The 144,179-nt window shown below is 39.9% G+C and overlaps 5 protein-coding genes across 5 annotated transcripts; 2 read left to right on the top strand and 3 right to left on the bottom strand.

The window, feature by feature from the left end:
- Nucleotides 1–6,981: 6,981 nt before the first annotated feature.
- LOC120423167 (uncharacterized) lies at nt 6,982–8,457 on the bottom strand. The gene is made up of 2 exons (XM_039586848.2): nt 8,334–8,457; nt 6,982–8,278 (listed from the first exon to the last, which is right to left on the bottom strand). Exon 2 carries the CDS (start codon nt 8,162–8,164, stop codon nt 7,043–7,045), a length of 1,122 nt encoding a protein of 373 aa, XP_039442782.1. The 5' UTR covers nt 8,165–8,278; nt 8,334–8,457; the 3' UTR covers nt 6,982–7,042.
- A 22,512-nt stretch (nt 8,458–30,969) lies between these two features.
- LOC120423149 (uncharacterized) lies at nt 30,970–101,094 on the top strand. Its single transcript, XM_039586830.2, has 5 exons — nt 30,970–32,197; nt 46,157–46,202; nt 60,003–60,132; nt 95,973–96,094; nt 96,586–101,094. Coding segments are annotated over exons 1-5 (861 nt in total). The 5' UTR covers nt 30,970–32,195; the 3' UTR covers nt 97,147–101,094.
- A 10,792-nt stretch (nt 101,095–111,886) lies between these two features.
- On the bottom strand, nt 111,887–126,961 carry LOC120423157 (1-phosphatidylinositol 4,5-bisphosphate phosphodiesterase gamma-1). Its single transcript, XM_039586837.2, has 13 exons — nt 126,443–126,961; nt 126,264–126,376; nt 125,487–126,191; nt 122,982–123,691; nt 122,650–122,907; nt 122,457–122,571; nt 122,213–122,394; nt 121,972–122,155; nt 121,619–121,916; nt 112,822–113,580; nt 112,623–112,762; nt 112,456–112,566; nt 111,887–112,383 (listed from the first exon to the last, which is right to left on the bottom strand). Exons 1-13 carry the CDS (start codon nt 126,474–126,476, stop codon nt 112,342–112,344), a joined length of 3,651 nt encoding a protein of 1,216 aa, XP_039442771.1. The 5' UTR covers nt 126,477–126,961; the 3' UTR covers nt 111,887–112,341.
- An 8,898-nt stretch (nt 126,962–135,859) lies between these two features.
- Nucleotides 135,860–141,662, top strand: LOC120423155 (putative pre-mRNA-splicing factor ATP-dependent RNA helicase PRP1). The gene is made up of 8 exons (XM_039586834.2): nt 135,860–136,052; nt 136,185–136,634; nt 136,747–137,567; nt 137,636–137,899; nt 138,233–138,355; nt 138,427–138,617; nt 141,017–141,179; nt 141,247–141,662. The coding sequence occupies exons 1-8, from the start codon at nt 136,003–136,005 to the stop codon at nt 141,372–141,374; spliced, it is 2,190 nt and encodes a 729-aa protein (XP_039442768.1). The 5' UTR covers nt 135,860–136,002; the 3' UTR covers nt 141,375–141,662.
- Nucleotides 141,663–141,732: 70 nt separating this feature from the next.
- On the bottom strand, nt 141,733–143,140 carry LOC120423156 (grpE protein homolog, mitochondrial). The gene is made up of 3 exons (XM_039586835.2): nt 142,912–143,140; nt 142,633–142,798; nt 141,733–142,571 (listed from the first exon to the last, which is right to left on the bottom strand). Exons 1-3 carry the CDS (start codon nt 142,983–142,985, stop codon nt 142,146–142,148), a joined length of 666 nt encoding a protein of 221 aa, XP_039442769.1. The 5' UTR covers nt 142,986–143,140; the 3' UTR covers nt 141,733–142,145.
- Nucleotides 143,141–144,179: the final 1,039 nt, after the last annotated feature.

Below are 144,179 nucleotides of genomic sequence, written 5' to 3'. Positions count from 1 at the left end.
CGGCGAAAGAAATGGGCAAGAATGCAACACAATCCAATTTATCATCTCAACATTGAAATTTGTACTGGCGTTTAACTTGTCATACGAAAGCTCTTTTTAACCTTGAATAAAACTCTGACGATAATTTTCAATCAATGAGATGAAAATGTGCTAGTTTGTTCTCACAATGCCCACAGTTTGCACTTGTTAAACTGCTGCTACCACGTGTTGTATCTATTCACGTTTTGTGGTTTTGATTGTGTGACCAATTAATCATTGATGCTCATCGGACAACTTAACGCGGTCAGAAGGCCTAGCTGCCGATTGTATCGTTTGTCCTGTACCGGGAAGAATGCAAGCCGCCGCCCGAGCGCAAAAGGCAGGTTGGTGCATCCTGTGCACAAAATGATTAATTGCATCGAAAGCCAATATCACGAAGCGTATTAGAAAATATATCATCACACTTGATGATCGGGGGTCGGTGGTTGGAGTTGGTGTTTTGCCAATGACTTCACATAGGGATTGATCTGTTTTCGAAAACTATTCAGAGGGAAGTGATAAATTGTTTGTTTTCCCGCGTCGTAAGCATCAAATGCATTATTACAGATATCTATCTCGACGGACGGTTAACAGTGCCACAGTAGGGTATCCTAATTTGTTGGAATTAAGCCCCGCTACGGTGCGATTTAGCACCTTAAGCTAAGGAATTTTGTGGATGGTTTGATTGATTGATGAGCAATAGGAGTATTTGAAATACATAACGTCTACTGGGGTGAATCGGAACAGAAAGGCATTTATGGCGTTATCTTTAAGGTGAAACGGAACGCCAGTTCTTGGACAACTTCTGTTCTGCTTGCTATCGACCTATTTAGCGTCTGCAAAAAAAGAGCTTTGCATTTTTCTTAAAGGTGCTTTCGAAAACTCGAGTCGTGGTGTCAATATGGTTCTGGCTTCCCGTATCATCTTCATCAAACTTCATGCCTTATTATAATAGTATGATGATATTGAATTGATATTATCCATTTTCCACTATATTAAAATAAAAGTGTTTGAAATATCTCACATAGGCATTTGGAAGGTGTTAGCTCAGCCGAGCTTCGGTGGCCCATTTATACGCTGGCTAGCCGAGCGCGAGGTACCTCAGCTTTTATCGACAAGCCCTGCCCTGAAGAACGTTTGCATCAATCGGATTTAAACGTTGTTTAGAACTACTTCTTGAAATTGGGAACCACGAACATTGTTTTTAAATTTTATGGTACGTTTTCATAAAAATTCAAATCAATTTACGATTGAAATGATTTATCCAGATTTTTAAACACGGAGGACGATACCTCGTTTCGCGCGCCTCAAAATCAAAATCAAGTGGTGCTTTGAAAAAAAAAAAAACCGCCAAAAAATAAAGCACGCAATGCAAACAATAACAAACACGTTTTGATTGGTTGACCATTATATGTATGTTGCCCGAGTCTCGAGTTACATTTTTTTTTGAATGGATCCAATAAACCAAATTTACAGTTTTTGCTTTTTGGGTGTTTTTGAAACCGCCTTGAGTCAGGGCTATTAAAAAACACGCAAAAAGCAAAAACCGAAAATTTTGTTTATTGGACCTTTTTAAAAAATCTCCAGAAATGTTTACGGTAATCAGGCAAGTACGCAAGTACGTGTGTCAAACGCGCCCTGACCTAAGATCCCTTTGGCCAGTTGGCGCACCTACAGAAATTTTCAGGGAGTGTCAAGATTGCACGACAAGATTGAAACTTCTTTAACATGAAAAGTGACAAACTTGCACGAAGATTTCTCTGCTTTTGATGAATATCTCAGGATTGAATTTGAATTTTGAAGGTCAAAAGGTGAGGCATTGAGAGCTGCACAAAATGTCGTTCTTAACTCAATTTGGTCCAAAATTCACGAGCGACAAGATAGCACGACAACGACGAAGTGTGAAAAAACGGACTCTTACTTAAATTTACGATCCTATCGTAACTATATTTGAACCCGGGACACTATTTCGATGCCTTTGTGCTCTCTTGTACTAAGCTTGCTGGTTTTCCTAACTAGATAGCATAAGCCCAGTCCGACGTTCTAGCAGGATTCAGCGGAGTTTTTACAGAGCTGGATATTCGTACAGCATTTCAGCCGGAATGTTCCACCGTTCTAGCAGGATTCTGATAGAACCAGCTCTGCTAGAATACTCGATTACTTTTTCAAAAGGTCCTATGAAGACAAATAGTAATCTATATTTCAATAAAAAGTAATATTATATTTCATGACTGGGAGAGTGCACAGAGGCATCGCTACAACTTGCTTGGGAAAGTTGTAAACCTCGAAATAGACTAAACGTAGGATTAAACACTTTGATTCCACAGACTCCTTATGGGTATCATCTGTCAAAAAATCATCCTGGTATCCCCTGCTCATCGGAAACATGCCACCGTACGGTATCAAATTTCATGCTGCAAGTAGTACATTATTGTGTCTTTAATCAGATTTTATCAAGCATTTCGCTTTATCAATTTTTACGCTTGTAAAAGTGGATGAGGTATGGTATGCTGCTTGTGCCACATTTTCACCATGTTTCCTTGAGGGTCCCGGACGTGGCGCGCGGAGCAGGTCCCGCGAGCGATCAAAATTTGGAAATTACATGTATCGTTAGTAGGGCTCACCGTCGTCAGAGTCTGGGTCGCGCGCATTTGCATTTTCAGCTGGTGCTTCGATTCCACCTCACACACTCACTATATGGACCATGAACAAATTTTCGGGATTTTTTTATAATAAGAATGTTGCGGTTGTAGGATAAAATATTCAACAAGATTCACCGCAGTTTGGGGGCTAACGATGTTCTCAAATGCTCATCTTCTCGTTAAGAATTCCGGCTGGCTGGCTGGCGGCTGGTGGATATTTAAAACGTTGTTAAACATGCATATTATGCGCTTTATTATGGTGATTAATTTACATTGCGGTGATCGGTGAGCGTGTGAAACAGCCGGAAGATATCGGCATAAGCGATACTGGTCAGGTATACAAGAGAGAACACATGTAAACCCATTCCGGCGCTGCTGATCCCAGCACCAGCACCAGCCGGATGACCCGCGGGTTAAATCCATCGTAAACAATTACACCAGGACAGCTCATGCCGACAAACGCTATTGAAACAATTGATTAACAGGTAATTTTCTGCACCGTCATCGGTTTATTTATGTAAAGCAATGAATTGATCGAAACAGACGCGATATTTGGGATTGCTGGCGAGCGTGGAGTCTGAGTACATATTAGACATTCTTAGAAATATATTGTCGTCGTGTTTTGTTTGAAATATTGCTGGTTTCGTGATTTCCCTCCTTTCACGTAATCAAAAGGGCAGGTGAGCAAATAGTTGGATTACAGGGTTTTTACACCAGCTTCACGGATATGATGAACAACTGAAACATTTGATCGAGAAAGGCTACACAGAAAAAAATATTCCTGTAAATTTACATTATTTATCATGTACCAAAAGGTATCATGATAAATGATGTATATTTACATTAGGTTCATTGGAAATTTACATTAGTTTTGAAAATTTACATTAGTTTTGGAATTTACATTACTTTTGGAATTTACAATATTTCAAATCAACTAATTCTGATTGGCCAATAGGAATGAGAAGCTCGACTTGGATTGCAGTAGGAAAAGGGTGTGGCCTATGTTCTATTTTAAAATGATTGAAGCGGGCAGCAAAAGGAAATTCTGATTTTAAAAAGTTGCTTCACAGGTAGGGGACGCTTTCTCGTCGACGGGCAAGTGGAATAACGCTGGACTGGAATCGAACGGACGACGGGTAGGATGTTCGGTGTTACTGCTGCTACCCGCTGCCGACTGAGCCATCTTCGCATTTTATAAACGAGCGGCTAAAGCATCAACTTGCTCAGGCCGAAGCTCAGGCAGTGTGCCAGCGAAATATGAGAGCGATAGAAAGAGAACCAAATATAACTATTTTCATGTACCAAAAGGTATCAAATCAATAATAACTATATTTAGTTCGGGTAGTTTTGAAGTCAACGTTTGGCAGAAATAGGGGAGTGTGGGGTAATTTGGACACCCTAAGGAAATTGCTCTGCCAAGGGCTGTATGGATATTTTAAAGGAATGTGGATGACACCAGAGGATAATAGAGACCATATTTGATAGAAAAATGTCATGCATTTCGATAAATTTTGATGAAAAACCCATTTTTATCGCAAAAATGAAAACGTGTCCAAATTACCCCCACATTTTTGTGTGGGGGTAATATGAACACCCCTATGCACTGAAAGAAAGACACATAGCAATATCACATGTTTTACACGTGATTCTGCCCCATACGACGTTACTTGTGAATGTCATGTGCAAATCACTTGAACAAAATTCATCGCGCGACGCGGTAGATTCAAATGCAAATCACGTTAACCTCACGTGTCATTTCACATGATTATCACATGAAATGTTTTTGAGAATGAAATGGATTGCACATTAATATCAAATGATTTTCAGTTCAGTTTCAAGTGAAAATTTTATGTAGCATATTATTAAAATACGTTTCATATGTTTTTGATTTTTGCCTTTTATTTTTATAATATTAAAAACAATTAACAAACTTTACAATTCACACTAAAAAAATAAGATGCACACACATTCTGGATCCATGACTCCTTAGCCACACACCGGATCTCTCACCTCACGGAGGTCCTGGAAAAGTCTCTTCCATGGAAATCCCTGAGTTTCGCAGGAAATTTGCCTATCCGTGCTTTCCTGGAAAAATGGAATAAAATTGTCTGTTTAGTATTCAATTTTGCTAAGAATTAATAAGAAAATACTTACCACATAATCCTAAAATAATTAAAATATTTAAACCACTTTTTTCGGGAGCAAATTAGAATTAAAAGTGCGAGCCTAACTCGTACCCATTGAAAATTGCCATCTTGCTTTAGGATTAATTTTCATCATCGAAAGCATTTGATACTAACATGAATTTCACTTGGAAATCAACGGACAAGTCGAGTAGGGCAAATCAAAATGAACTTCATTTGAATCTCACGTGACTTCCACTTCAAAACCAAAGGACAAGCCGATTGGGGCAAATCAAAGTGAAATTCATTTGAATCCCACGTGAACACCATGCGAAAGATGAGTGAATGTTTTTTTTCCTGATGATCAGCTGGAGCTGAATGATTTTCACATTCATTTGAAATGAAAAGCATGTGAGAGTCAAAGGAAAATCACGTGAAGTTATCGTGTTGGTTTTTGGAGCAGCTCACGTGAAAAAACATTTGATTTAGCTATGTTGGTTTTTTTCAGTGTGGGGTAATTTGGACATGCTTTGTGGGGTAATATGGACATACCTTGTGGGGTAATATGGACATACCTTGTGGGGTAATATGGACACCTTTTGTGGGGTAATTTGGACACATGTTGAAGAATAAGTTTAAAATTTGATTTTTCGAGCATGTTTTTTAACCTTCAACCTGGTTTCAACCTGGCTCACAATATTTCATCAAAGGTTTAAATAATGATTTTGTGATATAACTATATTTCAAAAGGAAGATAACAAATTGTTCAGTGTAGTATACATAATTTTATCATTCATTCTGAAATGATTTAAACATTGATTCTGGATTAGGCACAAGCATAGTTTTTAGTGATTAGGATATCGTTTAGATTTATAGAAATCAATCTTTATATAGAACCAATTAACCTGAAACTATCCATTTTTTTTAATTTTACATTCTGTGGCCCTTCAAATTTAAATAATATTGTAAACCAGCATAGAAATTAGAAATGTTAAAGAAATTAATTAAAAGCAATCAACTTTAGAGTCTAGTTGAACGCCAAATGTACAGTAATCAAATTTTCATCAATTCGAATATTGGAATAAATTTATCTAAATGAAAAAAGGGGTTTTGTGAAAGTTCTAATTCTCCACATTCCTTTTTGACTGTTTTGACATTTTAAATCCCTCTAAATTTAACAAAATCCCTTTAAAAATTCAACCAACCATGAAAGTTATTTTTATTTACCTGACAGGTAGACTTTCAGGTATGTCCAAATTACCCCCATAGCATGTTCTATCATAAATTGCAATTTTTGATGATAAAAATGGATAAAATGCACAATTTTTATACGTACATATCTCAGGCATCGTCCAAGCAACCCCCTTAAACAAAAATTGACTACTTTTCTGCCAAATAACCCCTGCAAAACCTTATTTCCCAAACCTCAAATATTAGAACTTAAGGCGGGGCCAACCGGCCTTTGGAATCTTTTACATATTATACCAAAACTACTTAACCTATTCCAACTTTTTTGGTTTATCCATACTCCTAGGCCATTACTAGTACTAGCCTTATCACTTAAATTGCCGTTTTCACTTTATATCCGAAGAAAACGTCATTTTTAAAGGGGTGTCCAAATTACCCCCAATGTCCATATTACCCCAAACTCCCCTACATTGGATATATGATTTACATTAAATAGGAATTTACAGGAAGCCGAACACGGGTAGAAATTCATCATATTTGAGTTTCCATGCTCAACGTTTCCATTAGATTCATGATTTACATTAGTTTTAGATTTACATTGAAGTAATTTCCATGACTTTTTACTCTTTACATCACATTTCAATATTACATTCAGTGAGTTTACATAAGAAACAGTAATTACGTGCTGTGTAAATTTACATATTTTTTTCTGTGTATTTCTGAATTGTCCCAAAGACTTTAAATGTGTGGTATAATCAATCCAATCCATTTATAATATATTTTTGCCTTCCTCACTGAGGTAAGGCTATAATCCTGCTCTAAAAATGAACTTTTTATTAAAAGCTCAAAGACCCACCTTCATGTATACATATTGACTCAGAATCGAAAACTGAACAAATGTCCTTGTGTGTGTATGTGTGTGTGTGTGTGTGTGTGTGTGTGTGTGTGTATGTGTATGTGTGTGTGTGTGTATTTTTTTTTATTCACGAACATATTTTTATTAGGTCCTTTTAGGTGCTGAGACCAAGTTAGGACCGGGAATCTACATTTTGAAGTTAAATCTAAAAATAATTAAACATCAAACAAAATAACTGTGGACAACGCGGAGTTCACTGCGAGGTTCTTGGCGACTTCCTTGAAGAAAGGTATCAACGGTTCGAGAAGCAGTCTGGTTGGTTCACTCAAAACCGTCAGAACCATTTCCAAAATTTTGGAAAACGGTATTCGGTGGTCTTCAGGCTGCCCATTCTGCCTCGAAACAGCAGGCCCTGGCTTGGTGGTTGAGACTGAAGGAAACATACGGTTGAATGCTGCCGCTCCCGGTTGTGGCAGACGAGATTCTGTTGGTGGATTTCCGGTCTTCGCACTCTGTGTTTTGCTGGATTTCTTCTTGATTTTCCTTTTTCGCTTTGGGCCTCCTCCTGGTGTAGAATAGACGAGTTCTTCTTCGGTGGCTTCCTCCTCCGATTGTGGGTCTTCTTCCTCAAGGACGGCGTAGTGGTTCTCGACTTTGCTGGTCTTCACGATCTCCGCAAAAGACCGCTTGGATCGCTTACTTATCTCCTGCTTCAACTTGTCCGACCGCTCCTGGTACTTCGGACAGCACCGAGTTTCGTGCACTGCTCCTCCACAAATCAAGCACTTAGTTGGCACTGCTTTGCACTGGTCAGTCTGATGATTTTCTCCGCACTTGGCGCAAATCGTTTTGTTGTTGCAAAAAGCCTTGGTGTGGCCCAGCTTTTGACAGTTGCTGCAGCTCATAACTTTCGGGTAATACAAGCGAACTGGCAGGCGGAGCACGTTGCCGATTTCCAGGTAGTCGGGCAGTGCTGTGCCAGCAAAAATGACTCGGTACGAGTTCGATGGAACGAACTTCTTGTTCTCCCCCTCACCATCAGAATTGCCCATCTGTCGCACCTCAATGACCTGGACCGTCGGAAGGTTCTTTCTTTTGAAGAGGCCAACTCCCTTCAACACTTGTTGCACCGTAAGATGATCTTCACTGACCACACCGTCGATCTCCACCGAACGCGCTGGGATCCAAACTCGGTATTCGACGCAGAATTTCGGGTCACAAACAATTCCGTTCGCCTCCTTCGCGTTGTTGAGAGCAACTCGTAGCTTGTTCCGGTGGAGCTTCGTCACTTCTGTCACGCCCGAGTAGTGCTTTTCCAAGTCCGCCGCAATCCGCATCACGTTCAGGGGCTTGGACTTCGGCCGGAAGAAAACGACCCACTGTCCTCCTGGATGGTCATGGTACTTGCGAACGCGCGGGGTTGGTTGACCCGGTTCCGAAGACTTCTGCACCTTCTTGTCCGTTGCCGGCTGCTTCTCCGCCTGAAACCCGTCCGGTTTCTCCCACACACTCTCCTTGGTAACGCTGTTCCAGTAAAACAACTTCCCCTCCTTGGTCCTTTGTTCCGTCCACTCACTTTCCGCCTTCGCGGCCGCCGCCATGGCCGTCGGCGAAGGAAAACAAATCACCGTCAGAAAACGCGCGCGAAATGCGATAACTAGCTCGAGAGACGACCGCTCGCGGCTAGAGCTGACGACTGAATGGTGTGTGTGTATGTATGTGACCAAAATTCTCACGGAGTTTTCTCAGCACTGGCAGAACCGATTTTGATCAAACCGGTTGCATTCGACTTGGTTTATGGTCCCATAAATCGCTATTGAATTGTTTGAAGTTTCGATAATTAGTTCAAAAGTTATGTATAAAAATGTGTTTTCACATATATCCGGATCTCATTTATATGCATGTAAACTATGTCCAGATCCATCATCCGACCCATCGTTGGTTAGGTAATCCAGAGACCTTTCCAACGAGTCCACAGCATTGAAGATCTGGCAACCCTGTCTCGAGTTATGACCACTTAAGTGATATTTATGTACTTTTATGAAGCCGGATCTCACTTAAATGTATGTAAACGTTGTCCGGATCCATCATCTAACCCATCGTTGGTTAGGTATAAGACCTTTCCAACGAGTCCACAACATTAAAGATCTGGCAACCCTGCCTCGAGTTATGACCATTTAAGTGATATTTATGTACTTTTTTGAAGCCGGATCTCACTTAAATGCATGTAAACGATGTCCGGATCCATCATCCGACCCATCGTTGGTTAGGTAATCGAGAGACCTTTCCAACGAGTCCACAACATTGAAGATCTGGCAACCCTGTCTCGAGTTATGACCACTTAAGTTATATCTGTGTACTTATTTTTCTGGATCTAAAAAAAATAGCTAGCAAACCACTTATATTCAAAATGAGGAAGGCATCAACCACATAGGTGGATTAAGTTAGTTTTTTCATATATTTTTAAAACCAAATTTACTTAATATTCAGGTTAGGGACCATCCATAAACCACGTGGACACTTTAGGGGGGGGGGGGGGGGGTATGGCGATTGTCCACGCTCCATACAAAAAAGTTTTTTTTTGTATGGACAATTGTCCACGAAGGGGGGGGGGGGGTTGAGATTTAAAAAAAAAGTGTCCACGTGGTTTATGGATGGTCCCTTACGAGACCTCTTATGAAATGTTTGGTCCTGTGATTTAAATTCAATTTAACTCGTAACCAACTTCAACCAATCAATGACCAGGTCATGTAGATCGTGCCATTAATTTCATTGAAAGAAGTCGGAATACGACGTACGGAGTGCAACAAGTAGTACACGTTTAGTCGTCGGTTTATCTGTGTTAATAAATTTGGTAAATATTTGAACAAATGCCTTTCCGTAGACCATGATACCCGTTGCATTGCGATGTTACCTTCAAAGAAAATAGAAAGTTCAGATTCAGAGTAAGAGATAAGTTTTATCCACTTGCTCAATGGAACAGATTTCTCTGAGTAATTTGATAGGTTATTTAATTCATCACCCCTGTCTTTCGATGAGGTTGATGGGTTGACAACTGTATGAAAGGGTCAATTTTTCGCAAGTCATGTCAATCAATACAAATTACAGCTTCCCCACATTAGCAGGAACTTCCTTGGGTGGCACCTCGGGATTCTCATTGTGAATGAATGCTATTGACATGCGGGTGACAGTAAATAATTTACAACCCTCGCTTAATTCACAGTTCTCTGTGATGGCACATCAAATATCACAACGAGTTTCCTGGAATAGTAAACGTTCTAACGCCACTAGACTTAATTGATTTATATGCGTTTTGGAAACGCTGGGAATCACAACAGAAATGAAATGGCACAGAATTGATTTCAATTAGCATAAAAGAACCTTCTTACAGATTTGGTATCTCCTGAGGATTTTTTTTGTGTTTTTGTTGTTAGGTTTCGTAACCTTAAATGTGACCTGTTGAATAATAGTACCGTCTTTTGGGACAAACCGAGACTACAGTCTGAATAGGGACAACAGTTTTTGAATCCCTTAAATGCTTCCAATATGGAAATTGATTTACGAATTTTTCTATGTAATGTCTGCATGAACATGAACTAAAACCATGTGTCCTGATTCACCCACGATGACGGTACGAGAATTAAAATCTCGCTTATCTCGGTCCTATTGGTGCATTGGTGGTTTGAAAAAGTAATCTGGAAATGATGAACTTACCTTAAATGAGATAATTAAAATGGTACGACATGATTGCTGGAGCAAAACTATGAGAATACAACTTGTCACACTGAAATAAGCTAAGGTTTGTATGGCATGTTCTAAAACATTTTAGTTTGAGAGGAAGTCAATTGTTAAAAAAAAAACGCAATTGGCACTATACAGTTTAACCGATTGCATGTATCCCGCAACAGGTTTCTCGCCGGAATGTGGCTCCGGTTATGTTTGCTTTTGCAATTAGTGACATGAATGCCGTCTATTGAGAATATCTTCAAGTTGACATCTTTTTTTACTCTTCCGTTCCCGGTGTTGTCTCCAAATTCGAAAGTGTGTGCCTTCTTATATATTGATGTCAAAGTCAATTAGCTTATTCAACAACAACAACACACCACACACAGGCCAGAAGAGGCCTTCAAACCACTGACGATGCTGAGGAGCAGCGGCTCATATCGACGTACATGTGTCTTAGATTAGAGTAACTTTGGTCATTTTTCGTAATGCTGTTGGGACACACCTACGCTTGGAGCTAGGTTTTTAACTACCTTATAAAAACATGATTATAAGTAAACATGTCTGTTTCGTGGTATTCAATTTTTTTTTAGTCTGTTCGCATAAATGTCCCATATGCAAAAACAGCAAGCAAAAGTTTGTCTTACACATAAGGCTACATGTTAAGTTTTTACGAAAAAACTGTATTTCCTCCTGATTTTAAAAACAAAAAATACTTTATGTTTTAGGCTTTTATGAAAGAGCACACGATTTTGAACCAAACTGCATCAATAACTCAAAAGTGAAGAAAATACATATGGGAAATTCATACGACCAGGGGCAGTAAAGTGGTTTCAAAAGCGCACAACGCATAATGATTTGTTGTATCAGAAAAAAAGTTAAGATTTCTTTTTTCAAGTTTCCTTGTCACATATTATTGATTTGACCAAAATATATGGAGTTTGAACTGGTACCAGTACACATTCTAAGTAAAACTGTGCAAGAAGTTTTCAAGAAATTCATTATTAAAATAAAAAAAATAAGTGGGCCTCACCGGGTTAAACAAGTATACTAAAAAAATAAATTCATATTTGTTGAGATTCCCGCTAGTTTATTATTATCATTGTTTATTGAAATGGTCAGTATGTTTATGTTTAAGAAACGATATTTTTATTCAAGAAAACTTGCATCAGGTTGGTCGTTTACTTTCAAGAAGCTAACGAATATTAAAGCAAAATTCACTACTTTTTTAGGATATCCGGTTAACAGGATCAACGTGTCCCCAGTGCACGGTACCTTATGTACCATCGTGGCGCGTCATCTTTCCGGCATTCAACAGGAATGTCAATCGGTCTCCTCTCAGTACCACTGCCGACTGGCGCTGGCCGGTTCTGCTTGGTTATTTCACTTTATTTATGACGATCTGCGCATGCCACCGAATGACACCCGGCCGCAGTCAGTCGGTTAACTGAAAGATCAGACGTCGCGCGACAGGCGTGAAGTAACTTAATTATCAATCTCCTTTGGGGCAAAAATATATCAAGTGTAACAAGAGATCAATTGATATGATTTGCGCCGGGTTAAATGGCCACGCGGTGGGTGCCTTATTTTTGCGCTTGGTCGTGCTTATGCTGCTTTTGTACAGGACAGGAGCGGTGCAGTAAAATTTATCCGTTATTTTGGTTGATGTTTAGAGAATGCAAATTTGCACTTTTTGCAATTATTGTTCATTTGTATTTTTTTAATTTCTGATAAATAGATACTTTATTTAGCTGTGACTTTTTCTCACAATTTTTTATTACCTTAAAGTTTAAGCTATCACAACGAGATCCGATCGGCGATCTCTGGATTGAAAATCCAGTGCAGGACTCTATTGATCCCCACTGGCAGAGTTTTTAACCAACTTCAGGCTAATGGTTCCTCGTTCCCCATGCGAGCTCGTTTACCAGAATGATGGAAAGTGTACTCAGCAAACACTAAAAAGCAACAGAATTGCAGTTGTTGAACGCTAAGCAGGTTACTCGTACAGTTTGAAGCCTCACGTCATCATATCAATCAAACCCGAAGAACATTATGTTCTTACATCATATTGTATAGTTGTAAGAAGCATATTAAACACCGTACAGAGCATATAAAATAAATTTACTTTCGCAATATATCTTCTTTTTATAGCACTCATTTTCATTTTCACGCTAATTATAGCCGTCATCTAGGTGCGCAGAAGATGAAAGCAAATTTATACTGGCGCGCACAAATTTTACACGTTTATCTCGCACCATTTTTGGCGTTCCGCGTGTGAAGCGACTGTCCGTGGACGTGGATGAAATATCCTTGCGCGCAGCATCAGCGAGCAGGCTCGAGCCATGAGATCAAGTTAAGAGGAAGCATGCGAGCCTCATATATGCACTCTACACAATCACTGTGTTCTCTCTTGCTTTTATAAATAAACCGTGTTGTGATTTAGATGAACCACATATTGCTGTATTGCTGAAGACCCAGCGTGGAATAATTTCATTTCTCAACACACAAAACTGACCGACCCTGTTGAACAGTGGGTCAGGGTGGCAGTAATAACATAGAGACAAAATCCTTCAAAGTTGATGCAATTTTTTGCCAACCTCTGAGACCCAACTACGACTCTAGATGGACTTCAATTTAAAAATTCGCCAACAATCCATTTTCATACCGTTTTTTTTTTATTTTTCCAAAAACATCGGAAAGAAGTTTGCTCTAGAAAATCTTGGGTTTAATGATACTAATTACACAACTAGACGTTTGTCAGTAAACGTTTCAGTTTCATCAAGGTATGATAGATTTGGGTTCTCTTTCGCTCCAATCGACATAATTGATTTTTAGTGAATTCCCTGCCAATAAATAACATTGTACATTTTAAGCAACCATGCGCACCCTCTTAAAACCAACATTTTTTCTCTCTAATCTTCTTGTGAGGCGATGATTGATTCTGTAAATGTACTAAAGTAAATCTTTCCCTGTTCCTGAGGGAAACACCCGTAAAGAGTATCGGGGCCGGCATTTACAAAGCGGATTTAGTGACAGTTTATTAATCAACTGGCAGTGCGTGGCCGAATGGTTACGCTGTCCGCTTTGTACCGGTACTTTTTTTTTGATAGATGAACTTTTTTTAAAAATGAACCCATGAGTAAAGTACTCTCGGTAATTACGGGATTTATCCTCTCCGTCCACACACAGTACCATTTTACTACCGAATCGTGCTCTTTATCCTCTCGTATGCCGATGTCCAATTCTGGGTGCAGAACAGGTTGCTTAGGAATTGATAATTCGGAATAAAATCAATTCCATCTGAACCAGAATTTCAGCACCTCGACAGCCGTTGTCCGTTGTCCATTCTTCAGCCCGCACCAGAGACAAGGAAAAGGATTTGCAAGACGGGAAGTGTTGAAACTCAATTTTTTAAGTTAACAATGGAAAACTCCACTGTATCCCCAAATAAGTTTCGATTCACACCAGACGACAGCATTGTCTAATAAAGCCGTGAAGAGGAGACGCTTGGTGTATTGAAAATTCTTGAATAAATAAAATGCGTTCAAATCAGCTGCTGTGCGCAGTTTTTGACCAAAAAATGCTCAAACTTATCACATTGGCCCATTGCGCCACGAGTCAGTAATTCTTCGGGGGCGGTTGCAGTGGCACAACAAGTCGTGGTGCGGCTCCTTTCAAGAAACCACTAAATGGCGTGTGTGGATTCTGTCAGAGCAGAGTGTATGCAATATGTTTGATGATCTCTTCCTTTCCTGCTCTCACCACCGTAACGTGGAATATTGCGTTTTGTCCGACTGTAGACACATAAAACTGCGAGAAACGGTTTTCCCATTCCCTTGGATTGCGGTGGGACAAGGAATACCTTGGCCACAACGTGACGTTGGGGAAATATGAGTGGCCTTTAATATACCTGATATTCATGTGGAGATTTTTTTTTGTGTTTCTATATTAAATTGCCGTACAAATTTTAATATGGTTTCCATGACCATATATTGCCAACAACCAACGCGGAATACTTTCTGTTAATATGTTAATTGGCTGAATATGGATTGGCATTTAATGATGGTGTTTTATGATTAAGTAATGTGGATTTACGATCAATATTTTTTAACACTTTTCAACAAATGAAAGAAATCAGTTACAGGACTTTGTTCGCTTAACAGCATAATCTTGATGTTTATTGCGAGATTCCCACTCCAAAACCTAAGCTCCTATCCTTCCCGGGATTCGAACTGACGACCTTTGGATTGTGAGTCCAATTGCCGACCAGCTAATCTACAGGACTGTATGCTTGTTATATTGCAATGAAACATGACTGGAGAAGATCAAAATTAAACTCTCACGAATCTTCCCATGTATCCTCGGGAACAACGCAACAAATCGTGACGATTTGTTGATGGTTCTACGTTTGGAACGGTCAAAACTGCACGATACCGAACAATATTTTGATGGACATGACAAATAATGTATTTTTCTTGATTCTTGTAACGGTGAGGTGATCCAGAGGCAGACATTATGTAATTGTTTTTTTTTTCTTTGTGATACAACAAAGTTTAGTTAAAAATCATTATTTTGAAGGCGAGAAATTGTTTTTTTAGTCGTTCGATTCCAAGCTCAATTAAAAAATATCTAAAAAGATAATAATGCTTGCACAATTTGAGCACTAAAATTTTCTCTACTAATATCATAGTCAAAACATTAAGATCAATTAATGAACGATACATCCGAACATGAGCAGCCAAATCCTCTGACAAATTTGTCAGAGGTTCTGCCATCTTCCATCTTTTATTAGGGCAGAGTAGTCATCAATGAAACACTTTTGGTTTTTAACTTTCAAAATCAAATTATTCGCTCTACAGCATTGCCTTGGCATTCTCGATTGCGAGATTCCTACTCGAAACTAGGTATTCGAAGGCTTGGTTGTTGAGGCAATTGCAAACCTCTTTTTTTACCTTAGCTTCCATGCACCCCGGGATTCGAACTGACGACCTTTGGATTGTTAGTCCAACTGCCTACCAGCGACTCCACCGAGACAGGACCCAGGGAAACGACTCCTGCACCTGGACTGAGCTAACGACCTAACCTTTTTTAGGTTATTCCTTGGCCAACATTTACTTCCCGTCCGAAGGAAGGCGTGATCAGACAAATCTCGTCTCGAAAAATGCCACCGGGACTGTATGGGATCGAACCCAGGCCGACTGTTTTTTATCAGCATTTTTCAATGAGGTGTTTGTTGCATTTTCTTTCTTTTAAAGTGTTCTAACATTGACCAAAATATGACATCGATCCGAACTCTACAGCCAGAGTTATTCAACTTTCTCAGACACGTGGGGAACAATAAGACTTTTATGAAAATCATTAACATTCTTGTAAAACATCATATTGTTCCATTGCAAGTGACTTGCCGTGAACATTTGAACACTTTGATGTTATATTGTTTTCCAGCAAAGGGCTGGCAAAAGCTCAAATAAAAACCAGTCCGATAACTCCAATTAGAAAAAAAATGTTTTTTTTTATTGTTGAATTTGTGTTTCAGGCATTTATCAGAAAAGTTTATCGTTAAAAGTAAGCATTTATTTTGAACGGTGGAATTGTACATCGTTTTTCGTCAGCAGAATAAAAAATAGACAGAATACTAATTTTGATGATTTTTTTTTTTGTTTCGTGCCAATCAGCAAATTCAGAAGGTGTCTTTCGTGGACGATTTTGTTTTCGTTTTAGGCTTATCAATAATAAATGATCAGAATTTAACCCTATCTTACATTCATCAATACATCATTTTACATTTTCAATAACTTTAAGCATTTTCATTTTTGTTACGTGATTTCAGGATAGTTCCTCAAACAGCAGCATAAATGGTAAGTATCAGACGTTTAAAAGATTAAACCACCCGGCTTCGTGTTATATATAATTGAAATCAATAAAAAAAATACACACGATTTAGCTGCCCCTTGTTAAGGTGTGTGATGTGTCGGTAATTTAAGGATGATATATTGCCCTTGATACTTTTTACTGCTTATGTTCGGTGTCGGCATCGGTGTGAATTGCAGGCAGGTAACAAACTGTCCCTCTCCCGTGTGCTGCTTCAGAGTTCAGCATGCATGCAGGTTTCTTCTGGATGGTTTATTTATGAGAGCAAATGTGTTACTTACCATCCATAAAGGCACTTCGCAACATCAGTGAATAAGGTGAACATGAACGTTTACAACAAGAAGGCAGTCAGCGCAATTCTTTCTCTTTGCAAGGTAAACGCCGCAACACTGACTGCTTCCCAATCATAAATTGAGTGCAATATCGATTAAATTATACATTTTAGCATTCAATTTGTGCAAATCGTGATTATGTTAATAACACGTGTCAGAAGGGTAAGGAATTGGTTGCCTCTGTGCACGTGTAGTTTATCATCGCACTAATAAGTGGAGTTATAGAGGACTGTGCCATTTGGAAAAAAGATACTTGGCTAATACATTGTCCTAATTGATTGGCTTTATATATCAAAATTGATTTAAGTTAATTTACTCACTAATCCGTTTGACTTTTTTTTTGGTTTGCTGGCCAAATTTTGACCTTCAATGTCAGAATAAGTGGAATAAACTTCTAACGATTGTGTTGTTGTTATTGTTAATTCATTTATTTCTTGCAGCTCTAAACTTCTTCTGTCCTCGATCTAACGATTATAATCTTGACATTTTTGAAGTTGATGTCAGTAAACATTTTAGTTTCGTCAAGATATGATTTGGACACGTTCCAATTGACAGAATTGAGTTTTAGTGAATTTCTTGTCAATACATTAAAGGTGTAAATTTTGAGTATTAATGGAATGGAATCATCTTAAGTAACCAAGCCTTATAAACGTGGGTGCGTATGGTTGCTTAAGATGATTCCATAGGTAGGATTCCATTTTACTAGAAATTTACAAATATATTTATTGGCAGAGAATTGATTAAAATTCAATTCTGCCGATTAAAGCGTGTTCTAACATACCTTTATGAAACTGAAGCGTCTACTGACCTTCTGCTAAAATGTCGAGTTTTGTTATCCAGATTACCTTGTCATAACATCAAAATAGTCTTTATTAAAAATTGATATTAAAATATTTGTTCATTGAGGCTAGGATAGGATTTTGCTTGACTTTGTAATTTTTTCCATTTATTTTATTTAATATAGAGACAAAATTTGGATAGCAAAAACCACATCCCAACATGAATGAATCAAAGAGGTTTTCATTGAAAACAATTCTATAAAAGCAAAACATGCTAGACAAAAAAGTCAAGATGCCATCTTCAGCCGTCACGATACACGCAGAGTTTCTTGAACTATTCGATTGGAGCTCACCTCATTTGAATTATTGTCATGCGAGGAGCGGAAATTGTGTGACATTGTGAGAGAAAAACAAGAATATCCTTTTTCCTTATTTTCATGTCAAAAACACAACTTTTTCCCCCGTTCTGGTTGCTGCTGATGCTGGGCATTCCACGCGGGTTTGAATCCGGGGACAAGTCTCTGAAACGCGTCGCTGCACACGGCAAACAGGCAAGACAAGGCCGTGCAGAAAAACCAGAGAGAGAATCATTTCGTCTCGTGGTTCGTCGTCTGCCACCGCACACCGACCACCATGCCTTGGTGGTGCAAGAATGGAGAGGAGACACAACAAAGTGATCAACATTGTCTGCGCTTTTTTTCCGGTATACTTTCTAAGGCACACCCACACTCTAGTCTCCTCCAGCTATCCTCTGCATCCTTCATGACATGGCGAAGGATGTGCAGCGGGTTTGTTGTCCAATGTTTGGCTTGCAATTATAGTTCTAGATAATGTTTCTTCATAATTTTCATTTTTCACGTTTTAATACAGTCATTTATTTCAGAAGCTATACTGTTGTTCTAAGCATAATTGTAATTGTAATTTTATTGAAACGATATCCTGTTAGTTTACACTGTATATCAGGGTAAGGATTATTTCATGTCAAAACACACAACTGAGAAACCGATTGATGTTTTTACAAATAATTTGGTCATATAGTATCAAAAATTTAAGTTTAAATGATGTAGTTATGTTAAAATAGTATATTTTTAATGAGTTTTCTGAAAAACTGAATTTGTAATTCCAATTTTTGGATAGCCTCACCGTATCAAGCTTTCGGACACCTAGTTTCGAGTAGGAATCTTGGAATAGAGACCGCCAAGGCCAGGCTATAGAGTGAGCAACAGGTTTTTTTTTTAACATTCCAACGCCCAAGGCTCCAAAAAAGTTGGAACGGTAACTTCAACTCGCTGGTTCTCGGGCATAACTCACCCAATCAAGACGATTCTTTTTTCCAGTGATTTGTTAGGATGTCTAGATGATCCTAGAACTTTGCCGAACTCAATTTGATCAAATCTGTAATTTTCGCGATCAAAAACATCGTTCCAACTTTTTTTTTCGCGTGTAAAAAAAAAATTCGCCAAAAATTCCGCGGAGGCAGTCTTTTTGAAAAAGTTGGAACGATGTTTTTGGTCGCAAAAATTACAGATTTGATCAAATTGAATTCTGCAAAGTTCTAGGATCATCTAGACATCCTAACAAATCACTAGAAAAAAGAATCGTCTTGATTGGGTGAGTTATGCCCGAGAACCAGCGAGTTGAAGTTACCGTTCCAACTTTTTTGGGAGGCTTGGGCGTCCGTGTAAGTTGGACATGCGTTGGGCGTTCCAGTGTTAATCAAAAATCACCCATTTTATAGTTGCAGTAGTTTTTATTAGCAGAACTATTGAAGTACTCAACTAAAATTAATGATTTTCAAAAGGACTTCTGGGAATTCAAGACGAATCTAATGACATCGATCCGGACAAAATCGATCAAACCAGCTCCTAGAAAATCGAGTGACAAAACACATGCAGAAATTTGCTCAAAATTAAATTCTGAGCGATATGTATATGTGAGGATTAATTAAGAAGCTGATTTTCGAATGATTTTAAAGCCTTTTCTTAGTAAGGAAGGCAAAAACTGCAAACCAACTATTACGTCGGTGAAATTCGTAAATCAAACTATTTGAAATTTGTCTCAATGAATCGTTTTGATAATCCCATGTACGAATAACAGAATTGCCAGTACGGACAGAACCAACATGGAACAATCACCCCTTTAGTCCCATTGGAGCAAACGAGGCTATTGGATGAATCATATGTCACAACCGGATCTTGAGTGTGGGTGAGTCCGCCAGATACTTCTAGTCTTGGGACTATTTTGCTAACAAATAAACCAATATAAAAGTGTATTGTCTGTTCTGTTTTAGACAAACTACCAAAATTATGCGGGAAATAACGAGTTTGTTTTCCTTCCCAGCCAAGCTAGACGTGACAAAGCATAAATTTGCACTACAGTTTCGAGACCATATGCGATTTAACACAGTTGAAGCGTTTAATGAACTCTTGAAATGGCTTAATTGTTGTCCAAATGCCAGGAGCCTTTATGAATACATAATTGAATTGTGAGAAATAGTTCTTTCCCAAATGTGTTTTTCTCGATTCCATTCCGCATATCTGTTCGCACCTTCCACCACGTGGGGGAAAAGTGTTTCCGAAGAAGCAACATTTTGGCAACGGTTCAAAATGTGCACAAACAACAATTTTACAATTTACATTTTATTCCACTTTCGGAGACATGCACTCTTTCGTCGTGTGTATCATAGTTGAACAACGTCGAGAGATAGATAGAGAGAGAGGAAAAAAAAGTTCTGCCGTGTCCTCCCGCACACATTCGACAAAATAACAAGAGTAGAAGCAGCAGCATGGTGGAGCCGCAAAGTGTCAGAGATGAGCGCAAACCGTACAGAGAATCCAACATTTCATGCTTCATCCGGGTGGATAAAGATACACACACGCACATGCACACACAACTAGAAGTTTCCTTCTTCCATAAATATCTGACGTAATCGTGCAATTGATAATGCAATTTAGCGGAAAATCAGAGCAATACTACCATCATAGCGCTGTGTATTTATGATACTAAGATAAACTTTGCTTTGCGACTGAGCAATTGTGCGCACGATATGAAAGAAACATGACATAAAATGTGGCTGGTAAAACGCTTTTTATGGTCTTATAAATAACTGGATAAAAACACATAAGCTGTTGAATTTTTCATGGACTTGCATCAGCATAAATAGTGAATTAAACAAATCATGTATATTTTAAATAATATCTTACGAATTCAGCTAAGGTACACAAAGTAGCATAATTCTAACAGATAAAAGCTACCGTACGGTATGACAAATGAACCAGTAATTAAATAACTATGCGTCTCCATCTCTGGAGTTTTTTTTAAGAAAAGGTCCAATAAACCAAATTTTCATTTTTTACCTTTTTGGGTGTTTTTGAAACCACCTTGAGTTAGGGGTATTAAAAAACACCCAAAAAGCAAAAAACTGAAAATTTTGTTTATTGGACCTTTAAAAAAACTCCAGATTTAAATTTTAAATTTCATGGAGTATCATAGTAGCAGCTGCCGATGAGACTAAAGTAACCGGACCAGTTTTTCATTATACACTGCCCTAACTTTCACGTTGATACTTTTAAAAATTAAAACCAGCTTTTAAGGTTCATGTTTGTAAAATTGTATAAGTTGAAGTTTATGTGTAGGAGAGAGTGAGGAGAATTGGTCCCTTTTTTGTATCGCACAAACCACCCATGTTGGCATAAATGTACCATAACGTGCTATATTGTCGTACGTCGCTTCCGAGATAAACTTGTTTCAATGTTTGAACTTGAATACCGTAAACTGGGGTCAATCGGGACACATGGGGCGAATTGGGACAGCAGTTTTAACCATGTTGTGCACAATATTTTGATTTTTCTGGTTGGTTTCGGTTAGAACAGACTCAGGCCAACAAAATGTGTACATCCATTTCCAAATTTAAAAGCTTTAAGTGCTCTAAAAACTGCTGTCCCTATTCAGACTGTAGTCCCGATTCACCCCAGATTACGGTAAACAAAAATAGAGCACGAAATGTAAACAATAACAAACACGTTTTGTTTGGTTGATCACTATGTACATCCCCAATGGTTGAATTTCGTTGTCGGAGCCCCGAGTTATAATTACGAATGTTTACGGTAGTCGGGCTTGTACCTTTGTCAAACGCGTTCTGACTTGAAATCCCTTTGGCCAATTGTTGCACTTACATCAATTTTCAGGGTGTGTCAAGATAGCACGACAAGATTCATATAAATCATATGAAAAGTGACAACAATGCACGGAGTTATTTCGGTTTTATTGAATATCTCAGAAGTGATATCGAATTTGGGGATCTGTGAAGGTCAAAAAGTGAGGCAATGAGAGCTGCACAAAATGGCGATCTTAACTCAATTCGGCCTGAAATGCACGTGTGTCAAGTTAGCACGACAGCGACGATATGCAAAAATAGCAAGCTGAAAAAAAACGCAAGGCACGAGAAAACTGGATTTCTTCTGTATTTCTGAAACAAAGTACCGAATATTTTGTGGTTTTCCTTATGATCAAAGAAGCCATTTTGTGTCATTTTGGCCCAAACAAGTCTTTATACAATTTTGACAGCTGTACATTCAAAATGGTACGTACGATACGATACATGGTACGTAAATATTCAATAATCTGTATTTTTCAAAAGGAACTTTCTGATCGATTTGGTGTCTCCGGCAAATTTGTTTGTATTGATGAGGACTGTTCAGAAAAAGTAATACGGAAAAATGCAGATTTTTAAAACTACTTTTTTTTGAATAAAAAATCAATTTCCCAAAATCCGCATTACTTATTTTTTTAATTTTTTGTGATTTTTGTGACGGAACCCCGCAACTTTTGAGCCATAGAGAAATATGCTCGAAGACATCGGTCCCCGGAAAAACTGTAACCCTGATTCGCCCCAGTTGACGGTTACCATTTTGTAAGCTCAAACGCACTACCTGTGAGGGTGTTTTCTCAAAATAGAAATTGTAGAATCAATACGACGACCAAGTTTTTTTTTCTTTATTGCTGCTGCATGCGCTTTCCAACATAAGATATCGGGTGAAACTTTTATGGCGCCGCCAGTTTCCGAGATTACTTCCCACCATAATTCTATGTGCAACACATACGTTCTTATACTCCCACACATGAAAACATTTTGGAAAATTTAGAGATTTGGGGTTGGGACTGGTTTTTAGCTTGCAGTATTTAGTAATATAGCCCATAAAAAAGTTGATTGAGGTCATTAGTTTCAGGTTCGTACATTATTTCAACTCAAATGAGAAGAAGCTGTTGACTATAAGCACAGACTGTCATGAAAATTAATAAAGAAAATAACTAAAAAATGCTTTACCACACACTGGTAATTGTGTTTTCACCAAAAACTTTTCCCGCAGACCTGAGGCCAGTTATTATCTAATTAAGATATCTCATTCATCAAAAGCGTGTACTCCTGTGCACATTTGCTAATGGAAACATGCAGTCTTTAAACAGCCGAAGCATGCTTGCAGGCTGCCAAGGCAGAAAGATCGAGAGTGACGAGTCAAAGGCTAAAAGCCACAATCCATCATATCGTCAAGTCGGGAAAGAAGAAATGACGACGAGTTGAACAAACAAATCTAGTTGAAATGATACCTTTTAAGTATGCCTTTATGCTGAATATGAGCTGAGCATGTCGGGAAGGAAGAGAGGCCGTTTTGCAAATTATTAATGATGTATCATTTGTTTACAATATATTACGAAGTGATGCATTCAGCGTGAGCGCATTTTCAGTCCATCATGCGAAAGAGTTTCTTCGACCTGGCTTGGCTGCATCCAGTGCGGTGTGCCCAAAATACGATGCGGTGAAACGAATAAATCATTCTGGCAAAGTTAAAAAGAAAGAAGCCCACAATCAGCATTCAGGGCATGCACCCACTTTTACCTTTGCTGTCAGGCAGCATCATCACCGGTGTGGCTGATTTCGAGTGAAATCTAGCATCTTGTTCCACTGACTGGGAGGCCACCACCACGAATTCGCAAAAAGAACTATCATTCGTTCCGTTTACTAGGTACTGAGTATGTTGAGAATTATTAGTTGAGCTGGATATATTTTCTGAGACTTGCGAAACAATATTTTAGAATTATGAAGCAATTAACTTTATTAACACTGGAACGCCCAACGCATGTCCAACTTACACGGACGCCCAAGCCTCCCAAAAAAGGTGGAACGGTAACTTCAACTCGTTGGTTCTCGGGCATTACTCGACCAATAAAGATGATTCTTCTTTCCAGTGATTTGTTAGGATGTCTAGATGATTCTAGAACTTTGAAGAACTTAATTTGATCAAATCTGTAATTTTTGCGATCAAAAACATCGTTCCACCTTTTTCAAAACGACTGCCTCCCCGGAATTTTTGGCGATTTTTTTTTTACACGCGAAAAAAAAAAGTTGGAACGATGTTTTTGATCGCAAAAATTACAGATTTGATCAAATTAAGTTCTTCAAAGTTCTAGAATCATCTAGACATCCTAACAAATCACTGGAAAGAAGAATCATCTTTATTGGATGAGTTATGCCCAAGAATCATTGAGTTGAAGTTACCGTTCCAACTTTTTTCAGAGCCTTGGGTGTTGGAATGTCAAAAAATAATGTCCTTCCATATTTTATTATTTTCAAATAAAAATTCTCCGTAATCTTAATCTAACAACGGGTAAAAATGATAAAAATTAACGTCTTAGTAAAGTCGAATCAAACGCAATTGTTATTAATGGAGTGGGTAACAAAGTCACGGTAGGACGTTCGACCATTCCAGTCCACCTTTGTTGCGAAATTTTCCTCGCAAACACGTTCATCAGACGGGAAAAGAAAACAACCCATAACCTTCGATAAGCAGCAGTTTTCCACGAAGTCCTTTGTGGAAGATCGAGAAAGTGTGCACTTGACGGGGTGGAGGGATGAGTGCCCACAGCAAATCTCCACTGTTGACTTTCCTTTCCCCAGTGTTCTGATAAGAGCACGAAAGAATTTTAAATAATTCACGAGTTGCTCACCTTCATTGTGTAGGTGTAGGTACCTTTCTATAACCGCGAAATTCTCTTTGTGAAAACTGTTTAGAACAAAGATGTGATGCTTCCATCGGAATGGAAAGTTGGTGCAAGTGGTTGCATCCATGACTGTCAGTTAATCGTTTGAAATCACGTTGAGTGCACGTGAAACGGATATCATCATCAAAGAAATCCATGTGAGTATTACTTTTGATTCGTTGAAAGAGATTTGGTGGAACTGATTGCATCATTGTTGGACTATTTCGTCTGATAAGACGTTGATCACATTCGTGGAATAGCTGTAGGCTCAATCATCGCTCTTCAAATATCCATTCAATGAGGTGGAATCGAATAAACACCTGTTCTTATCTAAGCACACGAACAACTGGTTTATAAATAATTTACTGCAAGCAGCCATTGTGCGATTTGTTCTAGTTTGGTAAAAGCGCCATTTTGGGATTTATTTTGTGTGAGTGTTTTATTGAACAAAATCTTCTTGGAGCCAGCAAAAGCATGTTTGGGAAAATTGTACTATCGTTAAAAAATACTTACGTTATAACTCTACATTTTGTAAATTAATTTTGTCTGTTGTGTTCTGTTAGAATTGTGCTTCATGTAAACGTTTTAAATAATAACATTTATAATCATTTCTATTCAGTACTTAACATAACACCTTTGAGTATTGATTATACTGAGAAATCAAGTGTCTCCGTTACAATTCCCTTTCTTAGAATACATTCATGGAGCCGCCTGGCTTATTGCGGGAAACAACAGAAACAATTACTTTCGAAACGAAGAATTGTGTAGTTCCTTGAATTTGGAGTTAATTGGAACTAATCAACATTGATTTTAGATACTCTCTGAGATAACTCAAGATACTGAATAGGTGAAAAACGCAATTTTTTTTTTGAATTTCCCTGCCTAGATTTTTTTTTTTTTTTTATTAACTTCATCATCCCGGTACGAGAATCGAACTCACGACCTCTGGATTGGAAACCCAACACGCCGCTAATCGAAACCCATCCCCTACCGGTCAGTATTCCCAGTGAGTAGAATTACTCTTTGAAGGGATCTGACTTTGCCGAGCCAGACAGGAATCGAACCCATCACCTTCCGCTTACAAGGCGAAACCCGTAACCTCACGGCCACGGAAGCTCGGCATTGTTGAGAGCAAGGTCAAAACCGTCAGACCTATATTTAATATTTTTTTTTTTTTTTCATAAAATTATTTTTATTAGGTCCTTTTCGGTACTGGGACCTGGTTAGGACCGAGTCGGCTTTTGTAATTACAAAAAACTTAATAATTACAGAGGATCTTGTGTGTAAATGTTAGTGGGAGGGGAGCCGATTACCCGCGGCCTACTCGGGGTTAGTAGGGAAGGGATTGATGTTAAAGACAAGGCGTGGGAAGGGAAGGGGGATTGTGTAGGGGTCTTGGTTGGCTCTTCTGGCCTTTGCGTTTTGTCCTCAGCCGCAACTCGGTGTCCAGCTGCTGGGGCGATCTTGCTTTGCTTCCGGTGCAACCAGAAACGACGGCTTTGTGTGAAGGCGAGTTATACTATATTTAATATTTATAACGGCAGGTTTTCAGCGGGTAATGTCTTATCCGCGAAGCCACCCGCCGATTTTCATCGAGACTTTTGTCTATTCGAAGAAATATTTTGACGATAAGACATAATGGCACAGATAAAGTAAATCGGCATACACCATTTACGCATATGGCGCCTTGTTGGCGAAGTAAAATTAGACTGGCGGTTCATTATTTGGACGTCAATAGTAATTTTTATGATAAAATGAAAATAATCGGTTTTCCCCAAAAGTGTAATTCGATTGATGTTAGAGAAATCAATGCGTAATTGTCGCTTATAGCAGTGCTCTGTACTTCCTGTTTTTAACAATCGGTAAAAGAATCGTATTCCCGTGCAATCAGCTTGTTTTGGTAGAAAAAGTTGGCCCCTTTTTTTGTTTCTCAAATTATCACGATCGGTACATAGACAGCTGATAAGATTAGTTTATTATTTCAATGGAAAGTGGTCCGCCGTTACCTTCGTATAGTTTTTTTTACCGGCATGGCTCAGAATAACCCGGGGCTGATAAATCGCTGGGACTCGTTCCCCGTTCCCCGAGGCGGTGTCAGAATTGTAAAAAATTACACCTTAGGACCATGCTGTGTTTGTTATCAAACGTCGTTCGCACCGACTTTGTTGTCGTTGGCCAATGTAACCAGGGAACGTGAAGCGGGAAAGACACCAATCAAATCAAATCATAATCAATCGTGAGTGTAAAAAGCCCACCAATGCGAGTTCATTGATAACGATAATGAGTGTTAAGAACGGGTTGGCGCCTAAGTACCAAAGTATCAGTAAGTGACACAAAAAGCCTTCTTCGTAATATGAGCATAGATAAAACAACATATAATTATTAGTACAGCTAGTACGTTTCAAGGACGCCATAGTTATCCGATTCTTAACATTTCTCAGATGTAGAACCTTCATAAAATTTAGAACAACTGTCATCAAGACACAATTTTTTAGGATTTTCCTGCGGAGTTATTAGCTCTCAAAACTGGCAATTGTTTTTTTCACAACAGGCGCACTGCCAAGCAGACAGGCAGGCAAGTGAGCTCTAGGGTGACAATGAAAAAACGACCTCAGGGATAACCCCCGAATCGATTCCTTAGGCAAATATAAGTAACTGTGAACATTTTGAGCGAAATCGGTTAAGGTTTAAGGGTCGCTATAGATCGTTAAAGTTGGTTTTCATACACCCAACCGGCGGTCGCATGATTGTGATACAGAATCTGCATGAAAATTTAACGCCACCTTTTGGTGGAATTTTGAATTATTTGCATTCCCCCCTTGCAATCTTTTGCGGTTTTTCCCCTACAAACTTCAATGATAAAAACTAACTAACCTTAAACGATTTGGCTCAAAATTTGCACAGTTACTTATTTTTACCCAAAGAATCGAACCAACCCTTCGTAAGATTTTTTTCTTGTCACCCTAGTGAGCAAGCACGTGATTGAAAACATAATTGCTTCTATGTAGCCCCTTAAAGCCGGCAGCCCAAAAATTTTCATTTTCGGAAGCTTATCGAATAACTATGGCGCCCTCCACAGGTAAAAAAGTAAAACAGTTGCTTTTCTCCATTCATTTTGACGATTTTTCACACACAAACTTCAAGCGATTACAGGGAGCGGTTCCATCGGTCAGAATGAGCTCAAATTCGGAATTTAGTCTAGTGATGGGCCAATTTTTGATTTTCGGGGGTAGCCCGGAGGAAGCCTAATCTACATTCAACTGAAACTTGACATGATTTGCTGATTGGTTGTTAATGATGATTCTATTATGCAGGATTTTCTGGATTTAATGTAAACTGCTTTTTGAATATTATATTAAATATTAGTTGGTATATAAAGAAGGTATTTAAAGTACCTTGCTAACATATCAGAGCTTTGTTATTACAAAATTACATGTTTGAATTGCCACTCAACACATATGTTAAATAACTTTAAACCCTTCAGTTTGTCCGTGGAATCTGGTTGAAAATTTACTTAATTTGAAAATAAACTATTGATTTTTTGAGTGTCACACATTTCACACGTTTACTATGTAGAGATGACAAATATACACAAAAATAAGCAAAATTGCATCAATTAATCACCTTTAATGCTTGAGGAATCCACTGCCGTTTTACGGCGATATGATGTATACGCCATTGAGGTGATTTAGCTGAAGACACGATATTCTGTTTTTGTTCATTTTTTCAATTTAAAATGACTAATTTAAGATCTGCTCTGTAAAAACTGTTAAAAAGTGCAATAAAAATGTGGCCCCTACAAAATTTCTTGTTTTTCCTATTCTCTACGATTTTAAACCACAAACATCATTTAGCCGAAAAAATAGCAATAAAAAATCACTACTTTTCCTGCCCAATGATGTATGTATACATTGCTCGATCAAAGCTGGCTTTATTTTTTGTGCCAGCTATTTTGATAGCTGAGCGGATCCCGTAATGCATTGTCCACGTGGATACTTTAAGGGGGGGAGGGTATTAGGGAGCGTTCTTTTATTACGTAACGCAGTTGGGGGGGAGGGGGGTCGGAGGCCGTGTTACGCTTCATACAATTTTTTTAAAATTTGTATGGAAATTTTGTTACGAGGGCGGGGTCTAAAAATCCGATTTTTTGCGTTACGTAATAAAAGAACGCTCCCTTAGCGATTGTCTACGCTCCATAAACACATTTTTTGCATGAACAATTGTCCGCAAGGGAGGTGGGTGGGTCTAGAATTTTCAAAAAAGTGTCTACGTGGATGTGGATAAGGTGTCATCCATTAAGTACGTCACATTAAAATCAGCCAAAATTTACTCCACCCCCCTTTGTCACGATTTCCCTATGCTTTTAACACGCAACGTCACGCTTGCTCAAAACCCCCCTCTTCCCTCAGAACGTGACGTACTTTATGGATGATGCCTAATGGACGTCCCCTTAAGAATTAAATCGAAATAATGTAATAAAATATTGCCCAGTCTTGATTTGGTCCCAAAACCTCAAATCAACATTCAAACAGTATTGAATTTGACTTCTATCAATTCTCAATGTATACATACATCATGATGAGTAAAATTGGCGTATACATCATAGTTTGTTTGCTTAATAAAATGGGCCCCAGAGCAGTTTTTTGAAAAATTCTTTCGTCAGGAGGTAGCTTTTAAGATTCTTTATCAGACTATACAATAAAATTGAAAATGTCCAAAATGGCGTATACATCATATCGCCGTAAAACGGCAGTCCAGTAGCTAACTACAAAATATTTTTATTCAAAATCAGGGTGGTTCGATTGCCTTTAAAATTGTGAGAATAAATCGTGGAATGGTTTCTTAGATGCTTATTGCTTAGTTTACCAAATGAAGCATGCATTAAATTGAACATTTTCATTGACTTTCTGTTATTTTTTGTTTACACAAATAAAAGTGAAGAAAAATAATCTCTTGAAATATTGGTTGTACAGCTGATGATACAATGTGTGTAAAGTTATTCATTTGTTTTGTACTGGTCACTACATGTTCCGTACACATTTATCGTGAATTTAAATGTTTAAACAAGCATATTTTTTAAACTAAACGCTAATTACAAACAGGCTAAGGATCAAGTCTTCCTAATCTACCATATTTCAGCGCCATCTCCAGCAAAATGTAATTGAAGAAAACTTTATGTAATCGCAAAATTTTTTGAGTCAAATCGGATTTGTGATTTGAATCCTGCTTGTTTAGCGTGGAATTACGAAATAATACAATTTTTTCCATCTGATTTGATATTTGTAGGTTTCTAATTAGAATATTTAAATATAAGAATAATAACAAATAGAAAGCGAAAGCTATGACAGCTGTCCGAATTCGCCGATTAAGCAACAGATAATTACATACAGGAAAATGCTAGCGACCAATCACAGTAGGTAAAACGCAATTTGTTCGTATGCCCGAAGTTTCGATATTGGTATCTAATATCATATCAACCATCAACATAGAATAGTACACGAATGAATTACAACTTATATCACAAAATTAAAACAAATGTGCAAAAATGGGGGACAATTACCACGATGCGCCTGTAAATAAAATCATTTTCAAGTAGAAATTTTACAATAGAACACTTCTACACGGAAAAATATCTGCAAAATAATAGATTGCTCCATGCCAATGTTTTCCTCGCGAAACACGTGATTATCGGCGCGGAAGTTGAACGTAAATGAAGCACAGTTTTAAAAATATGAACTCGCAACACCAATTTGTCGCACGGACATGTTTGGTAGTCAGCTCAACCGATTTCCATGTGTTATACACTACAATACAACGTTTATCCTGAAACATGCTGTATTTTGCTTTTTTGAGGGGGGGTGAAAATATTTAGGAATTATACTTGTCTCCCTAATTAGCGACTACCGTTCAAATATAATCCTGACATGTGCTAAGCGTATGCAAATTAACCATGCAACATATTTCAACACTCAAAAACCATATGGCAACGCAATTACGACGATGAATAAACAGGATGCACGCGGGAAAACCCTTATCTATGGTGAGCGAAAGCAAGCAACGCAGCAGCAACAGCATCACAGGGACAGGGAAATTGAATTGCGCCAGAACGATTGGCGAGATCCGGTTTACTCCGAGAGACGCGTCATTGCTGTAGAGACTATTTTGGAATGCCGTAGATTTCCGTCGTTCATCCCTTGGGAATGTCACCGTGTCTTCCTAGCGTGTCACGCAACATCCACGTGCGACTCCGGATTTGTCGCGCGACCGTCACAAGCACAGTCAATCCGTCGGATACTGGCATCGCGCGTTTGACCGTACACCTATCGTAAAACAACAGCAACAACTGCGACGTCGAGCATCGTATCTGCTGCTGGCAAGCGTTTAGTAGTGTTTTACGCCTCGTAGGGTGAACATCTCTGCTTCGTTCGTTCGGCGCTAGAAAAAAGTAATCCGGTGTGTGGTGCGGGTGAGGATTCTTGTGGACAGTTCGAAACACCCGCCGCCAGTAAGGATAGGCGTTACGGGACCGACCGTGAAGGACCGTAATTGGGCCACTCTCGTACGATCTGCTGATTACACCTTTGTGAGGTTGTTGTAGAAGGGGTGGCACGCGGAATCCGTGTTTGGAAGAGTTTTGAGAGTTGCGGCGACGGTGGTGGTGATGGTTCGCGCCTCGTTCGTTAATCGGGCGAAATAATCAACCATCTAAATCTGATAACGATTTATTTTTAAGTTTCAAACTGCGGGCTTTAAGTGTGTACACGTGAGCGCGTAAAGGTTTAATTTCCTGCTGTCTCTCTGGCGGGTTTATCTTGGCCCACACATGTGAATATGAAGATTCGATCGCTACGGAAATAATTGCGTGTCGCTTTACAATTATCCCAAGAGCAATTGTGGCAAAGTGGATCCTTATTCAGCACACGAGGAAAATATTGGAAATCTAATCAAGTGAATGATAAGCAGATATAATGTGTACAGACGATGATGAGTTTCTAGGTGAAAAACACAAGCAACTGTTTTTAGTGACCGATGCTGATGGCAGAGTGAAGCTAAAATAAAAGGAGAAAAAAAAATAGGAAAATAAAAGTTCGACGACTTGAAGAGTTAACAATCCAAGTTCAGTGTAAAGTGAAAACAATTTTGTTTAGGAAGAAAAATATTTACAAATCGGTTGTATAACCGACAAAGTCATCTAAGATTTGAGTCCTTGGAGCACTCAGCACATCCAGGGCGATGATGCTGATGAATCAATGCTAGCAGAGTGAATAAAGAACAATCTCGCGCAGGAATCAATTAATCAACTTTGTCATGCGCCGCGGTCTGCTGCATTATATAGAGTTGAAGTGCCAGTAGGAAAATTGCGATAACAGAAGAAAAAATCAACCCAGAAGAAAGGAAAAAAGAGCTGCTGGCGCATTTCGAAAAAAAGCCTCAAATTCTTTCGCAATCAATTTCTATCTATTATATTTGAAGTGGTGTTTATAAAAGATTTTTATATGTGTGTATCAATTTGCTCGGAAACAACTCCCGCAATCTGGATCGGTGGCTATCAGTTTAGTAGCATTAACGAATGTGACATTTTATTAATAAAAAATAAAAAGGTACAATGAGGCCAAATAAATACGATGTAAGTATCTCTCAAACACACACACACACTTATTGCTTCGAGTGCGTACTCATCCGCGTGAAGCCCTCTTTTCTGCAATATTTCTATGAAAACGTTCTTTATTGAAAGTGTGGTAAATAATCCTAGAGAATGAAACGTGTGAGTCGAAAGAAAGTCTGTCCCCGCGCTACGTTTCATTACATTGAAAATACAGACGTTCCCTGCCTGTCAGACCGGGCTTGCTTTGGTTTTTTGCCTAGCGAGCGATGTGTGTTATCGCAACAAGGATACCAACACCAGCAGTATAGGTACCAAAGCAGGCGACGACGACGGCGGCGGCGAAAGTAATTAATACCCTCGATGAAATTTGAATTAAAGCACGAAGAGAAAGAGAGGGTAAATTTATCGAGCGGTGTAAATTCTTTCACAATAGAACGAACCGAAGAATGGTTGGTTCGGGGAGGGAAATAGAAACCACAGTGGGCTGGAAAGGGTGGTTTTGTTTGTTAAATTTGTCCTTCCGGATTTGATGAGCAATTCAAGGGGACTAGGAACGGTTAGGAAACATGTTCTTGGGAAAAATCTTGTAATATCTTGATGATAAACTTAAATTGCTGTTTTATATGCATAAAAAAAGCAGGAGAATCATACTGAAAATGCACAACAGATTACCGTCGGCAAAATAATTCAGCTTATAACGTACAAACTTAGAAATAAATAAATTAACAACAGTGTTAACATTTTACGACATGGATTAAGAATGAATAGTTATTTTTGTTTAATAAGAAATATTTGTATTTTATTTTGATAAACGTATAAATTCAACCTTTTAAAACAAAATTTCGCTATCAAAATTTCATGTTTTTTGTTTGGTAATATGTTCCAGTAGGGTGTAATATGGTTGTATGGAAAAAAATAAATTTGTCCAAATCTAATGAGCACAGCAACTTTTTAGTTCCTTTTGGGGTCCTAAACAACTCCTCAAAGTTTGGTAAGGATTGGTTTAGTCCTCAGTTTAGAAAACATTTTTTTTTGATTTTTATATTTATAAATTTCACGCATCACGCTGTACTTAAACCGGATTCATATTCAAATACTCTGAAAGATGCTCTACAACTTTCCTGAAGAGAGTATGGTGCTAACTTGCTCCTATAAAAAGATATAGCGTGTTCAAAACTCGTCTAAAACGTGTTTTTTGCTCAAATATCACGTTTTAGACGAGTTTTGAGGACGCTGTATCTTCTTTTCGGGGCAAGTTAGCACCATTTTTTCTTCGGGAAAGTTGTAGAGCACCTTCCAGAGCATCCGAATATGAATCCGGTTTTAGTACAGCGTGAAACTTTGATTTTTTAAATAATAAAATTCAAAAAAAATGTTTTTCCCATACAAATTTTTATGGAAAATTTAATCGCTTTGCGCAAAGTGAGGACTAAACCAAACATTCCCAAACTTTGGAGAGTTGTTTAGGACCCCAAAAGGAACTGAAAAAATGCTGTGCTGGAAAATCGATTTTGATATTACACCCTAATGTTCCAGGTCAGTCACGTTTAACTAACAAGATTGAATAGTGTAGCGAAATCAAAACACATAAGTTAAACGTAATTAACCAAAAAAGTACAATTTTCACATTTTGATTTTTTTTTAACGAGAAATAGTTTTTGACTTCAAATTATTTTTAAAGACATTTCTGTAAGCAACCATGCGCACCCCCTTATTTTTGCTTCCCTTATAGATTAACATGGGGGCGCATGCTTAAGATGATTCCATACCATTTATTCCCAAAATTAAAAATTACATTTATTGGCAGGGAATTCACAAAAATTCAATTCGGTCTATTGGACCGTGCTCAGGAAGCCTTTCTACCATACCTTACCGAAATTGAAGCGTTTACAGGCATAAACTTTTAATATGTCGAGTTGTGTTATCAAAACTATCACCATAAAATTGCTAAATTTGAATTGTTGGCATCCATTGAAAAGCTTAATGAACTCATTCAGCTGAAACCATTGATTGGTTGCAATCCAGCCAGATAAGCAAATCTGTCCAACCTAAAATTTGTAATAATCGTTCCAAATTCTTTCTTTCAATCTTATTTATTTTACATTATTTTCATTATTTTTTAACACGTTATAGTTTTCTGGACAGTAAAATATAGCCTACACAGCCTCTCAATGAAAAGTTGTGTCCCAAAAAGGATAAATGTATTGGCGGTGGGAGAGTCTGCCTCGATCTGTCTGCTTGTTGGTAAATGTTTTATCATTTAGAAAATTTATAATATACATCAACAGCAGGCAGCAACATCCGAGAGGAGAAAGATCACGGTATAATAGTAAAATATACTGCAAACGGGTGGAGGTGTTAAATTCCGAGATAACCGAGTTCACCTATCAAAAGTGTCAATGTCGAGAACCGAATTCAAGTCTTTCGACATATCGATTCCACGCCTTTACTGTATCGGCCGTTTGGCAAGTTTATCAATGGGATGAACTGTTTCAATGAACGGATGAACACAATTTAGAATTGGTACGTGTGCGAGTGGTGAGCATGAGCATGAGCATGAGCATGGTTGACTGCCAATGAGCTGCTACTCCGTTATTGACGGATCAGCTGAAGTTAAACAATGAATCAAAAATGATCAGTGGGAGCCAACCATCCGTTCACTGTTTAACCTCTGAAGATCCCTACTTTATTAGTCAATACCGGCGCCCTCCCAAGAAGCCTGCAGTTCAACGAAAGGGAGGAATGTTAGTCCGATAGTTGAAGTTGCAGACTCATCAAGCACACAGTTTTTCGCTATATACTTGTTGATACCGCTTGAGACCGTTGAATCCACAGCATCTCCTTCAAGCATCACGTGATTAATATTTTTTTGGGTTAGTAGGATAAGGTATTGGCTTTTCGATGCCTCCCGAGCTACGACGCTATGGGGAGGACTTTCATAACAGACCCGTCGGCGAGCCTTCCGAGCAACGATGCTATGGGAATGCTTTCTGGTTAGCACACAAAATCACTCACACACACTCATTTTGCTCCACTATTAATTAATCTAAAATGTCAGTGCGTCTTTCGATCATTATATAGAAATGGCTTTTTCACCATAAAAAATAAAACCTTATTCGAAAAAATATACACAATTTACCCGACGCCGTGCCTTCCGATCAACGATGATATAGGAAGGGCTTTAAAAATCACAAAACAATTAATTAAGATCACAAAAAACACCAATTACTCAACGAAAATTACGCTCAAAACACAAACTATTCAGTAAGTCATGCTATTATTCGATTACCTCAATCACTCACCCCATACAAATAGCGACACAAAAGCACACCAAAAAATTAACCTGAATAATCACGACTTCGCGTCCCCACTTCCAGCGCACCAATGATGCTATTATTCGATTACCACAATCACTCGCCCCACACAAATAGCGACACAAAAGCACACCAAAAAATTAACCTGAATAATCACGACTTCGCGTCCCCACTTCCAGCGCACCAATGATGCTATTATTCGATTACCACAATCACTCACCCCACACAAATAGCGACACAAAAGCACACCACAAAATTAACCTGAATAATCACGACTTCGCGTCCCCACTTCCAGCGCACCAATGATGCTATTATTCGATTACCACAATCACTCGCCCCACACAAATAGCGACACAAAAGCACACCAAAAAATTAACCTGAATAATCACGACTTCGCGTCCCCACTTCCAGCGCACCAAATCACAATTTAGAATTGGTACGTGTGCGAGTGGTTTATAAATACTATCATTTCCATTCAATTTGGTTCATTTATTTTCTCGACCGCCCTTTAAAGTTGAACCAAAAATCATTTTTAGAAATAAAACCCTTTAGAACAAATGTGTAACTCAACTGTATCCCCGTTTAGAAATCAAACAGTTTTCTTAATGAGTTGAATTGCTTTAAATGTTTATTAACGTTTCTTGTTGTTGATTGATTTGATTGGTATGTAATTCATTATCTTGTAACTCGTTAACACTTTGCTATTCCGGCTATTCCGAAACATTTTAACCCCACCGCGTTGCCTCGGTATCATTCTGAATAGACACTTTATTGCTCCGATGGTAGTTATGATGTGATGTGCCCTCACACCGCATAGGTTTGCATGAACCAGCGTTGCTTTCACTCCTTGTCATTTATTTTTTATATTACGTATAGCTCTCTTCCTAGAGGGTAAGCGATCTGTGCGGTGGGTATAAATAAACAATGTTTTTAGCAGCAGCAGCACCGAGGGTAGCACACAACTTCCAATTATTGCCCATAGTCAGTCTGGGACGGATATGATTTTTATTCGGTCGGTCGAATAACGGAAGGAGAAGAGTCTGTCCCTTTTTTGTTGTTGCCGTTTCTGCTCACGGCCTATAAGGGGGTAACATGCACCACGTGCTCCGTGATTTTTTTTTTCATTTGGTCTATTACATCGCACCCGAATTCACCCGCGGAGTGGTAGGTGCATGTCTAGTGGCGCAATTGTTCTGTTTGGATTTAGTTCCTCTGCACTCAGGATAGGGTGAGTCAGATAGTTCACACTTCACACTGACGGATCATTAGTAATGGGGCGAGTTGTGATTTTAATCCGACGAGTCTTGAATGATTTAGAAGGGAACAAAACAAATTGCTAGTCCTGTTTTGTCGCGTCACGACTTGGTGAAACAAAGTTGTTTGTTTTTTTAGCGTGTTGTTGTGATGTGTGTTACCCAACAGAAACTCAAAATTCGTGAAAATTATTTCGTTGATTTTTTTTTAATTTGACCAATAAGGCCGTTGCAAATATTTTTCAAAGTTTATGTCACCTCCCTTGGAGGGCCTCGTGGCGCGGTGGTTAGCGGCTTCGGCTGCCAATCTCTAAGTTGCTATGAGGCGCGGGTTGGATTCCCGCCTTATCCTCCTGGCCTTCTATCGGATGGGGAAGTAAAACATCGGTCCATTTGCGTAAAAGAGGTTTTTGGTGACTCACCACACATAACCTTCGGACGCCTAGAAATGAACAGAAACTTGCAACAGAGCCCACAAAAGACCCGGGGGTCGTTAAAGTGGATTGCTTTGTTTTTTTTATGTCACCTCCCCCCTTCAAAATTGGTCCGAAAAATCAGGGGGCAAAAAAATATTTTTTCAAAAAAAATATCAAAATTTCAATGGAAATAGAAGTCTAACCAACTGAGAACAATCTCAATCGCCTTTTTCTGCATTGATAGTCATATTTAACATGTTTGAACTCGTTTAAAAATATTGTGAACGTTTATGAAATTACAATGTACAGCATCGCAAAAACTTTTTTTTCTCGCAAAAATAAAATTTTCGTCAGTACTTAGAAATTTTGGAAATCAATGATTGCAAAACAACTGGACAGATGTACACTGAAATAAAAAAAAAGTACCAAATTCCTAAATTCTAGGAATTTTGCCTCCTTTTCTTATTAAGTAATCCAAAAAACCCAATTACTTAATAAGGAAAGGAGCCAAAATTCCTAGAATTTAGGAATTTGGTACTTTTTTTTATTTTAGTGTATGATGCATTTTAAAACGCTTATTTCATGCAAATGTTAACACCGTGGCCTATAATTTCAATTTTTAACTTTTTTTTATTTTTTGATCACGACTTTGATCAGAGTCGAGGGACATAAACTTCTAAAAATAATTGCAACGGCCTAATTAAATTTTTTAATCGGATTAAAAAAAAACATATTTTTCTCGTTGTCTAATTTTTGATTGTCGAGCTTCAAGTATGACCCCCAATCTATGCTAAAGTAATTTAAAATTTGTATATCCAAGATGGCGGCCAGAATGAAATATGATGTTAAAATTCTAATAATCGAGTCTGGACTGTACTGCCCACCATTGAAAAAACGGCTAATATCCACTTTTGGCAAAAACGAGATATTAGCACCAGGTGGTAGAGGATGTTCCAACGCATCTACTGGAACTTGAATTTTACTGAAATAGTGTTTAGACTTGGCTGCCGATGTGAAAAACCAAACGGCTAATATGCCACTCTTATGGGAAATTGCCTTGACGGAGATTTGGTGACAAACACTAAAACGCGTTTTTCTCGGAATACTTGATTTGGCATAATAGCCGAATTTTCAATTATGAGCAGTGTATATCATCTTGATATTCAACGATTACTTTAGCTAAATGTTTTGAGCATGGTTTTCCCGCCCCTGTGGATCAATCGGACCGCGCACTGGACTCCAATCCAGAGGTCGCCGGTTTGAATCCCGCGGCGGGCGCTCTAAAATTCTTTGTGTAAATATGGGTATTCGGCGCCGTCGCTCCGTGCCATACTTTCATACACTTAGGAGCCCAGGGCGGCGAAGTCCTTGTAGATAAAAAAGGAAGACACTAGTGGTTGGTACTAGCAATGGTGGCCGACAGCTATAAAGTCAACTTCGTTTTTTTGTTCCTGTAAAAAATCAGTATGACGATATGATTATTTTCCAGTTCACATTCCAAATCAATACAAGCATTCCGATTATCATTGTTATGGTGCCAATCGGCATGTGTAAAAACGTTTATCTGATTTAGACATTTTCCATGTTTACTACAGCCATTGGAAGATAAGAACCTGATTGCATTTTTTTCTGCACTTTGTGATAATTGCTGGGAATAAATTTCTGTCCTCTTAATTTGACTCAAATGATTGTTATGGGCCTTGACAAAACGCCAACACTGCTTTTGGGGTTAGGAGAACCTTAGGCCCCGTGGACTCGAAAATTGTGAGTTTGCAATTACGTGACGGACGGAAGAAAATTTCCCGTAGACTCGTTGTGTTAGGTCAGGTTTGTGCAATAAAATTAAAATGAAAATGAAGGGAGAAAAAAAGTCCCATGCACTTGCACCAGTTCCCTCGCAACAAACGTCATCCGGCCTGGCAAGGACCAGTGCCAGTTGGCCAGGGCGCGGGAATTCGCTACGACCAGAACTAATGAAATATTTTGCACGGCATTGAATAAGCCGTGCCCCAAAGCTCGTCGAGTACGGCGTCTTTTGAGTGGTCTCTCTCTCTTTCTCACTCTTATCAGGGGACATAATGAGTATGACAAATCGGTTGATAAGTTGAAACAAAATCCGGTTGCTGGAGACATGCATGTGAGCACTTGGCTCCAGCTTAACCTTTTTATTAAGCGCCCAGGCAGCGTGCGCTTAGAGCTCGTTGTTGAAGGGAAGTTTCGAGGCAAGGCGGACAACTTTGGAGAGCTACCGTTTATTTATATTGGCAGTTTGACCAGCTTCAAGTTTTATTGATGGTTGCCGCAAAGCAAAACATTTCATGCTTTATCTAGTGTATGTGTGTCTCCTATGATGATACCAAACGAATGGATTAAAGTTAAATTACTTTCAAACACATACTAAGTACTCTTTAAACCCTTTAAAATCCCATAAAATAAAATCCTTCAACCATCCTAATCTTGCAAGCAAAATAGTACGGTTTATTTTTCTTCAGCACATTGTGGTCATTGTTAAGTTTACGTTTTTACGAAACCATTGTGTTTGTTGTTCCTCCAATTCGTTTTACGACTTTGCATTGAGCGCAGAACGCGATGCTCATGACGAGGAGGAAATGTGAAATGTCGCTCTGAAGCTGCAGCTTCGCGTTTGATCTCACCGTTGTTCTCACACACGTGAGGGAATGTTAGTGGTGCGACAGTTCTGTCTGCTGGCCTAAAAAAGGTTAGCGATGGATGTATCTAAGCTGTTCCAAGATTGCAGTGAGAAGTGTGTTCGTGCGTATTTAAATTCGAACTTTATAGTTTACTAGTCTAAATTAGTCACGAAGTCATTGTGGGGTGAATAAGGCTTTCTAGGCCTAGTGAAAAAAATATAATTTAACCCAAAAATGACGAACTTCTCGTCACAGTGTCCTGATGCAAACAATGATCGAGCTCGAGCTGTCACAGCCCTGCGAAGTATGTTGGCTGACATATCGGGCGGTCAGTAAAAAAAACCAGCTAGAAGTCGCCTGACAAAAAACTTTTGCTAGAAAGAGACAGGAAACCTGATGCAAACAAACGTCCAGCTGTAATATAAACATACTTTGAATGTGTTGGTAAATTTCTGACTAGAAAGCCTTATACAGGCCAAAATAAGATTTTTTTTCTCGTAATTTCTGAAGAATCAAAACAGTTAAAATTAAGCTGATTACACTTATCCCTGGTGGACAAAATCGAGTGGTTGGTTGCCAGCTACAATACCGAATGAATGCTCTCAATATTACACCACCGGCATATTGGCCACTGTCTTGGGTAACACATTCCCAGATCACTTGGGAGAATAATTGGGGTCACATTTGAGATTGACGACCTCAAATAAGACAACGAAATAAAATGGTTACGTGGTCATCTTGTAGATTTTTTGCGAGGAATTCGAACAGTCGAGTCTGAGCTGTATTAAGAAATGATCTTAGATAATTTAACAAACTTATTTCCGAGTCCTAGTAAAAATGCTAACCTTTTGAAAATATAAATAATTTTCAACCTATAATCGAGGGGAAAGTACTACTAATTTTTCAAACCCGATTATGAGACCCGAATATGAACAGAATTAAACAAATTCGGACAAAGTTTGTTCAGCCAAACATAAGTTCATTTGTCAAGTGAATTTATTGTCTTAAATGTAACTTATACTGCATATAACCATTTGCATGTACTTTTTACATGTATAATAATGATAAGTTGTGACTTTAAGCTTTTCAGAATATGTTTTACAATTAGTGCTCAAAAGAGTTATAAAAGCCACATCAGTTTATTATCTAACAGAGATAATTAAAACCCTCCAAACCGCATACCGACACTTGTCAACGTGCCATGTAGTCTTACAAGAACCACATGGAATGCACCGGCTCCAGATACGTATCGTGTGTATGATTTATATGTTAGGGGAAATATACCCATTTTAATCACTCTAAGCCGTTCGACCAATTCTCATCACTTTTGCGCTTTTCCGCTATTAAATCAACATTTTCAGATGTATCATCAATGGAGAGTTGCTTGCTCACTCTTATTTGAGCTATTTATTACTTTGGAACAGTCAAAAACACTTTATGAAAACTGTAATTCATGATCAAAGTGCTGATAGGCCGATAATAGAAATAGGCTGAGAAAGGGTATAGTTCCCCTACCAAGTTGCTCCCACGCGCTTTACAAAGCATACAGTTATCAATCAGCAGCAGCGCGGTCCAACCTCAACTCAACGAGATTCTTAATAAGCCCGCCAATCAGAGCTGTGTGTAGCTGCAGCGCAGTCCAATTTCCAAATTCCAAAAACAAACGCCTAAAACCGGATCCCCGAGCTTTACGTCAATCATTTTTACACCTTGAATTTTCACGCGGCGTTGTCGTTGGCCGCGCATGGCCAGCAGTTTCCGAAAGGGCGGGAGACAATGCTCGCACGTAAAAGACGTGAACAAATCGAAAAGTATCAAATATCATAATCTCTGCTGCCTTTCATAAAAAAGCACCGCTGTGTTCATTCATAAATTATTTATTACAAACTTTGGTGGTTGCATTTCATTGGTTTTTTGGTTTTGAGGCGCATCTCTTTCTCTCCTTGCGTTGCCTTCTTCAGCAGCAGCAGCAACAGTGTTGCACAGTGAAAAAAATTATCCAACTTTACACTGAAATAACGGAAATGTACCTCACTTTGTCAGCGTGGATGTAAACATACTGCTGTCACTTTAAAACTCCCAGTTAAAAGGGGAAGGTATAAAGTTGAGCTGTTTTGAGTGTAAGTTGGTCGGATAAGCCAAAGTTTCACAAATTTCTTACGGAGTACTAACACAATTTTTGATTTGGAGTCCCCTTTTTAACTGTGCACACTCAGGTGAAGGTGGCGGGCTGTTTTAACGCTTCAATGAGTGACTGCTATAAACCCATGACATATCGAAGAGTCCCTGATGGGTGCCGTTGTACTGCGCCGGCCACTGCGGCTGCCGATGAATGAATGCTCGTGTTTATTTTCGTATTGTGTCGGATTAAGTTTCATACCCTCAAAAAAAAGCTCATGGGCACTGCCGTGTGGCACGTTGAGGTCCTTTTTTTGTAGTAAAGAGCGACTCGTGGCGGCGACAACCAGTTTGTTCGAAAATCTGGAGCTTGTTGTTCAGCGCTCTGGCTCTTGTGCTCTATAGGTTTGTTAACGAAATTAATAAAAACGTACCGCGCAGGTGGCACCCTGCTGGGACTGCATGTGACTTTATTTCACATGTATTTTCGTTTTTGGGAAATACAACAAAGCTTGATGATGATAAGACAACCTCGTAAACACCCACTCTAGAGTGTGGTCGAACTCGTGGAGCATTGAATTACCCAATTATTTATTCTACAATACCAATAAAATTAGTGAAATTATTGATCCCAAACACCATTCCTAACATTTTAAATCACAATTAACTGCGTGTTTTGGTTCATACTTTTTGTTGCAATCAAAATTTATGACACGTTGCTTTATCAGATGATTCTGATAGCGCCCACCCCAAGGGAATAATAAATTTTTCATTCATCGGTTCCCAAGCAGCGAGTTATCTGGAGAGTTCGAAGGTGTTGGTTAGCACATTAGAAAATGTCCGACTGACCGGTGCGAATTGATTACCAATTGATATCACCTAGATTTGGATTACCATTGAATACATTCTCCTTATTGCAAGATCTCAGGTGTATTTGTTAGTTCGAAAAAATGAACCCTTTCACATTTTTTTTTATATTTTCACAAAAAATACTCCAAATATTCTCAAAAGTATAATTGTCAATCTTCACTATCTCAATAGCTCCTAGCTCCGAAAAGCCCCTTTCTGGACGTTCTCTCTGATTCCATTTAGTCCAAAAATACGTTCCTTTTGTTTTTAAACATTTTACCCTGATTTTCTTCCATAGCTGGGCTTTAAAAAAAATATTTCATTTTCAATCATTCTGTAAAACATTTTTTCTCATTCTCGATATAAACAGCTAGAAGTCAATTGCAGTTAAATTTAAAAATCAATGCTAGTTATTCTTTGAAAATCGAGATTTCAGGCCTACTATGTCGAACTTGTGGCTGGGCAGGAAGAAAGCACCTGCACACACGACCATATAGCTCGTTGACCGTGGCCACTTTACCACCAGTTTAGTATCATCCTCGGGCTGCATGGGACGGCTGGGAAAGGTATATCATGTAACAAAACGAAATATATCGATTTCTTATGAAAGCATACCCCGCATCTAAAATGCAACTTGATTGTCCGGTTGAATTTGATCGGGGACATGCCGTTGGAAAGTAAATAGATAATAGTGACCGAGGATAAATAACACTGACATGGGGGGTACATCGTAGAGGCCTCCTGCAACAACACGGCTACATGACGGTTTCGTTTTGGTGTTGGATCACTACCGAGAAAAAAGATCTATATCTGCATTTTTATATCTATCTTTCTTTCTTACCTTGGCTGCTTGGTCAACTCATCACAAGCCTACTGTGGCGTGGTGTACCTACTATTGGTGATACGATATGTCCGGATGCACCTCTTTAGTTTTGGTTACGCTTTCGTCTTTCGGTCATAGTAGGCGCTTGTCTTCGGTTGCACCTTGCACAGTCTCGTGATGAGCTCAATCTTGTGGACTATCTGTATATTTTGCCAACAGGTTGAAATTATAGATTTTGAAGAATGTAAGCAAATTTTTAACCTTTTTTCAATTATTTATACAGAATAGAAATCTATTTTATTGATGGATTACACAACTCTAAATTTTGTAAATATTTTGTAAATTTGTCTGTAGTAATTTGTTCAGTTTTTATAAGGTATAGATTTGGACACGCTCCAATCGACAGAATTAAATTTCAGTGAAATCAATGCAACGAAATAAAATTATAAATTTTGGGTATACATGCTTTGGATTCATCACAAGTCACCTTGCGCTTCCATTTATAAACAACCATGCGCACCCCTCCTAGTCTGCCTGTGTGGGTCAATCGGACCGCGCACTGGACTCACACTGGTCGCCGGTTTAAATCCCGAGGCAGACGCAAAAATTCTAAGTGTGCCCTCTCCCCGTGCCATACCTTCACACTTAGGAACCCGGGAAGCGGAGTCTTGTCGCAAAAACAACGACACACGCCCTTGGATTCGTTGACGAAACCGCAAGGTTTAAGAGGGCCACATTATAAGGTGTTACGTCGATTCCGTTTTTTATGCGCACCCCTTAGATAAATGTGGTTCCATACCATTTATATCCAAAATTCACAATTTAATTTTTTAGCAGGAACTACACCTTGTCTTTGACGAAACTAACGCGTTTATTTACATCAACTTCAAAAATGTTGAGTTGTGTTGCCCCAATAGCATTATCCATTTTTGCGAGATTGAAGTTAAGTCATCTATGTTATTTGACTATGGAGATATATTTCTCTTAGTTTTCAAGTGAGAAAATGAGTAAAATGTAGCTCTGAAATCGGATTCAACCATAACTAATGATTTCCTTCCCTGTTATCTTTTTGTATACTTTTTTGCAACACCAACATCGTTTGAAGGTTAAAATGGCATAACGAAAATTTTCATTTTACTTTAGAAAATTGGATTAAAAGAAACACAATTATATTTAATTTATTTAAAGTTATTCTATTCTCTTTTAATTGCTTAGCAGTGCAAACAAATCCACAGAAAGCGAATCTCTTCAGCTCCTGATGTGGCCTTTTTAATAAAATGTAACACAACTAATCATTGCTACAAACAGGTGGTAATGTATCTCGCACTTGTACATTTCAAACAGATAGCGATCTTTTTGACAACCAGATATGCTGTACGGCATCAGATTCCGTTCCATTCAAACATGGCTAGAAAGTATTCGCCAAGCGTGCTCTGTAGCCGTGTGTGCCCTTACGCTGCCTGCTGGTCAATGTTATGTTTACTTTGCACTAATTATGTGACCCTTATTGCTCAGCCTCGGACGCTGCCGTGTGTGGCTCGTAAAGTATTTTATGAACCCGACTTCCCAACACTGCTGAGACTGCCATGTACGACATCACCGCACAACTCTCGTTGAAACACGAGCATTGCCTGTACTCTCCTTACAAACACACACACACACACACACACACACACACACACACTTTGGTGGCACTACACTCTGATGCAATATGTATGCGGTTTGGGTTGGCAAGAGGCTGGCTAGGAACCAGTTTTGATCGACACATTGAAAAGTAGTTAAATAGTGGGTAAAATATTTGCACTTTTTATTTTAACCTTAATCAGACATTAGTGAGAACATAACACATCAGAGAGGGGTTGGAGTGCTATCCCAACAGATTTTGAGCTTAACCGGCTCATAGGGGCAGGTTCAGAGGTCACTGCTGATTAACGCTATCAGATTTCCTGCTCTTTTGCTCTGTCTAGCTTACATATCACCGTATCGCGTATCACGCGATGGGGAGCATCAGCCCCATTGCCACCACTATCACAAAACACGTTGAAAATCACATGTGCAATTGCACGTTGTCAGCGCGTTCAAATTTGTTGTACTGAATTTATTGTACACTTTTTCCCTGTAAACATCATCAAGCAGGGTGGAACAACAGGAGTAAGGTTGATATTGACATTAGTTCTAGATTAAGATTGAAAGTTTACTAAACAGAGTGATTTTTTTTGCAATCAAGTCACTAGTTCTTGGTCAAGTTCAATCTGAACTGTTCTGAGCTAACCAACAGTTATGGTAATGCAACTTTGCAACTTGTTTTTGAAGAAAACAAGTTGTTTGTTATTGTTTGTTATCAACTATTTTTTCACTATTACAAACTTCTTCTTTAAAAAAACTGCTCAACCACAGGTATCTAACCACTACATTATTGCAAAACAGTAAATGTGAGACTTACTCACAAACCACATGCAGACGGCGGGTTAATATCGAAATCGTTTTTTTTTTATTCTTTTCTGCTACCCTTCAAGATGAACTAACCGACTTGCTTTTTCTCCTTTTCATTAACAGGTTACCACAGCTTACCGTCTATGCCGAGATTTTGTGCCTCCTGATGGTGAGTTATGTTTGCAAGCTTCTGGTCCATTTGCGGTGAACTATTTCTTTCGACTATGGAAGTAACGACTGTAAAATACTCTTTTCGTGGTTTAGAGGCTACGCAAGACTAAGAACACTGTCCATTTTTGAAAAACGGCTATTATACGTTATGCACAAAATCGAGATTTTCAAAGGATGGTCCAATGCAAATTCTGAACATTGAACTTCACTAAATAAATGTTTAGTTGTGGCGAAAAATCAAACGAATAATGGTAAATTTCGCCTTCAAAAAAATTTGGTCACAAAAACAATAAGGGTTTTTTCCTTTTCGCAAAAAAAACATTTGGCATAATAGCCGAATTTTGAAGTACGTGCAATACAGGAGCATGGATTGAAAATTAAACATTGTAGTTTTTTGGTGCAAAAACAGGGAATTTTACTCGTATTTTGGGCAAGTTAATAATTTGGTCCTATTTTCATACAATTAGTAGAATCACGCTTTATAAAAAAAAATGAGCATTTTATCTCTAGGTATCGGTTGGAAAGCATTTTTGAAGATGTAATCGAACGATGGAACCTCATGCTTTTTCACATAATGTTTTACAAGATTTTTTGGATCTACCTAAATCATTAAAATTTAAAAAAAATATTTGCTTTGAATTTACTCAATATCAAAAAAATCGTCGCAACTCTCAAGTCATCACGAAAGCGCGTACGCGTAGCATTGTGTGCGAGGTCACACAGCAAAGACAATGGCAGAGAGCTTCATTCCGCCGAAAAATTTGTATTCAAATCAGGCCCGTAAACTAGTAATGGAACGCTTTCGTTCAATTTCTAGGCAAAGACCAAGAGTAGCAGGAAAAAGGCTACCGTCTGGTAGGCTGACTGGTACTCAGATTCAAAACAGTCGTGAATCACAGCAAAATCACATTGTCTGTTAGCCGAGCCGACTATCGAGCTGATTAGGTCATGAGCTGTATAGTGAGAGATACTCTATACTGAACGATGGAGGCATGCTTGTCCTATTGTTACAAGTTTGAGAAACAAAACAATTTGAGGATACACTGACTAACAGCTTATTTTTTAGAAGCTTAAGATATGAGACAAATATGTGATTCTCAGTAAAGCTTTGGGATCAGTAGTATACTGTAAATGCAAATTCAAAATCAAGTCCAAGTTCTTCTGGGTTGATGAAGGTTCATAGGAATATGGTTGTACACAGCAAGATTCTGAAATATCATAAGTCTTTTAGGGATGATTGCATCTTATTAGTCCTACAGTACTATTTCGCTTGAGATGGAAATTTTAAATAGTGAGCCAGTCAGCAAGAATGTGACTCTGAAATTCGTCTTGAATCGGCTTTATTTGCCGCCAACAAGCATTTCATCACGGCTCCCGGCACAAGTCAATTGCGACTGGACTGCTGCCGTGGCTGTTAGGCCCTGATTACATGGTTCGCAGTCAAACGCCGTTTACCAAAGGCACTCAGTATGACAGGCGCCAGATACTAATTACAGCCAATGATCCTCGTTATTACTGAGCTTGGCATATCTATTGCTGCGCCACGTATAAGCTACAATTTATTAATCTAAAGAATATGAGCTGGGTGGGGGTGCAACACTGACTGCTAGAGGTTTGGGGCGTTAGAACGGAGCGCCAACAGACTGTGGCGCATCGAACAAGTGTCTGGCTGAGCCAAAACTGTGTCGTATTTTGCGTTACGACCAGCAACAGCAACAACAGCAGCACGTCGACCGTCGACCGATGGCCGGCTTGAGCTGATATCATACATTTGTTGTTTATTATTAATCCCTTTTTTATCTTTCCCCTCCAACTCGGCGCAAATTCCTGTTGCTTCTCTCGTTTCATGGCGTCTCAACACGTAACACGCTGCCCAACGAATTCTTCTTGCGCAAAATGATTCTATTCCGGTTTAATACATATTGTGTCGACTTATTAAGTTGATGGAGCAAATCTGCAATTAATTGGATTCATTTCACTACTGCGCTGGGAGTTTTCATACTCTCGGTTTGGTTCAGTGGGAACCTTCCAGAGCTCGTATCTATCTGCCATGTGAACTGCACTCGATTACGTTTGGTACTTAGTGTTGCACTCAATTTCTCTCCCAATAAATTGCTTCATTAAGGTAAGGATGTAATTTTTTTATCGGGTAATTGAATCGACCCGTGCAGTACGACAATGCAAGTTCATGGCCGCGTCAGTGGTGATCGTCCTCGTGCTATTTTGTAACTAGCGCATATAAATAAGTTCACATGCGCTAAGAAAGTACAAAAACGAATGTTTTTTAAAATAATTATGAAAAGTAAAAAGATGTCAGTACTATTATGTTTAAAATCACCAATTCTCTCAAAATATCTAGCGATAAAATAGGTAGAGAACATAAACCAGAACTGGTTTCATCTTGGATGAATCATAAGCAGCCAAGATGTTACCAGAATTATTCACCTGGGTGGCCATTAAGATATCTCCAGCAACAAAGTAAAGCAAACAAGCGCTCGGATTTTTGGAGCAATAAAAAAAAGTTATCTCAAAACAGCTTTTAAACCCCAAAGAATAATTATGCATGATCAATTTAGGCTATTATTCACGAGTTAATTCCTGCTTTCAATTCTCCAAAACAACTCCATCATCTTCTGTGAAGTTGCAATAAATAAATTATCCTCCTAAATAGAGTAGATTTCCATTTAAATGCATGTAATTTGGGGCCAATCGCTCTGTCTCTCTTTCTCTCTGCTAAAATGTCGGGGTAAACGATATCTTTCAGCCGCGCAGAGACCAGAGGCGATAACCTTCACTCCTGCCGGTCGGTGACGGCAGATAGCGGCAAATTTCATCTCTTTTAAATGTCCTGTTCCGACCCGACCCGCCGTCCAATCTGATGCCAGTTATCATCATTATCAAGCTCAGGGGCGACGTCGCTTCATTATCATCGTCATCAACATCTTTATATATGCCAGAGTGAGAGAGAGAAAAAAACAAAAACAGAGCGCTAAAACACCACATCACGCCTCTTAACAAGATGGGAATGAGATTGAAACCCAAAACCTACCCCGAGAGCCTCACAAATTACCGCGCAGCTTCGCTCATTTGGCTAAACAGGGCTTTAATTTGCATAAGGTAACCTTCACTTATCAAAATGTGCGGCATCTGGCCCAAAGAAAGGCACAATTCGCGCTCGTGGGTCATCCGTTTAACGCACCGCACACACATCAGAAGATGAAATTTGATGCGGTCTTTATTTTATAATTTGATCAAATGAAGAGGAAACTATACTCCAAAAGCCAGCAGCTGTTTTGGCGCACATGATCCTTGTATCCTTGCAACGTGGTCGAGAAGGTGTGGATGATATGCTCCCGATTTACCATGGCTCCCTACGAAATGAAGAAAAAACGTGGGAATGCCCAAGTCAGCCGTTGCCGTATAAATTGGATGAATCGCGCCTTCTGCAATCGCTTGCGGCTAAGCGACGCGTGTTTTATACTTATCTGATGCAGTTGAAGCGGCGAATCAACGATCTGTCTTACACGTGGTGAGCAGCGAACTCCATCTTTGGACTTTGGGGGAAAATGCTTCTTGGCATGTGTGAAATCGACGTCGTCGTGCTATCTTGTCGCACCCGCCATTTTGACGTTCCGAGAAAAACGCGTTTTAATGTTTGACCTTGAATATACAAAAACGAGAGCACGCAATGTAAACAATAACAAACACGTTTTGTTTGGCTGACCATTCTGTGCATTGTCCCGAAGTTTGGTTGAAGTTGGTTGCTGGAGTCCCGAGTTATAATTACAAATGTTTACGGTCTAGCTTGTACGTGCGACAAACGCATCCTGACTTTCCTGGCCTGAAATCCCTTTGGCCTTTTGTCGCACTTACATCAATTTTCATGGAGTGACAAGATAGCACGACAAGATTGAAACTACTTTCATATGTAAAGTGACAAAAATGCACGGAGTTTTTTCGGTTTTTGTTGAATATCTCAGGATTGAAATCGAATTTTGGGGATCTGTGAAGGTCAAAAGGTGAGGCATTGTGAACTGCACAAAATGGCGTTCTTAACTCAATTTGGCCCAAAATGCACGTACGACAAGTTAGCACGATGGCGACGAAATGGGCACATTGCCGCCGAATAGGGCTACCAGAGTTACTCAGCTTATTTTTCAATAATAAAACCATGTTCAATAAATAAATGTATTGTTAATGTGTAATAACAAAATATACCCATAAATTAAGTTGATTAAAATATCAAAGTAAATGATTTTGAAATTAACTGTGCACACTGCACCATTGAGCTTCCGGCAGCTATCTGATATGATCTCAAGTTGTGCTTTTCAGAAAAAAAAACTTGCTATCGAAATCAGAACGTGTTTATCTGCCTTGCTCAGCTGCAATTTTCGCTCCAGGATATACACCAAAAATGATCATTTACGTGAATTTATGAGGAAGCATTATCACGATAACTGAGCGCATAAGTGGTACTTGTGCGCGTTGTTGTAACTGATGGTGCCGAATGCTTCCCGTATTCCGTATATTGGCCGTGTGTATGCTGCTGCTGAAAGAAGTAGCAGTCGTCAGCTCAGTACATGACGCGGGTACTTGATGTTGGGCCAGAAATGATGATAATTTTCGCGCCTTCTGTTACTCTCGCTATCAAATTATCACTTGCGATTTTCACACCGCGAAGCCGCGCCATGCTGATCGGTAAAGCACGCGGGATTCCCATTCTTGGGCTTTTATTACAAGGAGCCTTGTTCCGGCAGCAAAATTCCCTAGCATTTGAGCTAGAAATTTTTTCTCATCCCGCCATTAGGTGTTCCGGTAAATTACTACCTTGACTGATTTAAACTGCCTTACCCACATTCCAGGAAGCGATACACAATCGAACCACTTGGATTTGCCGTAATGGAACAACACGCCAGCAAAGAATTCGGCAGATTAAATCTAAAGGTATTTTTATTGCCTGATAAAGCTCAGGAATCCGGTAATGACAATCTATTCGGGCCGTTCTGGATAAGCCTTTATCTGTACCGGTACCATCAGCTGTTCGAACTGTGTTTTCATTCGAGCTGAGAGTCTGGTCGTCGGGGGCGAACCCATGCCAATACATTTCATAGAGTTGACATCATATCGTTGTTGATTAAATTCCAATTGTTGATCCCAAGAGCCACCTTGGCGCGGAATTCGAATGGTGATTTACTACTACACACGGTGTGAGTGCACACTGCCAGTTGTTGTTCGTCGTGTGGTGGGTATTAAACGGACTTTCAATGGACAGCTCAACTTGTAGCAAGTACAGGAGCGCGTGGATCCTTAAGGCAAGGTACCATATTTTTTTTGCAAGTGCTAACTGAACTATGTTTGGTATCCATTTTTTTAAAGTTTTATTCTCATTGAAATAATCATTAAATCACCTTTCAATCAATTTGTCAATTTGTAACATAATTGATTTGGACATAATTAGAAATTGGGATAACTCAACTGTTGACAGATTTGTCAATTTCTTAAAACTTTACTTTCAATCTTAATGAACATCAAATTGAAATACAGCCCAGACTCGATTATCCGATGTTTCGATTATCCTAAGTTTTATTATCCGAAGGTTTGTATGAGACTTGAGGTAATTGAATCATGGAAAAACATATTTTCTTGTTTTTATTTTCTTACTTTTAATATAAAATTTTAGTCAAATTTGAATAGTTGATTGCCTAATAAATTACAAAATGCATTTTTTTAATGCTTCATCATTGCCATTTTGGCCGCACTCAATTCTATTTCGGTCATAATTTAGAACAACAATCAACAATTTAGGTAAAATGCCGAGATACCGGAGAGAAGGGAAATACTCTTTGGGGCTACCCCGTGGTCGTGAAGTTATGGGTTACGCTTTGTAAGCGGAAGGTGATGGGTTCCATTCCTATCTGGCTCGGCAAAATCAGATCCATTAAAAGAGCATCTGCTCACTGGGAATACTGACCGGTAGGGGATGGGTTTCTACTAGTGCAGTGGCGTGCCGAGAGTTCAATCTTCGTACCGAAATGAAATTTAAAAAAAGAAGCAACAAAAAAAAATGTTTTTTCGTGATTCCATATTCCGAAGTGATTTTTCTCCAAAGCCTTCGGACACTGCACCTATTGTACACTTGTAGCTTGTCCGCAACTTAGATCAGAATGCCACCTGGCACACCTAGAGACCCAGACTTTGGTAAATCAATCTGGCAACGTATGTTTTGAGTTTGCCAACACTGCCAAGTTTTGCTGGGCGTAAAGGAAAATGCTCGTTTGGATAAGTCAAACTCGACCAGTCAGACCACACAGAAACCGCCTAATCCTCTGACAACTTTCACAGAGTGTCTGACAAAAACGATTGTTAGAAGAAGATGCTCTGTCGTAACCGTCGTAACAGCCATCGCGAATTATTATAGAGGTAAAAAAAAAACATAGAGAGAAAACTGAGCGATATGACGATAGGACATTCAAGTTTAAATTTGATCAATACCACAGTGGTACAACGATGGGAAATTCCCCAAAATATCAGCAGGCCCATCATCAGCCAAGTAATTGACCAGTTCACGTGATTTTTTGACCAGCCCGCTTCGCAGGTATCCATTACACGATCACTATTGCAGGAAGTCGTGTTTCGTCCCCCTTATCTCGGGCGGGCGCGCGCTGATAATGTAGAAACATCAAGTATGTACTCTTTTCAGCCAATATATTTGCTTGGCTGGCGAGTGATGACACCAGGAGGAACAACTTTGAAGTGCTTCCGATTAATTAACTTTGGGTGAAGTTGGAGCGCAGATAGCGCCTCGGAAATCTCTCGCATTTGCGCGATGATGGAACCTGATTTCTTGAGCTGCTGCGTGTGCTGCTCGAGCCACTTGACTGTTTGTGGTTCACGTCAGATAACAGTACCTACTATATAGTGGGTATCGTCCATTCCGAGATAACAAGTCTCTTCAAACCGAGTTGAGACGCGCAATATAATAACAAACTTCGAACTTTTCAGATTGATCATCCATCGGTTGTGTGTTTGTGTGAGTGTGTGCGTTTAAACAAACCCATTTTCCAAGCTACGAAAGCTATCCACACACCACACTGCTGACCGTAGTAGAGTGCACATGACATCAAATGGATAAGCTCGAACTTCCTGTTTAACAGTTATTTGAACACTTATAAGCGCAAGCATATTTAATGCAAACATTCGGAGTAATGTTTCATCATTCCGTTGCACCGCGCCACGTTGAACAAAAAATAAGGTCCGAGTTGAGTGCAGCAACTCGGGCCAGTCGTCATTGTGAAAGTGCATGGTCGTGCATTTTTCGCCACACTTTGTTTCGAGCTTTCAGAGGGAGACTGATTTGTTAGATGACTGGACGGCAGTGTTGTGCTGCTGATCTGGCATCGTCGTCCCTGGGTGCCCACTAGCCAGAGTACGATATGGAAGGAATTCTTCGCGATCAAGTTCAATGATCACGCTCAACAGTTAGTACAAGTTTAACATTCTTGATTTTAATTGAGTTACGATACATTCAACTCACATACATAGGTGTAAAGCAGGATCAGTTCATATCAAAGTCTCCGGATTTTACGACCCTAAATAGAAACATACAAAAAGATACACCCAAACGAGAAAATGTTCAAAAACATTGATACTATGTTGGTTCGACCAAGAATTTAGACAAATTGCTTGTTATTTTAACTTCTTCGTTTTCGCTTTCCGTTTCCGACGCTTTGTAACGCTGTGCTGATGAACTGTCCTGCTGGAAAAATCATCAGATTATTGTGTGTCACAAGTCTTTCGTTTGGGTGTGCAAAGACAACACCATCTCCCAGGTTCGTGAATCAAGCAGTATAGCACCTAAACAGTTTTATCATTTTATATGAGAAATTCCTCCACCATCATTGACAAATACCGCGCGCGATAATAAATAATATTAATCAAGGAACAACGGCCAACGGCGTGCGCGAGCGCGCGTGTACCGGTCATGGGAAGATCCCAGTTCCAACCTTCGTGCTGTATTCTTCTGCTGGGAAGAAACGAACTAGAGCCCGAAAGTGTTTACCGCAGTTTTTCAATTATACCCCGTTGAGATGGGCATTCAAACATGAATGATAAATGTTTGAGAATGCGAAATGAATTATGCAAAATTAAATTCACGCTACCGTTCGATAAGTTTCACGCGCGGCGCGCTCAAGCTGTGTGAACATAGTGGGTCCATATCGATGACAACTTTATTCAAAAGGAAAAGAAACGACGTTCACGTTATTTATTGCCAAAATTAAATGTGAAGTTGACCCACCGTGAGGTCTAGTTTCGTATCCCGCGGGAACAAATGTGTTGTGCATTGAAAATTAGCAAAAAAATCGATTGAAGCACGCTTGATCATTTGTTTTGCGTCATGCGGGTTGATTGACGTACGTGTAGCTTTGAAATTATTCAAAACATTTTCTAGGTGATTTCCAAAAATGACTTCATGAATTACTATCAACTTTAACGTCCACAAAAATGTTCGAAAACAAATAAGGTTCCGATTATTCCGTTTTTTTTATTTCTGTTAAATAATCTACTAGCAAACATAAAGCTGCGAGGATGTTAGTTGGCCACGCAAGGTTTTGTCAAGTAGTAATACTCGACAGGAAAATCACTACTCAAATCAAATCAATGTTGGACATGCATGCTGACACGGAAATATCTAATAGTCTGTTTTATATAAAAACTTTAAAATTATTAAAAATAAACAGAATCAAGAATTTCGTCACAAAAAGGCAGCAGCAGAAACAAGTTATAACTTATGAAACGAAATTTGAGTTTTTGTGTACAATATGGGCTCGTTCAACTTCGTCGCTTGACTCGACGTTGCGTTCCTCCTCTTTCAAAAATATCTTGCCCACAACCCGACCAGGGACGGCCAAAGTGTACACACGACTGAGGACAAACAAAAATAAAGTATGTAACTGTTATATTTCACACATCTCGTTCCTTCTCATTTCGCATGAACCGAACACGAACGGCGAGACTTCCTTGGTTCCTGGTGGGCTTGCAGATGATTTAGGTACTGGACCAGGTCTTTTAGTCAGGGGTTGTAGCAGAAATTAGTTTATTCATCGCTGATGGTTCTCGGGAACCGCTGCTGCTGGGACCAATGGTGAACCTTCCCAAGTGTATTGTTGTTGATCGATGATTTACGAAGCTGGTGGATTTCTGGAAGATCACAACGAAACAGGTGATGTAATTAAAAATCACGGTAGAGTTAATTTTTCTGTCCGAATCTATTTTTAAAGATTCAAAACGTTTTGTTTTAGTGCGAAAATATGCTTAAATATTGACAAATCTTCGTTTAAATAAAAGACTCAACAATGTTATGCAATATTTCAGTCACCATGTTGTTGTTGTTAATTCATTTATTCCTGGCAGCTTTAATCTTCTTGGTCATTCGCTACCCTCAGTCAACATGATTCTCCCAAGTAGCATTTGGCAACATGATAAATTTGACTAAGTCCAGTTTTTGTTTTGTTTTGCTGTAGAAACGTAAAAATGACATTTTAGCAACAATACGTTGCAATGTTGCAAACCTTTCGAATTGAAAACAACTTTGCAACCATCCATTTCGTTTTGTAATCGAAACATATTGAAAACTTATTGGTTCCATTGTTGCAACATGTGACTTAGCCCGATTTGTGTGCTAAGAATAATATTGAAATCAAAAATCCTTAGATACACTTCAGCCCAACCATTTGCCCTTTCATCAATTCATCCGTGGCTCAGTGGTAGAGGCGAGGTGTGAAGATCTGAAGGTACCTGTCCAGAATCCCGACAGGGGCACTTTAGTTTTTTTGTTCAAATAGATTTTTTTTTTGTTTCGCGCAAATTAAACGACAACATAATGGCAACATCATGACAGCACAACAAACTACTTTACCGACATATTTAGACAAACAAATTGTTTCTGGAACTTTGTCGTAACAAAGTTGAAACAAGTGGCTTAATGTTGCCAACACAAAATTTTCGTGCGCTTTTCAGGGCACCACGAGTGTTCTAACTATGTTGTGATAGCACATTTTGGGTGTTACGAAATAGTTGCATTTAAGGATCCGCAACAAAAAATGTTACTTGGGCTGTGACAATGAGATAATCTTGTTTTTTACATGCTACTGAAAAATGCTTCGAACAATTTAAATTAAATGCCCCGATTGTAGAGACATCTACCAGGGACTGCCCTAATCTTAGAGATCCTACACCCAAAGTTAAAGGCCGAGGGGATAGTCCTCCCGAAAAGAAACGTGACGAAAAGTACTATTTTGCGTGAGTAAAGACCTCTCGCGTGTTCATTCGTTCATTGAAACAGTTCATCCTATTGAGTGGCTTATATGGACAAATGACCACCACTTAGTCATCGAACCATGGTGGCCCATTAGGGTGTAATATCAAAATCGATTTTCCAGCACAGCATTATTTTAGTTCCTTTTGGGGTCCTAAACAACTCCCAAAAGTTTGGGAACGATTGGTTTAGTCCTCACTTTGCGCAAAGCGATTCAATTTTCCATACAAATTTGTATGGGAAAAATCATTTTTTTGAATTTTGATATTTAAAAAATCCAAGTTTCACGCTATACTAAAACCGGATTCATATTCGGATGCTCCGGAATGTGCTTTACAACTTTCCCGAAGAGAGTATGGTGCTAACTTGCTCCTATAAAAAGATATAGCGTGTTCAAAACTCGTCTAAAACGTGTTTTTTGATCGAAAATCACGTATTAGACGAGTTTTGAGGACGCTGTATCTTTTTATAGGAGCAAGTTAGCACCATACTCTCTTCGGGAAAGTTGTAGAGCACATTCCAGAGCATCCGAATATGAATCCGGTTTTGATATAGCATGAAACGTGGATTTTTTAAATATCAAAATTCAAAAAAATGATTTTTCCCATACAAATTTGTATGGAAAATTGAATTGCTTTGCGCAAAGTGAGGACTAAACCAATCGTTCCCAAACTTTGGGGAGTTGTTAAGGACCCTATAAGGAACCAAAAAGTTGCTGTGCTAGCCAAATTTGGACAACATTATTTTTTTCCATACAACCATATTACACCCTAGTGGCCCATACGGCAAAGGCACGCTTCAATAAGCCGAAGGCATTGGGTTCGAGTCTCGGTACCGGTATTTTTTTTTTTTGATAGATGAACTTTTTTGGAAAATGAACCCATGAGTAATGTACTCTCGGTAATTTCGGGATTTATCCTCTCCGTCCGCACACAGTGCCATTTTACTACCGATCCATGCTCTTTATCCTCTCGTATGCCGATGCCCAGGAATCCTGAGAGAGATGCGTCAAGACTCCCATTAGAGTTTGATCGTAGATGCCAACCAAAAGACATTGCTCGTGAAATTTTCGGTAGATGTCTTTATCCCCATCCAATCAGGAATCAGGATTCCTACGACTCATATGTCTCTGCAATCGGAGTCCCAATTTTGATGTGGTGTCTCTTGCAGATGTTTCTAAGAGATCCCAATCCTTGATTGGTGGGGGATAGAGACATCTACCGAGAAAAACGATAGATTGTAGTTGATTGTCTTGTCGCTTCTCTTGTAGATTCCTATAGATTTCAAAATCAAATTCAAGACTCAAATTCTGAACAAACGAATTACTTTTTGTTGCTATTCCAAATTAAGATTTCAAATAAGCTGATTTCTCATGAATATAAATTTGCATTCTAAGCATTTTACGCGTTTTTTAGTGTTCGTTCGGGACAATAGTTTACATACAAAATTCAATTCTACAACAATTTAAACTATTCGCAAGAACATGTTCAAGAGCTGCTACAATGGAATTCTCGTGTTTTGTTTCTCACATATTTGCAAATATTGGCAAACCAACAAAAAGGTGGTGACTTAGCAACCTACCTACCTTCCAAGAAGAGGCAAAATACGGCTCATGTCGCGCTAAAAGTACCAGCTTTATGATGGGTAGAAAAATCAAATATGTAAATCGTTATTTGTCAAGCTTTAACTTCGGCGCCACAATCGATCAGTTCCAGGCTGGATGCGCGCGCGAGTACTGAAATACGGTTTTATGTGTTTTCTTATTCATTAAATTGATGATTTATTTGCTAATCAAATTCAACACGTTCCTACTTTTCTGCTAGGGTGGAGCAGAAAATGCCGCCGGCGTTCACTGCCGTTCTACGCATAATTGTCCCATGTTCAAAAAAGTGCAACTGAGAAAAACGCGATTGAAATTTTTCGATCGATTTCTGTGTTTCTACGCATAATTGTCCCGTGGGTTCCTATTCGCCCTTTGTGTCCCTAATCACCCCAGTTAGCAGTTTATCACCTTTATTTGTGATTCTCTTGCTTTACAAAAGGTAAACAAGACATAATGTTTAGTAAAACTAATGATTCCGTGTAAGAAAATACTTGGTGGGACAATTATGCGTAGAAGTTTAACGATGGGACAAACAGACTTGGTGTTGCTTTTAATGATTTTCTTAACAAAGTACCAGATTTTATGTGTTTTTCTTAAAGTACACATCAAACTAAACTTAAAAATGTCATAAAGTCAAAATCGACCAAAACTGACATGGGACAATTATGCGTAGAACGGCAGTTCAGTTTGGGAAAATTTCTCACCGCACTAAACTCGGCCTTTGTGTAATATGTGTACTTAAAATGTCAATCTGCGTTTAAAAATTCATACACTACCCGGTTGGTACATGGCAATGGTAACCTAGGGCCATATTGGAAACCAATTGGAGCTCAACTCGTCGTCAAAAATTAAACTGTCTGTGTATCAGTTACTGTCACTCATCCAAAGTGATCATGTTGAAAATTGAAAAAGAATTCGTACTGGAAATAATCAGCATGTTCCTAGTTTCTGCTTTCTCTTTAGATCCAAAGAAACTGTGTACTATTTTATCAACTACACACGGAAATACCTTACGTTTTCAGAATCATATCATGAAATAGGACCACTTTGTTCTAACAATTTTATTAAGAGAAATATACAAAAAAAATCCAAACTTTCGTCTCTCAATTCAATAATTACTTCTTTCTACTGCGATTAACCCCAGAAATTACAGTTCGTCAATTAAATAAGTATTCACCAGATCGAACACCGCGTTGGCACTGCTGAATGTTTTATCAGAGGCTGTCTCCGGACACAAAGTCTGGCAAACACTTCACTAGCGCGGCTTGGGTGCGATCGTGATGGTGTCTCTCTCAAACAGTAAGGTTTCCCCTTATAGCCCATTTGACCGATCGAGTGTAGGTATATTGACGATTGCGAAATTCCGTTCCAATCAGTGATCACTGCTGCTCTTTAATTGAGTGTATTACCTCACATGCAAATGTTGTGGTCTTTGAGTGCAGAGTGCGTACCATTTAATTAGTGCCATTTAACTCTATAAGTAAGTGTGTTAATTAAGCTGGCTGTTGAGCGATTTGATCGGTTGCTTACATTATGGGACACTTAAATTGGACTGATTTTCGAAATAAGCCGCCGCACGGTCATTAATTTGTATGATTATTGTAACAGGGCTTAGAAAGGATCTATGGGGTGGTCCGATTACTTTGGAATTTGGAATACGTAAAACGAATATTAAAAAAAATATGTTAGTGGTTGATTCGCTATTGGGTTCTTTTCAAAATGTACTCATCACCAATAAACTCACGGCAGGCCATCGGTGCTCACTTATGACAAAATTCCATAGCTTATTCAATATTTCCCATACATAGAAAAACATTTATAAGAAAACCCGTTTGAAGCAAATTTTCAAGTAGCTCCCATCTCTCATTTATCTATTTCAGGTGGTGATGATTGCGGGAGCAACACCCGAATACATGTATCTTCAATCGGCTTGCTCATCAAAGTTTGTTCGGATAGCAGCAAAAAATGGCACTGTCTTTGCAGACGACAACGGACAAAGTGGTCGTCCACGTGAGTACCCATCAAAAAACAAACACACACCTTTTTGGAACCAATTTTCATTGACTTGTGACATTGCGAACCCATCACCCACCCACGCATACCGGCACTGGTCATTCATAATACGCGGAACAATCAAACTCAAAACTGACGCGAAATGAATGACATCCTACACATATCGCTCTTCTGATAATGGAACAATGAATGATAAGAACGTCAAGTAACATGCTAATTCATGGGCTGTTTGCGTTTCAATTGGTTATTTTTAAATGATTCTGTATACTTTTGGAGGAAGAGGAAATAAAACGTTTGTAGCTACACCCGAACGCAAGATCAATGGCAAACAAAGTGACCATCAAATCACATACATTGTAGTATTGTCTTATTCTGTTAGTTAATTTTTGATCAAGCTTACATAACTTGAGTGTTTCTCAAATAAATCGTGCTTTATGAACGATCAAAATTGTATTCCCGCTTCTCTCAGCATGCTATGCTTTGGCAAATAAGACACTCTTGCGAACAGGGGCAGCAGAACACCGATGACGATAATGGAATGGTGTTAAAACATTAAGTCATTTAGTTCGAAAGTGCCAAGTGTCGTGCGTGTGACCATAAAAAAACACACACCATCGCGTGCTGCGACGGATTTGTGTTGTTTTGTGTGTGCCGACGACTTCCATTGGTTGGCAGGCTGAAGGATGGTCTGGTGTCTAATGAAATGTCTGCAATTTCGAGAATCTGCACTTCTGGGAGGTTTCCGAAAATCCACCACACACAGATGCATCGGTTTTGGTTGTTTTTTTTTGTTTGCTCTCTCTCCTCGATTTTCGTTTTTAGTCTGTGCCAATTTCCTCACGCGATTTGGTGTAGCGTATCTTCCTTGCCTCACCACCCGGAATGCTCTCTGTCCACAAGGCAGGCGTTGCGTGAGCGCATCCCCTCGGCTGTATTCCAATCAAAGTATTGGAACTAATTATGTTATACATCAGGGAGGCCATGGGATCTGCCACGGGACAGAACGAACCCGATACTGTGCCTACTATTTGCTTGTGCAACCAGTAACTCTTCTTGTGCAAGTCATAGTCTTCGTCAACGGCATGGCATGCTGCTGCTGCTGCTACGCGCCAGAAAGTGTTTGTTTGTTTTCATATGTTTTCGTATCACTGCCGCAATAGAGGAGAAAATCGTGACGTCAGAAATGAACTCAAATCACTCAAAGTTCATTTTGTGAGTGACTTTAACATTTTGGCCTAGTTTGACAGCTACCTCGTTCCCAGGTTTTCTGTGGGAGAGAAAAGGAGGCGAATACTTTATGAAAATCATACCTGTCAAAATTCCTAGCCTCAAAATTTTGTCGCGAGTTGCTTTTCTCCTCTATAAAACACTTTACGCGCCGCGGCATGCCGCCCGATGAGGAGCATCCATCACGAGGTTCGCCAGGGGGGAGCTCCTGACTAGTGATCTAGATATCGAATAAATTAACGCTAATGTTGCGGCTCTGCAGCAGTATAAATAGATTATTTCTCAAATTGATGGCGAGAAAAAGGTAAAACACACGGGAGCAATCAAAACTCAAGAGCCGTGCTGTGATGTGAGGGATCCAGATGTCATCGTTGCCACCTGTTAGCGCAATTATCACCCGCTCAGCGCCCGCTTAAGTAATGTTGTTGGCGCGGCAGCGAAATGAAGCGCATCAATTAATTTATTATCTGCTTGCTATTAGTGCACACGTGCCGCTGATTTACGGCGCGTGGTTCCAGAGACTTGTAACTTGATGAATAAACATGTAGGACTTACAATTTATGGCCAGATTTCACATAGGAGTAGGTGGGAGAACAGGCCTATCACATTTTATTATCATGTACTTGGATATTTTTCAAATCGACTCGGTTTTACCTCGCCGGTTGCATAAGCCGATTTCTTCATATGTTTTTTTAACCTGGCCATGGTCTTCGTTTTCTACATACACGAATGGTATTCCGGGTCTATAGGACCCAGAAATGTTTTCGGCTGCCAAAATTCGAGATTGTAACAGATTTTGGATGTCTTGGCCGCAAATGAAAGGCTAGGATGTCTACTTTCTGAATCCGACCGGCAGAACCGGTTTTGGACACCGTGGCCACCGGGAACCTGCTATAACCGAAAAAAGTCCTTTTTGAGGCCCCTACTTTGAGGACCTGTATCTCCGAAACGATTGCACATAGCAGGTTGCTTCCGGTTGCATTCAACAAATAATAACCTGAATTTTAAGCCCCAGAAAAAATAATTGGTCCATAGTGGCCACCGGTTCCGGTAACCCGGAACTTCCGGAAAACTTGATTTTTGCAGTTTTTGACATAAAACCGTCACACGGACCAGTCTTTTGAAACGGATTATTTTGCAAACCATTGCAGAAGGATACTACATACTACCCCTGACTGTTTGGTATCGGTTCTGGCCAACTGTGGCCAATCCGGAACCGGTTCAGGGTACCACTAAAACGGTTCCAATAATTGTCACGCTAGAAACCCGTCATGTTGCATATCAAACTTCATGAAATTGCATGTTATGACCATCTGAGGTCATGCCGATGTCCCCTGACCCAACCTGGTCACTCCGGAACCGGTTACCGGTGGCCACTGGGGGACAGTATCGGAATATGCAATGAACCCTATCATCCGACGTATCAAATTTCATGAAATTGAAAGTTATGACCATATAAGGTCATGCCGATGTCCTCTGACCCATCCTGGTCACTCCGGAACCGGTTACCGGTGGCCACTGGGGGACACTATCGGAATATGCAATGAAACCTATCATACGACGTATCAAACTTCATGAAATTGAAAGTTATGACCATCTGAGGTCATGCCGATGTCCTTTGACCCATCCTGGTCACTCCGGATCCGGTTACCGGTGGCCACTGGGGGACACTATCGGAATATGCAATGAATCCTATCATCCGACGTATCAAACTTCATGAAATTGAAAGTTATGACCATCTGAGGTCATGCCGATGTCCCCTGACCCAACCTGGTCACTCCGGAACCGGTTACCGGTGGCCACTGCGGGACACTATCGGAATATGCAATGAAACCTATCATACGACGTATCAAACTTCATGAAATTGAAAGTTATGACCATCTGAGGTCATGCCGATGTCCTCTGACCCATCCTGGTCACTCCGGAACCGGTTACCGGTGGCCACTGGGGGACACTATCGGAATATGCAATGAACCCTATCATCCGACGTATCAAATTTCATGAAATTGAAAGTTATGACCATCTGAGGTCATGCCGATGTCCTCTGACCCATCCTGGTCACTCCGGAACCGGTTACCGGTGGCCACTGGGGGACACTATCGGAATATGCAATGAACCCTATCATCCGACGTATCAAATTTCATGAAATTGAAAGTTATGATCATCTGAGGTCATGCCGATGTCCCCTGACCCAACCTGGTCACTCCGGAACCGGTTACCGGTGGCCACTTGGGGACACTATCGGAATATGCAATGAATCCTATCATACGACGTATCAAACTTCATGAAATTGAAAGTTATGACCATCTGAGGTCATGCCGATGTCCCCTGACCCAACCTGGTCACTCCGGAACCGGTTACCGGTGGCCACTGGGGGACACTATCGGAATATGCAATGAAACCTATCATACGACGTATCAAACTTCATGAAATTGAAAGTTATGACCATCTGAGGTCATGCCGATGTCCTCTGACCCATCCTGGTCACTCCGGAACCGGTTACCGGTGGCCACTGGGGGACACTATCGGAATATGCAATGAACCCTATCATCCGACGTATCAAATTTCATGAAATTAAAAGTTATGACCATCTGAGGTCATGCCGATGTCCTCTGACCCATCCTGGTCACTCCGGAACCGGTTACCGGTGGCCACTGGGGGACACTATCGGAATATGCAATGAACCCTATCATCCGACGTATCAAATTTCATGAAATTGAAAGTTATGACCATCTGAGCTCATGCCGATGTCCCCTGACCCAACCTGGTCACTCCGGAACCGGCTACCGGTGGCCACTTGGGGACACTATCGGAATATGCAATGAACCCTTTCATCCGACGTATCAAACATCATGAAATTGAACATTCTTACCATCTGAGGTCATGCTAACGTCCTTTGAACTTATCTGGTCACTTCGGAATCGGTTTCCGATGGCCACTTGGGGACACTTGTGGAATATGCTAGAAACCCTATCATCCGATATATCAAACTTCATAAAATTGAAAATTATTGCTATCCCAGGTTATGCCAACATCTGTATCCTTCTATATCGCAATAAAATGCATGAGGACAGTTTACATGTAGGTTCTGATACACAGCAAAAAATAGGTGAATTTTGGAATGTTGAAAATTCGGATAACCACTTTTTTGAGTAATTTTACCGAAAAAATGTGTAAAAATGTGAACCTAATGAAAATTCACCAGAAACTATAATAATAAATATATTATTATGATGAAAAATCACCAATTCCTCATGTAATATTACACATATTTTTGACACAAAATCTTTCACCATTTTCTCATTACTATAGTTTGTAATCTGGCTATCAATATCAAACTTTTTTTTTCACAATGGGCAATTGTGTTAAGCTCACTGCGACCACCTAAGAAGGCTATCTTTTGTAATGTACCCTGGATTCTGTCCATACTACAAATTACTCGTATCCATGGGATCGGTAGACGAGGGGTTATTTTGCAGATATGGTTTATCCATTTATCCGGCAGAGTAAATGTGCCGAGCTTTCTAGCTCAGTTAAACAAAAACGACAGAAGTTGTTAGGCCCCATGCCGATTTTGTGCAGGTGATATCTATCAGGACAATGTCCTGTTAGAAGCCCTGCGAGTATTCGTAGTTCCCTATGGTTTAAGCCAAGAAGTTTCTTGGTAATTGAAGGACTTGGAGTGATAAAAGTTTACGCTTGTCTCAATCCACGCATCTCGCCCCAGATTGAAGCGATTTGCGATTGTCCTCAATTCGTCACTTGTGTGCTATCTTGTGACACGTCTGCTGTAAAAAGATAGGAGATAGATAGCACACAAGCGACGAATTAGTTATTTCTTGCTTCACGGCACTTTTTGAGATTCCAAGGAACGGCTCGGGATCCACGAATATGTTTGATAAGCCTTGTCTGGCAAGTTCATCAGCCATTTCAATGCCTTCAATGCCGCAGTGCCCTGGTACCCAAAACAACATGACTCTGTTATGCCGAGTAGCAAGTTCCAAACATGTTTGGATTCGCATTTAGAGGATTTTCGCCAATAGTGCAGTTTAGCTATCCGAGAAAATACCGATTTTTGCGTGTCTATAATATCTAAAATATCAAAATCAAAGGTTAGATGAAAGAGTTTCTGCACCCAAATCTCGGCAACACTCGGTTTGAGAGAAAGACGGCCTCATGAAGTTTGATATGTTTCTATTCCGCATATTCCACAAGTGTACACCAGTGGCCACCGGTAACCGATTCCAAAAGCAAGATAGAGTTAGGGGATGTTAGCGTAATTACCTTAGATGTAATATTGTTTGATTTCATGTTGGTCGATATGCCGTCATTGCATATTACGATAATGTTCCCCAAAACCCACTGGTAACCGGTCCCGGAGTGGCCCTCAGTGGCCATAGGTAACCGGCTCCAAATTGATCAGGTAAGGTTAGTTGAAGTCGGCATAACCATGGATACTAATAATTTTCAATTCTATGAAGTTTGATATTTCTGATGATAGGGTTCCTAGCATATTCCACAAGTGTCCCCAAGTGGCCATCGGAAACCGATTCCGAAGTGACCAGATAAGTTCAAAGAACGTTAGCATGACCTCAGATGGTCATAACTTTCAATTTCATGAAGTTTGATACGTTGGATGATAGGGTTCATTGCATATTCCGATAGTGTCCCGCAGTGGCCACCGGTAACCGGTTCCGGAGTGACCAGGATGGGTCAGAGGACATCGGCATGACCTCAGATGGTCATAACTTTCAATTTCATGAAGTTTGATACGTCGTATGATAGGATTCATTGCATATTCCGATAGTGTCCCCCAGTGGCCACCGGTAACCGGTTCCGGAGTGACCAGGTTGGGTCAGGGGACATCGGCATGACCTCAGATGATCATAACTTTCAATTTCAAGAAGTTTGATACGTCGGATGATAGGATTCATTGCATATTCCGATAGTGTCCCCCAGTGGCCACCGGTAACCGGTTCCGGAGTGACCAGGTTGGGTCAGGGGACATCGGCATGACCTCAGATGGTCATAACTTTCAATTTCATGAAGTTTGATACGTCGGATGATAGGGTTCATTGCATATTCCGATAGTGTCCCCCAGTGGCCACCGGTAACCGGTTCCGGAGTGACCAGGATGGGTCAGAGGACATCGGCATGACCTCAGATGGTCATAACTTTCAATTTCATGAAGTTTGATACGTCGTATGATAGGATTCATTGCATATTCCGATAGTGTCCCCAAGTGGCCACCGGTAACCGGTTCCGGAGTGACCAGGTTGGGTCAGGGGACATCGGCATGACCTCAGATGATCATAACTTTCAATTTCAAGAAGTTTGATACGTCGGATGATAGGATTCATTGCATATTCCGATAGTGTCCCCCAGTGGCCACCGGTAACCGGTTCCGGAGTGACCAGGTTGGGTCAGAGGACATCGGCATGACCTCAGATGGTCATAACTTTCAATTTCATGAAGTTTGATACGTCGTATGATAGGATTCATTGCATATTCCGATAGTGTCCCCCAGTGGCCACCGGTAACCGGTTCCGGAGTGACCAGGATGGGTCAGAGGACATCGGCATGACCTCAGATGGTCATAACTTTCAATTTCATGAAGTTTGATACGTCGTATGATAGGTTTCATTGCATATTCCGATAGTGTCCCCCAGTGGCCACCGGTAACCGGTTCCGGAGTGACCAGGTTGGGTCAGGGGACATCGGCATGACCTCAGATGGTCATAACTTTCAATTTCATGAAGTTTGATACGTCGGATGATAGGGTTCATTGCATATTCCGATAGTGTCCCCCAGTGGCCACCGGTAACCGGTTCCGGAGTGACCAGGATGGGTCAGAGGACATCGGCATGACCTCATATGGTCATAACTTTCAATTTCATGAAATTTGATACGTCGGATGATAGGGTTCATTGCATATTCCGATAGTGTCCCCCAGTGGCCACCGGTAACCGGATCCGGAGTGACCAGGATGGGTCAAAGGACATCGGCATGACCTCAGATGGTCATAACATGCAATTTCATGAAGTTTGATATGCAACATGACGGGTTTCTAGCGTGACAATTATTGGAACCGTTTTAGTGGTACCCTGGAACCGGTTCCGGATTGGCCACAGTTGGCCAGAACCGATACCAAACAGTCAGGGGTAGTATGTAGTATCCTTCTGCAATGGTTTGCAAAATAATCCGTTTCAAAAGACTGGTCCGTGTGACGGTTTTATGTCAAAAACTGCAAAAATCAAGTTTTCCGGAAGTTCCGGGTTACCGGAACCGGTGGCCACTATGGACCAATTATTTTTTCTGGGGCTTAAAATTCAGGTTATTATTTGTTGAATGCAACCGGAAGCAACCTGCTATGTGCAATCGTTTCGGAGATACAGGTCCTCAAAGTAGGGGCCTCAAAAAGGACTTTTTTCGGTTATAGCAGGTTCCCGGTGGCCACGGTGTCCAAAACCGGTTCTGCCGGTCGGATTCAGAAAGTAGACATCCTAGCCTTTCATTTGCGGTCAAGACATCCAAAATCGGTTACAATCTCGAATTTTGGCAGCCGAAAACATTTCTGGGTCCTATAGACCCGGAATACCATTGGTGTCAGTTTTTTTTTGGTGGGCACTTCCGGTGGCCTCCGGAAGTTCATTTTTGGCCAGAATGTGTGTCTTAGTAAGATACACAAAGTCACAAAATTTCAGATCTCTAGGTGTTTTTGGTCAAAAGTTACAATTACTTTTATAGTGCTACTGGGTCCTATAGACCCGAAGACCATGCCCGGGTTAATGAATCAAACTCCTTCACGTCAGATGTTTTCAATCAATGTAAATTATGTTTAGGCTGACTTTTAAGAAAATAATAAATTAATAAATTAACCACAAACATTATGTATTAAACAAGTTTTTAAAATAAGTTATTTAACATTACATCATGTTTGAGATGGGCAAACTGTCGATTCACTAGAATTGAAGACTGGGTATCGCCATGTGTATGTGGTAATTTCTTTAGCTCAGGTTGCTTAGGAATACCAGAACCCCCTTGTTCCCTTCTGTTTTTAAGGAGACATGGGAATTTCTCCCGGTACCTTTTCCGGTACTGCTGTAAAGAAATCTCCAGCATAATTTTTAAGCCCTTAATTTTTATTCAAAAAACATGCAATTGATGCTGCTGTTGAAGTTTGTTTTTTTTTTATTTTGAAGATTATGGATTTATGGTTAATTCTTATACTCAATGCAGTTTAAACTTGGCACCTGGCAAACACATAAAGTTTATTTGATTATTATTCGTTTTGAAAATATCCTGCTCTTGGCGAAACAAATATTTTCAAAAAAGTACATTTAACTTGTTGTGGGTGGTTTGAACAAGTCAAGTAAATTTTCCTTACAGCTCAGCCCTTACAATCATAATGAGCAAAGCATTTACATCGATGCTACTAAGAAAAAGCTTCCTCAAAATCATATATTGTGTCCTTCTTGTACAATCTAATGCAACCAGAAAGTGCAGTATGATTTTCCTTTACTTTAGCTTCATTTTGTACAGATTTCACAATCAATTCGAGGTATTCAAGCTCCATATACCATAATTAGTAGGCGTTCGAGATTGGCCAATCTGCAAGATTCGGAACCTCCTCTTAAATTTTACCAATTCACATGTTTTATCAAAGATGCCGCGTGCTGGTAAAGTTAAGCCAGCTGACTACCTCCCTATACCAATATCGCTAGCAAAATTCTCACACAGGCGGGAGTAGAATGCAAGGGAGTGGAAAGGAGGAAAATATGAGATAACATGATCTGTGATGATCTTTTGGAATGAGTGAAGAAAATTAAGAGGTTAAATTGTGCCGAGCTTTGATCAACGTTCCTGATACAGCGTGTGCCAGTCGTTTGTGAGGTGGAGGTGCATGTGCGCTTTCGAGCCAAGTCTTGGATGCAACTCTGACGATGAGGAGGATCAAGATGACGGTGCAAACCTTTGTTACTATATATCTATGTAGCACTTTATTGCATTAGGCTCCATTAACCCTTGGAAAGCATAGAATCGACCTCACTGCCAAATAAATTACCGTTTCCCAAGATTCCCGCAACCTGCCCTGGAGTCCATTGCATCTCATCAGCTCAGCATCTTTCAAGTTTCGAACATCTCATCTCTTCGATGAGGGGACGAGCCTGCCGCAGGTATCGCACATCATATCGCACTAAGCAATCGGCGACTTATCAAAGCCTATTTGGTCTTTTATTATTATAGCTCAACCTGTGCGAGCCTTTTCCAACTTCGTAAATAAAACTGCACGATATTTGTTTTCTACCTATTTCAGCTGATTGTAAGCGCTCGCTGGCTGGTTGAATGGAATGCCATAAACAAACACGACGACCTGTACCGTACATCATCGACAAACACCTACCTCGACTCCACTTGAGCCGATGCAGGCGGTCAATCGGTCTGGAACCGTCCATAAATGTCGTATCTTATTCATCAAGCGGATGTTTGTGTGCTGATAGTATACTCAATTTATTTTTAATCAAGCCTTATTTTTAATTTTAACTTGGATGAAAAATTAACATGATTAATTTCATAAAATCTTTTTTTCCTTAGACTTAGGAAAATACTACGTAATTGGCAAATGATCCCACCGGAGCCGTTGGTTTTGGCGGCTTTTTCATGGTTCAAGATCGCTCTAAAGAACTCCGACTCGTTTTTTGCTCTTTCGTCCCATATATATGTTTTTCCTTCGTCGCTTTCAGCTCTCTCGTCAAAACAATTACTAGGAAAACATCGTTTTGCTAAACGATCAAACACAAATATTAAACTTTAACCGAACTTGAGCCGAACTACAACTTCGACTATACAATACAGTTGTTGGGGTTAAAATGTCCAAAACAATGGTTCTACAGAATTGATGATCAATTACTTTGATATTTCTATCCCCATGTAGCTCTAGTAAATTATTTTTAATATTTTAAACCATCAAAATGTTAGCACCGCATTGTTTTTTAATTCCAATTTTTCAGTCTTTTTATAAGGTCCCAACAATGTAATAATTTATCAAAACTTATTGCAGCTTTAAAAACATTTGCATTTATACATGTATAAATCGACGGTAACATTTCAAAAGGCATCATGTACATTTTGACACTTTCTGGGTTATTGCATATTTGAAAGTACTCCTAATAAGCTACCTCTCCACCAAAAATGAGCAAAAGTTACTTCAGTAAAGTCTGTTTAATCATGATTTTAAATAAAGTAACATAAACAAAATCTCTGCCATCAGCAGTCCCTGTTTATGTAGCCCTGTCAACCTGTCAAAAAAAAGACTACATGAACCTCGTGACGAAAAAAAGCATCATGAACAAAGCGCCATGTACATTCATCATCATGAACAAAGCGCCATGTACATCATAACAAAGCGCCCCCCTCAATGACAGCAGGGTGATATAGACGTTGGTGATTTCAAAAGAAGTTATGTTTGTTTTACTCAAATAAAATTACGGAAATGATGTTTTATTGAATTTGGATGATCAAGTATCAATAAAAGCAATGTTTTTCATCGTTTGTTATTATTAGAACATCTTATTTTGCTTTTATATTAAAATGGGAATTGAAAATGGATGCTCAACATTCAAATGCGTTTTTCTCAAAACGCATGGTTTGTACATGATCTTTTTGAAATGTTGGCGTCGAATTCTCCGCCAACTCACACAGCAGTTGCCCCGACCCCTCTTCGATTTGCGTGAAACTTTGTCCTAAGGGGTAACTTTTGTCCCTGACCACGAATCCGAGGTCCGTTTTTTGATATCTCATGACGGAGGGGCGGTACGACCCCTTCCATTTTTGAACATGCGAAAAAAGAGGTGTTTTTCAATAATTTGCAGCCTGACCGCATGAGATAGAAATTTGGTGTCAAAGAGACTTTTATGTAAAATTAGACGCCCGATTTGATGGCGTACTCAGAATTCCGAAAAAACGTATTTTTCATCGAAAAAAACACTAAAAAAGTTTTAAAAATTCTCCCATTTCCGATACTCGACTGTAAAAATTTTTGGAACATGTCATTTTATGGTAAATTTAATGTTCTTTTCGAATCTACATTGACCCAGAAGGGTCATTTTTTCATTTAGAACAAAATTTTTCATTTTAAAATTTTGTGTTTTTTCTAACTTTGCAGGGTTATTTTTTAGAGTGTAACAATGTTCTACAAAGTTGTAGAACAGACAATTACAAAAAAAATGATATATAAACATAAGGGGTTTGCTTATAAACATCACGAGTTATCGCGATTTTACGAAAAAAAGTTTTGAAAAAGTTGGTCGTCATCGATCATGGCCGTTCATGGTCACCCGCGACAGACACGGACGACGAAACAAAGAGAAACGCAAAAAGTTACTTTTTCAAAACTTTTTTTCGTAAAATCGTGATGTTTACAAGCAAACCCCTTATGTTTATATATTTTTTTTTTGTAATTGTAAAGTTAGAAAAAACACGAAATTTTAAAATGAAAAATTTTGTTCTAAATGAAAAAATGACCCCTGGGTCAATGTAGATTCGAAAAGTACATTAAATTTCCCATAAAATGACATGTTCCAAAAAAATTTACAGTCGAGTAACGGAAAATGGGAGAATTTTTAAAACTTTTTTAGTGTTTTTTTCGATGAAAAATACGTTTTCTCGGAATTCTGAGTACGCCATCAAATCGGGCGGCTAATTTTACATAAAAGTCCCTTTGACACCAAATTTCTATCTCATCACCGTTTCAGGCTGCAAATTATTGAAAAACACCTCTTTTTTCGCATGTTCAAAAATGGAAGGGGTCACGAGATATCAAAAACGGACCTCGGATTCGTGTTCAGGGACAAAAGTTACCCCTTAGGACAAAGTTTCACGCAAATCGAAGAGGGGTTGGGGCAACTTTTCCCGACTTCGTGTGAGTTGGTAGAGAATTACCCACATATAAACTAACCAAATCAAGAAAAAGCAATGTTCTTAGAGCAACATTCCAAAAGAAATTCTCAAAAATTTAAGCGAGTCTTTTGTGAACCACCCTATCGAAACAATTCCTTCGCGTTATCCTGAAACTTATTTGCTTTTGTACGGGTTCGTGTTGATCCATGACCACCACTTTACACGGCGATAACCTGCTCAATGTTGCCACACACCACACACACACACACCGGGTAGGATCAATCGCGACGATGATATGCTATTTTGTAAGAGTCCTAGGAGGAGGAAACTTTTCAATATACAATTCAATAAAGGGCTTTCCGCGCTACTCCAGAGGGGGCCTCTCGAGCAGAAGAAGGAGCACACACAATAATATTTTGTTTTCGATTGTTCGAAAAATTCCCCGGAATGCAAGATGATCAAATATAACCGTTTTTCTTTTCATTTAAGTGAAGGTGGTGGCGCTTGTTCAAATAGGATAGAAATATCTGTATTAGTTCGATACGGTGTTTATTTTCGTTTTAGAGTTTGAATTGAAGTATTGATTTTTCTGAGCGGCAGTGTTTTTTTAAATTATTTTCTTGTTAAAATGACTTGATTGAACAAGATTAGCCTTGTATTTACAAAGGGAAAGGACTACCATTATATTGTACTATATATTATTTTTGGTTTTAACACGCTTATTTGGTATCTGTATGATTTTGAAAATCGTCCATGACAAACTACATCTGAGAAATTGTTGCTAAGGGTTCGTTCAAAAATTACGTCCATAAATAGGGGGAGGAGGGGGGGGGGTCTGGGGTTCGTGACAGCCCATGTTAAAGGTATAGGAAAAGTGCGTGACTGGGGGAGGGGGGGGGGGTCTGAAATCCCGAAAATCTCTGGACGTAATATTTAAACAAACCCTAACCATGCTCGCCTAACTTTTTTTTATCTTTGGTTTCGATGCTTGCCCCATGCTGCAGTTTTTTTACATACATCTGGGGAAAATGAAACACGCATACAGTTACGTGTTTGAATTTCGAGACTAAAGAGTTTTATCAAGTTTTCTAGAACAAAAAACTACCTTTTTGCAATTCCTACGTGAAACTACTCACTTGTGGTGTGCAAAATTCGATATTTTGTTGTATTGCAAAATTAGGTCAAAATTTAAACATCTGTCCAATTCAATCTGACTATCTTATGAATCTATTCGTTGCCAATACCAAAGAATTCAGGACTGAAATCGAGAATGTTGGACAAAATATGTCGCATTTCGAATCAAACTCGTCGACCTACCTGGCAGGCATTTGATACAATTGATTTTTAAGCCACTTCCAGTGATCCCAGGTGATCTTTCTTTCTCTCTAAATAACCCCAGTCTATGTGGGCTCAGAATCGGATGCAAATTCCGGCAAAGTGCGAGTTGGTCGAATGTAGACATCATCAAAGCCCATTCAGCCAAAATGTAACGGGTGGAGAAAGGGATTAAAGTTTTAAGCCACAGCACAGAACGACGAACGCTTCATAATCCCATTTCTATGAATAATTTATAATTTGTTTTATTTGGACAAAACGCTGCGGTAACAAAGGCCAGCATTTCCCTTTGACAATGCGGCTGCTCTTTCGCATATTACTCTCTCCTCGTTTCCTGCTGCCACACATTGTGTCTATTATTTTTAAAAGAAGATACAAAAAATAAATCAGTCGCTACTTCCCTTAACTCTTCTTTTTGGGACTAATCACGTATCTTGTGAAAGTACAGAATGTATCTAATATTTTGATCACTAGATCACTAGTTGGTAGTGAAAAAATAGCGAAAAGCAGGAAGTTGACAGAAGGAACTCTAAACCGATAGATCACTCTTGATGCCCAGGTAAAGCGGGAATGACAAAGGGGATTACTGAAAGGTGGCAAACTCGAACCCAAAAAAAAAAACAAAAAAGGGCAAAAAATCATAAAAATCCTTCTGCGACAGCCGGTGTTTAGGCCGGAACACCAAAGAAGATATCTGCTACGGTGTGGAAACGAAACAAAAAACAAAGCCCGGCGAGAATTTGCCAGGCAAATTGAATTATAATGTGGAAAATCGCTTTCACCACCTCTCTCGGAAGCAATCTCGTTTGTACAGGGAGCAATGGCGATGCACCGTTGGTAAAGGAAACTATTCCCTCAGGTGCCAAATGGCATATTCACTGCGTCGATAAATTGCTCTTTTCCCTTGAGCCATTAGTTTTCCATAGGGGCTTAACTGTCAGTTTAAGTATGATTAATTTAAAATATGATGAGAGTAAGGCCGTTGCTGCCGGGGCTAGAGAAGATGTGCCCTTTTGGAATAATAATAATAATAATGTACACGCGGACAGCTCAGAGCCTCTGACCAAAGAATGTGTCTGCGGCTACGGCCAAGAAGGTAACAGTCGTCAGTCAGTCAATTTGTTTATGGGATGATGACGTTGGGTGTAAATTTTCCTTCTTTTCATGAACGCTTGTCTCGCATTTTTTTTTTTGCTGACTTGCAGCCCGTTGAAAGGTGGCTATCGGTAGTACAATAGAAGCGCATGCTTCCAACGCGTCTAGAAAAGGTTGTATGACTTAATCTCTGCGGAGGCTGAGCTGCTGCTGCGGTGATGTTTCTATTTCTTGTAATAAATAACCTTGTGGTGATGGCGTTTGGCTCGACTGTTCTGAACGTATATAGTCTAGGTGTTCAACGCACCATTATGAACAAAAAGGGCGATAACGGGGACACAATTTATGATTCGTCCACTACAGTTTTGATATCAAAAGTCGTACTGTCACTACAGATGACCTTTTTTCTGGCCAACAACATCCTACACGAATGTGGTACTGATGGAGAAGCTGGTCAATGATTGATGAAGGCTCTATTATTGAATGTCGCCGAAGCATTTGTTCCAATTATCGCGGCATCGAAAACGGTTAGTAGGAGAGAACAAATGGATTCAAGATAGTTGAGGTTTTTGGGAAAGTTCGATGAATCGATCTATGTTTTTCATATTTCTTTTTAAGCTTTTTACTTTTTAAGTTTGTTGAAACTTAGATTGAAACTTGATCACTTAGACTTTAACTCATACCTATACAATGTTCGTGAAAACAAGACTCGTCTAAGAATAAAAGTCTCATTAAAATGTACAAACGGCTTTCTTCTACTCCTGAACTGCCAAGAAAGGCAAACCCGCAAAACTGACCCGCTAGGGTTTATTAATTACGTATTTTAAATCGATCTCCCCTGAGAAATCTACTCCACTGAGATCTTTAAATGCTACCATTTCATCGAACATCCCAAAAGAACAAGTTAAATGGACTAATTATTTATAAATTACGAATTCCGCTGTCAGCCTATTTGATCTCAATAAACCTTACCAATATCAAGGTCAAAACCGTGCACTCCGACCATTTTTATTAATAACGTTAATTATTTCGTTTTGAGGGAAAACCGTCCACGCTAGAAAACACTAAAAAGATTATCACCACCAAGAGCAACCCAACATATGCTCTCTTTCTCTGGCGATAATTTACGATCCCAGCTAAAAACCACCCGTGAGATCTACGCGGCGAGATAATTGTTAGTCATCTGACCTAATATCAATTATGAGCAGCTGCTGGAACCCGCTAGAATGGGGCCATATTCAGGAAGGACGTGCCACGGTTCAATTGTCCAACATCACGGCCAATCCGACCAAGAGAACGTCTTAATTCTCTTCTTCTGTTTCGGGAAGCCATCCGGAGGCCGGAGGGTCAGACCGTCATAAACCCCCGGAATATATATGGTGTGTGCAGTGAAATGTCGCCACAAAACGGTCTGCGCGGTCTCGCCTTAAGGAAAACGCGCGCGGTAAAGCATATCTATTCTACACATCCCGAGCGAGACTACATAACGTAAAACATCCGTTCGAAATGAAACGATTAGTGGAAGCAGTTTCAATTAATTTAATGACCTTAATGATAAATTAAAATGAAACCCGCTCGCGCGCCCTCACAACCTGATGGGAGTCTCGATGGTGGTGGCATTCGCCAGGCAATGTGGTGTGGATGATGGTGGCAGCCGGGCAGATCTCACTAAATTGAAATAAAACAAAGTATAAAAAGGCTCCTGCAGGACGGTAAGCCCGATTAGCGGCGGAAGAATACGGGAAAAGAGCTGCGGAGCTCGTCGTTTCTACATGTGTTTTCCTTCCCTTTGCCCTGCCACAAAAAATAAGCATTCCGTTGGGTGCGTGCAGATGCAATTCAATAAATTCATTGTGGGATCGATTTTTCCCCACTTTTACTCGTGAGCAGGTCGGAGTTTAATTGAAAAGCTGTTCAATCACCTGCCTTTTTGATTTATTGCATTTTCATTTTTGATAAGTGCTGCTGAAATGGGTGTTGGTCTACACGATTCTACACCATGGTGGAGTTTAATAGCAGGTTACCTATTGATATGGTTGGAATTCCTGGAAAATGTAGGTTAATGTATCCAAGCTTCACGGGTACAAATCAGATCACAAAAACGTGAACAAGCGTTCACGAAATTGGTAGACAGGAAAGATCCGTTCAACTTTATGGCAGTTTTTCATAAAAACATTAAAATATTTTTACAGAAAAAAAACAGAAATTTCACTTTCAATGTGAGAAATCTTCTTGACGGAAATTATAAGTATATACATATCTGGAGTAATTTTTAAGGTCCGATATTTTTCATTTTATTTTTTTTTCTTTTTTATAAGATTTTGAATTTGATTTGTGTAAGGGGTATCCAATGACCCAATGGTTTATTTTACTTTAAAAAAAGATTACACTCAAACCCCGATGGTTTGACACAAACTGTTGTCAAACGAACGGGGTCACTTTTTAGTTTGGCACCCCTGTTACACGGAGTTCACACACACTATCAAACGTTAGTTTTAATAGTGTGCGTGGGCGCCGTTTTTTTATGGAAATTGTCCACGAAGGGGGGGGGGAGGGAGGTGGGTTAGAGATTTCCAAAAAAGTGTCCACGTGATTTATGAATGGTCCCGTAAAATAGTTGTACATAAGGGTGACAAGAAATATTGTCATTTTTGGAAAACCTTAAGAGATACCCCCTGGCTCAAATCTTTAGGTAAAAATAAATAACTGTGCCAATTTGAGTCAAATTGGTTGAGGTTTAAGGGTTACTATTGGTCGTTGAAGTGCATGAGAAAATTTGCAAAAATGTATGGAGAAAAGTAAACAAAACCAAATTCCACCAAAAGGTGGTGTTAAATGTGTTGGAATAAAATTTCTAAATTCTGCCACAGGGTGACGTTAAATGTATCGGATTATTGTCATGTGTGGAATTCTTATGTAAAATTTTATAAAAAAAAAACAACTCGAAGATCACAAAATAATTCGAGTTTACCCTGATGAGTTATTAGAGATTTAAAAAAGACGTTTTTGTATGAAAAGATGTGTTTTCACAAACTTTAAAGATCTATAGCGACCCTTAAACCTTAACCGATTTCGCTGAAAATTGGCACAGTTACTTATTTTAGCATAAGGAATCGAATCAGGGGGTATACCTGTGGTCGATATTTTTAACTGTAGTGTTTGGCTTTTCTCACAAAGTCTGAATAAAGTAATTTTAGTAAGCATGAACAAACAAAAAGGAATCAGCCAAGAACTTATTACCGTTGAAACAAATCTAATGTTTACGTATTTTGGGTCCAATGCTGAAAAAAATCTATCACATTAATAGCTATAAAGTAAAAAATTATTTGTGTTCCACTCTTCTTAAATTCAAAACTAAATAAATTTTGGTTTAAAAAATTGCTAGGTTTCACCAAGTTTCACTATTTTTGTAGCGATCCTTCGACATGAAACAAAAAATCTGCTCATCAGATTACAGGCCCCTTATTCCATCGTAACGGAAACCCTAGCATTAGATTTGGTTCAGTGGAAAAAGGTAACCCATGACCAATTATAACCAGATTATAGCCAGATAATGGCTCGTACGTTCTCACCTACACACTTTTCTCTCTTTCTGCCTTCAACGTCCATCACGGGTGTTTGACAAGACAAACTGGCAATTAAAATGTTTAACACTTTCTTTGAGGATCACGAGATATCGAACATGCCGCCCAACGGAATTAAGATATTTTCGAGCTTGCCATCGTCTATTTTGTCGCTGACTTTTTTTAAGGTAGAGAGAGCGAAGAAAATGCACTTAACGTGTCCGACACAAGTCAACAGAGAAGAGATCCACCTACGACTTTGCATACCACAAATCAACGCCGCAATCGAAAGTAACATTTTCATTCATCTTTTATGTAACGGCCAGCATTTTAGATAAAAGGCCCACAATCGCATATTTCTCCTGCAGTGTTACGTCAGTTTAAGTTTTATTTTCCCACTAAATTGACATCGAAAAGGGGTTGAACACACATTTAAAAATGTCAAACAAGACCTCCATTCTACCCAGTTCAACTAGGTTAGTACGAAAGCTAATGCGATGATTTGTGCGATAAGGCTGAACGAGCATGTTTGCAAGAACGTTACGATGCACTGAATACGTTTAACGGAAACCTTTGATCTTGCATCGTCGTCGTCGTCGTCAGGCCGAACACCCCGGTGGCAATTAAATTTTTAAGCTCACTTCATGAACTTCAGCGAGCGCACGACGACGACGACGACGACGGCTGGGTGAGCGACGATCGAGAGAGGATTTTATGCGACTCATAAAAAATACTTCAAGATTTTATCGTCCTGATAATCCGATATAATCTCATTTCCAGGATTTGACGGACCCGGCCATAATCTTCTTCGCTGCTTATTGTCCGTCAACCGGAACGGTTTAGCTTTAACAGCAGCAGCAGCAGCAGTTACAGACTGAAAGCTTATTTTGGGTGTTCTTTCGATTTATTTTATGTGCTTTGATAACTTGTGTTATACATTCACACCTAGGGATTAACTTGCACACTTCTGAATGAATACGTATCAATTCAGTTGAATCTTTAGACCAGTCCAAATATTTTGATCGCTTAGATTGTTATATCTGAATAAATTAAAGCTTAATCCGACAAAACTATCGCCCAGGCTCTCTGCAATTCAGATAAGCGACGAACCGGTATGATTCTTCATGCATTTTTAACCCTCTAACGCCAATGGTTACTCCAGAGCACCACTTATTTTTGTCTTCAAAATTGAATTTCTCTGCAACCATGCATTTTTTCAACCTGGTTCAACTTGCATTAGTTTATGTAGAATGTTAACTTATAACCATCAAAATTTCATCTAATTTTGTCGATCCAGTTGCGAGTAATGTAAAAAAACGTAAAAATCGTAAAAATAACAACGTTTAATATTTCAGAAACCCCAACAGCTTCCATATGGTACCAATATTAATAATTGTTATTATTTTCCCCTGCTTGACCGCTCGTGAGAACTCCGTCACCTTTATCTCATGTTTCCCTTGACAGGAGCTCTTGCGCTCTTTTCCAATGTTTAATTAATCCCGCGACTACCGCATACGTGTTGGCGAGCCTCGGCGCATATTTTGACGTGTGCACGTTTTGCGTTCAATTTTCCCAAGAAATTTCACGCCGCGCGCGTGCAAATGCACTCGTCATGCACTTTCGTCGTTCCTGAAAGTTCGCGCGCAATCACGTAGTAGTCCGCGCTCCGGTCGTCTGACAGACTGATCCGCGAAGTTGGCCTGACCTCCTGCCAGCAAACTGCAGTCAGCAGCAGCTCAGTGGGCCTACCGCACTGGGTCGCGCGGTCGTCAAAGCGGCTACTTGGATAATCGTCCGTCCAGTATCCAGTATTGTCCGTTTGTTTCGTGCGCGCAGCACAGCTGGGTGGAAAGTATGTTTTTTTTTGCAATGTTTACCTTGTTTTCTCTCCAACTTGTCGTTGTGCGCACCGAGATTCACGCTAGTCTGCATTTTCAACTTTCGACTTTACGACGCAACAACTCCCTCATGGCTAGGGAGACAGCAACTCGCGCATCAGCTCGTAGTCGCGGTGCCCCCATCTTTCTCTCGTGCTTTCTCACTTTGCGCACTCGGTGCGCTGTCCTTCACTGCCATTCGCGAAAATGCGAAAAGTGGGATGGATTTTACAAAATAAAACGCGTTTTAATTGGTGTTTATTTTCCGCTTGTAGGCGTTCCTGCGCTATCTTTTCTCGTACTCAACAAGCCCAACCAGCTTTACGTCGCGCAGTTGGCATCGACGACGACGAGTCTAATTCACCAAACCGTCAAATTCCCGGCGCGCGCGTTGCCTTGGCAATAGAGCTAGGGAACGAACCTATAGGCATCCACGACGGTTCTGTGTTTGTGCCTGTACATATCTTACATAAATGTGCATACATTAAGCATGTTCACCGGTTGTCGGTTGGGGGTAGAAAAGCAAGTTGGATTTCCCACACCACGTATCGCTTTCCCATCATGGCGCAAAGTGCTTTTGCCGCGTGCGCGTCGGCGACGTCGTACCGTAGTACCGGTTAGGCCGGCTTGAACAAACCTGACGACCCGAAACGCTCCGTATCGGCCAATAGGGGTTAGCTCTATCGGTCCAATATAGACCGGGAACATAAGCCGGGGATCATTCTCAAAGAGGCGCGCACGCTGAGGTGACTCATTACACAGTGCGACAAGATTTTGACTCAGATTCATCTGGAGCAGATGGGGACACAAAGGCGAATTATGACAGCTGATTTATTTTTAAAAAGTAGTACTTCAATTTCCAAATTTGAAGCTTTAAGTGATCAAAAACTGCTGTTGTTCAGACTGTACTGCTGTTTCACGCAATTTTAATCAATTTTGTTTTGTTTCAAGTAACAAAGAACAAAATTTATAAATTCAGTGTTCCCTACTCACTCAAACGGATGTAAGCATATCATAAAAAAATCATATCATATCATATCAAATCATATTGACCCTGGTAGAGAAGTGTTAAAAGTACCTCAAAAAGAACTTTTAATACAATTGTGAAAAGTTTAAAAAGTTAGTTAACTATAGTTAAGAAAATGTTGATGAAAGTCATAACATGATTTTGAATCGGAAAACGGAATGCATTTTCGGATTCTTGGGACAATTTTCTACTATGAGTAGGTTAAATAAGTTTGTAAATAATAAATAATATGCGTTTTTTAAACACAATAAAAAAAACTCCAAATTTATAGGCAATTTCAGTTGAACAAATTTCATGTAAAATGTGAAAACTTGTGATTCGTGCTTCGATTTCAGTATAAAATGCAAATTAAATCGATAGTTTTATAAAGTTTTAACAAATTTCAGGCCAAATTTCGAATTTTCAACAATTTACCTAAAATTTATATGTATTTTGTTAAAAAGCTTATAAACTGAGTTAACTAAATATAAACATTGATTTTTTTTTCTTAAAAACTATATCAGCTACTTTAGTGATGGTACATTTGACGTACAAATAAAGTTTGAATATCTTAAATCTCGACTAAATTTTCAAAAGGCCCTATCTGCATAGGAAACCCATGAGGGATAGGTTGTTTTGAAAATTTAATCTAGAAATATGAATTTAACAAGAAAAACTATGACTATCAAAGTCATCCTGGAATTTGAACTAAGAATTTTTAACGTAACTATTTTTCTAAATACTATTGAAAAAACTTGTTTTTTTTTCCATAATAGTACGTGTGGCGTACCCCAGTACATGTTTTTAAAATAATAGTCTTGAGAAAAACCTTTCCTGTTGGAAAATATTCCGAAAACAAATTGAAATACTATTGATTTGTAGTCCTTAAACAAGTGAAATGAACAATGTGTGTGTGCTTTTAATAAATGACATCCACTAAATTTGTTATTTTGGTGTTCATATGCCCTTTTTTCAAAAGAATCTGTGGTCTAAGAAAAATACAGATTTTTTTTCTGTTGAACAGTGTTATGAGACAGTTTCTTCAGATTCAACCAAGCCAATGCATCAGCTAATGGTCTGCAACGAATTATTCTATTGGAATTTGTGAAAAAGAACCACATAAGACGAAGCTCGCAGCGCTATCATATCATCTCAATTTTTTCCAACGAAAAATATAAAAAACGCCGCACGCAGACTGTCCCCGGGGCAGCCTTCGGTCGTCGTCTCTCCCAGGACGTAGGCAAGACTCTGATTCTCTTTTTATAGGTTCACAAGGGGCCAAGAATGCATACAATGTGCTTCCTAAGTGAAATTCCAATAAAATCTGTGATATATGAGACATTTATAGATTATCAACTCGAATCGAATTGATTTTGAACATAGTTTTGATGGTACTTTGCATGTTTGCTTTGCCCCTCCTCTGGAATATGATTCACGTGACGCCAACAGACCGGAGGCAACACAAGATGGGTGGCAATTCTTGTGGAGAGTGCCCTTTTCCTTTTTATTTGGTCCCGGTGGCGATAACCTACAGCATCGCTGTCGTTGTCCCAAGTTGTGATGTATCATTTATTAAAATGACTGCTCGAGGGGGCTCTTCTAAGTGAATTGAGTCAACACGAGTAGCACACACACACCGGGTCCTGCATTATTCCAAAGTCTGACTTACTGACGATGACGACGACGACGACGCCAAGAGGGAAAACGCGTGGAAGGATTGTGTGTTTTGTGTGGAACTAGAACGATGATCACATATGAATATTTATGAATGACATTGGAAATCTGCTCGCTGTCGACGAGTTGTAATTGTTAGTTATATTTTATTTGCCCCAGGCCAAGCTATTGAGTGGAGGAAGAAAGGCCCCCGAAAGAATGACGTTACAAGAGCGGCACGATGACCTTCATAAAGTATATTGTTGTTTGAATACGCCTCTGGCATATTTGCAAGGCGTAAACGGAACTCCCATTCGTCAGTCACTTATTGGATTCAACTTGGTGGCATTCATAAAATTTAATGAATAAATTTTAAGTCAAAAAATCAATTTCAATTTTCCTTTTTTTTATTGAGCGCATTCCACAGTTTAAACACTTAGATCAGATAAAATAATGCTAGGATTGAAAGCTGCAAATTAAGTTTTTATCCTAATTCCAGCTCAGTTGGATTTTATGAGTTTTTCGAAAAGTATACCAGAGCCGTACCTTGGGTCCACGGCGCCCTTGGCGAAGCATCAATTTGGCGCCCCTTAAAATTTTTCATCATTTTGATATGTTTACTTAAATTTTCAGCGATTGCTTCAAAGAGTTTTAATAATATAGTGGTAATTGATGAAATAAATATAACAGCTAAAAAATTCAACCGCAGTTTAATTCTTTGAAGAATATTCAAATTAATGTTTTATTATTTTTAAGCCATTTCAATCGATTAAAAGATATACTATTGGTTTCCAATACAGATAGGTTGTAACGAAAAGTTGCTTTAGGATTAATGTTGACTGAAAATAGCAGAGTGTTGTTTTATCTTCTTAAGCAGAATTTGATTTGACCAAGCTTAAATTTCATGGTATCAACAAACAATTTTCCTGAATTCCTGAAAAAATAGTTCAACTGATTAGAAAATGGAATCCTTTTGAAACTTGTTTTTGGATGGATTCCTTTTGAGACTATTTTTTTCAATTTATTTTTGAAAACAATACTTCTTTTCTCTGTGACTGTGTTTTTTGATTGATATAAAATTTCTAAAATTACTTTTTACCTTTTTAACACATTAAATTTTTTTGTGTTTATTTTTCGACATCTTAAGTTTCTTAAAATTTTGTATAAAAACCATTACACTCAAATGAGGGTGACGAGCGGGGATTCCCGGGAAATCGTCCATTTTTGGACCTCTCGATTCCCGGGAAATTTGGTCGAAGCAAAATTATATAAACTAATCAGAAAAAAACATTTGAAAATTCGAAATTGTTTAGAACATTGGATGTTCAATGTATGATTTTCAAGTTCGAATTAACCAATGCTTCTCTTATCTTCTAATTCAGAAAGTGTAAATTTTAACTTTCCAATAACTATAATTGGGAGAACTTATAATAATGTGGACCCCAAAATTTACCTTAAAGCATACTTAGCAGTTAGCCACAAGAAGAAAGTCTATTTTTTTATATTTTTGTTTATTATTTCTAAGAGGGAAAATCCTTTTCAAGATTAGTATAATATCCATATCCTCTTTCAAGCATAGCAATCATTATAATCTATTTTTTTAAATTCTTATTAATTTAATTTCGCTGTATCAAGGTAATTTCCTTTTTTGATGTCATGGAGTAATTTTGTGTTTCGCTTAAACCTCAATATTAAATTATATTTTAGAAGAAAAAAACCCTGGAAATCATTGTAAAGTCCACCAAATGTGAACATTCGGGTTTTCCTGATTACTATTTCTTCAATTAATATTTACAATGGACCTTAAAAAAGAAAAAACATCTTCAAATTGTTGTTTTGAGTCGCTATTTATCATATTGTAAAAATCCCGATACTGGGAAATTATATATTAGCTAATTTTTTATTTCACAAAAATCTAATAACAAGTTCATACAACAAGTTGTATTGCAGATTCAGAAAAAAAAATCAAGAGGTAGATCATAGTTCCCAAAAATAATGAGGCTACTAATTAACGTTTCATTGAATAAGTATGAATAAATCGTAACTGAATTCATTGAAAAGAAACACATTTATAACTTTTCTTTATACATTACTGGCACTATTGGCATAGTTACACTACCGGGTCCCGGGAATTCCCGGGAAATATCCAAATTCAACTCTCGATTCCCGGGAAATTGAAAATCTCGAGAATAGTCACCCTCTACACTCAAAGCTTTTAGAACCGTTTGTGTAAATGTGAAAATTTAGGTGAACTGGATAGCCCAGCACATGGAATCCATGAAATAAATAAAAAATGTATGTGAAAGATAAGCAACTTTATAGCATAGCATAGCATAGCATAACGGGTCTGCACTACGCTGTAGGGGGTGCCACAATGGTCAATTCAATATTCTTAGACAATTTGATTGCTGCCCGGTACAACCAAGAATATCTAAGAACGTAAATTTCCACACTGTGCTCCAAGGCTACGCCCATACAGTCCCGTGGGTGTGAAAGATAAGCAACTTTATCCATTCCATTAAAACTTAACATAACAAAAATTTTCAAGGAAAATGTTACAAACATTCTTCAAATTATTGTCCCTAGTAGCAAAATTAAGTGGAACTTTGTGTTTTTCCAAAAAATATTGCTGTTTTTGGAGTTGGAATTTTGCTTTGGTTAGAATTCTAATGGGTCCGCGATAATGGTGTTTCTGCAAATAAAAATTTTCAAGAAATTGTATTATATTTTACTTTTACGACTAAAAAGTTGGTGGGCATGCCAATCCATGCAACTTTGTCGAAGACACCCAAATTTTACTTTTTCACTCTTGCTTCAAGCAATTGAATACAAACAGCATAGCAAACCAGTTTTTTTTAAATATATCAATTCAGGAATATAATATATTTAGAGCAATTTATGCGCTCTTAAAAAACCAACATTTTTATGTTGAAAAAAAAATATTTCGCTAGAAATTTAACAAAAGTCAAAGCATTTTTTGTGTTAGAAATATTCAATTTAAACAGTTCAGTATTTCGAAAACGTAGGCCAATCTCAACGCACAAGTTTGCATTTATAACGATAAAAATATCTCAAATGTCATTTTCTTTAAACTTGAAATTTTTTTTTTTATTACAGATTTTCAATAGAAATGTGTAAATTTCAATTGAAGAGCTGATTATATATAAAAAAAACATCTTCAAAACATAAAAAAGCATGATGGTTCCTGATGCTGGAAAAAATGGTGAAATTTAAATTGAATTTTATATACTGTAGTTGTAATATAAAATCTCTAGCTATTTCAAAGAATTGTTATAAAACTCCTGAACTTTTTGCCACTTGGGCGCCCCCTTTGATAAATGAATTTAGTGAATTTAATTTTAAATTTAATTCTGGTAGAATTATTGAAATAGTTGATTTTGGCGCCCCAACATAAAATAATATTTGTAATATTCCGATCCAGATTATCGAGTTATTTTATAGTCCTACTTTAAAATTTAGCGCCCCTTTTGTTCTGAATGCCTTTCCACAATTTTATAATAACATGACAAATTTGTTCAATCATCGTTTTTGGCGCCCCCCAAGGGCTGGCGCCCTTGGCGGTCGCCAACTGCGCCAACCCCTAGGTACGGCGCTGAGTATACATGACGAGTGACAATTATGCTTAGAACGGTAGTGCAGTTCCTAAAACTTAAAAATACGAAAATAAAAAGACTATAGAATTTTACAAATATATAAATAACAAGCCTTACCCGACAAACTTCGTTCTGCCTATTTTTCGTTTGTTGACGTTTTAGGCTTTTTTTCTTTTTCAGCCTCCTTTGATCAAAATTTGATTTAACGTAACTTTTCCCATACAATCTGCAGATGTTCCGGAATCGGTCCCAGAGTGGCCAAAGTGGCAATTTTTTAGCATATAAACCTTCCTTGGGCTTATACGAACCCAACGCAACAAAGAGCACCTCGATCCGACGCTCCGTATTGAACTGATTCGCGTTCGAACAAAATCGTCGAAATTTTTTATATATATAGATTAACAGCTTAGTTAGGAAAAAACGTATATTGAACTCCTTTTCCACATTTCCATTATCAAACCAGACTAGACATTGTAAGCACGGCTGTTCAGCTCCGCCGCCGTCACAGCTGTTGTCGTCGCCATCAGAGCCAGCTCACGGAGCAGAGTGCAATAAAGTGTGGAACTAGAAGGATAATTAAAAGTAGATCTTACGGGAAATTACGTAATTTCCGGTAGCCAGATGAAAGCGCATCGATTGTGTTTGGTTCGCGAAATGAGGCCCCTGCTGGCTGGTCGATCAACGTTCCGCGAAGACGACGACGACGACCGGCAGACTTGACGCCTCTTCCTTTCGACGTTTCGTTCCATGCGTCGAGATGTTGTCGTCGCAGGTCGATGATGGCGCAAATTAAAGTGTAACCCAATCAGGAGCAGCTGAGCCGCGTGTGCCATGTGCATTCCGCGTCGCCAGGAGCCTCCGAGAGATCAGTGTGTCTTAATGATGATGTTCGATGTACAAATTAATTATGTTGAAATTGATATTGCTGATTGTTATCTGCGCTATTCGAAATCCCAGCGCCTGCAAGGTAAATTATGTTCCAATTAAAAAAGTGCGGATTGAGAGCGGCATTTTTAAAAATACGAGACATTGAGCCGGAGATACGGCAGATTAATGAAACACGTGCTATTTAAAGCATATTACGAGATTTAAATCTGATGAAGGTCGGTAAAGTGTTCGAAGCCAAAAGAGTCAAGTTCTGGTTTTATGGCTCTCCGCTATCAATATCCTCAGTATTATCCGGCTCAACCATATTTAAAGCAAACAACAACAGCAACAAACGATAATCTGCAAATTGATGCTAATTGTTTAATTTATTGGCTATGTGAATTAATGTATGATCTTATCTCCCTCACGCGGAACGTTATATCGTTGGAACGTGTGGTGGCTTAATCTGACTGGACTTTTCATTGCTCACCACCACCGGTATTGCACGTTTGGTGCCGAGATTCGAAGCGCGCGATAGTAGAGATGGAGATGATTATCAGCTGGTTGGCGTGCGTTCTATGCGATCCTGATCGTCTGATTTGCTACTCGTTGGACTAGCTTTTAAAATTCCATTACATGTGACGACTGGTCTCAGAAAAAATCGGACTGAATTGTTTCGAATTATTTTTGTTTCCAATTTATTCTTAATTTTAACATTGTTTTAGGTTTTGTATCAGGTAGACATCTTCACTGCCCCTGATCGCATAAATGTCCCATTTTGCGTTTTCATTCAGCTATTTATGTATTTTGGATCAAAATCGCATGCTCTTTCAAAAGAGCCTGCAACATCCAGTACTTTGTTCTAGAAATCAGGAGGAAATCTAGTTTTTTCGCGAAAACTTTACACGTAGCCTTGTGTGTGGGACAAATTTCAAATGCGTTTTTCTCAGTTTGCTTTTTTTGCATATGAGACATTTATGTAAACATGGGCAGTTCAGTCCTTATCATTAGTGGAAATACAGCAATTCAATTCATGAATCATATCTGCAGTAAACTGAATGCAGTAGGCCTGGCCGCTTTTGTGATAAATAGATCAGCAATAGATCAGAATGTCAGAAAGTTATTCTTCACAACGTTAACCAGTAATCGCACTCAAAAAGAGTTTCTGCAATTTTGAAATAGTAGTTTATGCAACAAGTTGCAAAAGGAGGATTTTTTCAGCACGAGTCGTACATTTTATCCAACGAGGTTCACCGAGTTGGATAAATACGACGGGTGTTGAAAAAATCGAGTTTTGCAACGAGTTCCATACAACATTTTTTGCAATTCCGAAAAACACCCATTGAGTGATATTTTAAGTCAAATTTTCATGTATTTTTCCAATAAATCGTTTAAATAAAAAAAATGTTGAAAAGTTTTACTTTTCAAAACAAGTGCTTTTTTGGTAGGAAAAAGTAGGCCGTTTCATTTCTTCAGAAGGACAGGAAAAGTTGACAGTTTCACAGCGGAATTGCAAAAAGATTTATTGATCTTCTTTAGTACCTAGATCCCTAAAAAAATGACAAGCGATAACTTTTGTCAGATAATTGTGCAATCCCCAGTACAGTGTAGAGGATCGTTATGGATAGTGCTGTATAGTGTCCGTTTGTCGCTGCTAGTATATTTAGTAGAACCGAGTTTTCCCAAAACCGGTCTGGATCAGTGTGGAATGTCGAACCTGTTTTCTAGACGCACCCTCAAGCACACACGGTCGTACATCAGGGCCAGGAGTCCAGTGCATCATCGCTGCTCGAGGAGCGAGAGATGATAGCGTAATAATGGTTTCATTATCACCTATTTTATTGAAAAAGATGTAAATGAAGGAAGCCATGATTTAACGCGAAATGACGATCCGGGAGGGGGGGGGGGGCGGGTTGAGAGAGTGAGAAAGAAGATCGATCATCACACACAAATCTTAGCTGGTTCATAGCCAAGGTAGTCTATGAATATTCAAACTCGGTGTGCTATGTGTCGCTCGGGCTCGGGAGTTCAACCTGTAGAGCACGTGTTTACCGATGACTTGGCCAGGTGAGACTTGGCCTGACTTGGCGAGTGAGCGCGCACGCATTTGGTCCAACACCGAACGGTTGTGTGGCCCAGGCCTCAGAACGCATCTCAGAAGGGGAAATTTTTATTTATCTTTTTTATTTATTTTGGCGCCATCTTTTACATACCAGGCGATATTAAAATATTGAATACATTTAAATACATTATTCCGTTTTACGGGCTTGAGCAGCGGGTTCCCTGTGTGTGGATTCGTTAGTTTTTCATTGGAAGAAGACGTAGATAAAAAAGTTGTCATTAATCATTCATCAATTTTGGTTCAATATTTGAACCCATTGTTTGACCGCTGTAGTAACTTGATTGTCCGAAATTATACGCATGCTTTATATGTGTCCCCTTGGACCAACCACTTTACAAAGTATCATGATTTTGATTTATGAGTGCAGGGTGTGCAGCAAATTGAATTATAATATTATGGCGCATTAATTATGCACCATGGTAAACAGTATGACGAGACAACAACCGCGAAGTAGGAACACTCCGTACAAGTTCAATAATGGACATCCAGGAAGCTATCGGAGATCGTTCCCATATTTACAATTCAGTACACTCAGTTGCATTGAAGCCCCATTTTTTTATTCGATTAATACAAATTATATTTCAAGTTCTTGTCGTTTGAAAAACATTTGGAAAAAAATCATTGGTATTGATATTCAGATTTTTTATTTATTTATTATGTGATGAATTTCTTTTGCCTCCACCTCAACCTGAACAAGAGTCAAAAAATGGAACAAAATGTGTACTATCTTTACCGTATTTTTTTAAGTGAATCAAAAATATTTTATCACATTGTTTCAATTTGATTTCGCTCTGTTGAACTCTGGTTAATCAATGACTGAACTTTATGTATTCAAACTATGTACGCCAACGTGATGCCAAAAAATATTGTCCTATTCCCAATTTTACACAGGTAGCTTTTCGTGTCGGTTGGGTGTTGCGTGTCTTTGGGTGAAAATTGAAAGTGTTTTAGGGCTTCTTCAATGCAACGGAGTGTACCGGCCCGCGGTACACCGCTTGTGGATCAACAAAAGAGCGAAAGACAAAGTAGATGTTGGCAAGACCTGTCAAGAAACCCAAATAATCCATCCTAAATTCATCACTCCTCCACCTACGGTCGTAAATTTCCATCTTGATTGGGACGCCGCCGCCGCCACAGCCGCTGCCCTGCTGCATTGGGCAGAAATTGAATAGTCCTCGTCCATCGTCGTCGTCGGTCGTGCACGCGCGTTCAGATGAGAAGAGTCGCACCAGGGTCTTCACAGCCCTTCCGAAAAAGAAATGCTCATGTATGCATTAATGTGACACCGCCGACAACATGCCGACTTGCCACGGCCCCTCGCTTTAAGAGACATCCAAAAGTGGGGGTCCACATGTTCGGGTTCGATAAATAATCTTATTTTTCTGAATTTCTTGTTTTGTCGTGCCCATGATCGGAACGAGTTCGATTTATGTGTGCACTAGTGCTAGATCAGCCGAACCAGATAAGCGTATTTTTGCAGCATGATTTCTTACAATGATTTTAAAATTAGATCATGAGACCCTCCCATGGGTACACCCGTTGCATCCATCTTTAGCAGATTCCGATAGGCTTTGCCAACGTTTCGAAACAAAGTCGACCCCAATGTGATCGATATCGCACTTTGTCTATACATCTCAAGTTGGAAATCTCGCTTCAAAGTTGTATCGTAAATCTTGGAACACCACACATTACCATCATCGTATAGATTAAGAACATTTTTCTCGCAACCAATCGATTCGTACTGCGAAAGAAAAACTTCGTAAGTTCTAACACTTCGTCGCCGACGTCGTCGTCGTCGTCATTTGTCGCTATTGAAAACATTTCATTGCTCCGAAGAAGCGCTCGCTTGACCAAGGTGGTAATGGTGACTCCATGTTTACCTTTTTGTCACGTTTAGGGGCGTAATTAGAATGACTTTACCGCCTCTCCAATATCCATATAATGTGTTGGATAACTCTACTACAGTACACCGCGTACAACAGGGTGGGAGTTCCACAATGGTATTCCGGCAACGTAACGTCACACTTTCTGTGATTTGTGTTTACTTGATAGCTAAGAATGTCCCAAGAAATGTGGTTTATATACTATTCATTTGCTGAAGCCTTTCTTTCCGATTTAAACTCTTTTTTGTTTTTTTTTTTATTTTATTCTATTTAGATTGACCTGAGCACCCATATGAGTGCTATAAAATTAAACTTTTCAGTGTTTGTATCGTAAAGTAATACTTCCCAAGATTGTTCCGATGTTTGACACGACAAACGGTGAGTTGACTTAACACGTGGACGTTTCATTCAAAATCCCTTTCATATGGTGTTTTTGGAAATGGGTAATTCTCGGCCAACTCACACAGCAGTTGACCCGGCCCCTCTTCGATTTGCGTGAAACTTTGTTCTAGAGGTAATTTTGTCTTTGATCGCAAATCTGAGCACCATTTTTCGATATCGTGTTAAGAAGGAGTTATACGACCCCTTCCAGTTTTGAACAATCGAAAAAGACGTGTTTGAACAATAAATAATAAATTGAAATCACAGACAATTGTCTGTGCAGAAATGGTGATGTTTTGAAAATTGTGTGTTAAATGTTTTTTTAAGTGAAATTTTACGCCCGATTTAATGGCGTATTCAGAATTCCAAAAAAACGTATTTTTCATTAAAAAAAAAACAAACAAATTCTCAAAAACTCTGCCTTTTTTCGTTACTAAACTGTTAAAAAAAATGGCACATGTCATTTTATAAGAAATTAAGTATACTTGACGAATCTGAAATAACCTGGAACAAAATTTCTCATTTTGAAATTTCGTGGTTTTTCTAACTTTGTAGGATTATTTTTCAGAGTGTAACAATGTTTGAAAATTTGGTCGTCGTTGATCACGACAAAACAAAAAAAAATAACTTTTTCGAAACTTTTTTTTCCTAAAATCGCGATAACTCGTGTGTTTACAACTTACAAGCAAATCCTTTATGTTTATACGTCAATTATTTTGTAATTGTCTGCTCTACAACTTTGTAGAACATCATTACACACTTAAAAAATAACCCTACCAAGTTAATTAGTAAAAAATGTTCTACATTGAAAAAAACCCTTCAGGGTTATTGTAGAAATAAAAAAGGGGACTGAAAAGTTGATTATGCAACCTGTTTGCGGTGCAAAGGGTGTTTTAAATGGGTTGAAATTTTGATATTATTCTTATATATGTAAAAAATTCCCGTATTCTTTCAGTCACTCGTTTGACAACCCCTGTCTCAAAAATTGTTCTTTGAACAGCTAACCCCCCAGCAAGCAGCAGCAACAGCAGTCACACTATCATGCGTTGCTAATGGGGGGAGAAACCTGAAGCCGAAATTGATTACGCCTCGGGATGGGTTCATGGCTTGGTACGGAGGGGGATGCAAGAGACCCCGCGGACCGGATTGATCTCGAGCCGGCCATCAACCAGGCAGCCAGAGCGATGACATTTTTGCAGATGTGTCCATGTGGTCAGTTGCAGAGCTTCAGCGGCAGTTTTATTTCATGTAAAATTGCGTGAAATCCATTTACGTTAAGAAAATATTTGCAATGCCCCCTGAATTGCTGATGTAATAATTCATATTACTAAATGGGGCTACAATCGAGAAGAAGACGACGGCGAAGTACCGCGGAGGGAATGGGGGAGATTCGCCGTAAATGGTATTAATTAATAAAGTTGGTCATGTTGCGTATGGCAAGGGGGGTGCTGCTCTGCTCAGCTAATTTGCCATTTATGATACGCGTTAATGGTGAATGATATCTCGAAGGCTGCACCTATGCCGGAATGCCGTTTCAATTTTGTGCGACTTGAATCAATTTTACTTTGATAATTAAGTCATCGATTTGCAAATAATGGAATTTCTCCTCATTCACTTCCGCTTAAGGAATACCATACATGAAAAATCCCATGTAACTGATCGAGCTCGAAAAAAGGATGCCAACCACTCGAGCAGTGATTTGTACTTTGCATAATTAAAAAGAATTCCCGCCGCTTTTTTCCAGCATGATGCCTGTCGTATACCCAATCGCGAGATATATTTATTAGCGTCTCACGTACGCGTACACATATCTTGTGCGATTATGCCCGGCGCTCTGTTGGTCTTTATAAAAATTAAATTCAATTAAATCGAGAACTGAAATCCATAAATACAGCTGGAATAAATGAAGTGCCGCGCAGGAGGGAGCTTTTAATGCTTTCAGATGTTATTATTGCACTGAGCCGTTTTGTCGACATGCTCCACTCCCACCACGCTGCAAATATCATCTTTCTCAGTGAATGCAAAATCGAACCATTGCCTTATATTTTGCGCGCGTTCGTTCAATGTCGTCAGGCCTTAGTCAAATTTGAATTCAAGAGCACCAGTTGGACTTTTTTTTCTCTCTCTGCTGGCTGTTTGCAGTCACTTGTGCGGGAATTGCTGTGACGGAACGATTGCCATTTGACAGCACTATTTCCGCCCCCTGAAGAGTTGGTAAACGTGTGTGTTATGTTCGCAATTGACCACTCTGCTCTTTGATACCTCGTAACCTTATAATTTAAAACAAACTCAGCATTCTGCATTTAACATCTCTTCCTAAATCATTTCTGTTTCAAAACCTTCAACAGAACATAATCAATTCTGGATAAGGCATTGCATAAACGTTACCTTTGCAATTCGATTGAATCGATGTATTCACCCTTCTCAGAGCACATCAAATCATACACGGCAAGAAGCATGACAGTGCTCGTTGAAAGCGGATCAGATTAGCAAAAGTCGAATATATGAATAAGGATATTGAAGGAAAATGAGTTTTTCCCTTTTCCGTTCCTATCGAATTGGTGGAAAACCGCAATTGATTGCGTTGTAAAATGTGTGTGTTTTGCAATGTCATTTTGCAACATAAACAAAAATACATTTTGAAAAAAAAAACATTAAACTCGAACATTTGAAAAAAATAAATTTAATATAAGAAGGAAATACCAAATTCATTGTACTTAGCTCATTAGAATTTGTAAAAACTCTGGAAATCAATGTTTAGCTTTCTTTTTTATTAATTTTTCGAGCAAAATCATCTATTACGTCGCTGTCGTGCTAACTTGTCGCTGTCGTGCTAACTAAGCTAAGAACACATTTTTTGCAGCTCAGAATCCCTCACCTCACCACCACTTCACAGATCACCAAAATTCCAATCCTGAAATATTCAATAAATAAAAAATCTGTTCATTGTTGTCACTTTTAGTCAAGACACGAAATCGATAAAGGGCTCAATTTCAACTAATTTCAGGTCGCTGAACCCAAATCTGTTTATGAAAATCGAAATATTCGGATTGTGTGCCTTGACTATTTTCATTTGAAAGAAGTTTCAATCTTGTCGTGCTATCTTGACACACCCTGGAAATTGATGTAAGTGCGACAACTGGCCAATGGGATTTCAGGTCAGAACGCGTTTGAGGTCGACTACCATAAACATATGAAATTATAACTCTGGATTCCGGCAACCAAATTCAACCAAACTTCGGGACAATGCACATAATGGTCAGCCAAACATTGTGTGCTCTTATTTTTATTAATTCAAGGTCAAAACTTTTTAAAACCGGAATAATCATGCACACGCAATCCAGAGGACGAGTCTTCACACAAAATGTGTAAATGTATCAAAATTCCACGTTTACATCTTTAATCTACTGCCTTTAAAACATTGTTATCGATGCCAGGAAGACACGGCTGCTATTTGACAGTAATTGCAGATAAATGTCTCACCTCTAGCCCTATTTTTTTTTTATTTGGTCCCTATCGGCTCACGTGGTGTTGTTCCATCTATGCAACGTCTTAACGTTCCGTTATATGAATACACAACGAGCTTGAGTTTAACTTCCTCTTGGCCTTGCACATCATCATCATCGTCTTCGTCGTCCATTGTTATCGGCAGTGATGGTATTTGCGTTTTTAAAATTATTGTTTGATAATTTAAGTTTAAATCGTACAATTTTAACGTTTGAATTATGTTGGTCAAATAATCGAAAGCCCTTTTCGTGAAAACAAAAACAAAAAGATATTTTTCCATTTTCCCATCTCTGTGAGTCGCCATAATGTTCGCTCCACACCGATCGCTTGGGCGATTGACTTAAAAGCTCTCATCCTTTAATTACACTTCTAATCGCATAGTCAAGAGACTACCCCACCAGAAGATGCAGCAGCAGCGCCGCGGCGTCAAGGAGTTTGACATTGGCAGGTTCTATTGCCCTCCGGAGGTCACACCGGGCTGGCTGGAGGATGTCGATGCTGAACTTGGTCGTGGCTTTTGAGAAGCTGTGGGGTTTCCATCACAATGTAAAATTAGAAAATAAAAAGCTTTAATTAAACAACAGTAAATAAATATTGGTTGTGGTATTATTAAAAAGTGGAATACGGAAGTAAGATAGATAAGTTAAAAATTTCAATTTAGAAAAAATAATAATTTAATGATAATTTATTCAAGTTCTTGACATACACAAGAGTGACATGACATATCATATCAATTTCAAGTAGATTATCTTTAATTACTCGATCGTTAATACTAATCGATATCCTTATCTCCTCCCTCTCTTTCCAGAAACTTTCACCACAGAGGCACTCCTACTGCCGAAGAAAAATTTTACTTTAGGAGTAGCCATTCGCTGCCAAGAAACCGATATGTACTTATGCTTCGACAAAAACTGGAAAATCAAAGGCATGGTAAGAATCCGTAAATCTCGACCAAAAAGGTGTCACCGTCTCGTCGTCGGTCCGTTTACCTGAGAATTTCGGGGCGTTTGTGAAATTTGCGCAAGCAGAAAAACAATCTATGCCCCAGCGGGAGTGACACGCAACATGCTGGTCCGCCGGGTTCGTTCCTCTAAATTCGGAGCTTAGAACAATCATCTCTTTTTTTCTGACGAACAAAGTCATAAATCTCAATCCGGACTCCCGCTCAACGGCCTACCAGTTTGTGTTTTAATCTTTTGTAATAGATAGAGGTGCCCAAAAGGGCACGACTGATTACGACACACACATCGTGCGTGCGTTGGCGGTAAATGAGTCCGGAATGTTGGAAGAACTGGATGCTGCCAAGGTCACGCCTCAGGTAGACGGACGACCAGATAGTTGGGCCTAATTTTGTCGTTTGTCCTGGAACAATTCATGTAGAATAATGTTGTTTTTTTGTTGTGTGCTTGGTATCTTTTCAGAAAGTCAAAGGCAACATTGTGAACCGATCCCGCTGCCACTTTTACGAAACTCTAACCACTCTCGGATACTTCCGCTTCCAGTCAGTCATCAGTCAGACAAAATATCTCGGTTTTATCGGCAGCGGTAAACAAATCAACTACAAAATGAGGCGCCACATCGATGAAAAGTGTTACAATTTCCAGCGGATGAATGCATCTTTTGAGTTTGGTCACAACAATCTGACGACGACGACCCAAGCCAGCGGCACAACCCATGCCCATCGTCACAAGCATGGGCAACGTCGCAAAGGATCGCCAAACAACGCCAACGGTCGACAATCGCGGCCCGTAACGTGGCCGGCAGCAACGTGGGTGCCACCACCAGCGCCACCACAAAGAACCACTCAGATGAGCAATGAGGTACACACTTCTACGTCCACGCCAAAACCAACGAAAATGGCCAGCACCAAGAAGCAAATCAAGACGCCCAAACGCCTTGGCCCTGGCAAGGCCAACAAGAAAGGGTTCAACGCTAACGTCAACGCCGCCAACATTAGACATCATCGTTATCCCGCGTTTTAGATAATGCCGCCGCCATCTTGACCGCCATATTGGGGATGGACAAACCACACAAACACACTTCTCTCTACCGGAACATCCGATCGACATTAGGCAGGGAATCTCCTCTCCTCGACACACACGTTTCCCTGGATCATCCCCGCGATACACCTCACCCAACCCCACCTCCGTCTCTTATCTCTCTGTTCATCTCCCCGGCACGGGCACTGCGCGTCCAAGCCACAAGAGATGAGGCACTTTTGTATTAGATTGTTATAGCCCCGGGAAAGCTTTATTAGAATGTAATTTGGAACTAAGCATCAAAGCCCGCTAGACGTTTGTTCGAAGCATATAAACACCCACTCACACACAGTAATAGGGAAATAAACAATTGCCAAAACACACACACAAACATTATTCATCAATGTATTTGCTAGAACAAAACAAAAATCAGTGACAAGCAGACATGCATCGGCACTAAGAGCTCTTCTTAACGGCACTCAGCTTGTTCTGGTTGGCATTTAAGTTTAAAGTAATGTTATGCTTGTTGTCAGTTAAAAACGTCTTGTTTTCAGCATGAATAATGTGTAGAAAAGATTGGTTCATTGGAAAAACCGACTTCAGGTATATTTTCATGTGACTGTTCTCATAAGCTCTCAAGAAGAACGTCTTAAAAGCTCTTTGAGTGCACTTAACGGTTCTTATCCTATATCTCACTTGGTTTAAAATATAGCCTCTCAAGGTCTTCGGGAGCCTTAAAGATTTGCGTAATTAGTGTACTCTAAACACTGGCACAACATGCTGGGAATCATCTACGCCGAATGCCAAACAAGTTCTTCTAAAAGAGTAGTTAGAGCGGATGCACGTCTGGTGACAAGTATTACACGTATGACCCCCCACGAGTTGGAACGTTGATTAAACGAACAAAAAACACACACACACAGAATAAAACGAATAGTTTGAGTGTATGTGAGAATGTAAAACTACAACAAAACAAAAACATTTAAGTGTTGCATCGCGAGAACAAGCTGCCGCCGCCACCGCAAGTAAATGCGTAGACATAGACACATACTTTGCATTACAACAACAAAAGTAATCTAAATGAAGATTAGGAATCGCTGAGAGCTTTTAGATGCCTTAATCGGTGTATATTTGTACAACTTCATAATAAATAGTCAGAGGAACGCAAACGCGTGCATCGCATCAGGTCATAGGAATTGTGGAATTATTTATTAGGATTTTTTAGATACGTTCAAAGGTTTGCATGTTCTATCCACTATCAAACTAGCGAAATTAGCATTCTATTTCGAACATTAATCCTTCCCAGTGAATTCAGAAAGTGTGAATGGATTGCAAATTACAACCATCATCCTTACTTACATCTTAAAGAAACACTTTGTGAATAAAACAGCAATAGTGTGATTTCGGATTTTAATTTCAAATTATTCTGTTGTTTGTTCAAAATATATACCTTGTTTTAAACAATTTGAAGCATCTTTAGTATACTTCTGACATGCGTAAGTTGCTACACCCAAAGTACAGAGTCGAGGGACTAGTTCTCTCAAATCTTATTGAGAGAATAATGCACACCAACACAACATATGTGTTCATTCGTTAATTAAAACAACAAACCTCCAACAAGTGACCACTCTTTAGTCACAAAGCTGTGATGGCCGAGCCGGTTGAGTCATTGAGATATTATGTTGGGGATCCCAGGTTCGATTCCCGTAGTCGACCAATTTTGTAAATGAACTCGATGGCATGGTTCTCTCGACCATCTCGAGCTTTATTCTCTGTTTCCGTAAATGCAACATTATTCTCTCAGCTTGGGACTATGATTCTCTCGGAAAATTTTCTGCCCTGTATTTTTTGTGTGTTCAATTTGAAATGTTGCTTTCACATAAACAGTTGATATACCTAAATATCACTTTAGTTGGATTTTTTCAAATCTCTCCGAATGAGGTTCATTTCTTCAAATGACAATTTAATCTTTAAAGAGTAATATGAATGAAACCCATTTAAAAATGTGTTAAAAAACGACGCTAGATAAAAAAAGTACCAAATTCCTATATTCTAGAAATTTTGCCTCCTTTCCTTATTTAGTAATTCGGAAAAAAAAACCCCAAATAAGGAAAAGAGGAACATTTCCTAAAATAAAGGAATTTTGTACTTTATTTCAGTGAACATCTCCATTACTATTTCATGTTCCGAGTACAGATTTTTCTTAAACAGGTGTCCCCAAATTCGAAAAAAATTATATTGGAAATGTTGCAATTTTTATGCAGAGTATAATTTCAGAAAAAGTTTGACAATTTTGAAATTTCAACTTGTAAGCTTATGAACAATTCTTGATTAAAATCATTGCATTAATTTTCTAAAAAAAATATATTTAATTTGTGACCTCAAAAGCTGAAGCAATTAAACAAGCACAAAAAAGTTGACTTAACAGTTTGCTGTGTATTTAACAAAAAAAAACTAGAAACCACGTTTGGAAAACGATATTTACAATACCGGAATAACGGATCATTATCCACAGGACAATAGCATTGAAACTAACTCTTAACTAACCGACGTAAGCCCACTGCATAGAACAAAAAAACAGCATTTAACACCACACAATTTACACAACAAAAAAACAAACGCAGGCATAAATCTCAAATAAATACGAATCTCACTAAAGCTCCTGGGAGCGTATTAGTTATTGCCGCACGTGAAAAAAAAATTAAAGAATAATAGCAAACCCCCCACAGAAATTCAAAAAATAAGCTACGTTTCAAATAAACACAAAATCACCCCTGTAGAAGAAGGAAACAAAAAATACATGAATGTTTTGCAAAACCAGTTTAAAGAAAATCCCATATAAAAGTCGACAAAAATCAAGTATTACACACTAATTTTAACAAACACACAAAAAGCCAAAATAGCAAGAAACAAACACAATAGCACGATCTTTCTCGAGCACAAAGTTTGGAAGATAACGATGATAGTATGTTGTTTATGTTAAACATTACTGCCAAAACGAAGGGAAGACGATTCAAAGAACAAAAACAAATGGTTTAATACTCTTGCGCGCTCCGTTTCTTCTATTGATTTAGACGCAAACTTTGAACAGCCTCGTTGGTAGTCCAAAATTATTGCCCTAATTGTATCGAGCAGAAAATCAATCTGGCGAATTTAAATGAAAAAAAACTCTAATTCTTATCTTCAACATTCCACTAGACATTAAGAAATAAGTCATTTGGTTAAGATTTGTTCAGTTAACGCGAACCTGTAACTGTGCTGTATCATTGTATAAAGTTGTAATTGTCGATTCGTGAGCCGGTGTAATTCGTTTTTCTTTTCATTTGTACAAAGCAACACATCTTTTCATCATTTATATCCTACTATATAGTAAGTTAAGTATTGTATGTATTAACTAGCGCAGAGAGTCCATAGCAGGTCAGATCAGAGGAATAGCCACTCCAGCTTTTCAGTATAGCAGCAACAAATTGCAAAAACCACTACTTTATTGACTATCGCCTCGGATGTTTCTTCAGTTATTTCGAACGGCTGCCATAACTCGCCATGCATGCGCGCGCGCGAAAATACATTTTTTGTATTAAATTTGAATTTTAACAGCAGCGTTGAATGCGAGCAAACAGTAGCAACAAGGAAACACATGAGGAAACGAGGTGTAGGAATTTGCATTGTTATAAATGTACATTATGATTCAGTTTCCAGTTGATAGTATGAAATTACGTTTCAAATGAATTATTATTTTTCTTTGGTTTTCAATCGATTTAAGTGAGTAGAACTGCGAGAGGACAAGATGTAGTATTCGAACGAAATGACAAAACATTATATTTTTTTAGTATGGAAACAGGAAAAATAAATAAAATGAAAATGATTTAAAGTTTTATTTTAACTTATGAGTACACATGAAAATAACAAGATTATTTAACAATAAATTATAATACTTATGAATGACAATAACTTAAACCACTGTGATATTTATTCAATCCGAAATTACCCCCTGATGAGTTATAACATTGATTTGCCTTTGATTTGAGCACATTTAACGGTACGGGGAAGTTATTCTTTTCTTCTAAATGAAAAATTATATCGATAATTTTCTAATTTTTAAGACACCCTAGTTTAAAAAAATAGTTTCCAGTTCGACGCTGTCGTGTTTAGACACTCCGAGAAAACGCGTTTTAATGTTTGACCTTGAATAAACAAAAACTAGAGCACGCAATGTAAAAAATATAAAAAAAACGTTTTGTTTGGCTGACCATTTTGTGCATTGTCCCGAAGTTTGGTTGAAGTTGGTTGCTGGAGTCCCGAGTTATAATCACAAATGTTTACGGTAGTGTCTAACTTGTACGACTTGAAATCCCTTTGGCCAGTTGTCGCAATTATATCAAATTTCAGGGAGTGATAAGATAGCACGGAGTTTTTTCGGTTTTTATTGAATATCCCAGGATTGAAATTTTGGGGATCTGTGAAGGTTAAAAGGCGAGGCATTGTTAGCTGCACAAAATGGCGTTCATAACTCAATTTGGCCCTGAATGCACGTGCAGAAGTTAGCACGACGGCGACGAGTTGATAAGATTGTACAAATATTTTTAAAAGTGTTTGTCGCCCTTCCAATTTGCTCCGAAAAATCAGGAGGCAAAAATAATATTTTTTTCGAAAAACTTCAAAATTTCAATGGAATGTCAAGTGCATTCAACTAAAATCAATTTCAAATGCATTCCCTTTCGTTTAGAATCATTTTAAGCATATTTGGGTTTATTAAAAAATCAATTGAATTTTCGAAAATTTACGATGTAGGGAAGAGTGGAGAGACTTGATCCCTTATTTTTGTATCGCACATAACTCTGTCAATTTCTCACAAAACTATGAACTTTTTGCATGAATTGAAAGCTTAACATTCAACTATGTTTGACTGTTAAAGTTATGTCATCAGATGAACTCTTCGAATCATGCCAAGTGTTATAAAACAATATTTTAAATCAGCATTTTCAAAATGTTGGGGGTAACATGATCCCCCTTTCAACATTTTGTAGAAATCTTAAGCAAAATGTTTCTTATTCATCCAAAGTTTTACAGCAAATTTACATAAAACCTGTACGTTTGTGTTCAAAATATAACAAGTTTAGTACCTATGTAAAATATTTAAAAACTTTAAATATTATTTTTAGACCAAAATGTAGCATGTTTAGTACGTTTTTCAAAAAGTTCTCGGATCAAGTTTTAGTATTGATTCCCCTTGTAGGGCATGCCCATAAGGACTTTCATGCCAAATATCAGCTCATTTGGTTGTAAACTGGCAGCGCGCATCAGGATTAAAGTTTACATGGGAATTACTATGGGAAATTGGAACTTTTTGTTCAAACGCTCCTACAGGTCTGGGAAAATCACGCGCCAACTTCTGGTATGGTCAGGCCTATGGGGAATGGTCTGGAGAACACTTTTCCCGAAGAGAGCATATGGATTCGTTGTCCCTAGACCTGGCGCATCGGCAAACAATCCGATGTCTCCGGAATCAACGGTTTTCCCTGAAAAAGCATCAAATTTTCCTTAGCATGCTATGAAAGCTCGATGAACACCGCGACGCCATACGTCAGGCAGCTACCACGTGGGTCTAAGTAATCTAAATATTTCCTATGCGTGTCCCCCCCGCCCCCCTTCTGTCAGAGCCTGATCACGCTACTGGTACAACTATACTAAAGGAAACTATGTACGAAAAACCAGCCCAATTATTTAAGCTTGAGGCTGATTCCAGTGACTGTAAAAATGCAGAGATCAAGTCCCGCACTTTTTTAAACAATTGATTGTAAAAATAGTATGAAGATAAATTTAACGTCAAATGCGTCTGGGTTTTGGAGTTGATAAGTTCTTGTTCTTTGTTTTCTACAATGAAAAATCAAAAATCAAATTATTCGCTCTACAGCATTGCCTTGGCGTTCTCGATTGCGAGATTCCTACTCGAAACTAGGTGTTCGAAGGCTTGATTGTTAAGGCAATTGCAAACCTTTTTTTACACCTTAGCTACCATCCACCCCGGGATTCGAACTGACGACCTTTGGATTGTTAGTCCAACTGCCTACCAGCGACTCCACCGAGGTAGGGACCCAGGGAGACGACTCCTACACCTGGACTGAGCTAACGACCTAACCTTTTATAGGTTAGTTCGGGACCAACATTTACTTCCCTTCCGACGGAAGGCGTGATCAGACAAATCTCGTCTCGAAAAATGCCACCGGGACCGTCTGGGATCGAACCCAGGCCGACTGGGTGAGAGGCAATCACGCTTACCCCTACACCACGGTCCCGGCAATGAGTTTTAGTCAATTTCGCACAACTTTCTAGAACAATGCTAATGTTTTAACTCACATGCTGACAAGATACAGGCTTGGGATCAAGTGTCCCCGGGAATCAAGTCTCCCCCTTTCCCCTACAGTAACGCAAAAAGTTTTTTTTGTTTTCGTCAAATCATATTTAAAAAAAAAACTAATGATTGCAAAACAACTGAACTAGTGTAAAATGCAATCGAATTTCCCCCCCCCCCCCCCCTGAGTTTTTTTTACCAAAATTGATATATTTTTATCCCGATTACATTTAGAACCTCCGTATAGACTAATTTTGTTGAAAAATGACTCATTTTGTTGAACTTGCATTCCAAACAGGGTTGGAATAATCGCAAAAAAAAATCAATTTCGCTAGCAAACTTTCTTCACCCACGAAATAGAGAGGAGGCAAATCACGCAAAAGAAAATCGCTCCCGAAATTCTCCAAGAAAATCAATCTGAGGATGATTTTTTGTGAATTTCCTTGTCAGCACTACTTAAAAATGTTTATTTCACATTATTTACACACATTGCCATCTACAAAATGTGACAGGTCATTTTTCGACGTGTGACGTGTGTAGTAGTGAAAAAGATGTTCCGCCGAATAGTCAAGATGGTGATTTTTTTAGATTCCTTTTACCGATCTTTCGTGAGCGAGAGAGGAAGGCCATATGCTTCCTTCGGATTTTTGACGTAGACTACGTCTTACTCGAAGGTACTGGGCCAAAGGCCCTGGAATACTGCGTCATCCGTCAAACGCTTATATCTTCCTTCCCTCTAATCGAATCGACACGATTTATGTTCCATTCGATTCGAAAATTATTCAGCAATTTGCTATCAAATTTTCATTGTTGGCAAAATAGTTTTACTATTGAAACAATTCAATGTTTTAAAATGTTTTCAAAATGCAGAGATTTTGCAAGCAAAATGAGCGCTTCCCACTCACGGACGGGAATGTCAAGTACCTATTTTGAGGGGAAAATCACCCGAGCAACGCGACCGAGTGTCGGTCGCGAAAAAGGAGGGGAAGTAGCGGGCCGAAAACATATATAAGAAAGTGCGCCAGTTTTCAGACCAACATTCACGTCTCAGACGTCGGACCGGCCAGACCAGCAGCAGCAGAGCAGAGAGACCAGAACAGCAGCAGCAGCAGAAGAGGACCAGAGCAGCAGGAGAGAGAGGGACCAGAGCTACAACAGAAGCGCGCATCGCCTTGTCAGCCAGTTGCCTCTCGATGGCCGGACCGTTTGAATATTCTGAGGAAGGGGGTGAGGACTGCCCAACTCTTCGGAGTTGCCCTCACTCCCCGTCCCTCGTCCCACCCGGGACGAGTCTGCAACAACAAAGCGTCGCCTGCTGCCTTCTCGCCGAACAGTTGCCACGGCCAAGCCGTGGTTGTCAAACAAGCAGGAAGGGGGTGAGGACCCCAACTTTTCTGAGTTGCCCTCACTCCCCTTCTCTCGTCCCACCCGGGATGAGTCGGTGAAATGCCTTTCAGGAACAAATGTTGGTCTTCGGGGGTGACGGATTGCACAGCTTTCTGAGGCTGCTCTCGCCCCCAACCCCTCTCCCTCCCCCTCATTCTGCTACCAAACATTCATTCGGTTCGCGAAAAATCGTTTTTCGTTCTTCTCTTTCCTTCCTCCATTCTATGTTGTTGTTTGAATAAGGCTTTCTAGTCAAAGATTTACCAACCCATTCAAAGTATGTTTACATAGAGTTATCTAAGCCCGATCTCACGCACACTAGCACGCCATTTGTTTTGCTGGAGGGTACAAAATTTAACCTCAATCTTTTTCGTGTACGTGCACGCAATACATGCGCACGTAGATAACTCTATGGCAGCTGCGGTTTTGTTCGCATTAGATTTGCCATCTCTTTCTAGTAAAAGTCAACTAAATCGGAATTCAATTCGAATCGTATACGAATTCCGTTTCAACATCCGGTACTTACACGGTCAGATTGAGTTTACTTGAGTGTGTAAGTTCTGTCTTACACCACAATATTCCTATAATTGGTCGCAGTGGTATTAAGGCTCTACAAAAAAAAAGTTCTGTCTTGTCGGGGGGTCCATCTTCCATTCACGAACTTATTCCGTTAATGTATTTCAAGTATCTAGCTAATTCTTCAAAATTAAGATATGGAAAACTCTATGTTCACATATCAAAACTTTACGTATAGTCTACTAGGGTGTAATATCAAAATCGATTTTCCAGCACAGCAATTTTTCAGTTCCTTTTGGGGTCCTAAACAACTCCCCAAAGTTTGGGAACGATTGGTTTAGTCCTCACTTTGCGCAAAGCGATTCAATTTTCCATATAAATTTGTATGGGAAAAACCATTTTATTGGATTTTGATATTTATAAAATCCACGTTTCACGCTGTACTAAAACCGGATTCATATTCGGATGCTCTGGAAGGTGCTCTACAACTTTCCCGAAGAGAGTATGGTGCTAGCTTGTCCCTGAAAGAAGATACAGCGTCCTCAAAACTCGTCTAAAACGTGATTTTCGAGCAAAAAACACGTTTTAGACGAGTTTTGAACACGCTGTATCTTTTTATAGGAGCAAGTTAGCACCATACTCTCTTCGGGAAAGTTGTAGAGCACCTTCCGGAGCATCCGAATATGAATCCGGTTTTAGTACAGCGTGAAACGTGGATTTTATAAATATCAAAATCCAATAAAATGGTTTTTCCCATACAAATTTATATGGAAAATTGAATCGCTTTGCGCAAAGTGAGGATTAAACCAATCGTTCCCAAACTTTGGGGAGTTGTTTAGGAACCCAAAAGGAACTGAAAAATGGTTGTGCTCGCTAAATTTGGACAACTTTATTTTTTTCCATACAACCATATTACACCCTAATAGTCTACACCATTCCGGTTATGTCTGTGACATAACTACTTTGACTTTTTCTCTTGATGAACGTCCAATGATTTTCTTTTGATGATGATTATTCCATTGCTGATTAAAAATATTTTCCATCATGATTTTTTTTCCGAGCAGTATTAATGACATAATAGCAATTTTCTGTAGAGCTTTGAAATTTGAATATGAAAATTGGTGAAAATTGAACAACTTTTGACATTTTGCCGAAAACTAGTTTGAAATGTGCGAAACACTATGTAGAACATCGAAAAAACTCACCCAAAGAGGTTCGGCTAAAATCAGATTTTGTCAAAGCTGACAGAGAATTTGGACACGGTCTTGTGGGCGAAGGTGTTGATTTCATACAAATGAAAACGATTTCACAGTCAATAAATTTTCCTCCAATAAATCTATTCATCCAGTACCACGTGCCGCCTATGAATTGAGACGCATAAAAACTGATCAGCTCATCGATCAAACCACTTCCGACAGAAAATCCAAAAAGATGATGCCCACACTCTTGATGGCGACATAATTCATCAAAAATCGGAAACGAGCCGTAGTAGATCATTGTACGATTGGCCAGCACAAAATTCCGCAAAGCATGGTGGCAAACATTCCGCAAAAAAGAGAGAAGGATCCAATAATAATGCGGCGTAAAAAGGGCAATAAACGAAGCTTGACAAATTTCTACGGACAATGGCCGGCGGCGTGGGCCAACTCCCGGTTGACTTTTGTCTCCCGAATCAATGGAAACTGGAAGTTATAAATTAACTGCTACTGTGCACGACGAACTGCCCACCATTCAGATATAGAAGGCTGCACGTGGAACGAGGCAAAAAAGGTGTTATGTTTGATGTATGAACGTCCATTGGTCTGTCCGTCTGACCGCTGTCCAGCCCAGAACATCAGACAGACGACGCTATTTATCTCTCCCCTACTGGATTGGTTTGGCTGGGTTGTCCGCAGCATCGCACCAGCCGGTAGGCAATGGTTTTTTTTTTTGCATCTGCACCCCCAAATTGATTCAACACAGTTTAGCAATAAAAAGGAAACTATGCCGCAAACCTCACACTCGGCCGGTGGTCAACTGAATTCGAGTAAATGATGCATGGAGAATTTGTAGCAATCGCCGTAAACCTACAACTTTATAACTATATTTGATCCGCAGAATGATTCCTTCAAATTGATTGCTTTCCATCAAATTTTCAACACCCCCAGCCCAGCTCGCACGTTTGTGGTGTGCAGATGCAGATTTTACAGCTCGTCAAATAGTGATTATCGTTTAGTTCCGCCCGTCTCCGCTCATGGCTTTAGTCTAATATCCGATCTAAAATTGATTTAGGCACTGGCAAATCAACGAAAGCGCAGTTCGTGGTTTCAAACAGATGCCCTTTAATCTGTCGGCCACAGAGGATGTTGGTAGCACAGTTTGAGATACTGAGCGTGTGCTTACAAATTCAAAAGACAAACTTTTTTAAATAACCACGGCAAAGCTGTGTCACAGATGTATGAGATACATTTTCCTGGCTAGTATACAAGTGGAAAAAATAAAACTTAATTTTAATTAAAAAACAAATGTTTTAATTAGATTCTACATAGTTTCAGGCTTCTGAAATATACTTTTACAAACTTTCAATGATTTATAAAATCCACATTTGACGCAAGTTTAGTATTAAATGCAATAAACCGAAATATCACGTTTTCTAGCACCTCAATCAGCAAAAAACCACCTCAAAACCACCTCCGGAAACCCAACATATCTCCGGTGGATAGGAACCATTTTTCCAAAGCTGATCATATACTGATAATAGGATAAATTTCACGTTAAATGCAACTGGGTAGATAGAAATTGTTCAATTTTTCGCAAAGATACAGAAACCCCACTCACGGCAGAATGTGTCATGACCACATTATTTAACACTGGAACGCCCAACGCATGTCCAACTTACACGGACGCCCAAGCCTCCCAAAACAGTTGGAATGGTAACTTCAACTCGCTGGTTATAGGGCATAACTCAACCAATCGGGGAGATTTTTGTTTCCAGGGATTTGTAAGAATGTCTAGATGTTTCTAAAATTTAGCAGAACTTGATTTGAACAAATTTGTAATTTCTGCGACCGAAAACAACCTTCCTTTTTTTAACGACAGCCTCCGCGGATTTTTTGACGATTTTTAACTGCGAAAAAAAGGTTGCAGTTACAGATTTGATCAAATTGAGTTCTGCAAAATTCTAGGATCATCTAGACATCCTAACAAATCGCTGGAAAAAAAAGTTGTCTTGATTGGGTGAGTTATGCCCGAGAACCAGCGAGTTGAAGTTACCGTTCCAACTTTTTTGGAGCCTTGGGCGTTGAAATGTTAAAAAATCGATGTTTGATTTGTAATACAAAGTTACAATCTTTTCTGCCAAGCACTTAAAAAATACGAAGATGACTGTTTCATAATTGTGGGAAGTGTATGTTAATGGGCAAAAGAAAAAAACAGAGTTTAAAGTAAATGAACGGGACAGGCCAAATTTGTCGCAAAAGGGTTCTAAAGCCCTATAATTTTTTTTAAGTACAATGGTAAAAATACGATAAAAACCCATTTTTGATCACTTTTTTTTTAATTTCAATCCAAAAAATAAATTGACAAGACAAATTTGTTTCGATGGAACAGCTATGGTCTCCGTGGAATTAGCTGTCAAGTAGGACCTTATCTGTCAAGAAGGGCCGCGCAGTTATTGTAAATCCTTTGCGGTTGTATAAAGCATCATTGAACTCAGAAAAATAAGTTTTATCGTTGTGAATAATAATAATCACAAATTTAAGCCTAATTTTAGGATTTTTTCATTTCATAATTTAGGTTTTTGATGATGATGGAAAATTATTCTCGTTTTAGAATATGGCCTGGTGCAAGGATTTTAAGGATACACAGCAAAAAATCCGATGGTAAAATCGCATGCAAAAGCATGCACATCACCTTCGTCAAAATAAACACTTGATAATACACACTGCATGTACATTTTTTGAAAACACAAAAAAAAAGTTGCATCCGACGGGATTCGAACCCAGCACCATCAGTAAGGACTGGCGCCTTAGCCCACTCGGCCATCAGACCGATGAAAAGCTGTATGGATAAACGTATATATCAGCTTGACATTTCGGTCAAGTAGGTTTCCCATACTGATAGGCTACATATTTCAGGGTGTAAAATCACATAACATTGCATAAAATAATGCAATATTTATTTTACACCCAAGCCTTTTACACGCAGCTGGATTACTACTTTTTTAGCTGTGTATATGATGCTTGTCCACCGAAGCTTCTCCGGATTTTCAGAGACTCTAAATCATGAAATTCGAACAAAAAAATTTCTGCGCAGACTCAACTCGCGGGGAAGCATGAACTTTGGGGTCCCCAAAATACGTGCACTTTGATTTTTTCAAAAAGATTTAGACAGGGTCGAATCGTTTTTTTTATCTAAAGTTTGTAGTGCGGTTGCACAGCCCCAATTCTCCATACAAATTTTGAAAAAAAAAACCATTCGGCCCTATAGAAAAATTCAAAGTGCACGTGTTTCTGGGGTAATCAAAGACCATGTATCGCGTCAAGTTGTGCAGTAATGTAATGTAATGTAATGGTTCATTCTGTTTCAACTGGGTACACTTTTGGACTCGACCTTCATCGATTTAGACCAAAATTGGAGGAAACGTTCATCTATCGATAATTATCAGAAATCCCAAGTTTGGTGCCGATTGGAGCAACCCTCTTTCTTTGGCACCGTTCTTTTTTTGAAGATTTTCTTAAAACTTTTTATTCTTTTACTTGTAACTTTCCAACTATTATACCAAAAGACTTTCTTCTGGTTGAATGTTACACAAATATACATGTTTGTGTACGAAAATCATTTGTGTATTCTTGTTAAGGTGATACAGTTGAAATGTATTGGGTTTAGGACTTCTACTGCCGTTCTACGCATAATTGTCCCATGTCATTTTTGGTCGATTCTGACTTTTTGTCATTTTCAGGTTTAGTTTGACGTTTACTTCTCGAAAAACACATAAAATCCAGTACTCTGTTCGGAAACTCATCGGAAACAACACCAAGTCTGTTTGTCCCAACTTTGTACTTCTACGCATAATTGTCCCACCAAGAATTTTCGTTCAAGAATTCATCACTTTTATTAAGTATTGTGTCTTGGGGTTCGTTCAAAAATTACGTCCATGAATAGGGGGAGGGGGGGGGGGGAGTCTGGTGTTTATGACAGCCCATGTTAAAGGTATAGGAAAAGTGCGTGACAGAGGGGAGGGGGGGGGGTTCTGAAATCTCGAAAATCTCTGGACGTAATATTTGAACAAACCCTTGTTTACCTATTGTATAGCAAAAGGATTACACATAAGAGTGATAAACTGCCTCGCTCCCTAAATATAATATTTATATCACCGAGCATTAACAAGTTACATTGATATAATTGTTTTGGGCACAACCTCCGCAGGTTGCACAACGACTCTTGATGAAACAGTTCCTTCCACCATGTCCAAACTGCAAACAGTTCGAACACTGTGTCACGTCACGGTGCACTGGACGATAACGTTCCCAAGTCACGATGATGTTGAAAATTGCCCGAACTGCTTTCAGCTCAGACGGCGTTGTCGAGATGAACCAGGTACAGTTGATCACGATACTTGATGTCCTTGTTGTGTCTCGTCATCTTGAAGACTTCGATCACGTTCAACTTAAGAGTTTTGAGCTCTTCTTTCAGCACACTCACATCCATGTCGTACAGGCCTCGGAGGACCTGTTTCATGGGGCGTTTACCTGGATCGTCATGGCTGAAGAAAATTTATGGGTTGGAAGTTTTACTTGTTTGATGTGACTTTGCCAATATTTTAAAAATGTATTTTTTTAGGGGTCAACTTTGGCTGTGTTTTTTACTAACATTTCCTATATTTTAAGTGAAAAGAAGTATGCAGTAATTTTTGTAGTGTCCCAGACTATGCATCTACACATTTTTTTACAATTTAAATGATAATGGTGCCGTTTTATAGCATAAACTGTGAAAACAAGCAAAAAAAAAATGATAAAGTTTTTACAGTCACACATGAAAAAAAGGCCAAATAATACCAAAAACAAACATAAAATAAACCAGATAAATGCAAATTAAAATACTAAAAATGAAACAAGAAAAACTTACAACAAGAGAAGTACAGTTTTTCGTAGAACAAAAGTTGCTCAAAATGACCATCTGAACACGGGAAAAAGAAAAAAATCTCGAAAAAAAAATTGGGCAGTTGGTTTATACGAAGCTATAAAGCCTCCACGATATCCGGATTTGGAAGGGATATATCACTGATGAATAAAGCAGTACGCAGTGGATGAATTATTATGTACAGGAAATGTTATTTTACAATAACAATCTTTTCAAAAAGAATACTTGCCAGCCTTATAGGTCGCTTTCGTAACTCCTTGTTTTCCTCATTTAGAGTGCCGACCAGCCAATCCGCCTGAAAACGCAGAATCGACTCGACAAATCTAAGAAGAACAATATTAAACAAAGCAACGAAAAACTCAGAATGTTAAGGGTTTAAAATTCATTTATTTCGTGTAAAACAATAACCGTATATTTACTTGACAAAATGTCAATGGTTTGATAAATTTCGTTATCTTACTATAACATGAAACAACAACACACTGGAAGATCATCTAAACACATATGAAAAACAAGTCTCACATATCATATCCACTTAGTTAACAAATACGCGCACTCTTAGGAAAATATATCTATACGTTATTTTCGATCCAAAAAGTTTTAGTTTCACTACTTTTAGGCACTCTTAAAAACATCTGTTTGTTCATTTTGGTCGTAATCAAAATGCATCTCTGTCAATAAATAATACTTTGCAGTTGTAAAGTCTTTTCAATCACTTAATAAAAGTGTGCGTGTGTCGCTCTATAAATTAATCCGTTTGATGAAACCTGACTGTATTCACTTTTTCTATCAAAATTGACTGTAGTTTTGCGGTGGTGCTGTCCCTAGCTGAACGTCGCCGCCGCCACAACGCCATTGTTTCCGTTCTGCAGCAGCAGCGTGAAAGTACAAACCGTTTGTAGTCATGTGCAACAAATAAGCGATTACGCTTCACTCACCTGTTCGTTGGTTCGAATACTAATGTGAACAAGCAGGGTTGCCAGCTCCATCTCCTCGCTGTACTTGTTGCGCAGGCAAACGCTTCGGTACCCGGTTCGCAGCGCATTGATCTGTGCGATAGAAGTTTAGTTAGTGAAAGTCTAATAGTCAGAGGATCCAATCTTACCGGATACACCGCTTGCCCGATAAAGTTGGGCTCGCCAAACATGTCCTCGTCCTGCACTTCAAAGCGCAGCATGGCAAAGTAAGGGTTCATAACTCTGAACTCGCAAATCTCGTTCCAAATCGGGTTGAAGCCGTTGTCCGCTGCAAGAGAGAGATCATTAAGTTTGCTGAAATTATCCACGTACAGACGCTCAACTTACCGACTGCCCTGGTTCGATGCTTGACTCCGTTGTCAAAGGAAGCTCCCAGCAGTTCTACCTCGACCAGCGGACTCGCAATGTTTCGACCTCCTTTGCAGAGATGCCGCGCCCCGATGATGCGAATGTTAATAACCTTCTCATCAACCCCAATCAGACAGTTTGGATCATTCGGATCGAACTCGTCTCTAAACATAAAATCCGGCTTTAAAATGTACCCGCAAGCGCCGTTGTCCCTAAACTTGGCCTGATTCAACTGCATCGGCTTGTCTGGCGTTTGATAGTTCAGCGCAATCATCTGAGATCCGGTGTTCCACAGCGCTATCGGGTGGTAATTGGACGAGTCCAAGCGTTGTCCTTTCGGATAAACCCGGCTAATCTGGTTCCGATGGTACCGGACGAACATTCTCGTTTCCTGCTGCAAAAAATACTTTTCGGCTTTGGTTTCCGGAAAACTGGACATCTCGTAAAACACCCAGCCCAAGTTCTTGAAGGGAACACTTCGGCAGTAGATAATCATGTCGGACATCTCCTTCGCCACCCGCGAGTTGCGCTCCATCCTGCGACGTTCGTCCTCGAGGGCGCTGGCATTCTGGGCGGCCTCCTTGATAGCGTTACACCAATCGATGGCTTGCTCCTTGGTTTGCACCCCGATCTCGAACACGTTTTGCATCGAGGGATTCTGAATGCGTAGGATGCGCTCCAACTCCTGGTGCGGACCGCGCGTGAGCTCCACTACGGCACCGTGCACGTCCAGGGAACCTGTAACGTTTTTGGAGCGTGTTGCATGAGTCATGACAAGTCTATTGCTTCAGAGCTGGTGGAATTTAGTTTGGCAAAGCTATATACAGCAATTCCCCACGAAAACAGCATGGAAAAAAACAAAAGTGCTCGGATCGGGCTCAAAATTTTTCTAGGCGTTCCCTGGCCGAAATAATTAGACCTGTATTTTTTTTGTTTGGCCATTAGGGTGACCTACGCCGTGTTAGGGTGGTCTGAAAAATTGCCATTTTCGTCGATTTTCGCTAAAACCACTTTTTTCGAAAAATCATATTAATCTTCTCATTGAAAGATGCCGGCGACAAAATTGGGCGAAAAGTTCACCGCCCGGAGATCGCGAGTTGGCGCGAGCGAATGAACACCGCGAAAAAAGATTCGGGGGTGCATTGGGGTTAAGTGATCATTTCGTCATTCGGTTTAATTAAACAATAATTATTTTTTCGTAAATGTCGCTACTTTGATGCGATGTAATTAATTTTCACAGTAAATTAGGCATTGTTACATCAAATTTGACCTTTCAAACGCACTAGAATGGCCAAATTTTAAAACATCAATGTTTGCCAATTTGACCGTTTTACCCCCAATTCCCCTTGTAGAACAAAAGAAAAGTTCATCCGCGGTCTGTCAGCAGCGCGCTGTTTTGTTTGCTGGATCAACATTTCTCGACTTTTTTTTATTAGGTCCTATAAACATATGAAAGACAATAGCTTATAGGACCTTTTCAAAAAAAAACTCTGGATTTAGAAATGTCGAACGTTGAAGGAAATCGCTCAAAAAATGGAAATTAATCGATTTCAAATGTTATGGCCGTAAATGAAAGGTAAGGGTGGCTAATTTTTTATTCCGATCTGTAAAACTAGTTCTGGCGAGGGTTCTGGGCACTGCGGCAATCGATTTTACCGGCGGGTTGCTTCCGGTTGCATTTGATTTGAGGAGAAGGTTTTTCAATCCACCAGGGGCTTGTTCGGGGGCAACAGTTTCGGTCATCCGGAACTTCCGGTAAGTTTCATATTTGCAGTGTTTAGCATGAAAAACAAACTTAGACCAATCTTTCAAATGTGCGCTCTTTTTGAGGAGGGGGTGCAAACCGAAGAAGAGCGCAACTCGGGGGAGCGTTATTTCGGGGTTTGAGCGCAAACCGAAGGAGCGTTATTGCAGGGTTTTGGCGGAAAATGAGATTTTTTTTTTAATTTTATTTACAATTAAACGAAACATTTATATAAGGGGTCATCCACAAAACACTGATAATGGGCCATCCTCAAATCTGGGTATCCAAGAACTCCCGGATGTCATGGCCTAGAAAGCTACCTGATCAACGGAGGTCTCGACGGAGGTCTTTATGGGTGAATTATCCATCGGTATATACTCAAACCCCGATGGTTGGTCACTTTTTCGTTGGACACTTTTTTAGTTTGTACCCCATTGGTTGGTCAAAGTCAAACTAAAAAGTGACGAACTGTCACTTTTTACACGGCGCTCACGCACACTATCAAAACACACGTTTGGTAGTGTGCGTGAACTCCGTGTAAAAGGGGTGCCAAACTAAAAAGTGAACCCGTTCGTCTGACAACAGTTTGTGTCAAACCATCGGGGTTTGAGTGTAGCTTCAGTGAACAACGATGGAGACACTGGGGTACGTTGGATTGTTATAAGTCTTCTAAGAACCATGTTGGATTATTATGGGTCCTCCAGGAACTCCCGGGAGTTATGACCTGATGATCCAAGGCTGTATATCATAGGTACTCACGATCTTGCTTTGCATTAGTGTGAGTGCATGACTCCGTGCCACTAAAACCAAAACAATAACAAACGAACAATGAACCGTGCCAGGAAAAGCAAAACATAAACAATGTCAGTGGCAGTGGAGTGAGAGAGTCAGATATAACGATTTTGACAACCGCACTACTACACACTCGCGAGTACCTAAGGTAGAAAGCCATGCTGATGATCTACCTAATCAACTGGGGTCTATATGCACCCAAAGTTAAAGAACGAGGGGAAAGTCCTCCCGAAAATAAACGTGAGGAAAGTACTATTTTGCGTGAGTAAAGACCTCTCGCGAGTTCATTCGTTCATTGACGAGTTCATCCAATTGAGTGGCTGATATGGACAAATGACCACCACTTAGTCACCGAACCATGGTGGCCTATACGGCAAAGGCACGGTTCAATAAGCCGAAGGTCTTGGGTTCGAATCTCGGTACCGGTACTTTTTTTTTGATAGATGAACTTTTTTGGAAAATGAACTCATGAGTAAAGTACTCACGGCAATTTCGGGATTTATCCTCTCCGTCAGCATGTAACGGATTGATTTGTTCCTCGACTATCAACAGTTTTGACACCGAAGGTGTCGCGCCACTCCCGGGGATCGAGAGACTGCTGAAGCTGTTTTTAGAGACCCGGCAAAGACTCTAAGGGCGGGTTAATAGAGGCTCAAACACCAGAACACAGATACCTCCCGAGGGACCAATTAATTTGCACTAGATTTTAACGTAATAATGCCAGAAATAATCAGAAACTAAACTCAAATTTGTGTGCGATAATTCATGTATTTGACCCGCTTAACCCACGTTGTCCACGCAAATCGGCCACCCAATTCAGTTACCAAACACGCTGGATGGTTTGACGGACCAGCATTTAGGCTTATATTGCGTTTTAGCTTAACAATATGGGTTGTGACGTCACGCCTAATCTTACCAACTAACAAGTTTGTTTGAGCTCAAGGTAAAAAAAAATAACTTTTCAGATCTGACCTTAATCCTTGGGCGAAGGGACCGGAACACTCCGACGGCAATCTCCAACGGCAATCTCCAACGGCAATCTCCAACGGCTAACTCCAACGGCTAACTCGATCGCGATGCCCCGCGCCAGGTATGGCACAGGTAGGCACGCGCGTGTGCACGCGCTGCGCAAGCCGGTTTCCGATTTTTACTACCAGATGGCAGTACGCTTCCTCGAGCGTGCGACGTTTCCGCGCGCGACCCAGCTCCTGGTCTCCGCTGCGACAGCACCGGTTGCTCCCGACGGGTAGTCCACCCGCAGTCCTCAGACGTTTGAGGAGTAGAATTTCACGTGAAAAGTTTCCTAATTTCCACTGAGCGACCGGAAGGGGGTTGCAAAGCCGGAAAATGAGCGTATCGGCTGGTCGCTCGCAGTCAGTGGTCGTCAAGCACTCGAAATCACCGCGTGTTCACAATTTTGGACGATGGCGAGCACGTGTTTCGATGGTTTTGTTGCCTCCAAACGACAATTGGACAACAATATTCGCAAGATGGCCGACCGGGCCTACAATTTGAGCGTCCTAGGTTGCGTTGCGGTGCTCAAATGGGCCAAATCTCCTCCACGAGGCCAATCCGCGTGCCTCACCGGCAATGCTCGTCCGCGAACGGGCCAATCGTGATGTTCAGCTGGCAATCGATCGTGCCCCAACTCGCACCCACGCTGGGAGGTGGGCAAATTCACCTGTCCAACGTTAATTCACACGTTTTAGTCGCAAAATCTTCACAATTGATGCCGCCAGGGCTTCTTACCTTCGGAAAGTCGCAAAGAACACACCCGCGAAGGTCAGAGGAGATGCTGGAGATTAACTAATGGGCCTAAAGAGCAAACATTCTAAGTTTTCTTAACATTTACACCAGGAATTCACAATCTTACGGTTTTGTAACAGGTTTTAAGCTTCGGTAGGCTTTTCTACCGGGTTTGCCCTAGTCAATCCTTGGCTAATGACACTTTAAACTAACTTAGTGCCACAGAGGTCGGTCTAGCAACTTTACTGGTTGACGGTCTTCACGTGAAAAGATAGAAAAAGTCCCGCGAGGATCTAAAGGCCTCGACAAGATCGCTCTCACACAGAAATGGAGCAAATTGGAGGCTAGTTCCATCTCATTCTGGCATCAGGGAAAACGGGGCCTTTGTGAGGAGTTTTTTCGGGCTCTTTTATAAAGGTCGAGTCCCGCTCCCGTTTCCTTTTAAATCGTATTTCTTTATTTCTTTAGGCAAATTTGGTAGGTCACTCGACAGTTAAATGAGATCTCGTGGAACGTATAGTAGAGATCTCACGCGAAGCTTTTCAGTAATCTCCCTACCTCCCACCAAGAGATGGCGCTCTAATGAGGGAAACTTTTTCAAGAAAAGTAAAAGAGTTATTGTTAAAGAAGGTAGGGTCACAATTTGGCATTACAAGCATACAGTAGCATTTTACTACCGAATCGTGCTCTTTATCCTCTCGTATGCCGATGCCCAGTTCTGGGTGTGGGTGTATTAACCATTGTAACTATAATCTTTTTTAGACTAAAAAAAGTTTTTAATTCAATCCTGGTCATAACTTAAAACTTTGCCAATGGTTGGTATTCAGAAAATCTTATCTCAAGATACAGATTTGCGAAAACATTCACAGCACTTGTGTATAGACAGACACCATTTTGTATGAAGAATATGAGGCAATAGTGCACAATAACTATTTTGGTCATAAAAAAACATCAACGGACAAGGTTTCATACAAATCTGAAAATGCAATCAAAAGTCGATTTGCAATAACGAAAGGAATTAAATACTTTGTTGAATCCAAATTAGCGCCTCATTTCTCTGTTTGTTTGTTGTTGTGCAGGTTTGGTTTCAAATATTTCGTTTGATATGTTTCACACTAGCGTGCCCAGCTCTTTGAGGAAGGTGGGGCAATAATATGGAAGTTTTGAAAAATACGTCATTTGTGGACACCCCCTGACCAAATGTAGAACAAATTTCTGAGGATGGTGGGGCAGTTGCCCCATGTTGCCCCACCCTGTGCACGCTAGTGGTTTCAATTGGGCCCAAAGGTGAAGCTTACATTTGTGATATTATTGTTCACAACGATGAAGATGACACTTTGTACGACCAAGAAGGATTTAAAATCGATTTTAAATCAATTAAAAAAAAAAAATCACAGCTCGTTCTAAGTGGACCTTAGTTGATTCATCAAAAAAATGTTGTCCTGTCCTATTTTTTGCATTTAAATGAAAAAAAATGATCAAAAATGGGTTTTAATCTTTTTTTTACCGTTGAACATAACAATTGACTCAGGGCTTTAGGACCCTATTGAATATAAATGTTTCGTTTAATTGTAAATAAAATTAAAAAAGAAAATCTCATTTTACGCCAAAACCCCGCAATAACGCTCCTTCGATTTGCGCTCAAACCCCGAAATAACGCTCCCCCGAGTTGCGCTCTTCTTCGGTTTGCACCCCCTCCTCAAAAAGAGCGCACATTTGAAAGATTGGTCTAAGTTTGTTTTTCATGCTAAACACTGCAAATATGAAACTTACCGGAAGTTCCGGATTACCGAAACTGTTGCCCCCGAATAAGCCCCAGGTGGATTGAAAAACCTTCTCCTCAAATCAAATGCAACCGGAAGCAACCCGCCGGTAAAATCGATTGCGGCAGTGCCCAGAACCCTCGCCAGAACTAGTTTTACAGATCGGAATAAAAAATTAGCCACCCTTACCTTTCATTTACGGCCATAACATTTGAAATCGATTAATTTCCATTTTTTGAGCGATTTCCTTCAACGTTCGACATTTCCAAATCCAGAGTTTTTTTTGAAAAGGTCCTATAAGCTATTGTCTTTCATATGTTTATAGGACCTAATAAAAAAAAAGTCGAGAAATGTTGATCCAGCAAACAAAACAGCGCGCTGCTGACAGACCGCGGATGAACTTTTCTTTTGTTCTACAAGGGGAATTGGGGGTAAAACGGTCAAATTGGCAAACATTGATGTTTTAAAATTTGGCCATTCTAGTGCGTTTGAAAGGTCAAATTTGATGTAACAATGTCTAATTTACTGTGAAAATTAATTACATCGCATCAAAGTAGCGACATTTACGAAAAAATAATTATTGTTTAATTAAACCGAATGACGAAATGATCACTTAACCCCAATGCACCCCCGAATCTTTTTTCGCGGTGTTCATTCGCTCGCGCCAACTCGCGATCTCCGGGCGGTGAACTTTTCGCCCAATTTTGTCGCCGGCACTTTTCAATGAGAAGATTAATAACTCCTCGCCATTTTAACCGATTTCAATTGTCTTATATGCAAATGAAAGGTGATAAGTTGGCCTTTCAAAGAAAAATAGTAAGAAGTTTCAAAAATCTAGCCTAACATATGAAAAGAGCGTATGAAACTTTAAAATGCCGTTTTGGCGGTGTCTGGACCAAAGAGCTTATGGCTGGAAATATTTTTATCGGATTCCCTGGACATTTTTACATAACATACTAAAAAATGGGAGGAGTTCATTAACAGGATTCCGAGATATGATTTTTTGAAAATAAAATCCGTGTTTTTTGACGCGCCGCGCGCAAAAACCGGAGAATGACGAAATTGGCAAAAAATCAACTTTTTTCACTAAAACTGCGATAACTTAAAAATTTCAGCGATGACCTATACTGCCGTTCTACGCATAATTGTCCCATGTCAGTTTTTGACGATTTTGACTTTATGCCATTTTTAAGTTTAGTCTGATGCGTACTTTAAGAAAAACACATAAAATCTGGTACTTTGTTCGGAAACTCATCAAAAACAACACCAAGTCTGTTTGTCCCATCGTTGAACTTCTACGCATAATTGTCCCACCAAGTATTTTCTTACACGGAATCATTAGTTTTACTAAGCATTATGCCTTGTTTACCTGTTGTATAACAAGATGATCACTAATAAGGGTGATAAACTGCTAACTGGGGCGATTAGGGACACATAGGGCGAATAGGAACCCACGGGACAATTATGCGTAGAAACCTAGAAATCGGTCGAAAAATTTCAATCGCGTTTTTCTCAGTTGCATCTTTTTGAACATGGGACAATTATGCGTAGAACGGCAGTATACATGTCTGGGTACCAAAAGTTGCGTCTTTTTATTACGAAAATTTTGGTACCCAAACATCTATAGGTCATCGCTGAAATTTGTTTCCAAAGTTATCGCAGTATTAGTGAAAAAAGTTGATTTTTTGCCAATTTCGTCATTCTCCGGTTTTTGCGCGCGGCGCGTCGATAAAAACGGATTTTATTTTCAAAAAATCATATCTCAGAATCCTGTTAATGAACTCCTCCCATTTTTTAGTATGTTATGTAAAAATGTCCGGGGAATCCGATAAAAATATTTCCAGACATAGGCTCTTTGGTCCAGACACCGTCAAAACGGCATTTTAAAGTTTCATACGCCCTTTTCGTATGTTAGGCTAGATTTTTAAAGCTTCTTACTGTTTTTCTTTTAAAGGCCAACTTATCACCTTTCATTTGCGTATAAGACAATTGAAATCGGTTAAAATGGCGAGGAGTTATGATTTTTCGAAAAAAGTGGTTTTAGCGAAAATCCACGAAAATGGCCATTTTTCAGACCACCCTAACACGGCGTAGGTCACCCTAATGGCCAAACAAAAAAATACGGGTCTAATTATTTCGGCCAGGGAACGCCTAGAAAAATTTTGAGCCCGATCCGAGCATTTTTGTTTTTTTCCATGCTGTTTTCGTGGGGAATTGCTGTATAACAATAAGAACTACACAAAGGGAGCAGTAAAGAATTGAATTGAATTGAACGTCAACGAATTTTAACTCATTATAAAAGATCGGCTTCCTCTACGAGAGTTTCCCATTTAGGCGGAAATCGGAAGAAGTTCCCTGAGGTCACCGGAGCTGTCGTCGGAGAAGGAAATATCGAGCGGAAAAAACAACAACAATGCCAGCCCAGCAAGACGAGGAAACGCCCCGGCGGTTCCACCACCCGGCCAGTTGGCAGGTAAACAAAAGCAAACAACTCCACGACCTTTTACAAGCTTGTGAAGATAAAGCCGCTATGTCAGTACGATTTCGAGCCAATTTACAAGATTTCCAAGTTTGGAACCAAGGTAACCAGCTTCTCTGTCGAAGAATTCGACAAGTTGCAAGTGCATTTCAAGAAATACATAGTGGATGTGACTACGAACCAGTGGACTACCCAAGATACGCAAGTGTTGTTGCAGTGAAATAGAAAGACCACCCCAATCATGAAACCCACCTTTCTGCAGACTGCCCAGCATGAGCGAATCGCTGCCGCCGCTGTCGTCGCTCGTCCCGTCACATGTGCTAATCTCCTGCACGTAGTTCGCCGGGAAGTAGTGCTGCTTCTTGCCGCCGTAATCTCCCGTCCACCACAGCTCGTTGCTCTTCTTGTCGACGTTCGTGATGATGGCATGCTTGCAGAACGACAACTCGTCATCCCGCTGGGCTTTGTAGTCGTAGAGAGCCTTCACCGTGACCTTCTCGTCCATGCACGACGGATCCATGTAGCTGTACGCGCCGTTGTCCTCCGGACCCTGTTGGAGGGGTGATTGTTAGTTGGGTGTTGAAAATTAGTGCGATTTCTCTTACATTTAGGGTGTTGATTCGCTTGAGCATGTCCTTCGGTATCGGGTGGATCAGTTTGACCTTTTTGTACAGCGGATGCTTCATGTAAAAGTTTACGAGATCAATCAGGCTTTCGAACTCCATGCCGCCGACGCCGTACAGCCGCCCCTCCACTTCGATGCGACAGTGTTTGATCTTTTTGTGTGCCCTGAAATTAAAAGCAATTTTCAAACTGTCTTTTGAGGTGGGATTTCAACACACCAACCTGAACGAGATGACAAACGCGTTCGGTCCTTTGTCGCTTGGTCTCACCAGGAAGGCACCGTCGTTCTGCATCTGGTGCAGAATGATTTCGGACTGCTCGCGGGACGTGTTCTGGTGGTACCATTCTTTGCTCTCATGCTTGTTGGGTTGTGGAACCGGCTCCTTCAGCGTAATGTAGAATTCCTGCGAAAAAGAATCAAGATTTGACAAAAATTTACTTTATAGCGTTGTTTTCCGTAACTCACCGAACTTCTCAAGGGGTTTTGGCGATAGTGCACAATCAGGCTGTACAAACTGTCGAACAGGTTGTTCTCCATCAGGTAGAACTTGGTGACGCCCTTGTCTTGCTTGAGCTTAATTCTGTAATAGAAACGAAAGCAATCTTGTAACATCACCCTGCCATCCCGTCAAAAGACATCACAAGACACAAAACAGCACCTGCAATGATTGGGCTTTCCTTGGCGCCAGAACGACAGACAGTAATCCCCGACAAACGTGACACTCTCCCGCACGAGAAACGTTCCATCACCAAGATGAGCGTACTGCCGCAGAAGGGATTCGGCCTCCTCGCGGCCTCCCGACAACTTTCCATGAAACCAGTTCTCCCCAAAGTGCAACTCATCGTTCGTTACGCTTTCTTTCGGCCGCGAGAAACTGGTCTCAAACTCGTCGTCCCGGACGTCTTCCCGTTCGATTCTGCCGATGGAGGACAAGCATTTTTTTATAGGCAACACATAAAATGGCGTAAATTTAGACACAATTCGACTCACCTCTGACTGTCGGTGAAGAACAGCTTGTGCTGGGTCAGCACGAAAAAGTGCGGATTCCACACCTTGTCCACCGGATCTTCCAAATACAAAATACCGTTTCGCACGCTGTTCCGGATGTCCAACTCGTTCTCGTCGGCCCGGATCAGCGCTCCATCATTCGGCACCGTTCCCTCACCCTCCACCAGCAGTTTGGCCCCATTTTCCGGCAGCTTCTTGTGCTTCAATATAATCTTCCGGCGCAGCTGGAACGGCGTCGGCAGTTGAATCTCATTCTTCTCAACCTGCTGCGTCAACAGCATATCCCCAAACACGTCCTGCATCGCGTACGCCATCTTGCGCTGCTGGGCCAGCGAGCAGTTCTGTTCAATCGACAGTATCACCGGATATTCCGACGTGACAAACGCGTGCTCCTTAATCGTCTTGATAACATCCTTAAACTTAATCTTCGTCGTGAACGTGTGCCCGTGGAAGATCAACGGCATATTGTCCGGACCGTCCCAGCAGTCCAGCTCGATGCACCTGCATCCCATACGCAAAGCACGTGCGTAAGCTTCCACGGAAGATTCGCTAGAAAACTGGTCCCCCGTGAGGTAGGTGTTGTGCGACGAAGAGATCCAGTAGTGCGACAGGGGTCGGTTCATGTCCTGGTAGACGGTGTCGCACTCTTTGTTCCATATCTCGTTTTGGCGCGAAAACAGGTAGTCGATAAACTGTAAAGACGATTCACCATTAAATCGACGGTAACATTTCAAAAGGCATCATGTACATTTTGACACTTTCTGGGTTATTGCATATTCTAAAAGTACTCCTAATAAGCTACCTCTCCACCAAAAATGAGCAAAAGTTACTTCAGTAAAGTCTGTTTAATCATGATTTTAAATAAAGTAACATAAACAAAATCGCTCCCATCAGCAGTCCCTGTTTATGTAGCCCTGTCAACCTGTCAAACAAAAGACTACATGAACCTCGTGACGAAAAAAAAGCAACATGAACAAAGCGCCATGTACATTCGGCGAAGAAAAACGAATCATAACAAAGCGTCCCCCTCAATGACAGCAGGGTTATATAGACGTTGGTGATTTCAAAAGAAGTTATGTTTGTTTTTCTCAAATATAATGACGGAAATAATGTTTTATTGAATTTGGATGATCAAGTATCAATAAAAGCAACGTTTTTCATCGTTTGTTATCATAAGAACATCTTATTTTGCTTTTATATTAAAATGGGAATTGAAAATGGATGCTAAACATTCAAATGCGTTTTTCTCAAAACGCATGGTTTGTACATGATGCTTTTTGAAATGTTGGCGTCGAAATTTCTATTCATTTCCATCAATTTTGAATCAACTTAAAAAGAAAAAAAAACATCTAAACTCCCAAGTTGTCCGAAAGCCTTTCAACGATTCAATACGTCGCCGGTCTTGTAACTCAAAAGCGCTTCAACGAAAGTTTGCAGAAATAATAATATCAAAGCTTGGACGGAAACGGAATTTGAAATTGCTAGCAGTCAGCATTCACCATCGACAACGACACTTGAATGCCGACACAGTCTTGATCTTCATTCCAGTACGACCTCCAGCGATCGCACATAAAGCTAAAACGAATGGAACCAAGTTCGGCACTCAGGCAACCTGCACATGCTCACTCTTTCTTTCTCTCTCGACCTCTCTCTTTCTTGCTCTCAACCTCAACCTTAGATACGGTAAGTCGTCAGCTGTCAAAAAATATTTAAAACGAAAACCGGATTTTGATTGATTCACATCACACTCAGTTTTTGATTTGTAGGAGATATGTAACTGTAACTGTAGATTGGTCTAACAAGTTAATTTTTCAAGTACATAATTTTATTACCTACACTTAGAAATAAAGTTGTAAAAACAATATCGGAAAGCATTAAGCCTTTTTTAAGCAGTTCAAAGTGGTAAACAGTAAAATCTTTAAGCAATTTGAACACCTCCTTAACGATATTAATTTATGCGAAACATTATGTTTATTTAAACCCGAACCCGCAAGAACCAGAAACAATCAAGCCAAGAGCGCCATGGAAGGTCTAGTACAAACATACACACAAACGCGCGCAAACATCAACCCTTTCCACATTAGGCCATTTTGCTAATGAGAGTCCAACTCCTACACTTCATCATCATCATCGTCGTAGTCGTCGTCGTCGTGGAGTGTACCACAAATTAATCAAGCTTATGGGAAAAGACGATGCAGGCAAAATAAAAAAAAAACCCTTTGGGGATTCGAAGTAGTTCCGATGCACGCCACCTTGACCCCAGTTTGCACTATACTTTCTAATTTGTCAGTAATAAGTTGGCACGGCGATGGAGTTGCTGCCTGACTGAGCAACGCACTAATTACGCACTTTGATTAAGCATCGAGAGCAAATTGGTTGTTCTAACTAACGCACACACACACACACAAACGCGTTGCTTTATGCACTCAACGCGGGTAATATTCCACTAAACGACTGATAACGATATCGATTTGTCCGTTTTCTTACCTCCTGAATTTTCAGATAAGGTTCCTGCACATCTCGGACCGGGTCCTGGACGTACTCGCGGATCAGACCGGCGACGGCCTTTTCGTCGTGTGCCGATTGGTCGTTCTGTTCATCGGTCAGGAACTTTTGCAGCTCCTTTAGCGTGACGGTCTGGCCATTTTTCGAATACTGCATGGACCCGTCGAAGTAATCCTGGATCGTGTTGGACGCGGTCATCAATTTTTGATACAGCCGGGTAAAGTCGTCGAAGCCGAGCACGTTACGCCGCCGGCAGTCTACCTCGTGGAAAATTTCGTTGAGCTTCCCCGTCGACACTTTGCAGTTTACTTTTGGCAGAAACGATTTCACCTCCTTCAGGGTGACCGTTTCGTACGGATTCTCCATGGCGTAGAATTCTTTGCGCAGCCATCGCTCCACCTGAAGCCAGTACGGCGCATTGATCGTATCGGCCACCATGTACTTTAGCCCTTTGATCCACATTTCGCACTCTTTCTCGGACAGCGCAACCACCGACAGCGACCGCAGCTTGAACTCGCTCCCGTAGTACACGACGAAGCACTTGCGAAGTTCTATCTTTTTCGTTTCCTCTGGCCACTTTTCAAAGTCTTTGGATCCCTTGCCGAGGCGAATCTCCTTAACTTCACGCAACTCCAGCGCGCCCTCAAAGTTGGCCCGATTGTTCTGAGTCGGAGATGACCACGTAACCTGTCGACGGAGAAAAAAAATCCGATTAGAGACATCCGGTTTCGCGTTCCGCACCGTGGGAAGCACACTCACCTGTCGTGTTTCCCGACGCAGCATCAGCGTTTTCTTTTCCGGTTTGCGCCGCGGATAAAACTTTTGGATCAGCGTGCCCCGCTCCAGGCTGCACACAATTTGCTCCATGGAGTCTGCAAAAATAAATAAATAAATTCAAATTTCACATCGCTCCTCTGCAACCGTTGATAACAACTCACCCAACCCCGGCAAGCTGATGCTGCTGAAACTCATCGTGGAACACTCGACTCGAACGACGACGACAGATATGTTTCATGCAACCTCGCGAGAGCTCCGATTGCGAATGATGGCGATAAAAGTGTTCAAGTTCCGTTGCAGCTGCTTCGCTGCGATAAAAATCATTCAGCAAAGAAAAAAAATCACAACTCGTTTGTTTACGTACGCGCAAAACCAAAACACTGATCGTTCCGTCTCGCTTGCACGCACACGCACCCATACACCCACGCGTGACTTTCAAACGTCAACTTCAGTAGGCGATAGACGGAAGAAAACGAGTAAAATGAAAATCTTTGGACTGCGAAAATCAAACTCCGTGCAGATGCTGCAAACTAAATTTCAGTTTCACTCAACAAAACTCACTTAAAATCAGCACTATTCAACAAAATATCACCGCAAAAGAGCAGAAAAAGGCGATTTGTTGCCCATTTTATGCGCACACTGCTACAGCACCATCACGAAACGTCTGTCAAACACGAGAAAGTGAGTTTCTTTGTGTACGTTGTGTGAAATTGAGTCAAAACAGGGGTAAATTTTAAGGGAGCAAACAAGCACGACGGAACGCTTTCTTTTGTGCGTTTTGGGACACACGCTTGCAAACATTTTACACAAAATGTACCTGAAATTTAGTTAACATTGCTCGTATACACACCAAATTTTTTTCACTGAAATTCAGTAAAGTTTTACTGAATTTTCATCTACCTACTGAAATTTTAGTAAATAAACAATAAAAATGTGTCTTCCGGTCCACACAGTTCCTGCTGAATCGAATTGTATATTTTTCTTGATCGAATTATGTTTTTGTTCATGTTTCTCGAAAAGCATTCTAGACCTCGTTCTAGACACAATTCTTGCACAAAAAATATCCGCTAGAGTAAAATAAAGTTGTAAAAAAAATATTATTTACACAAAATATTTTTTTAATTGTGAGTCGCAATGCTTGAAAAGGGATCTATCACTGAATGGGACTGCTCGATATTCGATAGAACTTTCTGTCAGCGATCACTTCCCAAAACGATATTTCTCGATTAAATTTTCAAAAGGCCCTATCTGCATAGGAAACCCATGAGGGATAGGTTGTTTTGAAAATTTAATCTAGATTTGATCGCTGACACACAACGCCCACTGAAAATATGCCACACTTTTTATTCAAGTGCCCAAACACTTGAATGATTGAATAAAGTCACATCGTAGATCTAATTGGTTTGTGTTTCAACATCAATCCAAACCACTATCAAATGCAAGTGTTTGGGCGGTTGACTTTTTGGTATTTTTTAACATGTTATTTTCATTCGGGTGGCTAAAGCTTTTCAATTGTTTTGCTCATGAATTTGTGCCACCGTCTTGAACTATTCAAAGTGATGAGCAAAACACTTGAAAATGATCTTAAGATCTACCCAAAACAGGCACTATTCAAAGTCAACGTGATTATCCACATGAATTTAATGTGTTTCACTGATTGATTTTTGCGTGACTCGACATCGAAGGCTAGAAGCGAGGCAAGAACCAATAGCACAAAAAACTATCCCGTCTTCAACTGGCCGGCCGGCGCAGTGGTAGCGTGCACGACTAGCAAGCGAGAACCTGTAAATCGCTTGTACGTACTTTTTTTTTCAACACCATTTAAAAATCAAGTGCTTGGCTATTTACATTATTTCATGGCCAGTCACCGAAATTTCAAGTGTTTTGCGATTGATATTTGAGTGCTCTGTACAGCAGGGCCAGATCATGTGTAGAACACTTCGTTGAGCTGTGTAAGTTTTGCTCAGTGCCTATCATGACCGTCGTTGCTTGGCGAAGGTCAGTGAACGTAAACACGAAGACGAAACGAACGAAAAATGCCTCAAGCTCAAGCAGCCGCCCGAACGAGACAACGTGCTCTTTCTCTTTCTCTCGTTTTTGTCTCTCTCTTCCTAACCCAAGTAACCATCCAGCACTAACAAAAATCATAAGTTAGCTGTTTCTCAGCATTGAACAGCAGAATAGTCATAAAACAGCTAAGATTAGAACAATTTAGCTCTAAAACAACTGCTCTGCTAGAAGCCGAAATCCAGCTGATTTGATGCTGCTGCAGGCAACACTGAAGTATTTTTTCCCATTTATCTGGCAACTCAGTTGCAGTGTGAAAGAGAGGAATGATGAAAAGCAAACTTCTTGCTCACTCTTTCTCAACACGCAGAAAAAAGAATTATCAATTCGATAATTTTCTGACATCAACTCGATAAATAAAATTATCGGTTGGCAACCAATAATTTATTTTATCACGCAGAAAAATTAAGGGTTATCAAATTGATAAATAACATTATCAACATCACTAGTTTAAAGTTATTGTTTTGATAACGTTGATTTATCGTTTTGATAAACTTTAACCATAAAAACGAAAATATGTTTTATTGTTTTGATAAATAAAATTTTCACGCAATTTTCGCCATGCACGTTTTCTCCTGTCAATCAAAGCATAAACAAACAATTATTTAGCGACGTGCTGGAAGAAGCTTTACGAAAAATCATGTTCAAAAGAAGTTTAGCAGGCCGGAAATGCCGCAGCGACTTCTGTCCCGCGTGTTTACCGTGGAAAACTGCATCTTCCAAACCTCCGGGTGTGTGCGGACAAAGTGCGTGATCAAAGCTGGAGAAATCGGCTGCTTTTCCGGCATAACCATTTCCGACCCGGAGAAATAGCAGCAAAAGACTTATGCTTAGAGAAAAGGGAGTAAGTATTTTTTTTAATTAAGGGTACCTTTTGATTGTGCTAACTCCCCGAATCTTGCATTGAACCAGGTATTTGGATGCCATCAAACTGCTTACTGGATGGATTTTACCTTGAGATGTGCGAGGATGCTTGCGAAGAGTTGCTTTCGCAAAACAACATTGCTCACACGGTGTCGGAGTTGTTGGTCGAGCAGAGTTCCAAGGCGATTGATCCATCATCGAGGCAGCATCCGTTCGCTCATTCTCCGAGCACATTGCCCAGTACAAGATCAACGACGTCACTAATGCATATTTGGAAATCACCGTAGATAGCAAGAAGAGCCAGAATGCGTCAGAAAATTGAGCAGAACCAGCTTTGGAAAAAAGATAAATTCGCACATTTATGAGAATAAAAACAATTATCTATATGTATTTTGCTTTTGTTTCATTTGAAATTAAAGAAAAAAGAAAAAAAACATCCAGAAAATGTTGATAAATATAATTTTTATTTCGATAAAAACACTTTATTGTTTTGATAAAAATATTTATCAAAACGATCAATATTTTTATCGATTAGATAAATTTTGCAAGTGACGTTTCTTTTATGACGTTTATCAAATTGATAATACATTTTGTCAAAATGATAAATTTTGGTTGTCAAATTGACAAAAAAACTTATTGATTTTGATAAAATAAATTATTGGTTGCCAACCGATAATTTTATTTATCGAGTTGATGTCAGAAAATTATCGAATTGATAATTCTTTTTTCTGCGTGATCAAAATCAATAAGTTTTTTTGTCAATTTGACAACCAAAATTTATCATTTTGACAAAATGTATTATCAATTTGATAAACGTCATAAAAGAAACGTCACTTGCAAAATTTATCTAATCGATAAAAATATTGATCGTTTTGATAAGGATTTTTATCAAAACTATAAAGTGTTTTTATCGAAATGAAAATTATATTTATCAACATTTTCTGGATGTTTTTTTTCTTTTTTCTTTAATTTCAAATGAAACAAAAGCAAAATACATATCTCGAGTTTTTTTTGAAAAGGTCCTATAAACAAAATTTTTACTTTTTGCTTTTTGGGTGTTTTTGAATACCCCTGACTCAAGGCGGTTCTAAAAACACCCAAAAAGCAAAAATTGAAAATTTTGTTTATAGGACCTTTTCAAAAAAAACTCTAGATATAGATAATTGTTTTTATTCTCATAAATGTGCGAATTTATCTTTTTTCCAAAGCTGGTTCTGCTCAATTTTCTGACGCATTCTGGCTCTTCCTGCTATCTACGGTGATTTCCAAATATGCATTAGTGACGTCGTTGATCTTGTACTGGGCAATGTGCTCGGAGAATGAGCGAACGGATGCTGCCTCGATGATGGATCAATCGCCTTGGAACTCTGCTCGACCAACAACTCCGACACCGTGTGAGCAATGTTGTTTTGCGAAAGCAACTCTTCGCAAGCATCCTCGCACATCTCAAGGTAAAATCCTGAGTCGGGCGGAGAAGAATACACCTAGTTGTCAGTGTCAGCCACTTGCAAACTGTCAGTGAGAGCCGCCTTCATTTTTTGTTACTGTTCTTATTTGGTTGGAGCAGTATTGTATTTGAAGGAAAATAAATTTAAAAAAGTATTTTAATTTGTAAATATATTTTTGGACTGAGACCGTTCATTAAATGCAAAAGAGGCCAAAAATATGTAATAAACGTTTATTTATTTTTTTGCTAATTTTTATTAAAATTCAGTTTAAAATATGTTTTCATGAGATATATTTCCTTATGACCATAAATCAAACAATGTTATGTCATACAAACATGTGCTTGAACTAAGACTTATTAAGTTGGTAGTAGTAGTAGTCAATGTGTTAAAATAAATAAATCGTTCAGTAGAACCCGAGCTTTGAGGGAAGTTTTTTTTTGCATTTTATTGCAACCAGAATGGTAAAGATGGAAAACAAAGTTCGGCAGTACCGGAGTTCACACCGACGTAGTTCCTCCGCTGTCGGGCGGGGTTCCGGATTAAAAACAGAAGGATCGCTCTCGAGAAGCAGGAAGCAGCAAAGAAAATACTAACCCCCCCCCCCCCCCCCCCCCAACGCCTGTGGAGTCACGAAGGAACAAGGCAAGGCGGTACTCTACAGTTCGGCTGAGCTGAGGAGGATCTTCAACGAGTTCAGCATCCAGTTGAAACTCAGCAAGACTCACTCAGATCAATTAAAAGGGATCGGTTTCATGTTGCTGTCATTTGTTTGAAAAAATATTATCATTATTTTTATTGTAACTTTCATGATTCCCGGTCCAAACCTGGTCTCAGCACGGAAGAGGACCTTAAAAAAATATGTTATGAATGAAAAAAAAATATCAGAGAAAGTTGCATCACATGAGTCATGCACAATCTTGAGCACTGTTTTGAAATGTGCTGCAAGAAAATTTGAATTGTCAAGAAAGGCAGATGACGACTGACTGGAAATTTATATGGGAAGAGAAATTATCTTGCACAAAAAACAAAAACAACAACAAGAAAATGAATAAGAATAAGAAGTCCTCTTCGCTTCTCCCTCCCAGGTAAAATCCATCCAGTAAGCAGTTTGATGGCATCCAAATACCTGGTTCAATGCAAGATTCGGGGAGTTAGCACAATCAAAAGGTACCCTTAATTAAAAAAAAAATACTTACTCCCTTTTCTCTAAGCATAAGTCTTTTGCTGCTATTTCTCCGGGTCGGAAATGGTTATGCCGGAAAAGCAGCCGATTTCTCCAGCTTTGATCACGCACTTTGTCCGCACACACCCGGAGGTTTGGAAGATGCAGTTTTCCACGGTAAACACGCGGGACAGAAGTCGCTGCGGCATTTCCGGCCTGCTAAACTTCTTTTGAACATGATTTTTCGTAAAGCTTCTTCCAGCACGTCGCTAAATAATTGTTTGTTTATGCTTTGATTGACAGGAGAAAACGTGCATGGCGAAAATTGCGTGAAAATTTTATTTATCAAAACAATAAAACATATTTTCGTTTTTATGGTTAAAGTTTATCAAAACGATAAATCAACGTTATCAAAACAATAACTTTAAACTAGTGATGTTGATAATGTTATTTATCAATTTGATAACCCTTAATTTTTCTGCGTGAAGCTCTTTCTTGTAATCAAAACAAACCAGCTGTGGAAAAAAACTTATTTGATGACGATCGTCGAATTGGAATGTATTTTTTCCAGCTTTTCAACTGACAACTGGGGAAGGAATGGATTTAAAGCAATGAAAATTTTGTAGGGAAAACAGGTAAGATGAATTTCGCCGTTCCCGAGTTGCAGAATCACCAACGGGGCCCTACGTTGTGTATTTTTATATGGAGAGGATCAGGTGAAAATTCAACGACGTAGCAACAGTGGAAACAGGAGCGGCCGCGTTTCAACGGGTGGCTGGAGCAGGTGGTACAGCGGTCTCGGCAAGTTCTGCTCATGAATCTCTTTCAGAAGCGTTTCGATGTCGTCCACCGTCATCGAATCCCATGAGTGAGAGGGGTCATAATAAACCGGAACTAATTAAAAGCCCCCAAAATGACACCCTTCATGGAAAATTAATAATAATAATTATTATTATATTAATATACCCACGGCTACAGATGGCAAAAATTTAGACAATCATGATTTCGAGACCATTCTTAGGGGAAGCGCAGTAATTGAAACAGTCCAATCAAGCATTTCAAACATTTCCCAAACAGGCGTGACAACACGGGCGCAGGAACCATCAGTAAGCATCGAAGACCACTTCTGGTATCTGGCATCACATCCCCAACAAAGCAATTTCAATCAAATAAATCAAATTCTCCGCTCGGTCAGCTGAGTCGGTAAAGTGGTAAACAAACTAAAAATAGAGTTGAGAGAAGAGTGTGAGAGAGCAATATTTTTGCCTCTCCCAACATTGTTGACATTTTGCAGGGGTGGAACAACAACAGTAGGGGCCAGCTGGAAATCAGAAATATAAAGTCCAAAATCAGCTGCAAATCAGTTGCAAAAGCGCTTTTGATGCAAATGTCAAAACACTTTAGCATTAGCTCGCAGCTGTAGAAGCGCTTTTAGTGCTGAACAGTGATTTGTTTTAGTGCTGGATGGTTGCTTGGGAATGTATGCTGCGTGGTGACAGGAGTCATATGATTGCTATCATTGGAGAGTTGATAGGAATCTCGGTAGAATGTCAAACGATCGCTCTCCAAGGTCTCCAAGCGATATTTCTCCTGCAGGGAAGTCAATAGGTCTATTCCCGTACTGCAGAATTCTGCAATTCTGCACAAAAACGGCAGCAGAGCGTTCCCGTACTTTTCTGCAACAAAAGTAACTTTTCTCTCAGGTAGAACTTCTGCAGTGAGAGAGGTAGAAGTTGCAGCAAAACCGTTCCCGTACTTTTCTGCAAGATCTCTCTTCCCTTTCTTGTTGAAAAGTTACTGCAATTTGGTGTGATGGATGTTGAGTACACGCTTACATAAAGTTTGCAAGTTGGGTGAAATCATGCATTTTATTATTAGTTGCAATAAATGTTAATGCTTTATTATTACTAAATTGAAGTAGTCTTTTTGAAGGGACGTTTGTATATTTTGAATTAATGGATTTTTGGGGTAGTTTTTTTTAATGTCTGTTTTTAATGAGAACGATTTCAGGCTTAGTTCATTAATGTCAATGATATAGCGATTTTTTTAGTGTTAATATTTTAACCTGACAAAAAAAAAGATAACTAAAGTCAGTATTACAGCACGGCTAATACCCCAACCAAAAAAATGTATTATAAAAACAAATTGTTTTAAAAAACTTTTAAAAGACACATTTCTTTTGTGTTTAATAATTTCAAATAAATATTTTTTTAGGAATAATTTTTGATCTTCGATTGTTTTTTAAATAATAGGTAAATTTAATTGGCAAATAAAACATTGTTCTTTTAACTGTGCTACCAATTTGTATTCTTGGATGTAAAATTGGATGTAGTTTTGTCGAATTCTTCTATTCTAAGAAATTTAAATTCTAAAATTCGGAAATTTTAAAATGCCGCCATCTTGAATCATAAAAAGTACTATTTTTATTGGAGTCATATTTTAGGTTAGAAGCTCAGATTAGAGGTTTTAGAGGTTGGAAATTTTGACAAGTTCTTCGGAAAATAGAGTACTAACAGTTTCTAATGTTTGAATATTTGAATTTTAAAATTTTTGATTCACAGAATTTTAAAACTTTACTTATTTTTGAAATTTTTTACTCAATTATTTTTTTTTTGTATTTTTGGTGTTCTGAACTCTGAAATATTCAAACTTTTGATTTTTTTATTAAGAATTTTAAAATATAAGAATTTTTAAGTTTAGGAACTTTTAAGTTGAAACCCTTTATTGTTTTATTTTGAATTTTTAAAATTATGATATTTTTGATATTGTAAACATTTTGATATATTTAATTTTAAATTATTTGTATTTTTAAAGCTTTGAACGAGGCTTTGAATTTGTGTTTTATTTATTTTTTATTTTTCTGATATAAATATTTGCCTTTTTAAATATCTCAAATATTTATCTGATTTTTTAAGTTTCTCAATTTGTGTGACATCCAGTAATAATTTATTTATTTTATCCTGAATAATCTTTCAAACATTTTGCTATGAAAACGTGTATTTATGGCCCCTTCAATATTAAACCTTTGTTTGTCATTTTTTAATTATATTTGTAAAACGTACCTGCAACTCTCACTATTTTTTTTTACCTAATGTAAAAGTTTTGAATAATTTCTAATGTATAATTTCTACCTAAGCATAATTAATTTCTAGTTACCTAATAAATGGTACATGCTTGATCTTTTAAATAAAATGTTGAGTTGAATAAAAAAATAATGCCCCCGTTCTAGAGGTAAACTCCTTTCAATTACTATTTTTCTCAATCCCTTTATTTTAATGTTTTGAAATAATTAAAAAACTTTAATACCCAATTTGTGTAAATCTACTCAACTGTGTACAATATTGCAGAAAAAGTACTGGAACGCGCTACCCAGGCAAAATTTTTGCTGCTTCTCTCCTTGCAGAACTTCTGCAAAAGAGAGAGATGAAGAGAGCGAGCTGAAAAGTACGGGAACGTGCTGCAAAAAAGTGACTTATGCTGGCTGCAGAATTCTGCAGAAGCTGCAGAAATTCTGCAATTCTGCAAGTACGGGAATAGAGTAATCTACGTGCGTATGTATTGCGTGTACGTACACGAAAATAAAGTGAGGTTAAATTTTGTCAGCCAGCAAAATCAAATGGTGCGCTAGTGTGCGTACGCGAAACGTCATAAAGCTCTATAGACCTAATGATTGTGTGAGTGACTTTGCGTAGCACTCATTCCTTTGTGTGTGAAACGAACGAAAGTAGAATGTAAAAATCAGGTTGTCGTGGTGAAGACGATTGGAGTGTTCTGTCAGCTATCACAAAAAAAGTCGAAATTTCACAACCCCTGGGTGAGTGAGAACGATGATGCCAAGTTTGTCCATCAACAAAAAAGTACCTACACGAAGTTGATTCAAAAATTAAATCGTTTCGTTTTATCCAGAAATGAGTAACCAAGCTTCCCGTTGAAAATAAAAAAAAACTTCAGCTGCAGTCGTCCAAATATTATTCCAAACTTGGCTAGAACGAAAAAGGCGTGCATCACTGTCGTGCACGAACACGAACGTCAAACTTCTTTTTTGGTTATAGCTCAAGTTTTGCGAAAAGGTGGTGCTGCGCGCATCGACGGCCAACGTTTCCATAAAAAAAATCGCGGCCTGCTGCCACCTGAGTTTTTGCTCCAAACCAAACGCCGGACAATCGTTTGCCGATCCAAGATGTCCAAGCGCCGCATCGAAGTGATGGATCCCTTCATCAAGAAGCTGAGGTGGGTGGATTCTGCGTTTTTTGCTCCTGCGGATGATTCGTGCGTCGAGAAAGAAAGAAGCCAATATGGCGGCCACGAGCGTTTTTGTTGCCTCGTTTTGACATCAGTGTGTGTTTGTTTTTTTTCTTTTAGGGAGGAAAAGGGAATGCTGGATTCCGGTGCATCCTCCAGCAAAAGTGGCGGCTCCGTTTCGTCCGGTAGTGGCGGTTCGGGAGGTTCTTCGGGGAAGATGAATCCACTTAACGGGATTCCGTACACGCAGAATTACTACAATCTGTACAAGAAGCGCATCACACTGCCCGTGTTTGAGTACCGCGCGGACTTCATGCGGCTGCTGTCGGAACATCAGTGCATCGTGCTGGTCGGTGAGACCGGTTCCGGCAAGACCACCCAGATTCCCCAGTGGTGTGTTGACTTTGCCCGGTGCAGCGGTTCGAAGGGAGTCGCGTGCACGCAGCCCCGTCGAGTGGCGGCCATGTCCGTGGCGCAGCGTGTTTCCGAGGAAATGGACGTGATTCTTGGCATGGAAGTCGGTTACAGCATCCGTTTCGAGGACTGCTCGTCGGCCAAGACCATTCTCAAGTAAGTGCGTGGGAGGAATTATTGTCCCGGCTTGCTGCGATCGCTTTTGGAATCAGCATACTTTGATGGCTAGAATGTAATAAATTGAAATTGTTTTTTCACTCCGTTTTAGGTACATGACGGACGGTATGTTGCTCCGCGAGGGCATGAGCGATCCGATGTTGGAGACGTATCAGGTTATTTTGCTTGACGAGGCTCACGAGCGTACGTTGGCCACGGATCTGCTGATGGGTGTCCTGAAGGAGGTTATCCGGCAGCGCAAGGATCTCAAGCTGGTTATTATGTCTGCCACGCTGGACGCTGGCAAGTTCCAGCAGTACTTTGACAATGCCCCGCTGATGAACGTGCCAGGTCGAACGCATCCGGTCGAGATATTCTACACCCCGGAACCGGAGCGGGACTATTTGGAGGCCGCTATCCGTACGGTGATCCAGATTCACATGTGCGAGGACATCGAGGGCGACATTCTAATGTTCTTGACCGGCCAGGAGGAAATTGAAGAGGCTTGCAAGCGTGTCAAGCGAGAGATCGATAATCTCGGTCCGGAGGTTGGCGAGCTCAAATGTATTCCGCTGTACTCGTCTCTGCCGCCGAACATGCAGCAAAAGATTTTCGAGCCGGCGCCTCCCAAGCGCCCGAACGGAGCGGTTGGGCGCAAGGTGGTCATTTCAACCAACATTGCCGAAACATCTCTCACCATCGACGGAGTTGTGTTCGTGATTGATCCGGGCTTTTCCAAGCAAAAGGTTTATAACCCGCGAATCCGCGTCGAATCGCTTCTAGTTTCTCCTATAAGTAAGGCCAGCGCGCAGCAAAGAGCTGGTCGAGCTGGCCGAACAAGACCGGGAAAATGTTTCCGGCTGTACACGGAAAAAGCATACAAAACCGAGATGCAGGACAACACGTACCCGGAAATTTTGCGGTCCAATTTGGGTTCGTTTCGATTTCATGAAGCAAGTTGCTACAAATACTAATAAATGCTTTTTTTCCCCCCTCAAAAGGAACGGTCGTCTTGCAGCTGAAGAAACTCGGAATCGACGATTTGGTGCACTTTGACTTTATGGACCCACCGGCACCGGAAACGCTGATGCGAGCACTCGAGCTGCTGAACTACTTGGCCGCGCTGGACGACGACGGAAACCTGACCGACCTGGGCGCCGTGATGGCCGAGTTTCCGCTGGATCCGCAGCTAGCCAAGATGTTGATCGCCAGCTGCCAGCACAACTGCTCCAACGAGATCCTCTCGATCACGGCCATGTTATCGGGTGAGAATGCCACTCCTTGTCCCTTTACACCCTTCCCCCTTCCCATGTGTTCACAAAACAATTGAATGTTGAAAGGATTCTCTGCTTTGCAAGCGCGAGAGAAACTGGAAATTGTAGCCGTAACAATGCTTAGTTTCGATCGAATACGATTTGAATCCTTCCACATCGATGTCGACATCACACATTCAAAGCGCGGGACTCGGATCGTATTCGAAGCGAACTAAACAATTAAAGTCTTAGGTTAAACCAAAAATTGCCCACAATGCAACTCTATTTGATGGGACGCGCGCGGTTTTAATTGCGGTGTGCCTCCCAAACCCTACTTGTGTTTAGTCCCGCAGTGTTTCGTACGCCCGAACGAGATGAAAAAGGCCGCCGACGATGCCAAGAAGCGGTTCGCCCACCTGGACGGCGACCACTTGACGCTCCTGAACGTGTACCATGCCTTCAAGCAGAGTAAGTCGCACAGTTGTAAACAAAAACGATCTTCAGATATCTACAAAAAGAATATTCCCAAAAAAAAACAGACAATGAGGATCCGAGCTGGTGCTACGATAACTTTATCAACTTCCGCTCGCTCAAGTCGGCCGACAATGTGCGCCAGCAGCTCGCCCGGATAATGGACCGGTTCAACCTGAAGCGCACGAGCACCGACTTTAACACCACAAACTACTACTTCAACATCCGGAAGGCGCTGGTGCAGGGCTTCTTCATGCAGGTGAGTCAAGTTTCTCCGCTCCGGAACGTTGGCGGGGTTCCCCTTTCTGGTCTGTAGTCCATCTGATCGTTGGAGTCGATCTTGGAGTTTTGAAGACGATGAAAAGAGAGATCTGGAAGCTGAAGAACAACAGCGATGCCGACAAGAATCGGTTACCTGGCGAGCTCTTCAAATATGGAGGAGAGAACCTGACAAGAGCGCTTCTCTGTGTGATTTCCAAGATTGAAATAAGTTAGAGGAGTTCGTGTACTTGGGATCGGCGACAACGACACCAGCAACGATATAACAACTCTTGGTTGCTGAGCTGCGGGTAAAGCCAAACTCCTACGTTTAGTTTTGAGGTTCCGACGAAGGTTTATTGGGCACGCTTCCACAATCCCCACTAGCTTACCCCCATCCTAAATCCCATATTAGACGTTCCCAGGATGTTAGAGCTACTGCAAAGCATCGACTGGGAGAACACACTTGACTAGGATAACCTCGAATCATCAACCGGTCCAGCCAGTCCGTCTGCTATGCCGACGACATGGACATTGTCGGCGAACGTTCGAGGATGTGGCCAGGCGGTACACCGAATTGAAGCGGGGAGCGGATAAGGTTGGATTGAAGGTGAATGTTGCGAAGACGAAGTATCTGCTGGCAGGAGGAACCGAGTCCCTTAGGACTCGCATAGGACCGAGCGTGACGATCGACGGCGACGAGTTCGAGGTTGTGGAGGAGTTTGTGTACCTCGGATCGTTGGTTACGTCGGACAACAACTGCAGCAGAGAAATTCGAAGGCGCATCATCACCGGTAGTCGTGCCTACTACGGACTCCACAAGACCTTACGGTCTGGTCACCTTTCCCGGCGTACAAAGTGTACCATGTACGAAACGCTGATAAGACCCGTCGTCCTCTACGGGCACGAGACGTGGACGATGCTCGAGGAGGACCTACAAGCGCTTGAAGTTTTCGAACGGCGAGTGCTTAGGACGATCGGCGGTGTGCGTGAGAACACTGTATGGAGGAGAAGGATGAACCACGAGCTGGCGCAACTCTACGGCAAGCCAAGTATTCGGAAGGTCGCCAAGGCTGGCCGAATCCGGTGGGCCGGACACGTCAACCCAACCAGACTATCAATCCGGTGAAGTTGGTGTTCAATTCGGAGCCAACGTGCAAGGTGGAGGAAGATCTGGAAAGTGTGGGAGTTCCGCAGCGGAATTGGAGAGTAGCAGCCCAGGACCGAGTCCAGTGGCAGCGCATCTGGAGACAGCTCATGACCCGGAGGTTGTACGAGCAGTAAAAGTAAGTAAGGATAACCGACGAGGCCGTACAGACCTTCACCAACATTCTTAGCTAAGTCATCGACAGGCAGAGTCAGGGGTCCAGAGTGGTCGTCACTGAAAAAATACTCCAAACGTCGGACGATACCATTGTACAACTAATACGTTACACTCAACGGCTGCTACAAAAGGATGAGCAAACAGTGTCATGCCGATCACGGAGTACGTACCCAAAAGCCTCCTCAGCAGATGTCGGAATGGACCAATTTCAACAGCTCTTCGGCTCCAGTACGGTAGTCTCGTCTGCTTCCGGAGTGCATATACCTTGCAATCGCCGATGCCGTCGTCGCTGAACTGGATGCCGGTTACCAAACAAGCTACTTCAGTCCGTGAACGTTCAGATGACCCATCCGTTTGTCCAGATACTCAACACACCATCGCTCGGAATTGCTTTTCAGCGTCGAATCGGAAGAGATTGTTCACCCTGGTTCCGGTTGCAAACACATCTCCATCCGGGTTCACTACTTGGCAGCCGCATAATTTGGCGTACGGAAAGCAGATTCGTGGTGAACTCCGGAATCAGCTGCACGTGCGGACATCGTTCCGCTACCGTCTTGCAAATTCAAACCTCTATCCTTCGTCAGATGCGAGGTTGCTCCAGAGTCGACTCGTGGACAGTCCAATCGTGGACAGAACGGTGCTGAGGGCGCTCTGTTTTTTTCCTCCCAGTTGATTCTCGCTTTCACGACGACACTGGTGGTGGCTAGCAAAAGCAACGAACTGGTAGACCTGGAAGACGTCCAGATTAGTCACACCGATATCGAACACTACAGACATACGGGTAACACGCATTACGGAAGATCCTCACATCGAAACAAGCTGGAGCTAACAATGCACAAAACGATTATTGGAGCGGTAGTTCTCTATGGTCACGAGACCTGGACGATGCTCTAACGAGGATCGGGAGGAAGTCTCGTTGCAGTGGATGTTGAGATGGCACTTCCGCTTGTGTCAATGATCTAGTAGTAGCAGATGCCGCAAGCCACTGATCAGGCCGGTCCTCTTGGCCATTCTCAGTTTTTAATTGTATTTAAGTAAGTAACTAAGAGTGCCATTTTCCGTTCTTTTCCCTGCAGGTTGCCTACCTGGAGCAAACGAAGCACTACGTTACGATCAAGGATAACCAGATCGTCCAGCTGCACCCGTCGACCTGTCTAGGCCACCGACCCAACTGGGTGATGTACAACGAGTTTGTGTTGACCACGAAAAACTACATTCGCACCGTCACCGACGTGAAACGTAAGTTTAATCTGTTGGGAAATTGCTTGAAAGTTTTGACCGTCCTTTTTTGTTGTTGTCGTTTTAGCGGAATGGTTACTGCAGATTGCGCCACAGTACTACGACATGAACAATTTCCCCGAGTGTGAGGCCAAGCGCCAGCTGACGGTCATAGCAGCCAAGCTCGAGACGAAACAGTACCAGCAAGGATTTTAGACTTAAACTAGTTGCACTAAGATTCAGTTTCGTATTTGGTGTACCTTTTTGCACACTGTTTCCTGATATTTTGTTTTTAAGATTCAAGTACCTTCTCGGTTTGCCCTGGTAGGTGGTAAATACATTTAGCATAAATCAGTGTACCCACTTGAAATATCAACACAAATTAACGCAAATGATTCAGCTGACTAAAAGTAGAGGATTTGCTGCAGGCAACAACAAAGGATCCAGCTCTAAACTCACGAATTATGAACAGATAATAAACGTGTCACTTTTGCAAACGTGAAACCGACAGAAGTTGCGTTATTTGAAAGAACTATTACAAAGGGATAGTTCTCAAAATAAGAATTTCACACTCTTTCGATTAGTTAAACTTATTATGTTTTGCTCTTCACATCTCAACACATTCGACCACTATCGTCGGCGTTACGATCGAGGGTAGTTCCAGCTCTAAAAAAAAGTAACAGTTTGTCACTGGAATTAAGTCACTCCAGGTCCATTGCAACGAAAAGAATACTAATCCGAAGAGCCTCTCCGAAAACAATGGATATGATTCGATCTAATCACAAATGCAATCATATTCGTGTGATTTCGGCTCTGCACCCTGCTGCTTCTCTGCAGACCAGCAACGGACTTGGAATGATTTGCGATGCTTGCTAACGACGACGGTGCCGGTGCTGCTGATCTAGTGAATAACGGTTCTAACTCTAATCGCCCTCCGCGTTGTTCTCGGCAAATGTGCGCACACAAATTCTGCTGTTCAGCGTTAATTTATCCCTTTGAAACTCCCACCAGAGCTGGTCGTATGCAACGCTCGTGTAATTTGTACCCGATTTTGCTAACCACGACCACCGTGTTGGGTTCGACGTTTTGCACCTCCTGCTGAAACAGTGCCTCGTGGAGATTTGGGTTAAACTTTTCGTTCAACGGGTTGACCTGTTCCAGGCCGTGCCGTTTGAAGACCTGGTTCAGCTGCGCCTTGGTCATCGTCAGACCCTCGTACAGGTTCTTCAGGTGCGGGTTGCTGTCGGAAATCTCCTCTTTCGGAACGGCTTCCGTCGCGTGTCCCAGAATATCGGCCACCTCTAGCAGATCCTTGCAGAAGCCCTGGATGCCAAACAGTTTTGCGTCCTCGATTTGCTTGGTGAGCCGCCTCCGCAGGTTTTCTCCGTCGGCCAGTGCGCGCTTGTATTTATCCTGCCGTAATCAAAACATAAAGGTTAATTCCAAAACAACCCTATTCAAGGCCGTAACCTACGTCAAGTTCCTTCGTCTTGGCGGTGACCGCCTCCAGCTCCTTCTTCAGCTCGACATTTTCGCCGACCAGTTTACGTTCGCTTTCCGGGAGTTCTTCGGTATTTTTGGGCGCCTCTTCGCTCGAGAACCATCGGCGTCCGCTGACGGAACACGTCCCCGATGATGGCCTTGAGAGCAGGAAGATAACAATTTCGTAATCCAAGTCACAACACAACTGGAGCAGTAGCAGACTGTGCGATTTTCTAGGTTAATTACGTCATTCGGTGGTGCAACTACTTACCGGAGGACGATTCTCGAAAGGGCCGGCACGAGCGAGGCGAATTTCGACAGATTTCGTGTGCTGAGGGTTGCCATGACGGGTTTGCGCTACAAGTTTCGCTGATTACGTGCGAATTACGGACACTTTTCTGTTGGCAAAAGTTCACTCCGCAGCAACTGGATGTAAATTTCGTCAGGTTTTGTGGTGCTTCTTCCTCGTTGACAACTGCGGGTTCAAGGGTGGTGTACAAAAGGTTGGGAGGCTACACTCTGATTTGAAGTTATATAGATTTTGGAGAAAACAAACAACACTGAGCAAAACTTACACATGCTCAACGAAGTGTTCTACACATGATCTGGCCCTGCTGTACAGAGCACTCAAATATCAATCGCAAAACACTTGAAATTTCGGTGACTGGCCATGAAATAATGTCAATAGCCAAACACTTGAATTTTAAATGGTGTTGAAAAAAAAGTACGTACAAGCGATTTACAGGTTCTCGCTTGCTAGTCGTGCACGCTACCACTGCGCCGGCCGGCCAGTTGAAGACGGGAGAGTTTTTTGTGCTATTCGTTCTTGCCTCGCTTCTAGCCTTCGATGAAAGTCGCGCAAAAATCAATCAGTGAAACACATTAAATTCATGTGGATAATCACGTTGACTTTGAATAGTGCCTGTTTTGGGTGGATCTTAAGATCATTTTCAAGTGTTTTGTTCATCACTTTGAATAGTTCAAGAAGGTGGGACAAATTCATGAGCAAAACAATTGAAAAGCTTGAGCCACCCGAATGAAAATAACATGTTAAAAAATACCAAAAAGTCAACCGCCTAAACACTTGCATTTGATAGTGGTTTGGATTGATGTTGAAACACAAACCAATTAGATCTACGATGTGACTTTATTCAATCATGTGTTTGGGCACTTGAATAAAAAGTGTAGCATATTTTCAGTGAATGATGCACACTCAAAATCCATAAACCACAGATCTGTGTGAATTTTACACAGATCACCCAAAACCAGGAGTACACAGAATCTGTGTATTTGAAAGAATTACTGAACTGTGAGCAACAGTTACCTGTCAAACTTATCTAGAAATTGGGTACCCTATTTAATTTTTTATGTACAGCGGTAAAAATCACAATTAAAAACCATTTCTAATCACTTTTTTTCATTTGAACGCAAAAAAAATAAATTACAAGACAACATTTTTTCGATGGATCAACTATGGACCCCTTGGAACGAGCTGTCAAGTAGGACCTTTTCTGTCAAGAAGGGCCGTGAAGTAAATTT

Source organism: Culex pipiens, chromosome 2, assembly GCF_016801865.2.
Source record: "Culex pipiens pallens isolate TS chromosome 2, TS_CPP_V2, whole genome shotgun sequence".
Taxonomy (NCBI): Eukaryota; Metazoa; Arthropoda; class Insecta; order Diptera; family Culicidae; genus Culex; species Culex pipiens.
This window is presented reverse-complemented; position numbering and strand designations above follow the sequence as displayed.

What these genes read in the sequence shown, in the direction of transcription:
- LOC120423157 (XM_039586837.2), bottom strand. Translation starts at nt 126,476, where the DNA reads ATGAGTTTCAGCAGCATCAGCTTGCCGGGGTTGG. An exon ending in CATCAGCTTGCCGGGGTTGG is followed by an intron (nt 126,377 to 126,442) that starts GTGAGTTGTTAT and finishes TTATTTTTGCAG; the next exon opens with ACTCCATGGAGCAAATTGTG. An exon ending in GCTGGGCAGTCTGCAGAAAG is followed by an intron (nt 113,581 to 121,618) that starts GTGGGTTTCATG and finishes AAAACGTTACAG; the next exon opens with GTTCCCTGGACGTGCACGGT.
- LOC120423156 (XM_039586835.2), bottom strand. Translation starts at nt 142,985, where the DNA reads ATGGCAACCCTCAGCACACGAAATCTGTCGAAATTCGCCTCGCTCGTG. An exon ending in CTTTCGAGAATCGTCCTCCG is followed by an intron (nt 142,799 to 142,911) that starts GTAAGTAGTTGC and finishes CCTGCTCTCAAG; the next exon opens with GCCATCATCGGGGACGTGTT. An exon ending in CCAAGACGAAGGAACTTGAC is followed by an intron (nt 142,572 to 142,632) that starts GTAGGTTACGGC and finishes TGATTACGGCAG; the next exon opens with GATAAATACAAGCGCGCACT.
- LOC120423149 (XM_039586830.2), top strand. An exon ending in AGATTTTGTGCCTCCTGATG is followed by an intron (nt 46,203 to 60,002) that starts GTGAGTTATGTT and finishes TATCTATTTCAG; the next exon opens with GTGGTGATGATTGCGGGAGC. An exon ending in CGGACAAAGTGGTCGTCCAC is followed by an intron (nt 60,133 to 95,972) that starts GTGAGTACCCAT and finishes CTCTCTTTCCAG; the next exon opens with AAACTTTCACCACAGAGGCA.
- LOC120423155 (XM_039586834.2), top strand. Translation starts at nt 136,003, where the DNA reads ATGTCCAAGCGCCGCATCGAAGTGATGGATCCCTTCATCAAGAAGCTG. An exon ending in GTACCATGCCTTCAAGCAGA is followed by an intron (nt 138,356 to 138,426) that starts GTAAGTCGCACA and finishes AAAAAAAAACAG; the next exon opens with ACAATGAGGATCCGAGCTGG. An exon ending in CACCGTCACCGACGTGAAAC is followed by an intron (nt 141,180 to 141,246) that starts GTAAGTTTAATC and finishes TTGTCGTTTTAG; the next exon opens with CGGAATGGTTACTGCAGATT.
- LOC120423167 (XM_039586848.2), bottom strand. Translation starts at nt 8,164, where the DNA reads ATGCGGATTGCGGCGGACTTGGAAAAGCACTACTCGGGCGTGACAGAA.